General features: G+C 47.6%; 4 protein-coding genes across 6 annotated transcripts; 2 read left to right on the top strand and 2 right to left on the bottom strand.

Moving 5' to 3' along the window:
- Positions 1-1,751: 1,751 nt before the first annotated feature.
- Positions 1,752-17,673, top strand: TMEM240 (transmembrane protein 240). Its single transcript, XM_061601919.1, has 4 exons — positions 1,752-1,991; positions 2,326-2,432; positions 16,037-16,245; positions 17,525-17,673. The coding sequence occupies exons 1-4, from the start codon at positions 1,752-1,754 to the stop codon at positions 17,671-17,673; spliced, it is 705 nt and encodes a 234-aa protein (XP_061457903.1).
- Positions 17,674-27,223: 9,550 nt separating this feature from the next.
- On the bottom strand, positions 27,224-60,783 carry ATAD3A (ATPase family AAA domain containing 3A). Its single transcript, XM_061601389.1, has 16 exons — positions 60,405-60,783; positions 58,335-58,411; positions 56,943-57,044; positions 54,774-54,833; positions 53,871-53,940; positions 52,617-52,782; positions 50,416-50,485; positions 45,948-46,103; positions 43,271-43,327; positions 42,366-42,491; positions 40,261-40,385; positions 38,128-38,179; positions 36,457-36,527; positions 33,804-33,971; positions 33,452-33,560; positions 27,224-27,403 (listed from the first exon to the last, which is right to left on the bottom strand). Exons 1-16 carry the CDS (start codon positions 60,622-60,624, stop codon positions 27,236-27,238), a joined length of 1,797 nt encoding a protein of 598 aa, XP_061457373.1. The 5' UTR covers positions 60,625-60,783; the 3' UTR covers positions 27,224-27,235.
- An 842-nt stretch (positions 60,784-61,625) lies between these two features.
- On the top strand, positions 61,626-69,432 carry LOC133372540 (uncharacterized). 3 transcript variants are annotated; one of them, XM_061601300.1, is made up of 6 exons: positions 61,680-61,732; positions 63,461-63,591; positions 64,129-65,011; positions 66,467-66,640; positions 67,481-67,681; positions 68,585-69,432. In XM_061601300.1, exons 1-5 carry the CDS (start codon positions 61,686-61,688, stop codon positions 67,647-67,649), a joined length of 1,404 nt encoding a protein of 467 aa, XP_061457284.1. In that variant the 5' UTR covers positions 61,680-61,685; the 3' UTR covers positions 67,650-67,681; positions 68,585-69,432. The 3 variants fall into 3 exon arrangements, with proteins under 3 accessions (XP_061457285.1, XP_061457284.1, XP_061457283.1); XM_061601299.1 differs by lacking the exon at positions 68,585-69,432 and having other exon boundaries at positions 67,481-68,462; XM_061601301.1 differs by lacking the exons at positions 63,461-63,591; positions 68,585-69,432 and having other exon boundaries at positions 61,626-61,732; positions 67,481-68,462.
- VWA1 (von Willebrand factor A domain containing 1) lies at positions 69,098-106,245 on the bottom strand. The gene is made up of 6 exons (XM_061601298.1): positions 105,794-106,245; positions 89,982-90,545; positions 79,916-80,194; positions 77,703-77,975; positions 76,782-77,051; positions 69,098-72,654 (listed from the first exon to the last, which is right to left on the bottom strand). Exons 1-6 carry the CDS (start codon positions 105,861-105,863, stop codon positions 72,614-72,616), a joined length of 1,497 nt encoding a protein of 498 aa, XP_061457282.1. The 5' UTR covers positions 105,864-106,245; the 3' UTR covers positions 69,098-72,613.
- Between the last annotated feature and the right edge of the window lie 15,651 nt (positions 106,246-121,896).

Raw genomic sequence — 121,896 nt, 5'->3', positions numbered from 1 at the left:
AGTGAGAGGGATTTGAAGGAAGCCTCCTCCCCAACAGGGATTTCCAGGGCAAGACCGGAGAGAGGTGTGGTGGTTTTTCGGATGCCGCCGGCACCCAAGCAGAGATGCTAAGAGAGGAGGAAGAGAATGACTCCAAATTTGATCAAGCACCATTTTGATTAAAGGAGGAGGGGGGGGGATTGTGCAGGCAGAGAAGGGAATCTATTAAACACAGAGACAGGATCTGCAGCGTTGGTGGTTTTTTTTTTTAATTATTGTAATTATTATTTCTTTTCCCTCTTCCTCAGTTTAAGCAAGGAGTCTTTAAGATGGAACGGCGCCACCTCAAATAGGTAAAAAAAGAAGCTTTCTGTATGCAAAGGGGTGGGAGGGAAGGGGAGAGTGCGAAAGCGAGGGGGGGGCTTGTTAATTTCCTGGGGTGAAATCGACCAGACCCAATTCCAGCCTCTTTTCCCAAGCAGCGAAAGCACCCCCCTTTAAAAAAAAAAATCCAAAGGAGGGTGGAATCCGCCCTGTCGTCCCTCATCTTAAATTCCCTGGGCTGGGCGGGGCTGGATTGTTGCGGGGGGGGGAGACGGCTGGGAGAAGGGAAGGGCTATGATGATTTTTAAAAAACTGATTTGGAGAATCTCTCAGGCTGACTCCTTTAGAAAGCGCTTGTGCCTCTACGTGTGCGTGTGTTGAATTGTTAACCCCCCTCCCGTTTCTCCCTCCCCCCCTTAAAACATTTTTAAAGCCATCTCACTGATATGCATGGTGCAGAAGGCATTCTTCCAGGTTCAATGTCACCCAGACGGGGGTTGGATGGGGAGGGAAGAGATATAGAGAGAGGTGAGAGATGGAAAGTGGGGTGGGGGTGATGGAGAGAGTGCAGCTTCCAAAATCCATCCCCGGGTCACGTTTGGAGCCCCCCCCGCTACGGAAACAGACACATACACACACAGGCGAGAAGATCCCAGAGGCTGGCTCTGATTCTGCCTTCCCGGGTGGTGTGCGCTTTTTCCCTCCCCGCCAGGGGCTTCCCCCCCTCCTCCTTCCCAGCAAATGGAACGAGGGAGCAAGCGGCTCTCTTGTGCAAGGACTCCAGCATCATGACGCCAGTCGATGCCCACGACCACCTTATCCTGCTGACAGCTTCCTTCACCCATTTTCCCCCTTGCTAAGAGGAGAAAGGGGGGAATCAGACACGGGAAAGCATTTTTTTTAAAAAATAATATATTTTTTTCTTCCTCCTGTTCCTTTGTGCCACTCGCTGTCCCCAAAGGACGGGGTTTTTTTACCTTTTTAGTTCTGAGGGTGGGCGAGCGAGGAGGCGAGGAGGATGCCTTTATGCCTCCGAGTGTCTTCTGAATGGCCCCCAAAGCACCACCCTCTCCTCTTCCTGATTTCTCACACTCTGTTTCCCTGTGCATGTTGGATTTTTGTTGGGGGGTGGGGGTGGGTGTTTTTGGGTGTTTTGGAAATCTCTCTCTCTGTTTTATTTCTTATTTTTGGACTGGATCCATTTCTCTCTCCCTGGTGATGTGCTCCGGCAGCGCGGTGCTGTGATGTGGTGGACCTTTCCGCGGTGCGGGTTCAAGGCATCGCCTGATTTGCCCTAGGAATCTCTCCATCTCTGGATTACATCTATAGTTTGGACTAATCCAGGGAAAGGGAAGGAGAGAGGGTGAAGCGACCCCCCCTCACCCCCCCAAAAAGACCCACCCAGAAGGATCCCTCTTGGATGCAAAAATAGGAGAGCACATTTGTGTATGCTTGGAAGGTGGGGGGCCCAGGAGCCTCTAGGACTGCAGATTGGTTTGAAGACCTTGTATCTGACCATCTCTGACCTCTACAGGAAAACCTGGCATCCCTTCTTCTCTTTTTTTCTTTTGGGCAAGTGGGTGGGGGGTGGGCTGGGGGGGAGTGACACGGCAGCTGTCCATTTCCAGTCGATGTCCATGAATGCAAACACAATGATATTTATGATCCTGGGGGCCTCTATTGTTATGGTAAGAAGCGCCTTATTTTTCCTCTGTGTTTCCCCCCCTCTGCTATTTCCCCTCCCCACATTCTTATGTCTGATCGTGGGGTCTTCTCCTGTAGCTGTGCGTGTACCTGGTCTGTTCGCTTTGTGGCTCTGTTCAAAGTGTGTGTCTGTGTGTGCAAAATACCATTTTTAAGAGCAAGCAATTCTTTTACGGGCCTGTTTTATTTTTAATTTTTAAAAACGGTTATTTTTCACAATCCAGTGCGAGTGACTGTTTTATTCTGACACCTCCAGACCTGACCAGATGTCTTATGGTTTTTGTGTGTGTCTGTCTCTGGTTGTTTTTTTTAAAACAGGCAATTGCGTGCTTGATGGATATGAATGCACTCTTGGACCGATTTCACAATTACATCTTACCGCATTTGAGAGGCGAAGATCGAGTTTGCCACTGCAACTGTGGAAGGTAAGTCGCACGGCTGCCGTGCCATGCATCATCCCACCACCACAAAAAAATTGTTGGGGGGGGAGGAACTGCATTTCTCACCTCCCGTTGGGAGTGAGGAGGCAGAGAGAAATGTGTTCATGCAACGTCCCTGTTTTTTTTACGTCCCTGTGCTGGATTTTGCAAATTTTGTGGAATGTTCCTAGCAGTCTCTCGAATCTATTGAACGATTATACCCCTCTCAGTAGTAATACTTATGCTTCTTCAATGCACTCTCTTCTTGTAAGCTCCACAACAACCCTGTTAGGTAGGTCAGTATGAGAATATATTTATTGAAGGCTGAAAAAAGTGCCGGGGAAAGAGAGACTCACCTGGTGAGCTTATATCAAGTGAGATTTAACTAGGGACATCTTGACCCATAGCTGAGCCTCGCAGCTCTCATCATATAATCAATCGACTGATGTATATGTACGGGTTCACTTTTACAAGGTGTGCTGATGTTTGCTGACTTAGAAGGCTTAAAAAAATAAGACAAGATTAAACTGACTCATGGAGAAGACCACTATTTACTGTTTCTATGGGGGAAATGGAACCTCCGTTTCCAGAAGCAGTCTATCTCTGAGCACCAAATTCTGGGAACAACCAACTAAGGCAGGTTGCCCCTTTTGTGTTTTGCTTGTGCTTTTCTCAAGTGGCATCTTGACTTTCCCACTGTTAGAAGACAGAACGTTGGGACCAGAGGAACCTTTGATGTAATCCAGGTGCTCTGATTTATCTCTCTGGGCCAGAGCAGATTTAGCCCCCCCAAAAAACCACAGCCACCTTGAAGGGAAGGATGAATCTCTACACTTGGTACTGTTGGCTGTGTCACTTTCTCAGATGCTTTGTGAATATTTGAGGATTCGGCACTTGTAATGAACATAGGAAGCTGCCTTCGAGCAGGTCAGAACGTCGGTCCATCTAGATCAGTATTGTCTGCACTGACCGGCAGCGGCTCTCTTAGGTTTCAAATGAAGGTCTCTCTCAGTCCTACCTGGAGAGGCTGGGGTTTGAACCTGCAACCTTCTGCATGCAAAACAGTAGCTCCAGCATTGCACTATGGCCTAGATAAGGCAAAGACTGCTCCTTTGCTATCCCAGAGGGCAGCACTAGCTCTAATGAGCTGAAGTTGGAGGAAGGTAGATTGTGGTTGAACATTAGGATAAAGGCTGCAACGGTGAGAACAGCTAAGCAACAGAAATAATTTCCTTAAGGGGTGATGGCCCATCATTTGGGGATGCCCTGGCTCTGGATTTCATGATGGAACAGCAAGACACAGCTGGTATAGCCCCGTGGGGAGAGCCTGGCTGGGAGTCCAGAGTCTGCGAGTTCAAATCCCCGCTCGTGTCTCCTGGGTGCCAAGGGCCAGCTAAAGGTCACCCCACAGTGAGTGGCTCAGGGGCTACGTGCCCTGCCACCTGTGCAGCTGTGGGCAAGCTGCATAGTCCCAAGGAGCCCAGTTACCCCCCAGCTGGCAGTTGCGGACAAGAAAGGGGCTGGCTTGTGCGGCTGTGGCAAGCTGAGCAGGCCCTCGCCAGCTGGGGAGGACTAGCCTCAGAGGGAGGTGATGGGAAACCTCCTCTGAATACCGCTTACCATGAAATCGCTATTTATAGGATCACCATAAGTCAGGATCGACTTGAAGGCAGCCCATTTCCATTTTGGCTGTGGATTTCATGATGGAACAGCAACACTCTGGCTGCATACCCACCATACATTGTAAGCACATTGAAAGCCCAAGACTCCCCCCTCCAAGAATCCTGGGAGCTGTAGTTTATTTATGTTTATTTATTTATTAATAATATTTATTAGTTGCTTTTTTTCCAAAAAGGAACTCAAAGCGACTTACCAAAAAAAAACCTGTACTCACAGTGGCTTACAACAGAAGCAAACAACAATTACAAATCGTTTACCCTTCACAGAGCTGAAATTCCCAGCACCCTTCACAAACTACAGTTCCCAGGATTCTTGGGGGGGATGTCATGTGCTTTCAGTGCACTTTAAATATATGGTGTGCATGCAGCCTATGATTTCACAGTTGTCATTTGGCAAAGCTCTTGTCACGCAGCAGTCACATTAAGGTGGGCCAGGATAGGGGTGCTGCAAAGAGTCTGACATTAGGATAAGTGGGGAATATGGTTTCCAGAGCTGTGCCTCTGGTTTGTGATGCTCTTTTTGTTTAGGGAGAAAAGAACATTTGTCCTCTGATGATTTAAACCAGGTGTGGGGAGCCTTTGGCTCTCCAGATGTGGCTGAACTACAGCTCCCATTAGCCTCAGCTAGCATGGCCAATGGTGAGGGATGAAGGGAGTTTCACTTCAGCAACATCTGGAGGGTCCAGACTGGTTTAGACTGTGGCTGCTGCTCCGATGGGTTGCATCCAATGCTGGTTCTACTCAGAGTAGGCCCACTGAAGTTAATGGGCATGGCTCACTTAGAGCCATTCCTTTCAGTGGGTCTATTCTGAGTAGAATTTAAGGTGGATACAACCCAACAATCAGAAGCCCTCCTAAAGGGAAGTGCTATTGTGGAACTCTCTGTAGCTTTTTGGGAAGGTGGATGTCAGCATAACCGCAGACCCTGTGCCATCTTTGTTCAAGAGGCAGTGATTTCTGGGACTTGAACCAGAGTTGTCTGAGTTTTGTTTTTAGATCCACATTTTTATCCCTCCCCTTCCCTTGAAAGACCTGAATGGATTTTTTTTTTAAGTACTTGAGATTAGGGATGGAATTATCTGTGAGTTTTGGTTTTCTCAGTTTCTCATTCTTCTCATGTTAAATTTGATTCTCCACATTTCTGCAGCAATGTGCAATTTTTTAAAAAAAATTCTCATGAAAATTCTTCAGCATTTAGTGTGAATTTCTCCTAATAAATACATTTTTGTATGCATTTTTGACTAGTGTATACATTTTTGCAGAATGCCTTTTTGTATGTTCTTTTCACCAGTATGTTCATATTGAGCATATATTTTTGTAAACATTGCTTGCTTGGCGAACTGCATTGCAAAATTCAGATTAAGTGTGAATTTCAAAGGATGGCTGTGTTTCGATTCTCATATTGTTTTGGAAAGTGCAACTTTGATAAATTCAGTTTTAAAAGCAAACAACTGAATTTCTCCTCCCCCATCCCTATGTGAGATTGGTGTAGGAAAGTAGTGACCCCCTTTGCCTGACAAATCACAGAGTGGAAAGAGAGAGAATTGCTTCTCTGTGCACTGATTCTCGGGACTGTGATGTAAGAACTGGAAAGCTTGGCTTGTGGTTCCACCTTGAGTGTTTGTGTCCATTCTCCTTATGTGTCCACTGTGGACCATCATGCCAGTTGGCCTGTGGCGATGGTCCTCTGTATATTAATTAGTCCAAAAGGCATATTAATGGAGGAGCTTTAACAAAAATAAATAAATAAAGACTCCCATCTGCCATAAGCAATTAAAATGGTGTTCACTCAATTGCTTTGGGCTGCGCCCGGAAATGACTCTCCTTCATCTTCTGACAACCCCTTCGATGGGACGGAGAGATTAAAATGGAGGATTCCTGTTGGGATGAACCTCAAGGTCACGTCTTTCTGCTATTTATTTCCGCTCTGGCTGCCCAAATATCCCCAGTAGGGATGGAAAGTCAATTCTCTCTGTTTCTTGTTTTCTCAGGCTTAAATTAAATTCTCCCCATTTCCATGGCTTTTTGTGATTTCCCCCCCCCCAATCTTTATGAAAACCCATCAACATTTTTTGCGCAGATTTCTCCTCATACACACCGTTTTCTTTGCAGCTTTGACTAATACACACCTTTTTTTTGCAAGCATTTCTGTATGTCATTTGCACTGATAAATTCATGTTTTATGCACACTTCCCCCCTGAAATTTGCATTTTGTCAACACTGTTTGGCTGGAGGACTGCATCGCAGTATTCAGATCAGCGTGAATTTTGAATGGCTGTGTTTTGATCCTCATATTGTTGTGGAAAGTGTGAATTTGATAGCTTTGGGTTTAAACCTGATTTGGATTGAATTTCTCCCCCGTTCCTAATTCCCAGTTAAGAGTAGAGGGGCACAGAATAGAGAGTTGGGCAAGGTGTAGGAACTCAGGGACTTGTGTATTGAAATGATTTAAAAGGTTCCTAACCTGCCTTCCAACAACAAGGACATTGAACTTGTCAGGATGATCAATACCTCGGCACAGTCATTAACCAAAATGGAGACAATAGTCAAGAAGTCAGAAGAAGGCTAGGACTTGGGAGGGCAGCTGTGAGAGAACTAGAAAAGGTCCTCAAATGCAAAGATGTATCACTGAACACCAAAGTCAGGATCATTCAGACCATGGTATTCCCGATCTCTATGTATGGATGTGAAAGTTGGACAGTGAAAAAAGCGGATAAGAGAAAAATCAACTAATTTGAAATGTGGTGTTGGAGGAGAGCTTTGTGCATACCATGGACCATGAAAAAGACAAATTATTGGGTGTTAGAACAAATTAAACCAGAACTATTGCTAGAAGCTAAAATGATGAAACTGAGGTTCTCATACTTTGGGCACATCATGAGAAGACATGATTCACTAGAAAATACAATAATTCTGGGGAAAACAGAAGGGAGTAGAAAAAGAGGAAGGTCAAACAAGAGATGGACTGATTCCATAAAGGAAGCCACAGACCTGAACTTACAAGATCTGAACAGGGTGGTTCATGACAGATGCTATTGGAGGTCACTGGTTCATAGGGTCGCCATAAGTTGACATCGACTTGAAGGCACATAACAACAACAATAAACCTGCCTTCCAGGTTAGCACACCCTGTATCCTGGCGCCCTCCCAAAGCATGCCTACAGGGAAGGATGTAGCTCAGCGGTAGTTGAATGCAGTAGGTCCCCAGTTCAATCTCCAGGTAGGGCTGGGAATGTCCCCTTCATGAAACCCTGGAGAGCCATTGACGGTCAGTGTAAGTAGATGGGCGGACGGTCTGACTCAGGTTAAGGCAGTTTCTTATGTCCTAAGTCCAGTGCATTTATGAGTGATACGTGATTAAAGCAGATGCGTGGCACAGACTTGGTGGCAGTCCAGGAGTTCTGACAAGGCAAAGGGTTAGCAGGAATAAATCTGGTCTAGGAGCAAAGGCCAAGGGTCACAAGTCCAAGAGCAGTAACAGGAACCTCAAGGAGGCCCGGGAGCTGCAAAGTTGTTCCAGCCAGCGGCAGCTGGTGCCCATCTGAGGCTGGCAGGGCGGAAAGCAGGGAGCCCAAAAGCAGGCGGGGCCAGAGCCAATGACCGGCGGAGCCAAAGCCGATCATAGGCGGAGCCTGTGAATTTTACTTTTGCCCCATCCTCCTCCTCCCCCCCACTGAGTTCTACAAAGGCAACTCTGGGACTGAGAAGGAGGAGACAGCAGACAGCCAGGGCCACCCCCAGCTCCCATCAGGCCCCAGCCAGCATGACCAGTGGTCAGAGATGATGGGAGCTGGAGTCCAGCAATGTGTGGAGGGGCCAACCCTGCTCTAGGGCTTGCATCCCTTGGACCGGTTGCCGATTTGTTTCCAAGGCCAGTCTTAAAGTGCCGGACTTGACCTCTGAGGCCCTTGGATGTCCAGATTGCTCAAAGCTCTACTTTCTCAGCATTTCCTTTGAGTGGCTTCCGAGGACCTCCTCTCTTGTAGGAAGCTGAATTATGCCCGGTCAGATCAGTGGTCCGTCCAGCTCAATGTTACCTCTAGCAGCCCTCCCCAACCTGGGTCCCTCCAGAGGTTTTGAAAGGACAACTTCCATCAAGCTGTGGCTGGCTGAAGTTGTTCTAAAACATCTGGAGGCAGCGGAGACTGATGGCTCTGATGTCAGCAGGGCAGCGAATCGCTCCGGGTTTTAGTCCAAACGTTAGAGGAATCGCTTTTGGCACCTTGGACAGCTGCTTGAAAGTTCAGGTGAAAACCCAGAGCATATTTACTGGCCCCACTGAAGTGGGAGCCACCAGTCTCCCCTTTCTGGAGGGCATCAGGTTGAAGAAGATGGGTCTACACAGATTGGCAGCAGCTCTCCAGGGTGTCAGACCTTGCTCTTCCCCAGCCCTTCCTGGGATTGAACCTGGGACATTCTCTTGGTGTAACGTAACCTCCTGTGTTCCTCTTAAGGACATGGCCATAGCTCAGGGGCAGAGCATCTTCTTTGCATGGTGAGGACCCCACGTTCCATCCTTGGCATCTCTAAGGAGGAGGGACCGCCAAGCTTCCCAGGTCCCTCTCCAGGTCGGCCTGTTGCAGGGGTCCTACCACTGAGCTATCCTTCCCACTCTTTTAGCCAAAAAATGTGTTTATTAGGATGACTTTGCTGATGAATTTTCATGAGGATTAAGAAAATGTGGTGTTTTTTTAGCAAATTGCTGCAAAAATGCAGAGAACTGAATTTAAGATTGGGGAAATCCGTTCCTGGCTGCAGGTCCCATTTCTCTTAGCTAACGCTCTTTAGATTCAGAATATCCGTACCGGTGCAGAGACAAAGGTCAGAATATCACACACCTTGTGAAAAATGGCAGAGGCTTCGTCAGCCTGTGCGAAAGAAGCTATCCTTTTAATCTCCCTGGAGAACTTTTTCACAAAGCGCTTGATAAATTCTCTAAATCCACAAGAGAATCATTCAAAACAGTCACCTCAACTGAATTGACTTTAACCTTTTTGATAGCACTGATTCTTTCAAAAAGTAATTAAAAATAAACCTATTTCTCCATCCTGATGAGAAATATATATTCTGTTGCCTTTGCGGGTGGGGTGTGGGTGAGGAAATGCAATTGTCTTAAAAGGGAAAAGACCATTGATTCTTCATCTTTATCTGCTACAATGCGGAGGCGACCTGCTTTAACAGTCTATGCTTTCTTGGGAGGGCAAGCTATTTTATTTTGTAAAAAAAAATCTCCATTATTTCCTGTACTTTCCTGGAATAGCTCTCCCACTGAGAGCCAAGTGCTTTTTTCCTTGTCCTTCTATTAGCTTTATAGATATGAGTCGCCGTGTTTGGGAGAAAAACCAGTCTTTCAAGCCAAATCTAACATCCCTCAAAGCAGAATTGTAAATTAATTTCTTTGAAAGAGCCAAAACAATTAAAACATACACACACAAAAGCCTCGTGTAAAAATTCATGGCGGGCAGTTTGACCTGTGCACAGGAGAGGTGGGCAGATCTATGCGGAGGTCAGGGTTTGATGGAGAGTGGAAGGGCCCTAGTTCAGTGGCAGAGTCCTAGTTTTGGGCACAGAAGTGGTAGTGCAGTGGAAAATTCAGAAGCCCAGGGTCCCTTCATGAGAGTCACAGCCACGCCCCCCTTTTTATGCTGCTGGGTTGAGAATGAGATCCTTGTTAATTCCTTCTTCCACAACAATGGACGTCCCTAGGAGCCAATAAGCATGGAAGAGGAGAGTGTTAGCTATTGAAAAGAGTCTTCTCAGTGGCTGATCTCCCCTCCTTTCACTCTGATTGGCTCCAATCAGCAGGAAAGGACAAGGAAGCTTGTTAGAAGACTCTTCTCAGTGGCTAACACGCTCCCTTTTCATGCTAATTGGCTCGTAGGATGCTGGAGACATTGGGACCCTGCTCCCAAAAAAGTAAAGAGTCTAAGACCCCCCTGAGACCCTGGACGACTACACCCCTGTACAGAAGGTCCCAGGTTCAATCCAGGTAGGGCTGGAAATGTTCCCGGTCTGAAAACTTGGACAGCCTCTGCCAGTCAGTGCAGACAATACTGAGCTAGAGGAACCAGGACTCTGACTCAGTAGAAGGCAGCTTTGTATGCTCCTATGATGTGACCTGCAGCCCCTCTCCCTTTAAAATTGTGGGAGAAGAGCATCGCTCAGCAATAGAGCATTTCCTTTGCATGCAGAAAGTCAATCTCTAGCACCTTCAGCTTTTTTTAAAAAAAAGAATGACCAAACAGTAGCACAGGCAGATAGTGAGCCTCATTCCTAGGGGCCGAATGCAAACTTCCCGGCCTGTACACGTGGCCCTCGGCGTGCGCTCCTGGAGGGCTTTTGCCTAGCTGGCTTGAGTCCTGGAACTGTGCGAATGCCTCTTGTGGGATGGATGGAGCGATGTCTGTTTTGGCCGGGCAGATGGAAACATCTGATTTTGGCAGGGCTGGAATGCAAGTGCATCTTTTTCCAACCTGTTACGATACATCAACACCGTGCACACAGAGTTTTTAGGATTTCTGTATACTTTCTAAGAGACAATTTTGTGGTTGAAATATTTTTATTTGTACTTTTTTTCAAAAAGAATTATTTGTAGAATTCCCTGATGAAGGACCTGACAGGCATTAGCCTACTATACACATCCATTGCTCCGCCTACTTTTCCTTGTGACCCTGCCCACCACTGGCACATGGCCCCCGGAAGGTGCTCCACGAGGCAGTATGGCCCTCGAGCTGAACCAATGTTCCCCACCCCTGAGGCAGCAGGTGACAGAAAAGACCTCTGCCTATGACTCTGAGGACCATCACCTGTCTAGCCATACGTTGTCTGAGTACACAACGCACAGGGGTAGAGAGTCAGTTAGTCCGACCCACGATAATGTCGCTTCCTGCTTCCCTGAGGATGCAGTGGCTTCTCCATACTCAAATGGCACCTTTTGCCTTCTGTTTTTCTTCATTCCAATGCCCTGCAGCAAAATTGGGGACTCTTTGGCAGCCTGAGGGCCACCTTCTCTTCTGGGCAACCTGCTGAGGGCCGCATGCCAGAGGCACAAGTCGGCAGAGCGATTTGTGTAAATGTTTAGGCTAATCTCAACACCCACTATCCCGGCAAGCACGATGGACGGTCAAGGACACATTCTCCAGTAGGGGGCAGAGCCGGGTTGGGGAGGGGCGTGGTTTGGGGAGAGTTCCGAGGGCCATATTCATAGGCCTGGAGGGCTGCGGTTGGCCCCTGCACCTGAAGTTCTCCATTCCTGCTGTATGGGAATGTTTTAAAATTTGTTTGTGGTGCATTACAAATATGAAACAGGTTGTGTTCAGCTAGGCCCTGCTCCGAGTAGACCTGCTGAAATGAATGAACCTAAGGTAGTCATGTCTATTTATTTATTTAATTTATTGCATTTGTATACCTCCCCGGAGCTGAAGATCTCTGGGCGGTTTACAACCATTACAACCATTAAAAAGAAATGTACAAATTTAAAAACACCTTTTAAAAAAGCAATTTAAAAACACAGTCTATTGACTTTAATAGGTCTACCGTGAGTACCGCCCAATGTCCGTATCTAATAGAATAGAATGCACCGTCTGCTCTGTGTTGGAATTGCTTTTAAATCTGTTTTTAAATCTGTTTTTATAAAAGATCTTTTAAAGCTTTTAAAAATGTTTTTAAAAATGTTTTTAAAAATGTTTTAATATGTTTTTAATGGTTGTTTTGTTTTAATATATTTTAAAGCCTGTTCCTATGATGTGTTAAAGTGTTTTGAGCGCATTTGTTTGCCGCCCTGGGCTCCTACTGGGAGGAAGGGCAGATATAAATCTCATAAAAAATCAATCAATCAATCTTCTAGGAAAAAATGGAAATGGACTGCCTTCAAGTCGACTCTGACTTATGGCGACCCTATGAATAGGGTTTTCATGGTAAGCGGTGTTCAGAGGGGGGTTACCATTGCCTTCCTCTGAGGTTGAGAGGCAATGACTGGCCCAAGGTCACCCAGTGAGCTTCATGGCTGTGTGGGGATTCGAACCCTGGTATCCCAGGTCATAGTCCAGCACCTTAACCACTACACCACACTGGCTCTCGCAATCTTCTAGGAATATATTCCAATAATGTAAAAAAGTCATGCAAAGAAGGTTGACCGAACTTTTGTCACATGGCAAACTTTTCAAACGAAGCAAGGGGGCTTTCAGAAGCAGATTGTGATACGAACAGCCCAGCACGAGTCATGTCTTTTGTGTTCCAAATGAACAAATGGTCTCTGAGTAAAAGAAGGGATGCCAAGACAAATAAACAAGCAAACAAAAGGCAACAGGTTTTGCTGAACAGAACATCGGAAGAGCCCTGTTGGATCAGGCTAGTGGCCCATCTAGTCCAGGCTCTCACAGTGGCCAACCAGATGCCCATTTTGGGACGCCCACGAGCAGGAGCGGAGTGCGAGAGCAACTCTCCCCTCCTGTGGTTTCCAGCAACTGGTTTTCGGGCGCATACTGACTACGACAGTGGAGGTAGAACATCACCATTGTGGCTAGTGTCCATTAATAGCCTCACGCTCCATGAATTTGTCTGATCTTCTTTTCAAGCCATCCCTGTTGGTGCCCGTCGCCATATCTTGTGGGAATGAATCCCAGAATTTAACTATGTGCTTTGTGAAGGAGTCCTTCTCTTCTGCCTGTCCTGAATCCTTCAACATTCAGCTTCATTGGTGATCCCTGAGTTCTAGTGCTTTGAGAGACAAACATTTCTTTGTCCAATTTCTCCAGGCCGTGCAACATTTTATGTACCTGTCTCCTCTTACTTGCCTTTTCTTTAAACTAAAAAGCCCCAAATCTTTTAATCTTTCCTCATAGGGGAGGAGCTGGTATAGCACAGTGGGGAGGAGAGCCTGGCTGGGAGTCCAGAGTCTGTGAGTTCAAATCCCCACTCGTGTTTCCTGGGTGTAAAGGGCCAGCTCAAGATCACCCCCACAGGGAGTGGCTCGGGGTGACGTGCCCTGCCACCTGTGCAGCCGTGGGCAAGCGGCATAGTCCCAAGGAGCCCAGTTGCCCCCCAGCTGGCAGTTGCGGACAAGGAAGGGGCTGGCTTGTGCAGCTGTGGCAAGCTGAGCAGGCCCTAGCTAGCCTCAGAGGGAGGCGATGGGAAACCCCCTCTGAATACCGCTTACCATGAACACCTATTCATAGGGTCACCATAAGTTGGGATCAACTTGAAGGCAGTCCATTCCCATTTCCATAGGGGAGGTGTTGCATCCACTTGATCATTTTGATTGCTTTTTTTCTGATCTGGGAAACTTGTATTAAACAGATGGGAAACTGAGGCAGTCCTTCAGACATGGTTCATGTATTTGGTTTTTCTTAATCTTCTTTTTAGTTACATTTTTATCCAATCTCTTCCTCCAAGGGGCTTGGGATGGCTCCACAGTGCCTTCCTCCAAATTTTGTCCATACAACAGCCCTGTGGAGTAAGTTCGCATTGAGAAGCAAACCTACCAAAATTCCCTTTCTACAAAACAGTGCATGAACCAAAACACATCCATCGAAATTCGCACTCCTCCCAGTTTTGCAATGCAGTTCTCCGGTCAACGAATGCATACAAAAACACCACTTTTTTAAAAAGAAGCTTAAAAAACATCTTAAAAAGCAATTCCAACCCAGACACAGACTGGGATAAGGTCTCTACTTAAAAGGCTTGTTGAAAGAGGAAGGTCTTCAGTAGGAGTCTTGCACCAGACATCAAATTCTGCACCAGACACCAAATGCATCAGCCAGATGTCAGGCAGATGTCCGGATATAGAATGATTTCCACTGCCAAGCGAGGCAGGCAGAAGGACATGACTGTATGTAGGGGTGATTCTGACGAGCCCTCCTCCCACATTAGTGCTGGCGCGAATGGATTTGTGTAATCACTACATCACATGCTGGAGCATGAACAGCCTCATGGGGGTCTTTCCAATGACCTTGGCAGCAGCCTGGAGCATGGTATGTGTAGGGCATCCGGCCTGTCTTAATCTGTTGGCTTTTGCTGCAATCAGCAGCGATCAGCTTAGGAAAATTATCCCATCGATTGGCCCTTTTCAAAAGCAACAGGAACGGTTGTTGCCTTTTAATTCGCCTCGTCTTTTGGGATGTTTGGCAAAGAGACTTTTCCCTGCTTGGGTACTGCGTCATTTTTTAATTTTATTTTCAACGGTCGCATTTCTTGTTTGAATGACCCGTTCATTTTTTTAGAATAGGGCTCGCCAACATGGCTGCACACTGCCGGGCACACATGTGCCCTCTGAGACCTTATGGTCTCCACACTTCAAGAAGGATGCAGACAAACTGAAACGGGTTCAGAGGAGGACAACAAAGATGATCAGGGGACTGGAAACAAAGCCCTATGAGGAGAGACTGAAAGAACTGGGCATGTTTAGCCTGGAGAAGAGGAGACTGAGGGGAGATATGATAGCACTCTTCAAGTACATGAAAGGCTGTCACACACAGGAGGGCCAGGATCTCTTCTCGATCGTCCCAGAGTGCAGGTCACGGAATAATGGGCTCAAGTTGCAGGAAGCCAGATTTCGACTGGACATCAGGAAAAACTTCCTAACTGTTAGAGCCATACGACAATGGAACCAATGACCTAGAGAGGTAGTGGGCTCTCCGACACTGGAGGCATTCAAGAGGCAATTGGACAGCCACCTGTTGGGGATGCTTTGATTTGGATTCCTGCACTGAGCAGGGGGTTGGACTCGATGGCTTTATAGGCCCCTTCCAAGTCTACTATTCTATGGTTCTATGATTCTCTGTAGCTCCCCACCCCAATGACATTAAGCTTCAAGGAAGCATTGTATTATAGGCAACAGAGCAAGTTGCAGTGTGTGCTTGATAGGGAGGGCGGAGGAATGTTTTTAACTTTCTAGGTATTTTTTAAACTTTTCCTTTAATTTTAATTTTTTATTAACTGTAAGTCTACATACGTGTGCAGAAAAGCAACTAACAAATTCAATAAATAAATAAAAAAATTATTTCAATGGGTCTGCTCTGAGTAAACAACTTTGGATACATCCCATTGTCAATCACGTTGGGTTGTATCCAGCGCTAGTCCTATTCAGAGCAGATCCATTTCCCTCTATGATGCCTGGAATGATTCAACGTCTGAGGAATTGCAGGAAGCAAAGATGGCGACTCTGAGTCACCACTGGGAGCAGGAGCTGCTAACAAAGGGGATGGGGTCAATCTGGGGGGTGAGATTTAACATACATCTGGGAGTGTCTAACTTAATCCTACTCAGAGATGACCCATCGAATGTAATGAATTTAAGTTAGTCACGTTCGTTGGCTTCAATGGGTCTACTCCAAGTAGGACATCAATTAGACGAAAGCTACATTTCTGCAGCGATTTGTGATATATATTTTTTAAAATGCTTGTGAAAATTCTCCGTCATTTTCATGCATATTTCTCTCAATAAACACAAGTCTTATGGTCACATTTTTGCAAGCCGTTTCTCATCACAGGACGCATGCTGCCATGCTGTTTTCATTCATATGTTTGTTTCTACGCACGCTTTCCTCTGACACAGCATTTTTGTAAACGTTGGTTGGAGAACTGCGCTGAAAAATTCAGTCAAGTGCGGATTCGGACGGATGGCTGCGTTTCAGTTCCCGTCTCGTTTTGGAAAGGGCGAATTTGATATGTTCAGCTTGAAATGCAAATGGAATTGAATTCCTTGCCCATCCCTAGACACAACCCACTGATGTATGTTAAATACACCCTTGACAGATTCAGTGACCCCAGCTGCAAGAGAGCGTTGGCCCCATTCTGCTGCTAGGGCCCCGACAACTGCCTGAGGATGGCGTCAGAATAGGCTTTGGGCAGACTTTCTAATGGCTGCAAATCCACTTCCTCTCCTTTTTGCCCTTCGGCTTTTGATGCTCTCCTCCTCACCTTCCTCCAACAGGCATCATGTCCATTACGTCATCCCGTACGACGGAGACCAATCCGTGGTGGATTCTTCCGAGAACTACTTTGTGACTGACAATGTCACCAAGCAGGAAATTGATCTGATGCTGGGACTCTTACTGGGCTTCTGCATAAGCTGGTTTCTGGTCTGGATGGACGGGGTGCTCCATTATGCCGTACGAGCGTGGAGGACAAGCCGACGGTATGGTAAGTGAACCCTCGCTGGTGTCTTGTGGAGGGATTTCTGATGTGTCGCCACCGATCTGTCGAGGGAAGGGGTGTTTCTGCGCTGGAGAAGGCTGAAGGTTGTCTCTTGCTAGGGATGGAAGGATCTGCCCGCTTTGGTTCTCTGAGTTTCTCATTTTTTCCCAATCGTAGCATTTATCCTGATTTCTAGGGGCCATCTGGACCCCAGGTGCACTTTTACTTATGTCGTTTACACAAAAGTGGACCTACAGGGGTGTCCTTCTAGGATGTTGTTGCACATTTTAACCTGTACAACATCCCCAAATTTCAGCCAGTTAGCACTTGCCGTTTTCCTTCTGGAACAAAACACCACTGGGGTCTAAAAATGTTGGAAGTGAGGCAAGAGCAACTCTTGTTTAGGTTCTTTTGTTTGTATTCCAGAAGGAAGATAGAGTCTGGATCCTCCAGCTGGCTAGGCTGGCCTACCTTTACCTGTGCTCTTCTCTACCTAACTTCCTTCCGTTGTAAACTGAGATGCTCAGGGAAGCTGACCTGCCCCTCCTTCCTTTGTCTTCTTCTTCGACTGTCTGAGGAGAGAGGAGGCATCTCTGTCTTTGTTCTCTCTCCTGAGCCACGAGGGCCAAGGCCGGCCCCAGGCATGCCAGGGCCCTTGGGCACCAGCCCACCCTGGGCCCCTCCGCTCCCCTTCCGCGATCCGTGGAAGCATCCACGGACTGCAAGACAGGAGCTTCCACGCTGCCTGCCATCCCCCCGCTATCCCCTCTTCATCTACCTTTCCGTCGTTGTTTGGGGCGCACGCAGGTTTGCCATCAATCAAGATGGCAGCCGAGATTAGGGTTAGGGTTCCAGATGAGGATGAGCATGCTTAGCAAGCACACACAGGTGATCGAATGTGTGGGGAATGGAAAACCCGAGTTGAGGCAAAAATGGAAGAAGGCATGGTTGCCTGGAAGCCTGAACAGGAGCACTATACTGCAACAATTTGTTGGAGGTTCCACCTGGGCTGCTTGAATATCTTTCTTGAGGGTACTTTTGGATTGAAAGTGCGGGGTGCTAAAACCATTGTGATAAAATGGAATTACGAATGCTTTCAAAGTCCAGGGGATGGAGATTCCCAAATGCAAGGAACATTTGGGATCGAGGACCCTGCACTGAAATGTGTTTGGTGGTCAGCTCATGGGGAAGCCCATCATAAACTCAGGGTGGGTTTTTGAGCTTTGCCAAGGTTATGCTGAGGTCTCTCTCTCTCTCCCCACCCCCATTTCTCTTCCCTTTCCAGAAAACTCTTGGTCCTGGATTCCAAAATTTTGTAACTTCAGGGAGTTCAGGAAACGTCATCACCGGCAGTACGACGAGTCTACTGGAAACATGGTCCACATCAAACAGAAGCTGTACCATAACGGGCACCCCAGCCCCAGACACCTCTGAGAAACCCAAGACTGTCGAGAGGTTGTAGAACTTGACCTTTCTTTCTTTTTTTGCTATCTGTCAAGGGGATCGTGACCCGTCTGCTTGTTCCTCGACGGATGCTGCCTGAAGGACTTCCGTTCAGTTACCTTCACTGTGTGTGTCTGTGCGGCACACCGAGAATGCACAATTCAACCCTGTCCGGGCTGTGAGGTGCCCGAGACGCTGCACTGTGGTTACCATTTTATTGGTGGACTTCTGTATATATGTAAACAGAAACAAACAAACAGAAAGAATTTGCATTGTACTTCCAGCCCGTCGCTCTCTCGATGGTTTGTCCCGCAACGCCAATGACGTATCTTTTTTGTTCGGTTTGGTTATTTTTTTGTGTTCTTTTCTTTTGGAAATCTGTCGTCGTTCAAAGTCTTTGTAGGTGAGTTCGGCCAGAAGATGCAATGTTTAGCATAAGATGTGCCCATCTCTCCTGTCTTTCTCTCCTCCCCCCCCTCAATTCTTTCCAGCGCTGGTTATGTCGCGTTTCCAATTGCAAACTTGGCTTGAGGTTCCTGACGTCCAGTAGCTACGGTGCATAGAATAGACCATGTCCCATCTTTGGTCGCTTTGAAATCGAGTCACCACTAATGCCCCCGCCACCATTTTTGTTTTGGTTGTGTTCCTAAAATTAACAGGAGCTGTAGTTCAACCTGTCTGAATATTCACCATTCCAGAAGAACTAACCCTGACTTGTCATGGAAAATGAAGTAGGTTGGGCCCGAGGCAGAAGAACTTGGATGTGAGTCACAGTGAGGTTCCTCCGTCGGTTTTTGTGCAGAGGTGGCCGGTGGCTCTGATGTCCGTGGAACAGTAAAATCCACTCTGGGTTTTAGACTGAACTTTCGAGGAACTGCCCAAGGCGTTGAAACCTAGGTTCAGCACCTTGGATAGCTCCTCGAAAGTTTGGATGAAAACCCAGAGTTGATTCCATTGCCCCGTTAGCATCGGAGCCACTGGCCACTTCTGTGGAACGTATCGAGGGCCCGTTGACAGCTCTCTCCAATCATGTCAGCCTTCTGGGAGTCTGTCAGCAGCTCACGTATGCCTGCCTCTAGAATGACAAATCTTTATATGCATTGCACCGCAAAGGGATTCGTAGTAGAAAAATGCTGAATGCCAGGCTTTTGGAATAACTTTGCCTTTCGCCCACAGCCCATGTTGGGAAGCAGGGCACTGACTTGACAGCTCATTCCATCAGCCATTGGTCTTGTAGTCAAACCAACGACGGATTGGGGGGGATGTCTTGTGCATGCTTCAACACGTCACTTGGGAATGGAGGATGCTGCTTTATTCCTGGTCAGACTTTTATCTATCTACTCTGGTATTGTCTACTCTGACTGGTAGTGGATCTCCAGGGCCTCAGGCAGAGAAGGAGGTAGGAGGGTTGTCGCTCAGTGGGAGTGCATCTGCTTTGCATGCGCAAGGTCCTAGGTTTTATTTTTATTTATTATTTGATTTATATCCCGCCCTTCCTCCCAGCAGGAGCCTGGGGCAGTGGTTCAATCTCTGGCTTCTCCCGGTAGGGCCAGGAGTGACTCCCTGCCTGAAACTCTGGGGAGCCTCTGCCAGTCCGTGTAGACAATACTGGGCTGGAGGGACCAATGGTCTGACTCAGTATAAGGCAGCTTCCTGTGCCCTTACAGCTTTCCTGTCGCTCAGTCCTTTTCAACTGGAGATGGTGGAGATTGAACCTGGGAACTTCTGCATGCAAAGCAAGGGCGCTACCATTGGGCTGTGGTCTCTCACCTGCTTTATCAGATCCAGACGTTCCTCTAGGCCAGAAATGGGAAAGTTGTGGCCCTCCAGATGTTGTTGTACTACAACTCCCATTAGCCCCAGTCAGATGGCCAACGGTTAGCGATGGAGGGAATTGCAATTGGACAACATCTGGAGGGCCACAAGGTTCCCAATCCTTGTTTGAGGCCATGATGATCCAGGATCTTGGCTTACTGTGGGGTGAAACACCTTCTGTTTGGAAAGATGGAGTTGGGTGGGGTCAGGCCAGAGTCCAGGGATAGCCAACAAGCCCTCACCCACTCACCCACCCACCCACTGGATGTTTCTGGACTACAGCCACCATCATCCCTGATTATTGGCTGAGGCTGATCGTAGCTGGAGGCCGTCTCATGCTGGTGGTCCACAAGCTTTATTCCAGTGGTCCGTGGCTTGTTGTTATGTGCCTTTAAGTCGATTACGACTTATGGCGACCCTATGAATCAGCAACCTCCAACAGCATCTGTCATGAACCACCCTGTTCAGGTCTTGTAAGTTCAGGTCTGTGGCTTCCTTTATGGAATCAATCCATCTCTTGTTTGGCCTTCCTCTTTTTCTACTCCCTGCTGTTTTCCCCAGCACTATTGTCTTTTCTAGTGAATCCGGTCTTCTCGTTATGTGTCCAAAGTATGATAACCTCAGTTTCATCATTTTAGCTTCTAGTGACAGTTCTGGTTTAATTTGTTCTAACACCCAATTATTTGTCTTTTTTGCAGTCCATGGTATGCACAAAGCTCTCCTCCAGCACCACATTTCAAATGAGTTGATTTTTCTCTTATCCACTTTTTTCCCTGTCCAACTTTCACATCCATACATAGAGATAGGGAATACCACGGTCTGAATGATCCTGACTTTGGTGTTCAATGCTACATCTTTGCATTTGAGGACCTTTTCTAGTTCTCTCATAGCTGCCCTCCCCAGTCCTAGCCTTCTTCTGATTTCTCGACTATTGTCTCCATTTTGGTTAATGACTGTGCTGAGGTATTGATCATCCTTGACAAGTTCAATGTCAGGTCCACATTAAATATCCATTTTGATTTTGAAGTGTCTTTCTATTGCTTCTTTTCTTTCTTATATTGTATTTCATTGCATTACGATTTGAATTCTACTGAAGGCAAATTGCAAAAACTACAAAAATCCGGGAGAAAGAAAAGAGGCAGTGAAAGATTCACTTGAAGGTCCTACGACATCTCTGGCACCGTACGTGACAATTGCCGCAACAGGCAGAAAAAACATTAAATGGTCTGCCAGGGCATCAGCAATTTTTCAGTGGTTCATGGGGGAGTTTGATCTAGAGGAGACCATGTTGACTATCCCTGGGCCAGATGGTCAGATATTGCTGTCTCTAACTGTTGTCGTGCTTATGAAACTAGCATCCTCAAGGGCTTCACTCTGTAGTGGCTTCCCCCGTGTGAAAACAACAGCAGCCATTGTGACAATTAACCCTTGCCCTCTTCATGGAATCAGAAGAATGCGTGGGAGCATCAAGGAGGTAGGTGTGGGTGGGTTTTTGAGTAGTCTGGGGGTGGTGCAGGTATGTAGCCTGGTTTAAAACCTTGGCAGGTTATAGGACTAAACCATTAAGACAGAATGATCCAAAGGTGCTGTAAAAGATTTGCTTTTATTTTATTTGATAGCATGTCAGGTGTTCTGCTCTATGCCTGAAGCTGTTTTGCTTTTGCAGAGACCAGTGCCTTTTTCTCAACTTCTTTTCAGAGGACCAGAGCTGCACCAATCAGGGTAGGGGGCTAATATATTTTTAAAAAGCTGAATTTGCTCTCTGCCTCAAAGTACGTTGCGTATTGAAGAAAACACCTTCACATACGGAAACCCAAAGGAAATGCTAAATGGTTGATGGCAACTCTATTTTAAGCACATTTAACTCTTGTGGGTCCTAAATCGTGTGCCCCACTTTCTTGAAGGGAAGGTCCATTGGGTACAGACGATGTCCCAGGGGACACCGTGAATGTCACCAGCCATCTCTGGGGGAAAATGTCACCCTGGTTGTTATGATTTAAAATTTTGCAGACTTTGTGTTTTGAAAAAGAGGTGCTCCCAACTTGTTTAATGTTACAACCCCCCTCCCCCACAAATTGGACAGACCCTCCTGAAAATATTGACGACGTCTGTGATTACTTCTGTTGTTTGATTGCAATGTCTGTGATTAAAAGGGGGGGGGGAAACCCTGACAAAACTAAACACGGAACATTTACCACCAAAGTTAAACCCACTAATCTTATGGCTTGTTTGATTTGCTGGTTCTTACCGAAGAACGGATTCACCAATTAATTTGTGTGAGTGTATACACGTGCATCCAGGGTGGAAGAATCATCCGAAGGCTTTGGGTTATATCCAACTCAGAGTGGACCCATTGAAATGAATGGACCTAAATTAATCATGTCCATTGCTTGCAGTGGGTTTAAGCTGGACTTAGAGACAACCATTTGCAAATGATCTCTCTGTACGCTGTACATCCTTGGTTATATATCTCTTTCTCTTTATTTATATACATAGATCTATATTTTCATAGCTGATTTTCAAATGCCTTCCCTTGCCACGATTGCGTTTCGAGTGCTTTTCCATTCAGGCATTCTGCACAAGACACTCAACCCATGAACTTCCAGTTGTCTCTTCTGCAGCAAGAGGGTTTCTTCTTTTTTGTTTTGCCTTTAAAATTAAGATCAGAGTGTGCTTGTGACGTAGCTGTATGTGTTCGTAAATTACACCCAAATAATTTTAAAGAGGGGAACCCTCTTCGTTCACAAAATTTGTCTCAATGCAATGATGTTGAGGGGGTGTTTTATATAAAATTCTGTGCCCAGGTGGGTCCAGCATTTTACACTGGGAAAAGCACATTCTTGTTGTGCATAAATTATGCAAATTGGCATATTTGTTTCCCTCAGCTTGCATAATTTATTGTGGTTTTGCTTGTGGGGGTGGGTGGGACAAAGACCTACATTTGTCTTTTTTTCTATCCAATATTACTCCTACTCAGAATAGACCCACTGACATTAATGGGCCTAAAGTTAGTCATGTCCACGCATTTCCATGGATCTACTCTGTGCAGGACTCAGTTGGCGATAACCCTTTCTTTCCTCTGAATGCTGAAAATCTTACTAATCTCTGAAGCCAGAGGTGGTGTTCACTTGGCCTTTCCCTCCCATAACCATATATTCATAGCCTTGAGGACTAGGAACTTACTCCCCAGACTGAATTTTATGCCCACTTAACCATGTTTTGTGCTCCTGTGAAATTGCAGCATACACAATATTATATACAGGAGTGGATGTGGGTGGTGGTGGTAATGTATTACAAGTTACGTTAACCTCCACCAGGACTAGAGTTTTGTCGAGCGTATAGTTTATCATGTTATCTAAAATAGAGAGGAAGAATTAGGGATAAAGATAGGAAAGCCCTAATAACAGTTTTAAAAAAAAAGATATCCAGACTCAATATTTGTTGTTAAACATGGCAAAACACAGATCCTTCTGCATTACGTCTTGTTAAGTTTTGACACCTTTTTGTTGTTGTTTAAATGTTTCCTATTTCAAACTTTTTGTGGAATGCGGAAAAAAACATCATTGGTCGGGCAGGAAGGGGGTAACCAAAGTGAGGATTCGCAAAGCCACTTAATGAGGAAAGGAGACTGAACTCCCAATCGTAGAAGGGCACCTGCGCTATACAAATTGCTCTTTACACACATAATGAGGATTTGGGGTGTGTGTGTTTGTCTGGGTCATTTTGTGCGATTGTAATGTAGCCTATAGTCAGCATCGCAGCTATTGCTCCACCCACTTTCCCCTCTGGCACGGCCCATCTCTGGAATACGGCCCATCTCTGGAATACGGCCCCTGGAAGCATGTCTACGAAGGAATGTGGCCCCCATCTCTGTTTTAACAGCTCCTCAGCCTTCCTGCTTATTAATACCTTGAGAGCCCCAATTCTCCCTGGCAAGCCTGGTTCTCCCAGGTGCTTCATCATTGTGGCCTTAATACCCCCTTCCCTCCAGTTTCCCTGGATTGGACATTAGCCTAACGGGCCTTATTTCATGGTGTTACATCGACTGCTAAAATGCAAGCCAGGAGCAGGATGGAAGCAGTCCAGCGCCGGAGAGAAATTGCCCCTCTGCATCCGGACACGCTATGACTTACGCGGTAGCCTGTTAGCACTGCATTTTCCTGCCAGCTGGCTGAATGCGAAGAGGTGGAGAAAACGAGCATATCCATCACAAACCCAGTGTACCTTTGACATGGGATAGCATCGCATCCCTGAGATGGACTAATTGGTTTTTTCTCCCTCTCTCCCTTCCCCATCACCTCTCACCCATGCCATCGATCACACACTCGCCTTTTGCTCGGGGTAAACCTGGAGATAAAAAGATTGGCAATCTGTTCTAGCCGGTGCCAGGAAGACAAAGCCAGAGGCCTGTCGGTTCGGACAGATCTCTTGTGTATTTTGGGGGGGGAGTGGGGGCTGCAACTTTTAATCAATGGCCAGAGAAGGGAGACTCACGGGCTCCCCACTGGAGAGCTGCTGCCAGTCAGTGCAGAAAATGCTGAGCTAGACTGACCAGTGTTAAGAGTTTTTGACAGATATATATCGCAGTGACGTGCAGAAACAACTGGTCTTTTAAGTGTGGTAGTTGAAAGAATGAAGAAACTGAAGGTTTATTGCTAGAAAGAGGTCAAGTCATACATGCTGAAGCAGCCATGAGGCTTCTACTCAAGGAGCCATCACTACCTAAGGGAGGAAGAGAAGGAACAAAGCCAGCAAATGCAACAAATATTTTAAAGGAATCAACAGAGGGAAGAACAAATTGCCTGTCTACCCTCCTCACAACTGGTTCAGGTTGCTTGTAACACACATTGGTCCTTTACTTCCAACAGGGAGCATGTCAGGGGAATGGCTTTTGGAGCCTCCTCAAACCCATCCCAGAACACACCCCTCCCTAATCAGCTGGAGTAGGGAACCTTCAGCTGAATGTGGCCCTCCACACCTGCCCATTTGGCCCTTGGGACTCTCTCCAAGCCACACCCCTCATCAGCCCTAAGTGCTTTTGCCTTGCTCAGATGCATCCTGGGAACCATGACATCTCTTGGAGGAAGGAAAGGGTGCATGTAGAAACATGCCTTTGTACAAACTCACTGTACAAATTTAAGAGCCATCACAATGGTTGCTCCGCCCACTTTCACCCCCACCGCACACTGCTATGTGGCCCCCAGGTAGTTGCTCAGAAGTGAATGCGGCCCCTGGAAGACGTTTCCCGGTCCTTGTGCTCCAGTTTGTCAATGTATTGGTACCCCACCCTTCAGCCAAAAAAGCTCCCAGTGTGGCTTACATACAATTAATTAAAGTAAGAGGATGCCTGCAAGCAGGCTTGCAATCTAGACAACATGATCCACAAGGGGAAAGGGACAAGGAGGGGAAAAAGCAAGCTCAGACACCAATTCTGAAATAGCAGTGCTTATAACGGCCAGCTGCCCAGAAATAGTTCACTGGCAGGAAGTACCTGATAGAGCTGGTCTTACAGCAGAGCTTTTTAAAAATATCCAACCCAGTCCTACTTAGAGGAGACCCATTCAAATTAACAGGCCCAAGCATGTCCATTAACTTCCAGGGGTCTACTGTGACTAGCAGTGAATACAGGCCACTATGCTGTGCCCGCACCATACATTTAAAATGCATTATTTCCCCGCAAAGAATCCCGTGAATTGTAGTTCACCTGCCATAGTTCCTAGCACCCGTAACAATCTATAGTTCCCAGGATTCTTCGGTGTACACAGCCTATGACAGATGCAAGTCAACCGCTTCAGAACAGAGCGGAACTTTTAAACGTTTTGTCTTTGTGAAACAAATGCGCAACCCTACGAGATTAGCGCGGGCAAACGTTCCTCTTTCGGAACAGAGCGTTTTCCTTGCCAGCTGCCCTCCACGCTCGCTTCTGAAGCTCCTGTCAAGGCTGGCTTTCTCAAAGCAGTCCAACGCTTCTCAGCAAAATGATCACGGTGGCAAAGCCTGCCACTTTATGCAAGAGTCTGAAATTTCAGGCCACATGTATGTGTATGTGTGTCAAGGGACATCCAAAAATATTTGCACGGCGCAAGCAGGGAGGAGCGTGCTTTTCTTCCTCAGGAGCTCTGGGTTCAAGCATTCAACTCCACGTGGAAAAGTTGGTTTTTTTTTACGTACTTAGCGCACAAACAGCTGCCCGAGCCATCAGTCCAGAGAGGTTTAACTCCCATCTCTCTTGACAAAGCCACGCATCAACAGCTTCGCCAGTTAAAAACATCCCTGCTGGATCAGATCAGAAGTCTAGTCCAGCGTTCTGCTTTTCAGAGGCTTCCGAGAAAGCCACAAGCAGGGCATTAAACACTGGAAGATTCAGGTCAGACAACAAGGACTTCGTCACACAGCACACAGTTAAACGGTGGAATTTGCTTCCATGGGAGGCTGTGACAGTGACAAACTTGGATGGCTTTAAAAGAAGATGAGACTAATTCATGGATGATCAAGCCATCAATGGCTACTATCCCTCTGTTGTGGCAGATAGGATGCCTCTGAATACACATTTCAGCATCATCTGGAGGGCCAAAGGTTCCCCACGCCTGATTACTATGATTATTTACATTTATCAATTGCTTTCCCCCCCCACAAAAGTGAAACTCAAAGCGACTTACAAAAACAAACGTTAAAAACAAGAATGAGGAGGGCTTTGTGCATACCATGGACTGCAGAAAAGACAAATAATTGGGTGTTAGAACAAACTAAATCAGAACTATCACTAGAAGCTAAAATGATGAAACTGAGGTTATCATACTTTGGACACATCATGAGAAGACATGATTCACTAGAACAGACAATAATGCTGGGGGAAAGAGAAGAGAGTAGAAAAAGAGGAAGGCCAAACAAGAGATGGATTGATTCCATAAAGGAAGCCACAGACCTGAACTTACAAGATCTGAACAGGGTGGTTCACGACAGATGGTACTGGTGGTTGCCGATTCATAGGATTGCTATAAGCCGTAATAGACTTGAAGGCACATAACATGTAACAGAACAGATCCAAGTCAACCCCACCCGACTAAAAGGCTATCAAGGGCTATCAGTGGCTACTAGCCATGATAACTATGTTTTCCCCACCTCAGAACTACAGTTCCCAGAGTTCCCTGGGAAGAAAGAAACCACTCTGAGAACTGCAGCTCTGTGAGGGGAATAAGGGGTCTCCTAACACCTCTTGGCACCCTTCGCAAACTACCCTTCCCAGGATTCTTTTGGGGGAAGCCGTGACTGTTTAACGTGGAGTAACAGCAGAATAAATGCATGCTGTAAATTTGGTCCATGAAGTGGCTCATGGTGGTCGTGTTCAGAAGAAATAATTGCACAAAAAAACAAATGGGGAGGAGGTTGGTTTGCCGTTTGGGGCAAAGGGAACTTTGTTTTTTTAATGTATTGATTTCTCTTCTCCTTTGATACATACATATACACACACACACACACAGTCACTCCAGGCGTCACCCTGGGATATTAAACCCCCCCAAGAAAGTGGATTCTGACGTGCAGAAGCTTGGCCCTCTCCTTCACCAGCGTGACGCCATGTTCTCCTTGACATGATTCCAGTCAGACCGTCGCCTCGAGGCAAGAGACCCGTTCCCCCATCATCCTTTGCTTCACATCACAGTGGTCTGGCGTGTTCCCCCCCTTCTGCTTCTTCTCCACCCCCCCCCCGTCCCCTTCCTACCCCACCCCCAAAGCCTTCTCATAGGGCCTTCCCCAGGGTAAGAGGCAACGATTGGCTCTTGCCTGGCTCCACCCCCTCAGCTTTTAACCACTCCATTTTCTGCTTGTGCTGCTGGACGGCGTCGGCCACCCGGGCGTCGATCATGGCTTCGGACAGGACGCCGTCCTCCGAGGCGTAGGCTGCGGCCTGAAGAGGGGAAAGAGAGAGAGAGAGAGAGAGAAAATTCAACCTGGTTTGGGTTTAATTAAATTCAACTAAATTAAACCTTGTAAGACACCGTGTTGGGGGGAAAAAGCTTTCTAGGAGGCATCGATAAACAGGCTCTCTTAACGCTCATGTTTGTTGCAAGATCCTGACCCGAAAAGGCATTTTAAATGGAGACTCTAGAGGAGGGGTGGCCCTCCAGGCCACTCTGCCTGGCCCTCGGGACTCTCTCCAGCCCTGCTCTGCACCTGCCTTGAGTGTTTTTGCCTGGCTGGAACATGTCCTTGCACTCGGATCGTGCCTCCAGAGAGCTTCGGCTATGGGGCAGTATATAAATGCAATCAATCAATCAATCTTGCTTCACTGGATGGAGGATAGAGAGGGGTGTGCAAGTGGGTGTGGAAAACTAGCTTACTGTGCAAAAAGCAACAATATCATGCTCTGGCCCCACCCGCCACTGACACATGGCCCTCGCAAGGTTGTCCAGAAAGAAATTTGGCCCTTGGCCTGAAAAAGTTTCTCCTACTCTAAGCTAACATTGCCTGTGTTCTCTGAGAATGGAATCGTATGTAGGCAGAAACGCTACCGTCCAAGAACACGAGGGAGATAGCAACAGGATTGTGGAGAAGGAGGGAGGGAAGGTTTGCAGCAATACAAAAATAAATAAGAAAAAATAAAGCCCTAAGGGGTGGGAACCCCGCAAACAACCCATTGAGGACTATACTCAGTGGGCTTCGAATCCCGACTGATCGTGGGGAGGAAAAAACTCCCCAGAAAACCAGAGAGGAAGAATGGAATGGAGTACAATGGAAAAGGGCACGGCTGGCAGGAAACCGGGACAGGAGCACTTCACACTGCAACATTTTGGCTTTGTCTCCTAGAGGCCTGACACTTCAATGATACTTAGGATCCCTTGTCTTGTAAGAGGCCTTCACTGGGTTGAGTCTCACAACTGAGAACAGCCTTTAGCAGGCACAAAGCTTTCCCCAGATGCCGTCGCTAATGCGATGCTTGTTTGGAGCCAGAAAATGCAGGAAACTCCCGTGCGAGATGGGGCTTGGCGTCAGGAAAAAGCCAGTGTTTCTACACTACTGGTCGGGCTCTTTCCCTTTGACATAGTTGTTTTGGGGAGGGGGGTGCAAAGGTGCAGACCTCATCCCCGACCTCCCAGCCTGACTGCAAATTTTTATTGTGAAGGCTCCAGCTGGGGCTACGCGATTCACGCCTGGCTGGTTCTCTCAATGACTTTCTAAAAATAGACCTGCCTGGGGCCACAACTGTCAAGAACAGAGTGGGAGAATGGAGCTGCCCCTTCCTGGAGAAGCTGTAATTTCCTTGAAATTGGACAATCGGGTTTTGCACTTTCGTTTTAGATGCAAACACCCTGCCACTCTGGGACAGACTGCACCTCTCACCAAGAACTGACAGCCAGGTTCTGGATCTGCTTAGCCTGTCACTTTCACACATCCTCCAGGTCCCCACACAAACTTTTATCTTCCCAATCATGAGGACAAGAAACTTGTCCCTTAAAAAAAAAAAGCGGAGTTTTTGAGAAAGCTTGAATTCTGTATGGTATGGAGCAACTGCAGGAACACAGAACTGTCAAAAAAACGCAAGACAAGTCCTGCTGGGTCAGCTCTGAGGCCCATCTAGTCCAGCATCCTGTTCTCGCAGCGGCCAACCAGATGCCTACGGGAAGCACGAAGAGCAGGCCCTGAAGGCAACAGCGACTCTCCCCACTTGCGATTCCTAGCGACTGGGATTCAGAGGCATTGCAGCAAGCAGCCCATGAAAGCCTCATCTTCCAATGAATCTGTCCAATCTCCTTTTAAAGCCACCCAATTTGGTGGCCATCACTAACCCATGCAATTATTTGCATGATTTTTCTTTCCTGCCTATTTAATTCTGGGAGGAGCACAAAGACGCACTCCTCCCCCCACTGGAAACCTTACTCAGCCCCCTGTTCAGCTTCCAAGATCCCCCAGGAGCTGCCTGCAGACTTTCAAGCATCTCTTTGCAAACCTCATAAGGTCTACAAACTTGCCTTTTCAAAACGACATGAAGTATTCGGGAAAAAGCTAGATCTTCCTGATCTAGTATTCCTTTTTGTGTGTGTACTCCAGTGGAATTGATCACGCCTTGGGCATAAAAGTCTTTAATATTTGGCCTGGATTTGCAAAGGAGGTTGAAAGGCCAGCCTGACTTAACAGTTATGGCTTGGCGACGTCTTACGGAAAAAAAGGGATTTTGGGTGTGCCAAACTCTTGCATGGGATCAGTCTGTTACTATTATTTAATTCTTTTATGAAGTGTTTCCCTACGAGGCATCCCGAAGCAATTAACACACACGCTTCTATACAAAACATATATTAAAACAGTTAAAAAGCAAATTTTATATAAACAGCAACCTATATATTATTTCAGTGATAAACCAAATCCCAAAAAGGATCCAGAGCAAGCTTGTGTGAAGTGCTGTTTGATGCTTTTATAGCCATCCATCCGGTTTATACAACAACAGCACATACAGAAAAATCCATTAAACCCAAGAGATACCATCTGGCACCTGTCATTTCTACGCAGGCAAGCCTAACTGAGAACTGTGCCTCTTCACCTTTCAAAACCAAGAACACTCCAGATGACGGATGGAGAACCTGTGGCACCCCTGATGCTGCTGAACGATAACTCCCATCAGCCCCGCCAGCATGCCTAATGATTGGGGATGATGGGAGTTCAGCAATACCTAGAGGACCGCCGGCTCTCCACACCAGCCCTCGACAGACAAAGCTTGCAACATACTGACCGTGGCAACCTTGAGATTAGTAGCTGGTGTGGGGAATGTGGTTGCCTTGTAATGTTTTTACATGTTCCACATGTGTCAAATGGTCTTTGTTTTTAAATCAGGGGTGCCCAAACTGTGGTCTGTGGACCACCAGGGGTCCATGGCAAATGGAGAATATTTAATTTATTGATTGATTGATATCCCACCCTTCCTCCCAGCCTTGATATCCCACCCTTCCTCCCTGGAAAGAAATTTATTGTTCCTCTGTTAAAAACAATGTCTGGCAGAAGTATCTGAGAAAATATTAATTCTGCTATCTGATAATGATCCACACAATACCAGGCAAGTGGCTTTCTTTGCTCTTGCAGCCAAGAAGGTCAGAGCAAAGTTCCTAAGATCTATCGCTACCAATTATGAAGGTGATGGTTTCCTTTAAGCTTACCTTTGTTTTAAACTAATTGTAATAACCTATGGTTTATACAAATAAAACTAATGTAATGTCTGTATCCTGGCTTCCACCAAGAGAATCAGACACGAGACTCTCAGCTCAGTTATTGCCAAGGGCTTTAATCTACAAGTCAGCACACAACACTGATCAGGATGCACCTTACAAAATCTAGCATCACTACAAGGCATGAATTGGCACGGCTACTCAAGCGAAGATCTTGCAATACTTGACACAATTAAAGAATTTTTTTAAAAAAGAAATCAACAGACTTCAGTCACGTTCATCAATTTCAATGGGTTGCACCCAAGCAAGTTCTACTCAGAGCAGATCCGTCGAAATCAATGGACCTAAGCTAGTCGTGTCCCTTCATTTCAAATGGGTCTACTTTGAGCAGGACTAACACTGGATACAACCCAAAGGGCTTAGAGTAGGACTTAAGATTCATACTGTGATGCCTATGGGGGGGGGAAGAATGCTGTGGTGTGGATGATAGTGAATCGAACTAACTAACGGGATTAGAAATATGAACTCGAGGTGACTTAAGCAGCACACCCTTGGGATTAGCTCAAAGGTGCACTGAGGGGGTGCAGCCCTCTCCTTTGCCTCCGACCACAGGAAGGTTTGAAAAATTGCTCCCATTAAATTGTTTGGCTCCAGCAGAGATCGTTGCGGCTCATTGTCCTGAAGCATTGGGTAAACAGGTTGTGAACTTTCATTCCTGATTAGACTTAAAAAGGAAAAAGCACAGCAATGCCTTTCTCAAAACAGGCTGAGGAGGGCGAGGAGTTTATAAAACAAGATTTTGGGGTGCAGGTGGTGAAGAGAAAAAGGAATCTTAAAATACCTCCACAAGGCATCAGTTTGTGACCCAGATTGCTTGGAGGCGCGCCCTCTGACCATCATAAAATTTCAGCCCAGTTGAACGGCAGGCAAAGCAAACCTGGCTACAAGCTCCCAGACACAAGAGGCTACGCTCCGTCACCACAAGCACATGTTGTGGTGGCTTGCAGCTGACGGATGAGGTTTTATTGAGGAAACGGTACTCTGCATGCAAAGCAGGCCGCTTTGGAAGCTGCTTGTCTTTTTATCACCCCCATCCCCTACAGACAGCAACCAGAGCGGTGGGTTCTGGGCCGAGGCACCAGGACAGGAACGATTCAACCCTTCGAGAAAGGAGTCAACAGCTGTTTCTGGCAGCCACCTGGAAATCGGCCCCAAGGGACCGGATGTGCCAAAGCAGCTAAAACGATGCATCTTTTAAATGGGTCAGCCAATGCAGGTGTCTAACAAGCATGCAGGCTGCACAGAACTCTTAAGTGGAAAACTAACAAGGTTGCAGATGAGAGATGGCAGCACCAGCCCTGCCTGGGATTTGTTTTGTTTTTACTTTACTTTTTACTTCTGTTTTGTTTTATTTACTTAATTAAATACTTTATTTAAGTATTTGTACACCGCCCACTCGTAGGAAATGTTACACGCTGGCGTCCAAGATAGAAACATAGTTCTACAAGAGCATCAGTTTTTTTTAAAAAATCAACAGCATATTGATAAAAACTGACTGGTAAAAAATTCACATTCCAAATGCCCAACTAAACATTTGGTGTCGCCATGCCATGCTGTGGAACGCTCTTCCGGCAGAGATGCAGCAGGCACCCTCCCCTTTGACTTTCAGTCCTCTCTCTTGAAGACCTGTTCATGCTGACAGGCCTTTGCAGCTTTTTAATTTTTTGATTAGCCAGCAGCTTTAATGGTTACCTGTATTGTTTTTAATGGTGCTCTACAATGCCTGTTTATTTCTGACATTTATACCCCATCTTTCCTCCAAGGAGCTCAAGGTGGCATACAAGATTCTCCCCTCCCCCATTTTATCCTCACAACCACCCTGTGAGGTAGGTTAGGCTGAGAGACAGTGACTGGCCCAAGGTCACCCAGTGAACTTCATGCCTGAGCAGGGATGCCATACACCATCCTGATATCTTATGACAAGGTGGTATGGAAAGACTTTTATAAATAAAAAATATATATAGTGTTAAAAAGACGTCTAAAAAGAAAGAAGGGTTGGCTCCTGCCAAACTTCTAGTGGCAAGGAGTTCCACAGGACAGAGCCTGACATACAAAAGGCCAACTGAGGCCAATATTTGTTTTAATGTTTTTAGTTACTGTAAACTGCCCAGAGAGCTTCGGCTATGGGGAGGTATACAAATACAATAAATAAACTGAATGTCGGGGGCATGGGAAAGGGGGAGGAAGCACCAGAAGTGGTACTTGGCTCGTTCCTGTGTGGAATTTTATTTATTTTCCTATAATTATATCCCGCTTTTCATTCAAAAAAAGCCAAAGCAGCGAACGTGGTTCTTATCCACTCCATTTTGTCATCACAACAACCCTGTGAGGAAGGCTGCTGGGAACTATTTCCCTAGACCTCAGCTGTATGCAGTTACAGCTGTAGCCACTGAGCAGGAAAGAACGGCTCTTTCCTTTGTACATCTCATTGTTCTAACTGATATAGAAGGCAACATACACTGTTACAACTGCTCCTAAGACCCTGTAGCCATCCCCTCCCTGGCCACATGTGGGGGATGTTTGTCCCTCCAGATGTTGCTAAACTACAACTCCCATCAGCCCAGCAAACATGACCAATGGGTTGATGGGAGTTGTAGTTCAGCAACATCTAGAGGGCCCAAGGTTTCCCAAACCTGAACTTGGCCATCACTAGCTGAAAACAAACAGCCTCTGGGTGCAGATGAGACCACATTGAAAAACTGGCGCCGTCCTTCTGGAAGACGGCGGGATTTTGGACTCACCTGCCAGGCCACGGCGAGCTGCGAGATCTCTCGGCCGGACATGCCCTTGGTCAGCGTGGCAATCTCCGAACACTTTTCCCCATAGTCAAACTGGGCGAGCTTCAAGCGCCTGAATGTGAAAGAATGCACAAGTTAGCATCAGCACGGCCATCTTGCTTTCACTGTAAGCTGATGAGAAACATTGCTGGTCCATGGAGCTCAATTTTAAGTGCTCTTCAGACACTCCATGGACCACCTGAATGAAGCTTATGGACCACTAGTGGTGCATGGGCTGCAGTTTGGGAACCTCTGTGATATGCCAACGTCCCCAGAACATTCACCAATGATGATGATGATAATAATTTTTACTGACTGTTTGCCCTCGGTGGCCGGCTTCAGGACGTGCTTGTCAAAATACATCCGGACCAGCCTCTCCCTCTCTTCCAAACCTGGCAGCTGGAAGTGAACCATTTCATCTATCCGGTCGTTGATGGCCCAGTCGAACTGTTCTGGCTGGTTGCTCGCTAAAACGAGCATAAACCTGGGCGAAAAGGAGAATGTTGTTTTTCGTCCATGATTTTTTTTAATAGCAGATCGGTTCAATCGGATCCAACCCCCTCTCCCGATCCCCTGTGCTTCAAACACATTGGGTGTGGGATAAACTCAGAACGACTCTGCCAGGGCTCAAAGGCACATTACTAAACAGCCATAAAGCCATTCGACGCTCACCCATTCGTGGCTGTTTAAGAGATGTACGGGACGAAACTAGCGCCTTCGAAAAAGGGCTCTTGGAAGCATCAGCCTTCTTTGCAGAAATCACTGGGTGGCATCCAAGTCCTACACAGGGTAGGCCCACTGAAATGAATGAACCTCAGCTGGCCACGTTTGTTAGCTTCAATGGGCCCACTCTCACCAGCCCTGGATACAAGCCCTTGATTTTTAATTAGACCCGTTAGTTGCTTGTTACACAGAGGTCCCAAAGCATATTAAAATCATAAAACAGAAATTACATTACAATGCCAGCGCACACACATTGCACACGGAGCTGCAGGAACCTTTGGCAGCACACCAATGCAAACCAAATTTAATGTCTCCCCCATTAACCAATTCACACTCTGCTCTTCTGCAGTACCAAAGCACAACGCACACAGAGCGCACCCCGGTGAAGGGTTCATAGCACGATCTTATGTGTATCTAGTCAGAAATGTATACATTCCCAGCACCCTTAAACTACAGTTCCCAGGATGCCTGGGGGGGGGGAGCTGTGACTGTTAAAGTGGTATCACATTGCTTTAAATGGTGTGTATATGACCTTGCCCTATCTGCACTATACAATGAAAGCACTATTGACTTGAAGGCATATAACAACAACAACAACATGCCACATTTAATAGTCATGGCTTCCCACCAAAGAAAGTTTGTTAAAGGTGCTGAAAACTGTTAGGAGGTCCCCTGATCCACCCAAAGGCCTACAATTCCTAGACTGGTTTAGCAATCAATTCCTCTATACCAGTGTTTCCCAAACCTTTTATATTTTGTTGTTGTTGGACTACAACTCCCATCAGCCCCACCCAGCATGGCCAATGGTCAGGAATTATGGGAACTGTAGTCCAGCAACAAAAAAAATAAAAAAGTTTGGGAAACACTGCTCTATGCAGGCAAAACTCTGGGAACCATAGCCCTGGGAATAGGGGTCTCCCAACAACTCTCAGCACCCTCACCAAACTAGTCCCCAGGATTCTTTAGGGGAACCCATGACTGTTTAGAAGTGGTAAAACACTGCTTTAAATGTATAGTGTAGATGGGGCCTTGGTCTCAGGTAGGTGTGGGGAATCTTTGGCCCAACAGATGCTGCTGAACTACAACTCCCATCAACCCCGGCCAATGGCCAAGCTCACTGGAGCTGATGGGAGTTGTAGTTCAGCAACATCTGGAGGGCCAAATGTTCCTCCACCCCAGGTCTAAGGGAACTACTTCTATTGCTATTTTCTTACCCTCAACATCCAACTCTCTGCCATGTTTAAAATTTATATATATGTGCCAGTTCACTTCAGATTTGCTCCTCAAATCAGATAAAAATCCCAAAGAGCAAAACAAAAACAGGACTTAGGCTACGTGGTGGTGTAACCAAACTTTATAAGCACAAAAAAGCCATTAAAAAACGTGTGTGTGAGCCGTCCCCTGGTTTGAGCTCCTGAGGGACTCTTGACTAGGAACCTGGCAGCCATTTTGGCAGACGAGGAGGTGGCAGCCATTTTGGAAGACAACCAGTTGCTCCGGGAAACAGTAATTGCAAACATCCAGGATTCAATATTCTTGAAGGGTTTTGTTAGAAGCATAGAAATTGGCCATATAAAAGCACACATTTTTTTCCTGACAGAAGGTAGAATCGCCTGTTAACCGTTTCCTGAGGGGCTCATTACTGGCGGATTCGCATTCGTGACTGCGGTGTCGAGCGACTGGAGTCAATTTCTTACACGGTCTGCAAAACATCCCCTTATCAGGGGACGCCACAATTAGTCTCTAAAGGAACATATGCACCAATCAATGGAAAGAGCTGGATTTTTCCAGAATAATTTGCTGGGGGGAAAAGACATCACAGGAGGCTAACTAGAGTCAGGCCCGGATGTGCAATTAGATAGGACTGTGGGCCAATAAAGAGTTCTTAGATCTGGTGCAGAAACATCCGAGATAATGCTGCATTTCATTTTTTGTTTTAAAAAGACGACCCCTTGTATATGTGGAAGCGGGTTGGTTATGCTTAGCGAGGTTCAGAATCCAAAGGTAAAGCGCAAAACCACATAGCTGGAAGTAGGTGGAGCAGGCATTTTTCAGACAGAGGGCCACTTTCCCTTCAGGGCAACCTTCTGAGGGCCACATGCCAGCAGTGGGCAGAGCCAGATGCAAAAGTGAGCAGAACAACAGATGCGCAGGCTAGTTTCACCACACGCCCACACACCACTCTCCAAACCAGGCAAGCAACAGGCAGGAACAGAGCTTCAAGGACACTTTCCTATGTTCCTTACTTGTTGCTGTGCTGTCCCGTCCTGTGCAAGAAAGCATTCAACGTCGCTCGCAGATCTTCGCTGATTTTTTCCTGCAGGGAGAAGGGGGTAGGAAAAAAAAAAGCGACATCGCACACCCTCTCAGGGATAAGAGACCAGTCTACAGCACGTCTGGGGAGCCATTGGCCCAACAGATGTTACTGAGGTACAGCTCCCATCGTTCCGGGCCACTGGCCACGCTTGCTGGGACCGATGGGAGTTGTAATCCAGCAATATCTAGAGGGCCAGATCTGGTCAAACGAAAAAGTTCAGTTCGCTGGGGTGTTCTCATTAAAGGGTGGCTTGCCTGAGGGTTCCCTAAAGAGCAGATAAAGACTCCTCAATTTACAGCTCACGTGATACAGGCGTACGTAGACACGTGGTCTGAAATGACGATTATGTTTGTAAGTAACCAGCAATGGCCAAACAGGACCTTCGAGGGACCTAGTTGTATTCTAGAGCAGGGATGAGGAACCAGGTGGCCACTGGACGTTGCTGGACTGCGATGTCCATCATCCCTGATCACTAGGCCATGGTGCCTGGGGCTGGAAAGGGTAAAGGCGGTGGCCGTGGGCTTTATGACTGGTCTTGCGGTACCAGGGGTGTAGTTGTCCAGGGTCACGGGATCTTAGACCCCTTACTTTTGGGGGAGCAGGGTCCCTATGTCTCCAGCATCCTATGAGCCAATCAGCATGAAAGGGGAGTGTTAGCCACTGATAAGAGTCTTCTAACATGCTTCCTTGTCCTTTCCTACTGACTGGAGCCAATCCGAGTGAAAGGAGGTGAGTCAGCCACTGAGAAGACTCTTCTCAGCAGTTAACACACTTCTCTTTCATACTTATTGGCTCCAGGGGATGTCTGTTGTTGTGGGAGAAGGAGCTCATTCTCAAGCCAGCAGCAAAAAAGGGGGGAGGGGGTGTGGCTGTGACTAACATGAAGAGACCCTGCACTTCTGAATTTGTCTACTGTGTAGTACACACACGCACACCAACACGTCTAATTTATCCTTTCAGTCCCAGCCACGATGAGGGTGGAAGTTGTTAACGGTCAGTTAGCTGGGTGAGAGGTCAGAGGGGAGAGCAACTGGACGTGTTTTTTGTTGTTATATGCCTTCAAGTCAATTTCGACTTATGCGACCCTATGCATCTTTTTTGGATATATCCATAGGGTTCTCATGGTAAGAGGTGTTCAGTGGTGGTTTACCATTGCCTTCCACCCGGTATTCCCACGTGATCTCCCATCCAAGTACTAACCAGGCCTGACCCTGCTTAGCTTACGAGATCAGACAAGATCAGGCGTGTTCAGGGTAGTGGAGCCATAGGGACTTGTTTTTACACAACCTGAAATGTCTGTCTATTTTTATCTCCCCTGGCCCCTCGGGTATATTTCTATTTTAATTTGCTATTTTATTTCATTGTTCCCTGATCTGGGATTCTGAAATATTCAATGAAAAATTGGATTATACAAACTCAATAATAAATTAGAAGTGTGGCTATTTTTCTGTATATTTATATGCTAATTGTTGTTACGTTTCATCATTCCCCGCTTGGGAACTGAAATATGGAATGAAATGTGGGTTGCAAACCCTCAGTGATAATTAACTAAATGTGCCCAGTGTGCGGTGCAACTGAGAAAGGGGTGCAGAGCATTTACCGTCGCCCTCTTCCGCAGGAACGCATCCGCTTCGTCCACGAACAGCAAGAGGCTGGGAAAGAAAAAGGAAGATGCTGAGTGAGTTGCAGAGGACCAGTGGTAGGGGTCAGGCGAAGGACCGCCCGAATGGGCCCACCCGCCTTGCAGGGAAGTGGAACTGCTGCCACCAATCGAGGATGGTGCACTATGACTGCTGCTCTGTTCTGGGGCAGCACTAGGACATCCACCTTCTCACTCTCTCTTGGAAACATCTACTTCCTGCTGTGTTTGGCATATTGATATGGGGAGCATTGCACCACCCCATCGAACTACCCCTCTGGTCCACTGACAGCTAGCAGGTGTAGCTATGGGACGTCCTTCCTCTGCCATTGACTGCTTGAGAGATTCCCAAGTTTAGAAAAAAAAGGTGTGCTGGGCAACAGGGGGTACGCACTGATTGAGAAACACAAGCCCAAGCCTCCCTCTAGCACACAGGTGGTGTTTTGGATCCAGGCCTCAGTTTGCAGGGGACATAGACTCAGCTAATGCCCAATGAAAAGTGAGCATGCACCTTGGAACGCACCCCATAATCCTAAGCAACATGTGGTGTGTACGATTTTGGCCTGTAGAGGGAGGCTGCCAGTTCCACCCTAGGAAGAGGGGCGGATGGTTAAACCACTCTGGGAAGGGAATGGGGGCGGTCTCCTAACAACTCTCAGCACCCCTTAAACTACAGTTCCCAGGATTCTTTTGGGGAAGCCATGACTATTTAAGAGAGGTATGAGAGTGCTTTAAACATCTAGTGCGGATGGCGCCCCAGAGGTCTCTCTCTTTTTTCTTAAAGAGAAGTCACTCACAAAGCTACAGCAGGCTGCCTTGTCATGTCGTGGGGTCTGCATTTCAGCCAGCATGACCTGTTTCCCCCACAAGAGACCACGAGCAAGTGAATAATTTAACAATCCATTTTTAAACGTATCCAGGGTCCCAGTTCCTTGCAATCCCCTTTCTCTCTCTCTCTCTAGGCTTGCAAAAATAAAAAGGCATACCACCAAAGCCACAAAACCCCTCTGCTAAAGGAAGTTAAGCTTTGCAGAGCTCTAAATATTTCATTTTATGCGTGGTTTACCCCCCCTTTCCTATTTTTTTTTTTAAGAAAGAAAAAGGTTGAAAATAGATACATTTTGGTGATGAATGTGGCTGTGTATTGATGTGGACGCAGTGAGCGAATGTCTGTCAGAGCCAATCAAGGGACACATATATCACCAATTAGCTGTGCACAACGCCATCCCTGAACCACCCTCCAACACCTCCCCTACAAAAAATAAAAGAGGACGGCAGCCGAGCAAAACTGAACCCCCAACCTTCTCAATGGATTTTAAGAGGTCTTTGTATGCGGAGGGGGAGAGAGATGAAAAGCCAAGCCATGCCATCATTGCGACTTCTGCATTGATGATTCTTACACGGCAGGGCGGGGGCCAGGGGCAAAAGTGGGCAGAGGAACAAATCTAAATCCAACCTTTCTATGGTAGGCTACCTTTTGCACATGCTCACACGCATAGCCCTCTCTGTCCTCCGCGTAGGCAAAGCAAAAGGCATTTCCAGAGTTCAAGGATACATTCGCCCAGCCAGGCAAAAGTGCTTGTGGGGGAAATCAGGGCCAGCGAGGGGCATGGCATGGGAAGAGCTCCGAGGGCCAGTTAAAGGGGTGTGGAGCGCCTGGCCCTGAGGCTCTCTACCCCTCCAATACAGCCTTTGTTGGGTTTGGGATAAAAGGCATTTCTAGGCCTCAGAATATGAGTTGCTTCAAAGAGAAAGAGTGCTTTCCATCATCTGCTAAGTAATCGGGGGGCCCTTCCGCATGCAAAGGTGGTCTGCTGCTGACTCGTGATCATTTGCAGGAATACCACCTGAGCAAGCACAATCCTAAAGGTCATGGCAGATTTAACACTTCCTTAAACTGGGGGAGGGAGTGCTCAGACAGCCAGGGTCGAATGCGGCCCTCCAGACCTCCCTGACTGGCCCTCTGTATCATCAAGAGGGATACAGCCCGCAGCCAATTGCGTGCGCGCGAATTCTAGAGGGAAATCACGCTAGGTGCAAAAGATACGCGGGCTTCTTGATCCGAGACAGCTGCAGCAAGCAGAGTCAACTCACCCTCTTCGACTCGTGTTTGCCCAGTCAAAGACTTTATGCATGGCAGTAACTCCTTCCCGCCCCATGGGGGCGACGTCGCCACCAGTCATGATGGCATAATCCATGCCAGAATGCATGGCTAATTTCTAGGGAGAAGAAAGAGAGAAGGAAAAGATCGAGCAACAATCAACATTTGTCCTATGGCAGTTACACAGCAACAAACTCCATCTTCTGCAAGATGTATCTGGATTCTCTGGACTTGATTTCACATTCAGCTAGTTTTTTTCACACCTATATACACTAGGGATGGGCAAGAATTCCTTTGAATTTGGGTTTAGCACCGGATTTTTCAATGGTCCGCATATTATCCATCTTTGTGGAGCAATACTGTTTGTTATAAACTTCAGCAGCTTTTCCCTGACGACCGGATTTTTTCTCAAATATATTGTCCTTTCATTGATTTCACTCGCTCTCTGCCATCTACCCCCCCCCCAAATAATCCAAGCTCCAAGCATGGAATAAGTAAGCCAAGTCTATAATAGCGGAGGAGGAGGAGGAAGCTGCGAAGCCACTTTCCTTTCAAAATACTGATAACCCCATTCAAACTATCAACAATTCCTTTCAAACTATCAACAGTTCTTTTCAAAATAGCGACAATATTGATAACTTGGGGGAAGAAAAAAAATCAGACCACTGAACCGATACTGCCTGTTAGGTCACTAGAATTTATTTATTATTAAATGTAAGTATTTATTAAGTTTATATCCTGCCCTTCCTCCTAGAAGGAGCCCAGCAAGCCAAACAAAAACACCCTAAAACAAGAGACTTCAAAACATATTAAGACAAATCATCTTTAAAAAACGTCTACAAAAATAATTCCAACATAGATGCAGACCGGGATAAGACAGACACAGATTGGAATGCTTTTGAAGCGGCACCAGCCAACAGATCCCATCCCTAATATACACTCACCCAATCGGTGCATGTGCTGCATTTCAAGGAACATATAAAAAAAGACATAGGGTTGTATCGTACTCAGAGTAAACCCAATGAAGTTAATGGACATGACTAACTTAGACCCATTAACTTCGAAGAGTCTAAGAGTAGGACTTAGTTGGCTACAACCCATAATGTGATAACGGGCACAGAAAGAGGAAAAAAATGAAATGGACTGCCTTCAAGTCAATCCTGACTTATGGCGACCCTACGAAGAGGGTTTTCATGGTAAGGGGTATTCAGAGGGGGTTTCCCATTGCCGTCCTCCGAGGCTGAGAGGAAATGACTGGCCCAAGGTCACCCAGTGAGCTTCATGGCTGTGTGAGGATTCGAACCCTGGTCTCCCAGGTCGTAGTCCAATGCTCTAACCACTACACCACACTGGCTCTCACAGAAAGAGAACTGCAGCTTTAATTTATTATTATTTTTCAAAAGCAAGTTTCTAGTCTTTATAGCGGTCTAAGCTTCGCTGAAAAGTTTGCTTCCAATGCCTGCTGAAACCTCAGAGGCTGGCGAGGTAGTTGAAGAAAATTTTTAAGCAGTAAAAGGTGGGATTTTAGTAACGTGCTTCTTTAACATCCACTACCTACCTACTTTATCTATCTTTTGGGCCCACCCTATACTTTCGATTGTAAATTGTTTTCACCAATTTTTGTTTTGTATTTTTCTATTTTTGTACCTGCCCTGGGACCTTATGGTGATGAACGTATCCAACAAAACATTAAAACAACGGCCTTTTATTAATCATTTTCATGTTTTGGGGTTTTTAGAGCCGTGGTTCCCAAGAAACACTCCCCCCACCTCCAGTGACCAGATGAAAACCGCTGAGGGCCTCAGCAGACCACTGAATGATTTTTCTGCCTGTAGTAGCAATTGTATTCCCGTAGAATTCAAAGTGCAGTGTGGTAAAATACAGTAAAATAATTAATTAAAAAAGGTAACTAAAAAGCAATACAAAGGTTTAAAGAAATGGATGTGCTGCCTCTCATCTTCAACCACAAATCCAAAGACACACAGCGGAACGGATGACATTCGCAACTGCTGGTGGTGCATGGACCACCGCTTGGGAAGCCCTGCTGCAAATCAAACTACTGCCAAAAATCATGTAACCATAATGACATCAGGACTACCTTGGCAAAGAGAGTCTTTCCGGTCCCTGGGGGGCCGTACATTAGGATGTTCCTGTACAGGCTTCTGTTGTTCCGTGTATTCCGCGTCGCAATGGCAATGTCTCTCACACGCTCCTCCAACTTTGGCTGAAAAAAAAGGGGGGGAAGCACAAGGTTGGGGGATAAAAAATTCTGTGTGGGTCACAGACACTCTACCTGGACAAATGCCCTCTGGATCTGACCAAATTCCCCTCCAGCCCAGTATTCTGTGATCCGTCAGCAACCAGCCAGATACCACCGGAAGCCCACAAGAAGGGTGTGAAGGCAAGAGTCTTTCCGCATCTGTTTCTGTGCGGGTGTGGTATGAAGAACCCGGATGAGTGCAAGGAGCAGTGTGCATGTGCTGGCTTGCGTGCATGCGGCATGAATACCCTGATGTGTGCTGATGCATGCTCTCCACAGCATCACTGCAGCCCTTTTGCAAAATTATTATTTTTTTATTATTATTAAATTTTATTTATACCCCGCCGTTCGGCCAAAGGCCAAGGCGGCTTACAAAGAAAAATAAACACAGGTATAAAAATACAATATAAAAATACAATTTACAAAAATTAAATAACAAATAACACTATAATAACAAATAAAATTAAATAACAAATAACATTATCATTATCAGAAAGAATAACCATTATCATTATCAGAAAGAAACACCCATGGCTCTTTCAACCAGCGGTGGGGAACCTCTGGCCCACTATCAGGCCTCGCCATCTGGCCTGCCTCTCGCCCAAGCCATAGCCACCTGCCCTGCATCCCATGCCAGGAGTGAGGCAGGTAAAGACCAGCAACATCTAGAGGGGCACAGGTTAGCCACACTTGCTTTATATGCATGCATTCCCCCCTTCCCTTTTCTTTTTTTAACTACTCACGCTGAGAACGACTCCTTCGAGGGCATCCTGGGCCGTACTAGTGAGCCTCTTGCCAACCTAGGAAAGGGAGAAAGCAAGTGTCTTATGTGCTGCAGTGGGATGCAGTCATCCGAAGCAAAAGGCACAGAGACAGTTCTCCTTTCAGCTGGTTCGAGCTCAGCGACGCCAACTTGGACGGCTTTAAAAGGGGATTAGCACATTCACAAAGGGGAAGGCAATCAACGGCGACTAGCCACAATAGCTAGATTCTCCCTCCACTGTCAGAGGCAGTATACCCCTGAAGACAAGTTGCTGGGAATCACGAGTGGGGGAGACTTGCTCTCTCACTCTGGTCCTGCTTGCGGGCTTCCCAAGGTGGGTATCCTGTGAGAACAGGATGCTGGACTAGGTGGGCTCCCAATCCGGCTTCAAGGGTCAATATCAATATCAATATTTATTGCGGTCATTGACCAAACATAAATATATACAAGAATATTCCGATATACACAAAAATACATTTATAAAAGCATTGGGTACAATTACTAACATTTTATTTGGCTGAAGTTAAAATTTTCCTAGAGGAAATAACGATGGCACAGTATTTGGCAACAGCTTCAGTTATATGGGATGATCGATCAGCAAGAAGGTAGTTAACATAGAAGGCTTCACTTCTTCCAGGAAGATGTGTAATTAAGGGTTTAATTAGTGGGTATCTGGCTTCAGAGTAATATACACAGTGAAACAATACATGGGTTACTGTCTCAATCTCGCCATCACCACATGGACATTTTCTATCGGCATAAGGTATTTTTTTAAATCTACCTTCCAGAATTGTAGTTGGTAGGCAATTTAATCTTGCCAACGTAAATGCCTTACGATGTTTAGGTAGTGATAGTTTAGATAAATATGGCGTAGAGAATTGTGGGTTAGTATTATATATATGGTTTTTAATCAACATCAAATGTTGTTGTAAATCTATATCTTTAATTCGTAAAAGGATGTGCTCTTTGGCTTTTACGTAGCCCATTGAATGGATTATGGGTATTGAAAATCCCAGATTTGATATTTTTTCAGTAATCATCTTTTCCCATGACGAATGGAAGTTATCTTGTAATATATGAGGCACCAATCCTATTGGGCTAAATACCAACTTAAGCCAAGTGTTAATTCTGAGAGACCATACCCAGGATTCTATAGAAGGAAGTCCCGCTTCCATTCTTAAAATAAAACTAGGAACGCAAGAAGGGACTGCTAATATGGACCTGAGAAAGGTATTTTGGACTACTTCCAAAGATGCAAATTTCTCACTAGTTGATACTTGAGAGCCGTATAACAATTGGGGGATTATTTTTGCTTTAAAGACTTTTATAGCTTAAATGGGAATTTGGCTTCCTTTGTTGTAATAGAAGGATAATAAAGCCTTCATAGACCTTTTTGCGTTGGTAATTGCCTGTTTCGTATGTAAGGCCCATAGTCCAGAGGTTTGAAAAGTCAATCCAAGATATTTAAATGCACTAACTTGATCGATTAACTGATCGTTTATCCTCCAAGCATGTTCAGTTCTTTTATTAGAAAAAACCATTATTTTAGATTTTTCATAATTTATCAGTAAAGATTCATCATGGCAAAATGAGGCTAATGTAGATAATAATCGCCTCAATTCAATAGGAGTTCTTGAAATTAGCACGATGTCGTCTGCATACAGCAATATAGGTCTGGGGCTTTCCACTAGTTTTGGGGGATGAGATGCAATTAATGATAACTTATGTACAATTGGGTCTTCTTACGTTCTTACTCGTCGCTCGTTCCTTGGATGGCCTTCAAAGGTGATTAGCGACGGCTACTAGTCAAAAATGATTCCCGCAACTGGCATTCGGAGGCAGGACTGGAACGCAGCAGCACTCTTCCCACTTGAGTTTCTCAGCAACTGGCATTGAGGGGCATACTGCCTCCGACAGAGGAAGGAGAATGCAGCCATGCCTTTGTTGTGGATGAGGCTATGATTGGCACGTGTGCGATTTCATGGTGCTAGTATGCTGTGTTTAATCCCACGCAGTGCACAGGCTGAGTTGTGCAAGCATTTAAAAATTTTTTTTCTAACAAAGCAGTTACTGCTGTAAGTGTCCCTGTGATAAGCAGTTGCATTTGACAAGACTAAATACCATGTTTAAAACAGATGGAGTTAAGTCATGTCACACCGTTGTGAAGTTGTCACAGAGTTCTTGTACTTTGGTAGATCTAACTAGTTTTGTCTGTTGGGATATTTGCCAGATTGTATGATCATTGCTCCTCATGTGCACCATGTGAGCCTTTTTTCCAAGGGATTATGGGATAGCCTCTGTGTGTGCCGGAGAGGTTGGGTATGTCCAACAGCGGCAAAATATAAAAGTTCCAATCCAAGCCAGAATTTGTTGGAACCTAGTAGCTCCAAGGAGTGGTGAGTTGGGGAATCCTCATTTAAAGCCATCCAAATTGGTGGCTGCCACTACCTTTTGTAGCAACGAGTTCCAGAGTTTAACTATAAGCTGCGTGAAGAAGCTCTGGGATATCCAGGCTCTTGGAAGTTTGTGGGGAAATGGTAAATGGTTGGTTGGGCTAAGCAGATGAAAATAAAAAGGGAAATGGTTCGGGCCGCAGGATGGGAGGCGGATGGTATTGCAGGATTCATTGATCCTGCCTGAGAAGCCAGTGGGCTTACCTTAATGGGATGTTTGAGCACCTCCAGGATGGTGATGCGGGAGGTCTCCCGCACCAATGACGGCTTGCCCAGGCGAGCCTCTATGTACCGACCGGCAACCGCAGTAGCATTCTTGGCGCTGTAGATGCCAACAGCCAGGAGGGTCAACCCAGCCACCTGTCAAAGGAAGGAAGGAGACATCTGTTAGTTATATACAAAGGAAGCTTACAGAAAAAACATTTGATAAGAGGTCCAAAAAATATTTTTAAATCAGACTTTTTATTGGGGGGAGACAAAGTTGAATTTAATACAAACCAAATGAGATACACTTATTATTTCTTGAATTTGGGTTGTATCTGATGTTAATCCTACTCTGAATAGACCCACTGCAACTAATGGATCTTAGTCATGTCCATTAATTAATTGCAGCTGGAGGTATAGGGTGCCAGTCAAGCACAATGTTTGCACTGCCTGCAAGTTATGCAGAGTCATGCCAGCAGAATCATAGGTAAAAGGGCAAGAGAAGCATCGGCTGCGATGCAGTGCTGTTCCTTGCTTCCTTCCACACGCCCATGGGAGACTATTTCTCTCTCCTGACATGCTCTAAAAGGATCCGTGTCCTGATGCCTTGCCCGCCTGCCCCTGGGGTACGGCTGTCATGGTGGTTGCAAGGTTACACTCAGTAAGGTGCATGACATCCCTGTTTGGCTGCAGGCACTTTTAATGCCATCAAAGAGTCTCGGAAAGGCTGCTGTTACATAAAACTCTCCTTGCCAAGGTTCTTGATGTCTGGAGGCACTCATTAAGGGGGAAAAATATGTGTATCGGCATTGTGCCAAGCAAGACACACACACACCTGGAAAGGGGCTGGAAGCACCTGTGCAGCAGTCACTGCTCAACTGCACCGCTAGTTGTCTAAGGCAGGGAGGGAGGCGCTGCGGCCTTCCGGATGTTGCTGGACTCCAACTCCAATCAGCTCCCAGCCAGCATAGCTGACGGTCTTAGGAATTGTAGACCAGCAACATCTGGAGGGTCCCAAGTTCCCCACAGCTGTCAGTGTAAGAGCCTGACTGCTGTGGCAGGCCAGTAAGGCAGCAGGCAGGTGGAGGTTTGCTGAGGGCTGACTGAGGTTGGCAGGGCAGCACCCCCTGCCCTAACAGACCAGCCTCCATTGCTTATTCCCTTCCAGATCTGTGCATTGGGCTTTCCCTTGAATGTCTGGAAAGGCTCTGCAGCAGAGCTTTTATGCGATTGTGTTTTTCGTTTGGAGGGGGAGGGTGGTAGCCCTAGTTTGATGGCATGGTTAATGGATTGTTACTTTTTAATTGTCTCGGAATTTATGTTTCCACGCCTTATTAAGAATAGTTTTGTGGCAGGGTTGCGAGGAAACATTGATGAAGTGGCTACCAGATTGTTCCTGATGCTGATGCATCCTTGCCTAATTGTAAACAGTGTATTGCACGGTTCTGCATATTACTGTGGATTAATTGGGGATTTTCCCCCCGGTATCGCTGTTCTTTTGTATCGTACACTCGCCTTGCACATATGGGATGGTGGTATAGAAATCAAGTCGACGTTAGGCACACTGCTCTTTACCAATAGGGGTGGGGGACTTTTTTCAGGCTGAGGGCCGCATTCCCTTCCAGGCAACCTTCCGGGGGCCACATGCCAGTGGTGGGCAGGGCCAGAGGCAAAAGTGGGTGGAGCAACAAATGTACAGAGAGCTACTAGCTATGGGCGGTCTAGAAATGAAACAAAATAAATAAATAAATAAATTTTACCTAGCAGGCTAGTTTCTACATACAAACACACAGATGGCAAGCAAGAGGCATTATCAGAGTTTCAAGGACACTATCTAGCAAAAAAGAAATCCACTTGGGGCGAGAAGCAGGGCCAGTAAGGGGTGTGGCCAACAGATTCTGAGGGCCATATAGAGAGGCCTGGAGGGCCGCATTTGGCCCCTAGGCCTGAGGTTCCCCACTCCTCCTTTAATGTTACACAGGCAAGACAAGGGCTCCGCTCCACAGATCTTGCAATCTTTGCAGAGAGTGGTAATGACAGAGGCAGAGTGGATTTCCCAGCAACTGCTGGAGCCTTCCCGCGTGACAAATGCAAGGGATTTTTCTTTTTTCCACCTGGAAACAGTTTCCAGGGATCTTCTCCTGGGCCAAGAGGCAGTCGCAGAACATCCTCTGGTAGTTGCTTGGCAACTGCAGCCGGTTCTTTCTTCCTTGCCGGCCGTTCTCATCAAAAAAACACCAAGCTTAGAAGGTGCTGGAGGGGAGTCAGAGCTGGACTCTAAGGACCGGCAACCTCCAGAGATGCTTGTTCTATTTAACAGCTGAAGAGTTACGCAAATACTGTGTTTTCAGCGTTGCAAAAAAAACCACAGGCTCGCTTCAACAGCTCTCCCATCGCAGCAACAGCTGACGATCAACCGCAAGCCAAATATCGAGCTCCGCAATCAGGCAGGGGGTGGCCAAAAAAGGCACATCGTGACTGTGCTTGGATGGATCTCGTCACTGAAAAGGGAGAGACCCCACCTAGTGTACCCAAGATGCAATTGCTGCTCATTAAAAAAACCCACAACCACCTAGACGGGGAGGACCAGGAAACTGAGAGCGTGCACTGCACTCCCAAAATCGATCTTGCAAAACCTCCATGTTCAAGAGCATTATACCTCTGAATACCAATTGCTTGGGGAACAAGCAACCAGAAGCATCTTGCGGAACACACAGGCATTTCTATCAGTGTGCCGTTTGCGAAACAAAATACAAAGACTTACACGCTTTCCTCCCTTGAACCCAAGTTTGCTGCAGATCACCAGTGCAGTGCGATGGTTAGAGGGTGCAACTGGAGCCAGGCAGATCCAGGTTCAAATTCCACTCAGCCACAAAACTCACGAGGAAGCCTTGGGCCAGCTGCACACACGCAGCCTAACCTACCTCACAGGGTTGTTTTACGGATGAGATGGACAAGGAAGAGAACCAAACACACTGCTTTGAAGCATTTGGAGGAAAAGCGAGATAAAGACAAGCATCTAAATTTTTATCTGTACGCTGCTTTAGGGAGGTCTTTGATTAAACAGTTTATAGTATATATAGACTAAGTCATGGGGTGGGTCAGTATACCTTTTGCTCGGGAGAGGATATTTTATTTGCAATGTACTGTTGTTGTTCCTTTACTCTACGTAGAACTGTGTTTTGTTGAAATATGACTTGTATTTTTAATATGTATTTTGTAGTTTCCTTTTACGTGTGTTGAATTGTGGGAGCCTATGGCTCTGAGCAATAAAGATTCATTCACGCGTATAGGTATTCTCCATTTCACTGTTTTTTACTTGATTAATTGTGTTGCTTCTAATCTTGACAGTTAAGAGCATTTACGAAGGCGGCATGGGACAGAGGTTTAAGAACACACAGAGCACTCAGTCATCTACTGGATATCTTAGACCTGTTCAACACAGGCAGTAACAAGGTGATAGAATGAACAGTTTCTCTTCAGACAAGGAGGGCGTGTTACATTCAGCCAGGCTTTTCCAGGTATTGTCCCTATTTGATTTTACAGACGGACTTAATGGTTTTAAAGGTGAAGGCCTGTTGCTCAGTGGCAGAACACCTGTCCGGCAGGCTGAAGGCCCCGGGTTCAACCCTTGGTGTCTCCAAACACAGCTGGGAAAGATCTTGGAAACTCTGGAGAGTGGCTGTCGGTCAGCACAGGCAAGATTGAGCTAGAAGCCGCCTCGTATCGCATCTGGCCCCTCTAACTCCAGTGTTGTCTACACTGACTGGCAGCAGCCCTCCAGGGATTCAGACAAGAACTTTCCCCAGCCCTTTATTTATTCTACAACTCTCAGCTCCTTAATAGGTGGTTTGAGAATCCATTTTCGTCTCTGGCTCCGCCCATCGCTGGCTGTTGCCTCCGCCCATGTGGCCCCTGACAGATTATCCCTATGGGAATGTGGCCCTCGACAGAACGAAAAGGTTGCCAGTCCACTCTTGATCTGAAACGCTGGCAGGGAGCTTCAGGTCTGGGGGCTGAAGGTGGCCCTTTACAGCTCTCTATCTAGCCCTTGGGACGTAAGGAGCTAGCTTATACCGAGTCACTCTAGTGGTTCATCTAGCTCAGTATAGCCTACACTGACTGGCAGTGGCTCTCCAGGGTTTCAGACAAGGGGACATTCCCAGCCTTACCTGGAGATGCCGGGGTTTGAACCTGGAACCTTCTGCATAAAATAGTTGACCTCTGTTTTTATTAATGTTTTTATTGTATGGTTGCTTTTTTAACTTGTAAACAGTATTGATGTTTTTAAACGAGCCAGCAGTATACAAATAGATTTGCAATAATAATAAATATGCAAGGCAGACGCTCTATCCCTGAGCTACAGCCCGTCCATGTTTCTCTCTGCTTATCTTCCCTTTTGCTCCTCCTCCCCAGCCAAATCTCAAACCAAGGGGGCTGCCCCCCAGGACAGAATTTCCTGGCTCACCGTGGCCGTCACTTTGTCCCAGTCCGTGACAAAGGCACGAAACCCTTCTCCAAACAACGTCCCGGCAGTCCTAGGGAGACAAAGAAGCAAGAAATGTCAGGAAAGAACAGGGGGGCGGAGAAAACAGTTCTGTTCTCACGTCGGGTCGCAAGGCTGAATCGGTTTAAAAATAATCAGTGGACCCATCAGCTCGGGTAGAGGGTTACGATCAGGCTTGTTTGTTTAACCCAAGTGATTCAATTGAGCCCCAATCAAGGGTCAGGGACGATGCAAGCTGTAGTCCAAAAGATCTAGAGCAGCCTTTCCCAACCAGTGTGCCTCCAGATGTTGTTGGACCACAACTCCCATCAGCCTCAGCCACCATTTCCAATGGCTGAGGCTGATGGGAGTTGTGGTCCAACAACATCTGGAGGCACGCTGATTGGGAAAGGCTGGTCTAGAGGGCACCAGGATGGCTACGTCTGGTTTAACCTATTTCAGTTCTCACGTAGCATGGAACAATTAAACAAAAAAAAGAACAGAGCAGCCCAGCTGGATCAGGTCAGTTGCTCATCACAGCCCAGCATCTTGTTCTCAGAGTGGCCAACCCCGACGCCTAAATGGGAAGCTCACAAGCAGTGCCTGAGCGCAACAGCACTCTCCTGATGTGCGATTCTCAGCAATCGGGTACCAGAGGCAGACTGCGTTCGACAGTGGAGGTGGAGCATAGCCATCATGGCTGGCAGCCACAGGTAGCAGGGCCCAGGGACCTTTGTTATTCTGGAAGTTGCCAGACTTCATTTCCCATCATCCATTAGCATTGGCCAGGCTGGCGGGGCTGATGGGAGGCAGAGTCCAGCAACATCCAGAGGGCCACCAGTTCTCCATCCCTGGATTAGAATGTCCAAACTCTGGTTGGAAAAAAAAATCAAGAGGTCCATACTCAGTCCTGATGCCTCCCTTTTGTTTATTTATTTATTATTACATGTAGATCCCGCCCTTCCTCCCAAAAAGAGCCCAGGGCAGCAAACAACAAGCAACACTAAAAACCTCGCTCAAAACCTTTTAAAAAAACAATTACAATACAGACGCAGATGGGGACAAAGGTTATCTACTCCGAAGGCTTGATGAAAGTGGAAGCTCTTCAGTAAAAGAGGTTCCACTTTCAACAAATGTCTTAAAAACTTTATCCCAGTTGGTATAAAGTTGGATCTCAATTGATTTAAAGCTGTTGCTTTAAACTGCAACTTGTTTTAAAAAAATGATTTTATATATACAGTTGTTTTCACTGGGGTGTCTCCAACACTAGCCCTACTTAGAGTTGACCCATTGAAGTTAATGATCATGTCTAACTTAGGTTCATTAATTTCAATGGGTCTGCTCCAAGTTGGATAAAACCTATTTTGATATTTGTAACTGTTATACATATATATCTGCTATTATATTGTACATCGCTTCGAGACGCCTCATGAGAAGCAACTAAAACAAAATTAATAATAATTTAATAACAGCTCAGTGGATAGCAGCCCTGAAAGAGTGAACTGCACACTGGGGATTGTGAGGAACAGGGTTAAAAATAATAGTATTGCGATTCCCTTCTAGAAATTCAACATAAGCAGTAACGTTTGGAATGCGGTCTACGATTCTGCTCGCTCCATCTCAAAGGTGATCATTGCAAAGCAGACCGGGCAGCAACGGAAAACCAATTTGGGGAGAGGGGAGGAATCATAGAATAGTAGAGTTGGAAGGGGCCTGTAAGGCCATCCAGTCCACCCCCTGCTCAATGCAGGAATCCAAATCAAAGCATTCCCGACAGGAGGCTGTCCAGCTGCCTCTTGAAGGCCTCCAGTGTCGGAGAGCCCACTACCTCTCTAGGTCATTGGTTCCATTGTCGTATGGCTCTAACAGTTAGGAAGTTTTTCCTGATGTCCAGTCGAAATCTGGCTTCCTGCAACTTGAGCCCATTATTCCATGTCCTGCACTCTAGGACGATCGAGAAGAGATCCCGGCCCTCCTTTGTGTGACAACCTTTCATGTACTTGAAGAATGCTATCATATCTCCCCTCAGTCTTCTCTTCTCCAGGCTAAACATGCCCAGTTCTTTCAGTCTCTCCTCATAGGGCTTTATAGAAAGGAGGAGATCTAGAAAGGAGAGAAAGCAAAAGCTGCCAAACCACAAGCCTGCGCACCCAACAGAATGGAACGGGCTCATTCAGACGTACTTGAGGGAATCCAGCACTGTCTGGCGGTGCTCAGCTGCTTTCAACCGGATCTGCTCCCGGATGAGGTCGGCATTCTCCCGCTCGGCCTTGGCGCGGGCGTGGGCTTCAGCCTCGATCCGCACCATCTCGTTCTTGTGCCGGAGCTCCATCTCCCGCTCCACCGTAGCTGCATAAAAACAACACGTGGTGGCACGTTGGAGAAGCACCTCACACGGCCCAGAGGCACCGGGGGACCTCGGATGGACCCTTTGGCTGCATCCAGCAGGGTGGCTAACAGGGGTGTGAAGTGGCAGAGACAGACTCTACGGGGATTGCTCAGCTGGTCACTGTCAACTTGTCCCGAAGGAAACAGAGCCAAACAGCATGTGGAGGTGGTTTTCAGAAGTGGGGGAGGGCAGCTGGGAATGCGGTGAAAGGAAGAGGCTCTTATCGGAGGCTGTAGGCAGATGCTGGAGAATGGGGGAGGAGGGGAACAAGGGAAAGGGGAGGTGGAAGGAGCGACCCTCTCCCCCAAACCTGCTAAACAAACACTGAGGGGAGCAAGTCCGAGTGACGTGCCCAAGGAAAGGGGTGACTCAAAGAAAGAGCCAACAGAAGGATCCTGTGATGAGATGGTCCCTTGATCCTAGTAGGGGTCAGGGGTCCACCAGGGACACTCTGCAGAAAGGGCGAGCCTGGACCTCTGACAGTTCCCCTGGAGGGGGTTGTCACAGGTGACTTCACAACAAATAGCCTGTCTGAGTTTATTATTGCAAGCCTTATGATGAAGGGAAGCTGGACAAAGGCTGTACCAGCAATCCCCGGAAAGATAAAGGAAGCAGCCATGCCTTCCTTAGGTCTGCGGGAAGCTCTGTTCTCCTTCATCTAGAACATCTAGTCTCCGGATGTTGCGGGACTACAATTCCCATCATCCTTAGCCACTGGCTAAGCTGGCTGGGGTTGACGGGAGTTGTCATCCGACAACACGCTGGGATCCGAGGTTGAAGAATTAGAAGATCTAGAAAACACAGATGGCACCACCCGCCCACCGGCTGCCAGACCAAAGTGAGTGGCCTCTTGCGTGCCTTGCGGGGATTCTTTGTTGCTTTGCTTCCAACAAGGGCGTGTGTGAGTGGAAGCCCAGAGAGTTGCACCCGATGCCAGCCCTACTTGGAGCAGACCCACTGAAGTTCATGAACACGGCTACCTTAGCTCCGTTCACGTCAACAGGTCTCCTCTGAGTAGGACTTAGCAACCCAGAGATTTGATATTTACCACGCCTCATCGCCTCCTGCTTCTGAACAGATTCCTCTTGCTTCCTCAAGTTCTCTTCATTTAGGAGTTGCTGGAGAGAGAGAGAGAGAGAGAGAGAGAGAGATCCAAAAATGAGCTCAGCTAGGAGTAAATAAGTTAGCTGAACGCAGCTCTTAGTGTCTGCTAAGTCCTACACAGACCAGACCCATTGAGATTGAACCCAAGTTGCTCATCTCCATTAGCTTCAATGGAACATAGGAAGTTGCTTTATAATGGGATGGGTTCAAAGGAGGGCAACTCCCAACTCCCCATCATCCCTGGCCATTGGCCATGCTTTCTGGGGCTGACGGCAGTTGCAGTGCGGCAACGTCCAGAGGGCCAATGCCTGTCTTAGGAGAACAGGTTGAAGCAACTGGGTATGTTGAACCCGGAGAAGAGTGGATGGCAGGAGGACGCTCTTCGAGTACCTGAAGGGCTCTTGCGCAGAAACACAGGAAGCTGCCTCAAACCGAGTCAGACCGCTTGTTGATCTAGCTCAGTATTGTCTGCACTGACTGGCAGTGGCTCTCCAGGATTTCAGACAGGGAATCTCTCCCAGACCTGCCCGAAGATTGAACCCAGGACCTCCTGCATGCAAAGCAGGTGCTCTGCCATAGAGCCCAGGCTCTTCATGGCAAATCAAGGCCACACAGCCCTTCCCCTACTCTGGTGGCCTTGTATCCTCTGGCCTCCTAAACCACATCCTAACCACAGCTGCTGGCTGGGAAGGAGCAATCAGGGGTTGCCGACTCACGGTTGCTGACCTTCTGCATGCAAAGCAGATGCTCTACCACTGAGCAGCAGCCCCTCCCCTCAATTGGTCTGTTCTTATGAGCAGTAAAATACTGCCCTACAAACCCAGGCGTTTTCAGGAGCTGGACTCACCTGCTGTCGCAACTGGTCTTCGTAACGCTGCCTGGCTAGCTTGTCCTGGTACTGTGCTCTCTTCAAGGGGGGAAAAAACCCACATACGCGGAGAAATTATTTCATACCAAACACAATGGAAAGAAACACAAATAGGACTTGAACAACTGACACTGGATGCAATGCTAGTCCTACTTGGAAGTAGACCGATCGAGGAGAACAGGTATGCTCTTATCAATTTCAATGGGTCTACAGTGAGTAGAACTGAGCTGGCTACAACCCATCTTTTTTAACGCTTTAAATTTATTTGCACAATGTTAGGCAGTGCATGCCCAGTGAAGTCTCACTGTACAGTAATACCTCAGATAACAAAGTAGAAGCGTTCCTGGACGTCACTTCCTTAACAGAAACTTTGGTACCAGTGGTAGGAATAACATGGAAAGAACAGGGATAGTTTCCTACGCCTCATAGATGGTGGAGGCAGCTTCAACAGGGGCTTTAAAGTGCCTACCCAGCCCCCCCTCCTTCCCCCTCCCCCACTCCCTCTCCTTCCCCCTCCCCTTCTCTTTCTCTGAATCATACTGGATCCTTTCCTCCTCAGCCCTGGGAGAAAGCAAGAGATCTCTTTAAAGCAAAGGAAAGACACGGATTTGTCACTTTCACCCTAGCAAAGCAAAGGCACAAGCTACTCAGTTTCACCTTAAAAAAACCCTTGGTTAAAAGGAGCTTCCTTCCTGGAGGATTTCTTAACTGAGGTATTACTGTAGACACATACACAATCTTATAGGTAGTAAGAATTTAGAATATTATTAAATATATGCAACAAACACATTACACATTTGGTTTTCATCTCATTAAATCCTCTTTCAGAAATAGTAACATTTCTAAAAAACAAAAAAATTATGAACAAGCAGTATTTTAAAATAACATGTTAAAATTATCATTTTCCCCCAACGCATCATATGTCCCCTAGCAATAAGTAGGGATTAATCAGATCTTGCACTTTTATCACTCCCATAAATGATAAACTCCATTTTTCAATAGACTTATTGCTGTCTGCCGTCACTTACTGTAATCACGTCTGCCGGCTTGACCATGCAGGCCATTCCCCACACCTTTGAAAGCCAGGTGTATGGGAACCTGTGGACTTCCAGGTGTTGGTGGATTCCAACTCCCATCAGCCTTGCTAGGGCCGATTGAGAGCAGGAGTCCAACAATATCCACAGGTTTCCCATCCCTGGATTAGAGTGCTGAAGCTTTGGATGGATAAATCAGAGGTGAATATTCAGCCCTGAAGTTCTCGGGGAGTTTTGGTTATTTTTATTCAAATTTCACATTTGTATCACAGCCTTCCTCCAAAAGGAGCCCATATAACGCTAGCCAGTCTCCCTCAGGCTAGCCTGTTTCAAACAGGATTGTTGCAAAGATAAAGTGGGGGCAACCCACATCCTTCCCCACCCTCAGAGGAAGGCCAGGATACAAACAATGATTTTGCTGTATATGCCTATAGATGCTTACTTGAAAGTAAGTGGACCTGGTTCGCTTTTTTTGGCTTGATCTCAGGTGCAGAGGATTTTTCTCCAGTCTTGTACTTCCACACTAGCTTGGTAGCCAGAGGCGAGCAGGAACTGCATGCAGGCGAGTGAGTGGGCTGGTGAAGGAGGGGTGCACCCAACCCAGAAACCAAGCAGGCTGCTAGAAGAGGGAGCCTCCCCCTTCTCCGCAAGCAGGACAGAAACGCAGATCTCTGTCCATATTCAGCCAGCTCCTGGCAGGCCAACAGCATTTGGGGAGGGGAGGCAGACTAGTAACTTTGTGAAGTTTATTTGCAAGGCTGTTTTGGCCTTAGTCCAGGAGTGGGGAAACTCAGGTGTGGGAGCCATATGCGGCCCTCTAGGCTTCTCTAACTGGCCCCCAGGACTCTGCCCAGGCCACACCCCTCACCAGCCTTGTTCCACCCCCTCCTTGAGTGCTTTTGCCAGGCTGGAATGTGGCCCGCTGGACAAAGTTAAGGGCCGCACCTATTGCCCCGCCCACTGGCAGCCCCTTAGCCCCACCTACTTTGCCCCTGGCCCCACCCACCCCAGAACACAGCCCTGGGAAGACAGCTAAAAAAGGCATGCTGCAGCAAGGTTCGCCTGCCCTGCTTTGGACAGTCAAAAGTGATCCATAATCAAAGTAGGGCTTTACCGCTTGCTGCTGCCTTGTCTCCTCGCCCAGCGTTTTTCTCCTCTCTTCGGCCTGGATGCGGACCTGTTCGTTTTTCAGTTGTTCTATCGCAGCCTCATATTCCTAGAATGCGAAGAGAAAGATTAGAGGGGTGGAATTGGTAAAAGTAGATGAACTGCCCTTTCAGGGATGTTTTTCCACCGTTACGGTTCTTCTCAGTTAAGAACGTCCAAGAATTCTTTGGGTTTTAAAAAAAACAGCTGGAAGAAGGAACCACTGGGAAAAAAAGGATAACTATAGAAGCTAGGAGGCTGAGCTGTGAATTGGGAAGTCTCCTGTTCAGATCTCACCTCTGCCATGGACTCTTTTGGTCAGGTGAGGGGTCCCTTTCCCTTTGGCCTTCCAGATGTTGTTGGACGACAACTCCCATCAGCCCCAGCAAGCACGGCCAACAGCCAGGGGTTGATGGGAGTTGTCGTTCAGCAACATCTGGAGGGCCAAAGGTTTCCCCACACCTATGCTAGGTGGTCAAGCTTTTTGAAAGACATGAACAACCTAAGATCAACAACCTACAAATGCTAGCTGAAATAAAAAAACGGTTCATCCTCAGGCAGGCTACTGGTGCATCTGGTCCGGTGCTGTCTTATCTCACTGGCAACAGTTCCCAAGGGTTTCTAGAAACACAGACAGCTGCCTTATATTGGGTCAGACCCTTGGTCCATCTAGCTCAGTATTACCCACACTGACAGGCAGCAGCTCTCCAGGTTTTCAGACAGGGAACATTCCCAGCCCTACCTGGAGATGCCAAGGATTGAATCTGAGGATTTCTGTGTGTCACACATTGGCTTTTCCACTGAGCCCTTCCCCTTGAACCGTTTGTCCATTTACCCCAGTACCGACTGCTCTAACGGGCAGCATCTTCTCAGGGTCTCAGGCAGGAGTCTCTCTTTCTAAGTCCTACCTGGACAGGCTGGGGACTGAACCTGGGAGCTTCTGCATGCAAAGCACTGAGCTAAGGCCCTTCCGCAAAACGCGGGAGGTTGAGGGTCACATCATTGGGACACGGGAAGCTGCTTTACACAGAGTGTTGTCTACACTGACTGGCAGCCTCTCGCCAGCGTTTCAAACTGCAGATCTCTCCCAGCCCTACCTGAAGATGCCGGAGATTCCACCCGGGACCTTCTGCACACAAAGCAGTCGCTCAGCCACTGAGCCGCTGCCCTTCCTCGAAAGCAGAGGTTCTTCCGAGCCTCGCTGCGATCCTTTGAATGGGAGACGCTATGCACAGAATCCAGGACCTTCCACACGCAAAACATGATCTCCAACACCGAGCCGCGACTCCACAAAGAGCCAGTAATTTTTTAAAAAAGGTACGGCTATCAATGTAATTTCGATTCCAAAAGCTCGGCTCACCTTCAGTCTGGACTGCTGCTCCAACTGCAAAGTCTGTTCCTGCAACTGTGCCAGGTTGAGGGCCTCTTTCGCGTGTCCTAAGAAGAAGAGTATCATCACCATGACATTTATTACCTGCCCTTCACCAAAAGTGGGAAACACAGAGAGGAAGCCACAGAGTTGGGCTTATTCCCGCTTCACTCGGGGTTCTGTTTAGAGCGGTGGCTCCCAAGCATTTCTCGCCACAGACCACTTGAAAATTGCCGACAGTCTTGGCGGCCACTTAATGATTTTTCTTCCTGTTGTAGAAACTGTAATGTGTGGTGCTAGATGCTGTATGATTTTTAAAAAATTGTGTATTTATACCGCTTATTCTCTTTCTTGTATTGCAATTTGTGTTCCACAGTATTCAAAATTGTAATACAATGAAACACAAGAAAACAGGCAGTAAAAATACGATTAAAAATCTATATGACTGCCCAAATGACGCGCATGGACCCCAGGTTTTGTGCAAAGGACAGGAAATCGGAAGCAGTCCAGGTGTTGGACTACAACTCCCATCATCCCCTTGCCATCGGCCATGCTGACTGGGGCTGATGGGAATTGTTGTTAGTTTCTCCCCACTGTGAAGATCACCCCCCCCCAGCAATTTGAAGTCACTAATAATTCTAAATTCAAAGGAGCAAACCCCACTCAAGGCCCGATGGTGGAAAAGCTCCCCGCCCAAAACAACTAGATATGTCAAATGGTCAAGCTATCCAGGTTGGCACTATAAACAGATTGGTTATATCCCTTTGAATAAATTTATTTCGGTCCATGACCAGCAAAGATTGGTTATATCGTCTCTGTCAAGCCTCCAGCGATGCTTAAAGCAGCAGTAAAAGAACGGATTTCCCCACTGATTTCTGCCAGTTCTATTTCTGCAATTTCAATTGTACGTTTAAGAATTATGCCCCTGCTGGCCAGGTCAGCCAGGGATCAACTATGCTACAGCAAAGAGCTCTCAGAGCCGAGGCTGAACATTTACACCGAAGGCAGAAGTCACATGAGGGTTGCCAGGTCAAACGGCAACTCCCAGCCAAGCGCTGATACAACCCGCAGCTGAAAAAATGACAGATCGGCTTGTGGAGGATACAAACGGCTTCAGAAATCAGACCAATGGTTTGCAGCAAGTTCCGGAGTTTGGGTTTTGCCATGCGTTTCAGTTCCTCCATTCCCCGTTTTAAACTGAGCTTTAAAGCTTCAGCCTCTTTTCCTCTCCTGCCTGGAACTTTATAGACAGACCTTCAGGAGCACACAGAGCCCTGTACAGCAAGTCCATCTTTTCCTAACACCTTTGTTACCATCTTCCCTTACCCACTTGCTCCCTGCTTTATTCGGACTCCCCGCTTCTTCCCTCCTAGCATTTTAAAGAAGGAGTGCATGTCTGGGCATCCTTAAGATCCAGTTAATCCTTTCCTCAGCCCAAGTGTTTCATTCTGTAGAGCAGTGGTTCCCAAACCTTCCCCCCCATGGACCACAACTCTCAGCACCCTTAGCAAACTACAGTTCGCAGGATTCTTCAGGGGAAGCCATGCCTGTTTTAAAGTGTCATGATAGCACTTTAAATAAAATGGAATAATCTCACTTTAAAGGCATGATGTGAATGCAGCCTAAGGTCACACACCCCTCCATACACTTATGCCACTTTAAACCGTCATGGCTTCCCCCAAAGAATCCTGGGAAGCAGTTTGCAAAGAGCACCAAGACTTGATAGGAGACTCCTAGTTTCTTCACAGTTACCATTCTCAGAGAGGTTTATCCATCAATCCCTCTTCCCAGAGAACCCTGGAAATTACAGCTCTATGGGGGGCAATGGGAGGGTCTCTCCCAACTGTTCTCAGTACCCTTCACAAACTACACTTCCCTGGATTCTTTTGGGGGGGCAAGCCAGGGCTGTTTAAAGTGGAATAATGTTGGAATAAATGCCTGGTGTGGATATGGCCTAAGTCAGTCCATGCCCACTTCACTTCAATGGGTCTACTCTGAGTAGGACTAGCACTGGCTACGAGGCCTGCCTCTCCCCCCCTCCTTTCCCTTCCCATGACTCACGGGAGGTGTCCAGCTCCCTGGCAGCCTTGGCGGCGCGCTCCAAGCCAGTGGGGTCGAAGTTGCTCCATTTGTCCTTGGGGCGGCTCCCTTCGCCCGATCCTTCCCCAGATGTCCCTCCAGGCGGAGGGGGCAGCGGAGGCAGCCCGGAGGAGACTCCCGGGCCCGCATCCCCACCACCGCCGCCGCCGCCGCCGCGGTTCAAGCCAAAAAGCCACGACATGCCGCTCCTCCTGCTCTTACACAGCCGTGCCGGCAGGCACCAGGCATAAGCGCACACGCGGACCCAGCTCCGCTCGCTCTGCGCAAGCGCAGTCCTAGCCCCTTCCGCCCCACCGGCGCGTTTTCATTGGTGGGAAGCAAAGGGGGGGGAAATGAACAAAGGTGGGGTGTAATTAGGATCCTTCCTGCTTCACTCATAGACGTGCGTTTCGAGGAAGTGTTGGGGAACCGGAAGCCATTAGAGGATGCTAGACTACAACTCCCATCATCCCCTCAGTTAGCAGGCTGGCCGGGGCTGATGGGAATTGAAGTTTAACAGCATCCGGAGTGTGACAGATTTTCCCTGTGCCTGAAGTCATACACAGGGCTAGTTTTGGATTTTGCAGACTGAAAGTCAGGATCATTCAGACCATGGTATTCCCGATCTCTATGTATGGATGTGAAAGTTGGACAGTGAAAAAAGCGGATAAGAGAAAAATCAACTCATTTGAAATGCGGTGTTGGAGGAGAGCTTTGTCATACCAGAATGTCATACCAAAATTGCTTAATATGTTTTTAAATAATGTTTTAAACCCTTTAAAAAGTTTTTAAAATGTTTTAAAGCTGTTTTGTCTTAATGTATTTTAAGATTTGTTTTTATGATGTTTTAAAGTGTTTTTAGTTCCTTGTTTGCCACCCTGGGCTCCTGCTGGGAGGAAAGGCGGAATACAAATAAAATAAATAAATAATAATAATAATAATAATAAATAATACCATGGACTGCAAAAAAGACAAATAATTGAATGTTAGAACCAGTTAAAAACCCGGGCCTTTTTTTTGTTTTTGTTTGAATCACGTGCCCTTGATTCTTCTCGCTCCTTATTGGTTCTCCGCTCAAAGAACCCAGCGCGGAATCGCTACGTGATTGGGTGATCTGAGAAGAAGGGCGAGGCCTGTGAGAGCGAAGGAGGGGATTTTAACGTGTGGCCCAGAAGGAGGCGGTCCTTCTCCTTAGCAACGCGAATGTTGCGGCTGTTGCTAAGGTGGATGCCAAGTGATGCTTTCCAGGGAAGAGCGCCCAAGATGGAGGCTACAGCTTTGCTGGTGCGGGGCCGTGGAGCCACCCTCAGGTGCTGGGAGAAGGACGGGCGTTTCGGGGTGGTGGTGGAACTGGGAGGGCTATATTTTTATTTATTTATTTACGCATGTATTTAAATGCACAAATAAATATTTGTATTTGTATATGTATAGCATTTATGTCCCGCCCTATAGCCAAAAAGGCTCTCTGAGGGACTTACAAAAATTCAGTTGGTAAGACGGCCCTTGCCCTCGGCCTCACAATCTCAAAAGGACATGGCACGTGAGGAAAAAAGGAGTTGGAGGGAGGAGGGGAAAGCAAGCTCCAGCACAAGTTCTTAAACTTGCAGTTCTTAAACCTGTAACTTTAAAACGCTATTTGGGATGGGTGAATTTTCTTGATCTGAGGTTTTAAATCCAAGGGGATTTCTGGAAAAGGATTCCTCCTGTTCTGCTTTATAGCATTTCTATCCCACCTTTTCTCCAAGGAGCTCATGGTGGCATACATGGATAATGCTCTTTCTCCTCCCCATTTTTATCCTCACAACAACCCGGTGAGGTCGGTTAGGCTGAGAGACTGTGGCTGGCTCACGGTTGCACCCAGTGAGCTTCGTGGCTGAGTGGGGATTGAACCCTGGTCTCCCAACCCTTAGTCAGAAAATTCAGAAGTGCGGTGTGCTGCCTCTGCAGGGTTAGAATTGTATATAGAGATACCCCTTCTGTTGTGTTAAATAAGGCATTCATTAGGTTAGAGTTATGGAACTCTAAAGGGCTGTCTCTATGCTCCCTTAGCCTCACAGTAACTTCCTGTCAGGTGACATTCACCCCTCTCTTTAATTGGTTAGTTATTTTTCCCTCCAAAATCCTGCTCAGTTTTGTTTCAGTCATCAGTGAAGCTAGCAGTAGGCCTAGTAGCCCCAGAGGACAACACTCCTTTTTTACCTATCTCTCTCTCAGAAACTCTCTCTCTTAGAAGATACTTCTCTACCAGAATTGCCTCTTCCAGAAGCTTCTTTCTCAGAAGGTAACTCTTCTCCATTTAATCTACCTCACCAACAATCCTACAATATGATTTACCTGCTACCAATCTTCATCATCATCACTACCCTCCTCAGTTCATCATCCCCAGAGACTGTATGCTTTCTTTGACATTTCTGTATACCTTTGTGTTTCCTGGTTTAACAAAATAGTTCTGGTTAAAAGAGAGAGATTGAGTTGGCTGTATGGCAAAGTGAGTTTCAGAACCACGGGCTCAGAACATGCAGGGTCCCTTCATGTTAGTCATAGCCATGCCTCCTCCCCCTTTTTTTTTGCTGTGGGGTTGAGAATGAGATACTTGTTAATGCCTTCTCCCACAATAGACACCCCTAGGAGCCAATAAGTATGAAAGGGGAGAGTGTTAGCTACTGAGAATGCTCTTCTCAGTAGCTGACGGCTCCTTTCACTCTGATTGGCTTCAATCAGCAGGAAAGGTGAAGGAAGCATGTTAGAAGATTCTGCTCATTGGCTAAGACACTTCCCTTTCATGCTGATTGGCTCGCAGGATGCTGGAGACGCTGGGATCCTGCTCCCATAAAAGTAAAGGGTCTAAGGTCCCCCGAGACCCTGGATGACTACACCCCTGGTGGTGGGGGTCCATGAGTGGGCTTTGTCAGGGGTGCCCCAAGGGGAAAGGGAGGAAACACTATGTGAAAAGTAAAGCAAGTGACTGAAGAAGCTTCGTCTGCATTGGTAAAATGGAAACACCATAAACACGTGACGTTTGATTCTTTCTTTTAAAGGGAAGAATCAAAGGCGTGCCTTAGCAACAGCAACAGACCCAACACTACACACAATTTTACTTTTTCAAGCCTAGGGAGACATGAGGCTCTTGATAAGCTGGGAAGATCATCGCCGGCTCAAGGAGAAAATGGTAAGACGATGCAGGCCAGTGTGGTGTGACTGAGTGTTGGACTTAGACCCGGGTTCAAATCCCTGCTCAGCCATGAGGAGCACTGGGTGACCTTAGACTAGTAATCATCTCTTAGCCTAACCTACCTCACAGGGAAGCTATGAGGATAAAATTGGCTGGGGGTGGAGGAAGAACCATATACACCAACCTTGTGTTCAACAAGTCAGCAAATTGCCTGGTCACTCACCATAGGTGACTAGGAATTCCATGCAGGTGACTTAGCAGACTGGTGGAGAAAGAAGATTGCTCCGCCAGCAGTTGAATATCATTTGGTAAACCAACTACAAACCTTGATTAATGAGGCCTGTTAACCAGAGTTAGTAAACCAAACTTAAGCTGCCGGGCTGGGTTCGGATGATCTTTTTAAACTATGGTTAACTAAACCATGGTTTATCAACCATGGCTTAGTGTGGAGTGCATACCAGGTGTTTGTGGGATAAGAGTTGGGCTGCTGGCCACGTTGACTGTTCTAAATGAATGGCTTCTCCTTCCACATAGATAGCTACTCATCTCGCCACATTGGGGAGATCTCCGCTATTGACGACCTGGAAGAAAGTTTGCAGAAACTTCAAGTCCAAGCGAACAGTTTAGCTGCCAGTCTCAGCTTCCGCCCAGATCAAGAACGCACTTTTGACCTGGAACCTGGAGGTGACTCCAGTCCCTTTAGTTCCAGGTGGCTGGTGGCCTCTCCCGGGACCTATATAGAATCGGGCATTGGAGGCCCACCCAAGACCCCAGCGGAGGGAGAGTGGTACCTGAAACCAAATCACCTGCTCAGATCCTTAGGGGATTATTCAGCCCTGACCAGCCTGGGCCTTCCAACTTTTGCCACGTCCCCAGTGAACCGGGTGGCGGGGTTGCTGGGAAGCGAGATTGCAAGTCACAATGCTTTACCCCCCTCAGCAGATTCCACTTTTCCATTGAAACTCGGAGCCCCTCATGTGGTCGGCGTCAAGTCCCTGTTGCCCCCAAAGATCCCGGTCAGAGCGGGCTTGCTGAAAAGGACTTCTTTCCCACTTGACAGAGGCCATTCACTTAGTTTTGGTTCCTCTGGGGCCGCCCACTCACCGTCGCTCTCTCCAGCCGCCAAACGCACCCGCTGGCGCCGATCTCGGTCTCAGTCCCCGAGGCCCGCCTGGAGACCCAGCTCGGTCAAGGCAAATGCCTGCGCCCAGCCTCCGCCACGGTTGAGCAAGCCCAGGAAGACAAGTGGATCAAGTAGGCAGTCACGATCAAGGATATACAGACTAGGGACATTAGCCACCGGATCCTGGACTGCCACCGGTGCAATTGGAAAGGTGACCCGAAATGATCCTTGGAGTCCTTACAGTTTGCCATCCGCTGCCATCTCCTCACATACGGCCCAGGAGATCAATGAACGGTAAGAGGCGACCACTGCCACAAGCCTGTCTCAGTCTCAAAGTCAGCTCTGCACCTCAGCAACTCTAAATTCTGTGCTCACGATAGCGTATATTATAATGTACTAAAACGGGAATGGGGGAACATGTGGCCCTCCAAATGTCACTGGACTACAACTCCCATCATCCCTGATTGTTGGCCGTACTGCCTAGGGCTGATGGGAACGGCAGTCAGCTTCTCAAGGGTCACAGGTTCCCCGATCCCCACACTAAAGGACTGGGTGGTGCTGATGAAGCCCCTGGTGGTGATTGGCTAAGTTATGTTTATGTCACAGAAGGGCAAGGCAGTCAAAAAGGTCTTTGTCAGTGTCTGGCCAAACTTGGGAATAAGCCGCGGAAGACAAAGAAGGCTCTACCGGGCCTGGGGAAGGTGGCATTTCTGCTAGATGGGGGGAAATGGTGTTACAAAGTGGTTGAGTGATGTAGCTGTACAGCAGGAGTGAGGAGACTTTTTCAGTGTGAGGGCCGCATTCCCTTCTGGGGGCCACATGTCAGCAGTGGGCAGGGATAAAGGCAAAAGTGGGCGAAGGAACGCGTGTCAGTTTTGTTTTTGTACAGTGGGCTAGTTTCTACACACTCTCCCATGTCCCTCTCTGTCAAGGAAGAGGCGTTGTCAGAGTTCAAGGACACATTTCCAGCCAGGCAGAAACAGCCAAAGAAGAAGTGAAGCAAGACCACAAGGGGGTGTGGTTTGGGAGGGGTTTTTCCCCTGAGGAGAGTCCCAAGGGCCAGACAGAGAGGATTGGAGGGCCGCATGTAGCCTCGCTGTACAGGATAGAAAAGAAAATCCCATGGGGAATTCTTTGATTTGTGAAATGCGTCCCTCTCTTCAGCCCTATGGCCAGCCTGGCAAATACGTTATCTGGCCAGAAAATGTTTGACTAGCCCCAACAGCAACAACAATTACTGCCCTGCATTAGTCATTTGTGGCCTGCAAGAAACAAATAACTGACTTTGCAAAATCTCCCTCCCCAGTTGCCTTTAAAGGGTGGTTTGACAGTGTTGGGAGTAAGGCACCAAGGCATGTTACAAGGGATCTGAACCAGTGAGGGGGCAACAGACAGAAAGACAATCTATTCTTCCCTCTGCTAATTCCTCCTCTAAAGTGATTGTTGCTTTTGTAGGCTTTGCTCCTCCCCTTCCCCCCTTCTCCTCCTGTCTTTGTTCTCAGGCCGCATGGAAGCTTCAGTATGCATGACTTTTCTCTTTGCAGTAGTAAACCTTCAGTTTCTTTATTCTTTCAACTACCAGTCTTAACAGACCAGCTATTTCTACACTCCACTGCAATATATATATGAGAGCTCTAACAGAAAACAGGCTTGAAAACAGTCCCATGCCTGGCCATCTTTGGTGGCAAATGTTTTCAAGCCTCCTCGAGGGCTAGTGGAGAAAGCATAACTGCCTTGTTGCCCGCTCAGGTTCCTGCAGACTCTCTCTGAAGGTGCCGTTGGCAGAGCCCTGGTGGAAATGTCTCCGTACCAGCAAGAGTTGGCTCGTCTCCGTCTGGAGCACCTGCGTGTGGAAGAGGCGTGGCTGCTGGAGCTGAAGAGGCAGCAGGAGCTGGAACGCACCCGAGGTCCCAAGCCTAAATGGTTAGTGGGGGTCCTCAAAAGGTGGGACTGTGGGCACCGGGTGTAACTGTGCCAGGGGCTAAAGGCAGGACGTTTGGCATGCGGATCCAGGTGCCGTGGTGAATCAGTTCCCCCCTCAATTTCCTCTTTTTTCCAACCTTAAATTCAGATCTCCGTGTTCCTGTGGCAATTTGCACTTCAAAAAAAAAATCCTGCAAATTTCTCCTAATAAACACATATTTGTATGCAGTTTTGACTCCTGTGCATATTTTTGCAAGCGCTTTCTCCTACTGTGATGCATTTTTGTATGTTGTTTTTGCTAATATATTCATTTTTATGCACACTCCCACCGAATTATATACATTGTTGGTAAACATTGTTTGGTTGGAGAACCACATTGCAACATTTGCGTAAATGCACATTTCAGAAGATGGCTATGGCCACTTTCACACCATACATGTATTCCATTATTATTATTCCTCTTTAAACAGTCGTGGCTTCCCCCAAAGAATCCTGGGTAGTATAGTTTGTAAAGGGTGCTGTGGTTAGGAGACACCTTATTCCCCTCACAGAGCTACAGTTCCCAGAGTTCTCTGGGAGAGGGACTGACTGCTAAACCACTCAGAACTAGGAATAGGGGTCTCCTAGGAGCTCTTGGCACCCTTCACAAGCTACCCTTCCCAGAATTCTTTGGGGGAAGACATGACTGTTTGAATTGGAATAATAGTGGAATAAAAGTATGCCATGAACGTGACCCATGGTTCAGTTCCCAGATTGTTTCAGAAAGTGCAAGTTGGAGAGATTCAGCTTTAAATGAGGACTGAATTTGAATTTCTCTATTCCCCCAACCCTTGTTTTCAGGTACGAAATGAGGAACTCTCAGTTTCACTATGAAGCCCGTAAGAATAACGAACTGTTGAGAAACAGCCAGGATGTACAGTCCATCTATAACTACAGGCAGCAGCTGGCAATGGCCTCCAAAGAGTTCCAGCAGCGGCCCAGTTCCACCTACCTGAAGTCCCAGGCATAAAAAAATCTGCCTTGGTGAACCAGCACCATCGGGTAAGGATCATGGCCCTTTGTTCCTTGCAGCTGGTGAAAATGGGAGCAAGAGGGAGTAAGTCAGCCTTCCCCAACCTCGTGCCTTCCAGGCATTTTGGACCAACATGGCGCCCTCCATATGCTGTGGACTACAACTCCCATCAGCCCCAGGCAGCACAGCCAATAGTCAGGGATGATGAGAGTTGTAGTCCACACCATCTTGAAGGCCCCGTGTTGAATACCCCTGTTTTGGACTATAACTCCCATCATCACTTGCGGGACTGCCTTACTCCATGTATGTCCGCTCGACCACTTGCTGGAAATCGCAGGAGGGGAGAGTGCTCTTGCGCCCAGGTCCTGCTTATGGGCTTCCCACTGGGGCATCTGGCTGGCCACTGTGAGAACAGGAGGCTGGACTCGATGGGCCACTGGCCTGATCCAGCAGCCAGGCTCCTCTTCTGATGTTCTTATGTACTTATGGCTGCTTTGATCTGCAGAACTGGCACTGTTACAGATGCCACATAATCACTCCCTCCGCACTTCTCGCAGAGCTACAGTTGCCAGAGTGGTTTAACAGTCAGTCCCTCTTCCCAGGGAACTCTGGGAATTGTCACTCTGTGATGGGAAGAGGGATCACAAACTATCTTTCCCAGGATCCTTTGGGGGAAGCCATGACTGTTTAAAGTAGAATAATGGTGGAATTAATGTATTGTGTGAATGTGGTATAGTCCAGGTGTGGGGAACCTTTGGCCCTCCAGATGTCGCTGAACTACAACTCCCATTACTTTGGCCATCAGCAACACTGGCCGGGGCTGATGGGAGTTGTAGTTCAGCAACATCTGGATGGCCAAAGGTTCCCTGCTCCTGAACTAGATGGGACAAGCCGTTCTATCCCTACTCAGCCGTGTGAACCTCTACCTGCAGACCCAAGTGACTGAATCCAGACACTGATGCACTCCTAGGTCTTCCTGGTTACCAGAGCGATACCAAGACAGTTACACAAATAAGCCAGTCATGTGCCTTTTGAGATCCTCAAGGTGGATTGCAGCTTGCTGTATCCAACTCAGTCCCTTTCAGGGCCAGTATTGCTTCCCTGCTTACTGCCCACTGCTGAAATAGCCCCAGCCTGTCACAGACACCCCCTTACGGGCTTGAGATCACCTTGCAGCATATCCTTTATCCACCTTCAGGAGCCAGGCAAAAACGTTTCTTTTCTCCCTGGCGTTTGGTTCCTAACTTTGGAAGGCTTTTGGAGGGCTTCTGTTGTGTTGCCTTCCTAAGAAGGGTAGCTCTGCCGCCTTATGTACAGTTTTTGTTTTTAACTTTATAGTAAATCTTTTTATTTTTTATTAACTGTTAAGTCACTGTGAGTGCACATATATGTGTAGAAAAACAACTAACAAATTTAATAAATAATAAATCAGTGGGGAATGCACCATCCTGCTGTCATTTGGAATGGTTTTATTTTTTCTCTGATAATTGTGATCACTAGTGATCCAACTTCGGAATGTGCCATAAATCTATACTCTTTGAAGGAAGAATTGGCATAAATATTCCTTTCTTTGAGCATGGAGTCGGTCTTCTCAGTTTGAGAGGCTCACGCTTTGTTGGCATCCGGATCGCCTTGTCAATTCAGGCAGTTAAGACGGGTACCTCTGCTTTGCATTGGTGCTTTACATCAGCACTTCAGATCTCCAGTGCTTTTAAGAATTATGCCTTAACTTGCCTTTTGCTGTTTTGCTGTTATCAACTAACTGCATTTATTTTCTCTTCTGTAACATTTGAATGGTTTTAACCAGTAAAGGAAATGTGTTAACTTAACCTATACGTCTGAGACGCACTCCTGGGTCCTGAAATTTCTATGTGCAGAGATGGCAGGAGGCGTAGCTTCCCCTCAGTGTGGCAGCTGTCACAGAGGGAACTAGGGTGCATGCGTAACAGTCGGACCTAAGGTCTGGTGCATAGAAGGCATGCCTAGGCCTCCATTCCGGACAGAGCAAAATTTGCCATAGATAGTAGGGCTTTGATTTGTGGCAGAAAGGCAGGAACTCTGGGCTAGCGAGGTTGGCATTTACCGGGGCCTCTGAGGCTGAAAATGGACTTGGTCAGCCCAACAGCACCTCTGCTATATTTACCTTCAGTTGTTTGTCTCCAGGGACCCCAGGGTGACAAGCACAGCTCTCTCTTTCCTCCTTAGTGTTATTCTCACAACAATCCTGTGAGGTTGGTTAGGCTGAGCAAGGGTAAGCTTTGTGACTGAGCAAGGATTCGAAGCTGGGTCTCTCCATTCCAGGTCCAACATCCCAGCCTCCCATAACAGTGTGGAGAGCCAGCATGGCATAGCGGTTAGAGTGTTGGACTGGGACCTAGGGAAACCAGGGTTCAAATCCCTGCAAAAATGAGACGCTTTACAGGACAATAGGCCCTACTGGTCCTTGGTATCACCTGATCCCTGTTAATATGGTGCCTGCAATCCCATCCTTTGGACACCTGTAGGTGGTGGCGCTACAGTGCAGCAATGTCCTAATCACTATTTTCCAAAGCTCAGAGGGGCCGTCGCTCAGTGGCAGAGCATCTGCATTGCATGCACAAGGTCCCAGGTTCAACCCCGGGCATCTCCAGTCTGGAAGGGACTCCCGGCCTGAAACCCTGGAGACCGCTGCCAATCAGTGTAGACAATACTGAGCTAGACAGACCGTTGATTTGACTTAATATAAGGCAGTGTCTGATGTTCCTATGTCTCAAGGGAAGGGCCGTAGCTCATTGGTGGAGCACCTGTTTAGCATGCAGAAGGTCTCTGGGTCAATCCCCAGCTTCTCCGCGTAGGGCTGGGAAAGTCCCCTGCCTGAAACCCCTGAGAGCTGCTGCCAGTCAGTGCAAACAGTACTGAGCTACATGAACCAATGTCTGATATTGTAGAAGGCAACTTCCTATATTCACCTACCCTGAGGAATTTCCCTCCCCTTAAATATTAGACAGGCGCCATCTCTGTTACCTTTTTGGCACCTACTGAAGACCTTCCTCTTTCAACAAGCCTTTTAAGTGGAGACCTTATCCCAGTCTGCGTCTGTGCTGGGATTGCTTTTTAATATGTTTTTTTTAAAAGTTTTTTAACCCTGTTTAAAAGATGCTTTAAAAGCTTTTTTTTTTTTTTTAAGAAAATGTTTTTAAAGTTGTTTTGTTTTGGTGTATTTTAGGGTCTGCTTTTATGATGTTTTGATGTGTTTTTAGCGCTTCTGTTTGCCGCCCTGGGCTCCTGCTGGGAGGAAGGGCGGGATATAAATCAAATAATAAATAAATAAAGCTCATGGGGGTGGTGCAGGGCCACCTTCTCAGGGCTTAAACTATTTCCTCTCCTCTTCTGTCCCCCTCCACCATCCAAGAACCCTGGATTAATCATAACCAGGTTATCCCAAAGTGTCTTTTCCTTATGTGTCGAACATCGGATGTGAGATCCAACCAACAACAAAAACGGCGCTTAGTTTAGGTCCCAGCTGGGAATCCCAAAGGGCGGAGTCTCTTCCCAATCAGATTGTTTTCTTCTCCTGTTTTAATTCGCTGTCTTTCCAAAGGGATTTGCATTATGACAAGAGGAGGGGGGCAACTGCTACCACATTAGTAAAACAATACATGGGAGAGTTGTGCAAGGGGGGAAAAAGTGAAACCATTTCTGTCTCAGAAGAAAGGATAAGGGAGGGCCGCCGAGGTCATTCCGATGCAGGGAAAAGCCAGTACTCCAAAGTGATCTTATCTGAATACATGCTGCAGAGTTTTATGCCTGTGTGGGAGGCCAACGCAGAACAGACAGCCACCTGTCAGGGATTACGTAGAAGCAGATATCTTGCACTGGCAAGAGGTTGGGCTAGATGGCCTTTGAGGTCTCTTCCAGGTCTAGGGCCATCTAGCTCACCTCCTTGTCAATGTAGCATCCCCTGGTAGGTAACCAGCCTCTGCTTAAAAATCTCTAAACCAGCTGTGGTGAACCTTTGGGCCTCCAGATATTGCCGAACGACAACTCCCGTCCTCCCTGGCCATTGGCCATGCTGGCTGGGACAACAACATCTGGAGGGTCAAAGTGGTTCCCACACACCTGCTCTAAATGCAGCCCACCATTCTCTGAGGCAGTCTGTCCCACCACTGAACAGCTGGATGTGGACCGTTCTGCTTGCATCATCACCCCCAGATGCTGGATTCTGTTCCACAGATGGAAAATGCTAGTTAGTTCACATTAGGCCAGGTGTGCAGATCTCTGGCTCACTGCCTTTTTCAAAAGCCATATAATGGGCGGGGAAATTTTTTTCAACCTGAGGGCCGCATTTCCTTGCAGGAAACATTCCAGGGGCCATATGCCAGTGATGGGCGGGGCCAGAGGCAAAAGTGGGTGGAGCAATTCAATTAACTTTTACCTTTGTGCAGTAGGCTAGTTCTCGTTCTCTCTCGTTCTCGTTCTCTCTCTCTCTCTCTCTCTCTCTCTCTCTCTCTCTCTCTGTGGGTTGTCTCCAAGTCAGTCCTACCCATTGAAATGAAGGGATATGGCTAACTTGAGCACATCCAATCAAGGATAAAGGGTGGCAGGATGGGGGGGAGGCGCGGGACAGGTGTCCTGTAACATTCTTTCCCAGATACAGCAAATACTAAAACACAAATAAATAGATTACGGTAAGGAGAGCAGCATTCCGATTCCCAGTCTTTTTGCCGTTTGCTGCAATATGAGGAATTAGTAGCCAATGCCTCATCGCTGCAGCTGGATTCTGTCTTCCAGGTAGAGCCCCGTTCTGCATGCCAAACCGAATCTTGGGAAGTTGTTAGGCGAGATGGCCACCAGGGGGCCCCAGAGTGTTGGGGGGGCTGGAGGAGGCTTGGGTGACCCCTCGTGCAGCTTCCCCACCCGCGTTCATGCCTGTCCAGTCTTCCCCCCTGCTCTGTAGAGGTACCTCTTGAGTCTTTTAAGGCTCACACACTCTGTCGGTGTCTATAACCTCCCGTTGCCGAAGCTGGAAAGCAAATGGGGAGGGGGAGAGCAGGGGATGTCAGTTGTGCCATGCAATGAACTTGTAAAACAGCTATTCATCTGGTCACCTGCGGCGAGCAAAGAGTGGCCAGCAGGTGATCAGCTGGGGTACACAACCTGTGACTCTCCAGATGTTGCTGGACTACAACTCCCATCATCCCTGACCAATGGCCATGCTAGCTGGGACTGATGAGAGTTCGGCTCCAACAACTTCTGGGACATCAGATTTAGACTACTACCGGGTCACAACTAACCAATAAAGAATTTGTATAGGCAAGTGGCCGTGTCAGTCATTGCAAACACCCACGTAGCTGTGGAAGAGTGACGACAATCGCCAGTTGCTTTATAAAGCATTAATATGACACTAAAGGCCCTCCGTGGCGCAGAGTGGTAAGCGGCAGTAACGCAGCCGAAGCTCTGCTCACGGCCGGAGTTTGATTCCAACGGAAGGAGGAAGTTGAATCTCCGGTAAAAGGGGTCGAGGTCCACTCAGCCTTCCATCCATCCGTGGTCGGTAAAATGAGTACCCGGCATACGCTGGAGGGTAAAGAAAGGCCGGGGAAGGAACTGGCAATCCCACCCCATCTATACGGTCTGCCTAGTAAACGTCGCAAGATGTCACCCTAAGAGTCGGAAACGACTCGCACTATAAGTGCGGGGACACCTTTAGCTTTTAAATATGACTCTAGGACCAGGGTAGCCAACATGGGGCCCTCCAGTTGTCATTGGACCACAAGTCCCATCATCCCTGACCATTGCCCATGCTGGCTGGGGGTGATGGGAGTTGTAGTCGTACAACAGCTGGAAAGTGCCACCTTGGCTACCCCTGCTGTAGGAACGTGATCATGCACACTATCGTGTTGGCTGGTGGGGCGGAAGGCAGGGAGCCCATCAGTAGGTACAGCCAGAGCCAATGATTGGCTGAGCCGGAGCCAATCAGAGGCTGAGCCAGCCAATTCTAGTTTTGTCCCCATCCTCCTCCCCGCTGAGTTCTACAAGGGGCAACACTGATACTAAAGAGCTGACAGCTAGGGTTATCCTCTGGACAGATTGTAAGAAAGAAGGCAGGTGGATGGGGGCTGGCTGAAGTGAGGTGGGAGGTATAGCAGCCACTACTGTAAAAATGGTGCCAAATATTCAGAGAAAACTCTGCAAAGTGGTCCTCCTTTTCTAGCGGAAGGAGGGGACGAGAAAAGAAATGTCTCCGTCATTTTCTCCAGGGGGAAAAAATGTCTCGAGAGAAATTTCAACTCAGCAGTGTTGGATGCTAACCTGCTATGAAACCCCTTCCCCGTTTGGCCACTAGAAGGAGCTCCATTACCAAGCAATGCCACTCCACCAGAGGTGGCCACTCAGTTACCGGACCCGGGATGACCCTCCTGATTCCACGTAGTGGGCGGCTCTCCCTGAGCAGATGCAGATCTGTGCTAGCTTGATGACACTCCTCCATTGGCCTTAGCTCGTTCATGCACTCTTTGGGACAGCAGTGTAAAATAATTTCTCTGAGGTTTTCCGTAGAGGCTAGGTTAGTGCACCTAATTGACATGTTACGCATTCCTGGCATTAGGAGATGCGTAGAGACCTGCACCACATGCCGGATTCTGTCCCTGCAGTCTAGCATTTATTATGAGATTGGCCTCTCATGACAACATCAAAAAAAGCAGGACCTGAATGCAACAGCACCCTCCCCGCTCGTGATTCCCAGCGACTGGTATTGAGGCACACCACCTCCCACAGTGGGAGTAGAGCGTAACCATTGGGGCTAGTGGCCACTGCTAGCCTTCCATGAATTCATCTAGTCCCCTTTTAAAGCCTTCCAGGTCGGTGGGCATGGCCACATCCTGTGGGTAGGGATGGGTGAGGATTTTGATTCAAGCAGAATTTATCTAATTTGCAATTTCTGAAACAATATGGGAACCGAAACACAGCCATCCTTCGAAATTCGCATTTATTAGAATGTTGGGATGCAGCTCACCAACTAAACATTCACAAAAATGCATCTATGAGGGGAAAGTGTGCATAAAAAGGAATACATGAGTGAAAATGCAAAAAGGCATGATGTGATTAGAAACGGCTTGCAAAAATGTGCTTATTTGGAGAAATTCTCACTACAATGGTGGAGAATTTTCACGAGGATTTTTTTTTTAAAAAAAATTGCAGATTGCTGTAGAAATATAGAAAACCGAATTTAACATTGGGAAAATGAGACACTGAGAGAACCGAAACGACAGATCTTTCCATCCCTACTTCTGGGTGTGGATTCCATTGTTTAACTATGCCCTGAATGGCCCATTTTCAGAGATGAGCGCCGTGCATATAAGCTTTTTCAACCGTAGACTCGCAGACAGGGGACAATGAAATTAAATTTCATTAGATCCGCTTCAGTCACTTGAGGCCCAGGTAGCCTCGGTGGCACGAAATGCATTCTACCAGCTTCGGCTGGTAGCCCAACTACGACCCTATCTGGACAGGGAGAACCTAGCCTCAGTTATTCACACTCTGGTAACCTCTAGATTGGATTACTGTAATGCTCTCTACGTAGGGTTACCTTTGAAAACGATTCGGAAACTTCAGCTAGTGCCGAATGCTGTGGCCAGAGTTCTTACTGGGACGAAGAAATTCGACCACATAACACCTATTCTGGCCCAACTGCACTGGCTTCCAATATGTTTCCGGGCCAGATTCAAAGTGTTGGTCCTTACCTATAAAGCCCTTAACGGCACTGGACCGCAATATCTGATGGAACGCCTCTCCCGCTATGTTCCTACCCGTTCACTCCACTTGACGTCTAAGGCCCTTCTCCGGGTCCCAACCCATACAGAGGCCCGGAGAACAGTAACAAGATCTAGGGCCTTTTCGGTGGTGGCCCCCAAATTATGGAATGCCCTCCCAGATGAGATATGCCTGGCGCCTTCTCTGTCATCTTTTCGGCGCCAGGTAAAAACCCACCTCTTCACCCAGGCATTTTAAAGTATTTAAGCTTTTAATCTTATTTTTTTTTAGTTTTCTTTCACTTTGTTTATATAATGTTTATATTGTCTGCGCAATACACACTTGCTGTATTTTAAATATTGTGGTTTTATCATGTTGTACACCGCCCTGGGAGCTGCTAGCTATAGGGCGGTTTAGAAATGCAACTAAATAAATAAATAATAAATAAATAAATTGTTTTTATATTGTTTTAAATTTTAAAATTGTGTTTTAAATTGTTTTTAAAATATGTGTTTTAAATTGTATATTTGTTTTAATGTTTTTGATTGCTGTAAACCGTCCAGAGAGCTTCGGCTATGGGGCGGTATACAAGTGCAATAAATAAATAAAATAAATAAATAAATTGATAGGAAGGAACATCAGAAGAGCCTGGCTGCTGGATCAGGCCAGTGGCCCATTGAGGCCAGCATCCTGTTCTCCCAGTGGCCAACCAGATGCCCCAGTGGGAAGCCCCAAAGCAGGTCCTGGGCGCAAGAGCTCTCTCCCCACTCGTGAGTCCCAGCAACGGGCATTCAGAGGCATCCTGCCTCCGACAGTGGAGGGAGAGACACAGCCATCGTGGCTGCTAGCCATGGCTACTAGTAGCCACTAGGGATGGAAAGATCTGTCAGTTTCAGTTCTCTCCATTTCTCATTTTTCCAGTCTTAAATTCATTTCTCCACATTTTTTTAAAAAAAATCCTCACAAAAATTCTCCAGCATTGCATGCTAATTTCTCCGAATGAATACCGCTTTGGAGGCAGTTTCGGCTGGCATGCACATTTTTGCAAGCCATTTCTCGTTACGCAATGCACTTTTGTATGTCATTTTCACTCATAGGTTCATTTTTAGGCCCCCTTTCCCCTAATATCCACAGGATTGCAAACATTGTTTGGTGGGAGGACAGCATCGCAAAATTCTGAGAAGTGCACATTCCGAAGGGTGGCTCTGTTTCATTTCTCATATTGTTTGGGAAAGTGCAAATCTGATAGATTGGGCTTGAAATGCAAACTGAATCGAATTTCTTGCCCATGCCTAGCAGCCACTGAGAGGCCTGTCCTGCACGGATTTGCCTAATGCAAACGCCATCCGACTTGGGGGCCATCACTACCTCTCTGCAGCTCCCGTCTCTGCATCTTACCAGACTGCATGTGCACCATCCGGCAGAGCCCTTTCCCTTGCAGGGTGTTGTAGATGGGCTTCACGCACACTTTGTTGGTGCTGCCGGCCGCCAGATCAGACAGCAGCACGCTGTGGATTTGCGGCGAGATGCTGAGGAGGGTTGAGGAGCCCGCTTGCCGCCGGCACCTGACGTGGTAGCCAAGGACGTTGCCGTCAGCGGGTTCCCATGAGGCCTTCACAGTGGTGGGGCTCAGGTCTTTGAAGCGAAGATGCTTTATCTTGGAGTTCTCTGGTGAACGGACAGAAAGGGGATGAGGGTGTTGCAACTCCCCTGCCCAGAGAGAAGGTGGCAAGGTACGCAGAGGATGCTTTTCCTCTCTCAACTCCACTCCCTGCTTGCTTAGGTGGCACCGGCAAGTGCCAGTAAGCTCCAGGAGTTGGCATCAGGGAGGGGAACCTTGCTGGGATGTGGTCATCGGCAGATGCCCAACAAAGCCAGCACCTGAGCGCCGGCTTTGCTCTTTGGCACTTACACAATGCAAGTGCCGTCAACGTTAAACCGTAGGGCCGAAGCCAATGCTGGGCCTACTCAGAGGAGACCCACTGAACATTACTAACGTAGGTTCGTGAATTTCAATGGGTCTACTCTGAGCAGGGTGCAGCTGCAGCAGAGATTGGTGGCTCCGATGTCAGTGAAGCAGCAAATCCACCCTGGGGTTGTCGTCCAAATGGTCAAGGAGCTGTCTGAGGTGCTGAAGCCTATTCCCCAAATAGGTTCAGCACCTTGGACAAGCCCTTGAAAGCTCGGACTGAAACTTGGAGTGGATTTGCTGCCCCTCGGACGTTGGGACCACTAGTCCCTGCTGCATAGCTGGATACCACCCATAAGCACAGCCCTTCCTTCCCGTCTCCAGATTTCGCACCAGATGCCTCTCCTCACCTTCCTGAGTGCACGCCTTGGCTGAGAGGGCTTTCTCCTTGCCGGATTTGTAAATGGCCGAGACGGTCACCAGGTAGGTGGTGTTGGCGACAAGGTCCTCCAAGACGGTGGAGTTGAGGCTCCCGTCCACCTCCACCAGCTTGACTGAGTTCCCGGGCAGAGGACCATACATGACCTGATAGGTAGACACACTCTCCGGGGTGGGGGACCAGCTGACCCGAACGCTGTGGGGCTTGGATTCCGAGATGAGAACCTTCGCTGGGCTGATGGCCTCTGTGGGGAGAAGGCAGAGAAGGCAGAAGTGTGCAAATGGTCAGACCCGGACGCCAGCGGTCCCTGCTCCCATCTTTAGGAAGGGAGCATAGCTCAGTGGGTAGAGCGTCTGCTTTGCAGGCAGAAGGTCCCAAGTTCAATCCCTAACATCTCTAGATAAAAAAATCAGTTTGCAGAGGATGGGAATTTCCTTCTCCCTTAGATCCTGAAGAACTACTGCTTTTCAATTATCTGGACCCAAGAGTGTAGTCGCCCAGGATCGCAGGTTGTCTTAGACCCCTTACTTTTTGGGGAGCAGGATCCCAGCAGGGTCCCTATATCTCTAGCATCCTGCAAGCCAATTATTAAAGAAGAGTATGCCACTGCTCACACATCAAGCCACACGAGGATGGGTTCCGAATTTGTCAACCCGGGGCTTGATCCCGAAGAGGTTGGATCCAGACATGCAGTAGATGAACTTCATTCCCATTGAAATCAATGGGACATCAACGAAGTCATGAACCTGATGACCAAAGTAAAGTATTCTTTTATTCCAATTGGCTTAATATTGGGGTCAGTAGGCCAAGACAGGAATGTTGCGAACTGCGCTCCAGCTGTTACATAAGAGCACAGAGTATTAAAAACCATCTCTGCGGTGGAATGACATCAACAATCCATAATAATCCCCACAAGGGCGGTTTCCAGCACAAGAGATGCCAGTCCGCGATAAACATCATTCCACCATCTGTTTCCTGATCCGTTCTGCTACTGACGGGAATTTCGCCAGTGCCAAGAATAGGCGTTCTTGACTTGCTTATCGACTCGGCCAAGAGGGCATAAGGGAGGCTATTCTTTGCTGGTTTTTAAAATTCTGGAGGAGTCAATTGCCAAAACCAGGGCTTGAGGGCGGGGACAAGACCATTTCATCTGCATGGGCTGGCAAGCCTCCTGAATAACAATCGGGAAGGCTGGCCTGATTTGCTAAACATCGCAGGTCAGGGGGGTGACTGTGGTCCTTCAGGCCTCTCCGTCTGGCCCTTGGAAATCTCCCTAGGTCACACCCCCTCACTGCCCCTGCTTTGCATGACTGTTTTTGCCTGGCTGGGAAGCGAACTCTGCTTATGCCTCTGCTTGCTGGGAGGGAGGACTGACAGCGGCGGCATGAGCATGTGTAGAAGCTGGCCCACTGTACAAAGGTGTACAAACATTTACACTCATTGTTCTGCCCGCTGTTGCCTCTGGCCCTACCCACCACTAGCCTGTGGCCCCCGGAAGATGGCCCAGAAGAGAAGGCGGCCCTCGGGCTCAAAAAAAGGGGTGTAGTTGTTCAGGGTCTCAGGGGGTCTTACAGCCTTTACGTTTTTGGGAGCAGGGTCCCTATGTCTCTAGCATCCGATGAGACAATCAGCATAAAAGGGGAGCATGTTAACCACTGAGAAAATCCTTTTAAAATGTCCTTTCCTGCTGATTGGAGCCAATCAGAGTGAAAGGAGGTGAGTCAGCCATTGAGAAGACTCTTCTCAGCAGCTAACGCTCTCCCCTTCCACGCTTATTGGCTCCTAGGGATATCTGTTGATGTAGGAGAAGGCGTTAACAAGGATCTCATTCTCAACCTAGTGGTAAAAAAAATGGGGGGTGGGGGTGTGTGACTAACATGAAGGGACCCTGCACTTCTGAATTTGCCACTATACTACTGTTCTCCAGCTTATCTGATCCTTCTAACTGGAGGTGCTAGCAGTTTGAACCAGGCGTGCAAAGCGGGTGTTCTCCTCCTGAGCAAAGCACCCTCTCTTCAACGCTGTTTCAAGGACAGTTCAAAAGAAAACGAAAAAAAGATCGTTGCACCGGCAGTAAATAGAGCAATGGAGAAAGCAATCAAAACAGCCTCTCTCTCAGAAGGCATTGGACCCCCCGCTTTACCTGATGTGCCCCCCCCAACACACAGCCTTGGTCGCTCTTACCTTCCAAAGTGGTGACCCTGGTGTTCTGGGGTGGGAGGTACCGCTCGTTGGACTCCGGAATAAGGGCTACCTCGTAGGTGGTTTGTGGTGTGAGGTTGCTCACCACGATGCTTTGGTGGTAACCCGGCAACTGCCTGGTCAGCTTCCGCCTGGGATCTCCGGTCGGAGCATACTCCAGAACGTAATAGCCCGTCTCCCGCGCCAGGAGGTTGGGCCAACGGAGCCGAAAGCTGCTTGAAGAGATGTGTGTAGCGTGTAGGCGCTTCGCCTGGATGACATCTGGGATGGAGAAAGACAGCCGTACGTTGACCATTGTCTCTTCGCCTCTGGCCACTTCAGAATTGGTCTCTTGGGCATCAATACAATGAAAGCGGTATCATCCCACTTTAAACCATCATAGCTTCCCCCAAAGAATCCTGGGAAGTGCAGTTTGTTATGGGTGATGAGAGTTGTTAGGAGATCCTCTCACGGAGCGACGATTCCCAGAGGGGTTTAACAATCAAACTCCAGCTCCTCTTGGGGGGAGCCATGACTGTTTAAAGTGGTACGATACCAGTTCAAATGGACAGGGCCAACAGAGCCGTGGGTACGGATGGGCTTCCCTCCGTTTCTCATTTCCCCCCATTTTAAGTTTAGTTCTCCACGTTGGCATATCAGTTTGCAGTTTTTTGGAAAGACCTCATGAAAATTCATCAGCATTTTATGCACATTGAGAGCCAGTGTGGTGTAGTAGTTAAGGTGCTGGGCTACGACCTGGGAGACCAGGGTTCGAATCCCCACACAACCATGAAGCTCACTGGGTGACCTTGGGCCAGTCACTGCCTCTCAGCCTCAGAGGAAGGCAATGGGAAACCCCCTCTGAATACCGCTTACCATGAAAACCCTATTCATAGGGCCGCCAGAAGTCGGGATCGACTTGAAGGCAGTTCATTATGCACATTTCTGAATGCAATTTTGCATTTTTGCAATACAGTTCCCTCATATCATGCATTTTTGTATTCTATTTTCACAAACAGATGCATTTTTAGACATGCTTTACCCTGGCTTATGTATTTTTGTAACTATCGGTTGGCTGGAGAACAGCATTGCAAAATTTGGAGAAATGTAGATTTTAAAGGATGACTGTGTTTCAGTTCACATATTGTTTTTGAAAATGCGAATTTGGTAGGTTCACCTTTAAAAGTGAGCTGAAACAAATTTCTCCTGCATCGCCACAGTCTTACGTAACTTTCACTCATCAAACACTGACAGAGCAGCTGTTTGGCATGCAAATTTATTTATTTATTAACTCCACTCCCCCACAAGAAGGCTTACAGCTTAGCTTACCTACTGTATATTTAAACGTTTTTTCTTTGTTTCCTGTGCATTTGGTTGAGGGACCACAACCAATTTTTGCTATGCTGTCAAGGGACTGCAACCAAATTTTGCCATGATGTCCCCCTAAAATCAAGGAGCAGGTTTTCATCCATGCTTGGATACCATTGGCTGCCATTTTGAATCAAGATGGTGGATGGAACCTTTAAAAACTGCACTGATTTTAACCAGATTTTGCATGAGGGTTCTTGAGACCAAATAGCAGATCTTTGTCTATGTTTGGATATAACTGGATGCCATTTTGTATCAAGATGGCAGACTGAACTTTTCAAAACTGCAATTGTTTTTTGTTTTTTTCCTTAGAACCCAAGTAATGCCAGGTGGGAGGATGCTAGTAAATCAATAAAAAGAAGATAGTCCCCACCCTAAGGTTATTGTCTAAAAAGACATGACACAAAAGGAAAAGGAGTTTGGGAGGGAAGAGGAAAAAAGCAAACTCAGGGTTCAGTTCATAGTTACAAGTTCTATTAAGGATGGAATCAGTTCAAAGAGAGGAGGAACCAAATGTGCCAATCTCTCATCTGAGCCAATGGTGTGGCCCTTCATCCCTCCTCTGCCGCATCCAGATGGAACGGCTGCTGCCTGTGATGGCAGTTGATGAAAAGAGGAGGTGGGCTTCTCAGACAGGCAGGTAGCCTCAGAAGGTCCCAGACAGTCCCAAGTTCAATCCCTGGCATTTCCAGTTAAAATGAATCTCACAGAGACCATAACAGTATCCTTAGTTGTATTGGGTTCTTTTTTTCTGATTTTGTTAAGTAATATTCCTTTTAATTTTGTCTTTAAATATATGTATATGTATATACACATATATACACTATGGCTTGTAAAGATTAAAAGTATTCTGTAAGGAAACGAAGAGGAAGAAAATAATCAGATGAGTAAAAAACAAAAGTGTGTTGTAACTATTATTTATTTATTATTTCTATCCCAGGGCAGCACTATCTGAACTTTGGGGCATGGGCTGCGTACACACCATTCATTTAAAGCACATCCCCACCCCCATGATTCTTGGGAACTGTAGTTTGTTAAGGGTTCTGGGAATTGCAGCAAGCTGCATTTCCCAGGATTCTTTGGGGAACGCCTGGTGCTTTAAGTGCACTTTAAATGCAAGGTGCGGGTACCTGGTTTCAAACGCACATGCCTCTATCTCCTATAACCAGCAGGTGGAAGCAGAGTCAAGGCTGGCTACAAGGATGGAAGCTGTGACGATTAGAAATCCAGTGCGGCACTTCTCTTCTTAGAGAGAGGAAGCCTATGATGGGCAGGTAAACAATCTGGCTCGGCCAAAAGGGGGTGCTGCAAAGCCCCTGTGCAAAAGAGCATTTTGGAAGGGGCATCCGAAGACGCACTGCAGGCAAAAACACAGGTAATCTGATGTCATAGCGATGTCAGGTGATTGACAGGTGGCCGTCTCCACCCACTCACCCACCATGGCCCTGCTTATTCTCCTGAGCAGGGCTCCAAATTCCTGTTCCAAACTCATGCCCTGATGGCATTGTTGGAACGGTGCTTCTCTCTCTCTGTCCTCCCTTGCCCCCTTCAATTAGTTTTCTGACTCTTAAGCAGGTTGGCTATCAGTGAAACAGGGAAGTAGATTTGCAGAGGGGGGAATCCTGCTGCAGATCTGGAGCAGAGATGGAGGAGGAAATTATTTATTTATTTATTAGATGTATATCCATCCTTCCTCCCAGCAGGAGCCCAGGGAGGCAAACAAAAGCACTCAAAACACTTTAAAGCATCATAAAAGCAGACTCTAAAATATATTAAAGCAAAACATCTTTAAAAACATTTTTTTAAAAAAACCTTTGAAAACGTTAGTTTGAAAAAAGGTTTTAAAACATATTAGAAAGCAATTCCAACACAGGCGCAGACTGGGACAACGCAGCTTGCACGTAAAGGCATTTCCTGAAACAATGCACAAACCGAAATACAGCCATCCTTTGAAATTTGCACTCCCTGAATTTTGCAATGCAGTTCTCCAATCCAAGTAAGTTGTGCAGAAATGCATATCCTAGGGTAAAGTGTCCATAGAAGTGCATATATTAGCATGAGTGACATAGAAAAATGCATCCTATGAGGGGAAACTGCTTTGCAAAAAATGTGTCCATGAGGCAAAGAAGGCATAGCAAAATGCAGAGAAGGGCTGTAGCTCAGTGGTTAGAGCATCTGCTTTGCATGCAGGTTCAAACCCCGGCATCCCCAGGTAGGGCTCAGAGAGACCTCTGCCCAACACTCTGGAGAGCCGCTGCCAATCAGTGTAGATTGTAGCACTGAGCTAGATGGGCAGTGGTCTGACTCGTTTTGAGGCATTGTCTTATATTTTTTAAATTTCTCTTTGGCTTTCTCTACACTGCCTTTCTGATGTTTTCTATTTTCTATTTGCTGGTCTTTGATCAAACTAAAAATTAAAATGGCTTCTTATGTATACTAGGAAAAATTTGCACTCAGCCGCTGATGAATTTTCAGGAGGGCTTGAAAACTAAATCGCAAAGTGATGCAGAGATGTGGAGAAGTGACAGGTGGAAAAAGGAGAAGCCAGAATTGACAGGTGTGCCCGTTCAAAAAAGTCCACATCAGGCAGGCCAGGTGCGTGAGCTTCCTGTGTGAGGACTGGACAGTTTTCCATTTGCTACTGTAGATGTACAGGCTCCGGTCTAGCCCAGCCACTGCTCCCAAGGCATGGAAACCTCTCAAGCACACTTTGCCAACTCTGAAACTGTCCAGACATGACTGCCGATGGCCGCCAACGTGGGGTGGGGTGGAAGAGTGGCAGGTTGCATCATCCCCCCACTCGCGGCATCATGACGAGTAACAATCCCTTCCAAACCAGAGCACCTTCCAAGTTTCGTTGCTCTCTGTAGCTGAGAGATTGCAACAGATTTGGAAGCCAGATCCCACTCTCTCGGGAAATTACTGGCTGGCCTGAAACAAGCCATTCTGTCTCTCCATGGGGAAGGGACGGAGCTCAGCGGTCTGCCTTGCGTGTGGAAGGTCCCAAGTTCAATCCCCGGAGGTTCTCCACCCTTGGTACATGTGAAGTAACTGAGGAGTGTAGGAGAGTCTAAAAACATCAAACAGAACGCCGAGAAGGAATTGCACTAGGGAAAAAGTGGGGTTTTTTAAGGACTTCTGGGATACACACCCAGAGGAAGCCTGCCAAGTATTTAGAAGGAGAGAATTTGGCTCATTCGGGGAGTTTTGCACATTAGGGAGTTTAAGAGGAGGAGAGGGTCTGAAGACCAGGAGCAGGAGAAAGAAAGCTAGAAGCAGGTTTAGGGAATCTCAGGCCCGGGGACCAAATGCAGCCCCCAGGCCTCTCTATGTGGCCCTCAGAACTCCTCCCCAAACCACACCCCCTCTCCTTGAACTCCGATCATGCCTCTTGCTGGGCGGAGGGCAGAGAGGGGTGTATGCAGAACAGCGTGTGCAGAAACTTGCCTGCTGCGCAAAGGTAATAATTACATCTGTTGCTCCGCCCACTTTTGCCTCTGGCCCCACCCACCCCTGACATGTGGTCTCCGGAAACCTGCCCAGGCAGGAACGTGGCCCTCGGGCTGAAAACGTTTTTGCTATGAAGGCAGGGGAAGGGCACATTTTCACAGCTGCCCTCTGCGCTCGTTCGGTTAGGCCGATTGGTCAACGGGACATGTTGCTGCGGATATGAACGGTTCCGGGCAGGAAAGGTGATGTCACTCGGCCTAAGAAAAAGACAGCCAGAAGCAGAGAGAAAGGGGAGGATCCAGCCGGTTAGGCCTGCGATCAGCATCTGAACCTCAAGCCTCGCTTTCTGGCTGTACCCCCTTCTCCGCCATCAACCTTGGCATGACAGGTGCCGTGCCTTCGTGTCAAGTTGCTGATCAAGCCTTGGCTGGACTCCAGGAGGTAACATGGAGGACTTCCTCGCTGAGCTGCAACCGCCAATCCAATCTTGACGAGCCCAGGAACCGGCTCCTTTGGAAACCTGTAAAAGCTTGGGAAAGGGCTGGCTTCCTCTGTACGTGCAGGAGGGCCCCGGCTCTCTGGCTGGTTGCTCACCTCCCACAAGCAAAGTAGAGGAGAAGGCTACATCAGTGGCTACTAGCCACAGTAGCTACGTCCTCCCTACACTGTCGGAGGCAGGATGCCCCTGAATGCCAGCTGCTAGGAATCACAAGTGGGGAGAGTTGCTCTTGCGCTCGGGTCCTGTTTGCCGGCTTCCCTTTGGGTCATCTGGTTGGCCACTGTGAGATCGTGACGCTGGATTAGATGGGCCTTTGAGCTGATCCAGCAGCCAGGCTCTGCTGATCTTCTTAAGCGTTCCTATCAAGCCTCTGCTGGGAGAATATGTGGCCTGCCCAGAGCCCCACTTTAACTTTTTGATTTCTTTTTCCTACCGTCTGAGGCAGATTACATTTTCTGCCGCTCCATTCTCTCCCTTTTTGGGATGTTATCTCAAACACCAAACAGCACAGCGACAGCACATTTCATCGGCGCATGGCAAGCGGCCTTAAATATCTAGTTAACTCACTGGTCCATCTAGCTCAGTGTTGTTGACACTGGCTGGCAGCAGCAGCATTTGTTGCTCCACTCGCTTTGGCCGCTGGCCCTGTCCGAACCTGACATGTGGCCTCTGGATGGTTGCCTAGAAGGGGATTATGGTTGAGAAATATTTCCTAAAAAAATAGATGACTGTTCTCTGAATGTCTCTGAATTCAACAACAGTGGGATAACCAGCAGAGAACAGAGGGTTGTCGTCAACTAAGTACTACTCAGAGTAGACCCACTGAAATTAATGAACCTAAGTTATTCCTGTCTATCCACTGCAATGGATCTACTCCGAGTAGGACCAGCACTGAATACCACCCAGAGAGTTCTGAGGATCAATGCGAGTTTGAAAAGTTACGGTGCTGTTTCCTCTAGAAAGCACAAGCTGCGACTCTCAACTCAAGACAGAAGCAGGCATGCGGTTGCATCACTTGCTCGGGGTTGGCTCCAGTGGATGGCACTGTCGGGCATTTGCCAGAGGAGGGCCCAGTCCCTTTAAAGGTGCTACCCTTTCCACTTTCCACCAAGCACTGAAGGAGATCAGATGCTACCTAAGAGAATGTTCTGCCTCTTTCAGGTTAAGGGAGTCCACAGAGGCGGGGTGGACCGGGGAAGCACTGCATTTGCTTCTCTAGCTGTGCAGGCCCTGCGGAGATTGCCAGCTATCAACCGGCAATGCGAGGAATTCCAGGGGGAAAATGGGCCAGCTTACCAAAACAATGCCCGCCTTGTGCCGCCCTACAAAGGCGGCCTTTTACAAATGTCTCATATGATATCATAGTGCAATTCCTGGGCAAGTTCCCAGGCAGCCAGTTCTGGGTGGTCCTGCTCCACAACCAGGGACCCAGCCGTCATTCTCATCGGTTGCTTTAGGCCAGCCTTCGCCAACCTGGTGCCCTCTGCTTGTTTCAGACTCCAACTCTCGCCAGCCCTAGCAAGCACAAACATCTGGAAGGCATTGGGTTGGCGAAGTCTGCTTTACCTGCTCATAGGAGCACAGAGGATCAAAGAGAAGGGCCTTGGGGATGCCAAATGAAAGGGCATTGCAGCTGCAACTGTCCCTAGTTCTCATGGAGTCAAGGGCCGTTGAGGTTTCTGTGGCAATGGGAGGAGCCTCCCCCCTCCAAGATCACGTTCTGATTTCAGAGGGCAGGGGTGGGGAACCTTTTTCAGCTCAAGAGCCACCTTTCCTTCCGGGCAACTTTCTGGGGGCCACATGCCAAAGGTGGGCAGGGCCAGAGGCAAAAATGGGCAGAGCAACACATGCCAATTTTGTCCGGGAGGTACCCACTTGCACACCCCTCTCTGTCCTGCATCCAGGAAAACAAGAGGGGTTTTTTCATGTGTTGGAATTCGTTTTTATATGCCTTTACAGGGATGTAGTTGTGCAGAGTCTCAGGGGGTCTTAGAGCCTTTACTTTTTTGGGAGCAGGGTCCCATTAGGGTCCTATGTCTCCAGCATCCTGTGAGCCAATCTGCATGAAAGTTAGCCACTGAGAAGAGTCTTCTAAACTCTTCCTTTTCCTTTCCTGCAGATTGGAGCCAATCAGAATGAAAGGAGGTGAGTTAGCAATTGAGAAGACTCTTCTCAGCAGCTGACTTTCTCTTCTTTCATGCTTATTGATTCCTAGGCATTATCAAGGATCTCATTCACAACCCCACAGCAAAAAAAAAGATTGGGAGGAAGCTTGGCTGTGATTAACATGAAGAGACCCTGCGCTTCTGAATTTGCCACTACTACTGATTATACCGTTTTTATGCTGTTGTCGTCTTGTTTTGACGATATTGCTTATACGTTGTTACGTTGCCCGACACTTTGGGATTTTAAAATATTCAACGGTTGGAAATGCTTTTCAACAGATCAAGATCAGAGTTCAAGGACCCGTAAGCAGCCAAGCAATAACACTCGGGATGTAAAACAAGGAGAGCGGGCAGGGTGTGCGCCCTGGGGACAGATAAGGGCCAGATAAAGAAGCTTGGAGGGCCATATTTGGTCTCCAGGCCTGAAATTTCCTACCCTTCCAATGTGCCTTTCCTTGGAAGACAGCCCCATCAAACGTGATTCTGACTAACACGCCAGAATCCTCCAGATCCTGAAGTGGTTCGGTCCCAGGAGGATTGCACCACGTTCCTTCTCCAGGCGAGTCTGTTGGCCTGTGAAATCCTGAGTGCTCCTTTGTCGGGGCGGGGAACCTTTGCAGGCTGGTGGGCCAGATCTTTCTCCCTTCAACAGGTGGGCAAGGCCACCCACCTGTCAGTCACCTGATGTCACAACGACATTGGGTGACTGATTGGTGGGCAGTCGCACCCATCTGTCAACATTGACCCGAGGGATCAGCTGAAAGAGCACCTAGCAGGATTAAGAACATCAGAACATCGGAAGAGCTTTGCTTTAGATCAGGCCAAAAGGCCCATCTAGTCCAGCATCCTGTCCTCACAGTGGCCAACCGGATACCCCAAATGGAAGCCTGCAAGCAGGAGCACTCTCTCCTCCTGTGGCTTCCAGCAACTGGAATTCAGAAGCATGCTCCCTCTGACCATGGAGGCCTATCTTTCAGGAATGTGGCTAATCCTCTTTTAAAACCATCCAAGTTGGTGGCCATCGCTGCCTCTTGAAGCTTGCCTCGGCCATCCGCTGACATCACCCAGTGACATCAGCTGATGGATGGGTGGGTGTGGTTTGGGGGTAAACAGCCTCACGGGCCAACGTGGACCCCCTGGTGGGCCAACATTGGCCCGCCGGCCTGACGTTCGCCACCCCTACCAAATGGACTTGTGGCAGAGCCTTAGGCGGAGCGAGGAAAAGATGAAGCCAAGACTTCTTTTAAAAAATTGCTAAGCAACCATTCAAATCGCAGTGGAAACTTAAAAAAAATACAATAAAATAAAAGCCATCCTCAAAATTAAGGAGCAAAATGTTGCCAAGGAGCCGGTGGAAAGTTTTCTCCAAAGGAACCGTCGTGAATTTCCAAACCCTCGTGAGCTTCCTGGAAGGGTCTGCAGCTGGAAGGCAGAGGCCCAGAGTGAAAGGAGTAAAAGAACAAGGGTTCTCTGCCTTTGTTTGGGGAACAGACTGGAGGATTTGAGCAGCCTGCATGCCCTTCTCCCCAGCCAAACCGCGTAGAGACCAGAAGGGGAAACTCACAACATAGATGACAACCTGGCCCCAGTGCCACAATAGAAACAGGAAACTGCCTTATCCTGAGTCACGCCATTGGCCCATAAAGCTCAGTATTGTCCACACAGGCTGGCAGCAGCTCTCCAGCATTTCAAACGGGTCTCTTCCACAGGGGTGTAGTCATCTAGGGTCTCGGGGGGGTAGACCCCTTATTGTTTGGGTCCCCTATGTCTCCCGCATCCTACGAGCCAATCAGCATGAAAGGGGAGAGTGTTAGCCACTGAGAAGAGTCTTCTGACATGCTTCCTTGACCTTTCCTGCGGTTTGGAGCCACTCAGAGTGAAAGGTGGGTCAGACACTGAGAAGACTCTTCTCAGTAGCTCATACTCTCCCCTTTCGTGCTTATTGGCTCCTAGGGATGTCTATTGTGGGGGAAGGCATTAACGAGGATTTCATTCTCAACTCAACAGCAAGGGGGAGGGGGAGGAGCTGTGACTAACAAGAAGGAACCCTGCACTTCTGAATCTGCCACTACGTTACTGCTCTTCCAACCCTACCTGGAGGTGCCAGAGATTGAGCCTGCAGCCTTCTGCACGCGAGGGCCTTTGAAGTTAATGACCCATCCTAACTGAGGTTCATTCCTTCCCATGGGTCTACCCTGAGTAGGACTAGCATGGGATACAACTCTTAATGGAGAAACAATATAAGCAACCAAGAAGACAGATAAATGCTAAAAAGTTTTTTAAAAAGCATATGAAGTAATGACACCAGTCATGGCTAATAATAATAATAATAATAATAATAATAATAATAATAATAATAATAATAATAATAGTCTATCTATAGAGAGCCTCACATGCATGTTTTATTCATTCAGAAAAGTGTGGCTTCCCTTGCAAACAGGAACATCTGAAGATTCTCCAGGATGGGCCCAACTGGTCAACCACATGCAAATCATATACTCTGTGTCAAGCGGTGTATGTAACTTAAGGTTTGATCCCAGGTTTTTATTTCACAATTATTGTCATTTTAAATATGCCACCCAATTACCTGCAATGGCATCTCTCAACTCCTTGGTGATGATGGTCAGGTCATCCACATCCACAAAACGGAGGTGTTTCTCCGGCGGTTGGCTGGCAGCAGCAGAGAGCTCCAAATAGTTTCCCCGCCCAGTGCTGACAATAAAGACCGTCACCCCCATGTCCTTCAGGAGCTGCATGGGCTGGGAGATGTCGTCCGTGGAGAAGCCGTCGGTCACCCACACCATCACCTTGGGCACATCGGCGCGTGCCCCAGCCTGTCCACTGAAGAGCATCTCCTTGGCAAACGAGAGGGCCTTGCCGGTGTTGGTGTCCCCCATCATCTGCTGGGCGCTGCGGATGGCGTTCTGGATCGCCCCGCTGGAGAGGTAGCGGTCCAAGGGGAACTCCATCGTGGGCACGGTGCTGATGTGGACAACCCCAGTCTGGACGTCATGGGGGCCAAAGGCAAACGGCCTTAGGAGGTCGGCAATAAACTCCTTGATCCGGGAGAACTCATAGTAGGAGACGCTGCCAGAGCTGTCCAACAGGAAGAGAAGGTCCCCTTCTAAATCTGGGAGGGAGGGACGAGGACCTAGAACAGATGTGGGAGAAGGGACATGAGCATTAAAGGGAACATCATGAGCCACCTCCCTGGTTGCAGAGTGTCCTAAGAGGGGGCTGCTAGGAAACACATACACCTGGCCAAGCCAAAAATGAAATCTAGGCTCTGATCCTAATACACGCTTACTAGGGAGTAAGTATCATTGAGATCAATGGGGCTTACTTCCAAGTAGGGTTGCTGGAGAATTCTGATGAATATAGATACAGGAGCAGAAATTGCCAATACTCAGTTATTCGGCCCACATCCAGAACAGAAATCAATCCAGCAGATACCATCAGTATTTCCTGTTGTTGTTACTATTGGTGCACAAATGATACATAGCTGTTTACATCCCCCCCTGCCCATTTGCATTGTGTTTCCTTTGCGAATGGGGTGGAATAATGTAATGATAACATATGTCATGAGTTATGTAAATGATGTACATTACATGCTTTCGCTGTAGGGAGCAGCAAGACAAATAACATGGGTTTGGGTGGAAGACGAACTGCAGCGGAACGGAAACAGCGCTACATGTGATGTGTACAGGGCAGAATGCAAAACGGACGTCTTCTTCCATCCCTACTTCCAAGTAAACATGCGCAGGATCATTGAGCGATGACTCTCAAATTTTGCAAGTTGGGATTTTTGGACTCAAAAAGGGGGGAAATTCACCCTTTTCTGGTTCCCAGTTGGTTAAATTAATGCACCATTAAATTAATGACCAAGGGTCATGCAACATTTGGTCATTGCTACTGCAAAGTCGTCTGCCTGGGTCAAATCATCCTCATTTGCACACAGCCGCGGTCACATGCCTTGCTGCAGCCGCAGTCATTTGCCTTTTGCCCAGTCCTGTTTCCCTCCTTAGAGAACAGGCCTCCCTCCCTGCCCATTTTACTTTTCCCCCTTGGACATATTGCCGTTTCATGCAACATTAACTCCTTCCCACTTATAGCACAGCCTCTGACAGTTCACAGAGGAAAATTAAAGAGGGGCATTCCGGTCTGCTTGCAACACTCTTATTCTTGAGCGTGTCTCTTCCACACACACACACTCACTCACACACACACACTGCTGCCTGAGGGAAGGGGTAGGGAATCTCAGGCCCAGGGGCCAAATGTGCCCCTCCAGGCCTCTCTGCTTGGCCCTCGGGACTCTCCCCAGAGCAAGCCACTCACCAGCCTTGCTTTGCGCCTTTCTGGAGAGTTTTTGCCTAGCTTGAAACCTGTCCCTGAACTCTGATCATGCCCCTTGCTCACCTGGATGGAGAACACAGAGTGGTGTGTGAGTGTGTGTCAAAACCAGCCTCAGTTGTGTAGTGGCACATTCAGAAGTGCAGGGTTCCTCCTTGTTAGCCACAGCCATGCCCCCTCCCCCTTTCTTGCTGTTGAGTTGAGAATGAGATCCTTCTTAATGCCCTCCCCTACAATAAACATCCCTAGGAGCCAATAAGCACGAAAGGGGAGAGTGTTAGCTACTGAGAACAGTCTTCTTAGTGACTAGTTCACCTTTCACTCTGATTGGCTCCAATCCACAGGAAAGGTCAAGGAAGCACGTCAGAAGGCTCTTCTCAGTGGCTAACACATTCCCCTTTCATGCTGATTGGCTCACAGGATGCTGGAGACACAGGGACCCTGCTCCCCAAAAAGTAAGGGGGTCTAAGACCCCCTGAGACCCTGGACCACTACACCCCTGACTAGCCTGCTGTACAAAGGTGAGATTTGCATCTATTGCTCCCTGCCCTTTTTCTTCTGACCCCGCTCACCACTGGCAGGTGGCCCCCGGAAGATTGCCGGGAAAGGAACATAGCTGCCAGGATGAAAAATCGCTCCTGTCCCCCCCCCTTAGTCTGAGATTTGGTCGCGTCTCCGTATGATTCGTGATGAACTAGTTTCTCTGCAACAGAGCAACAGTTTACAATCACAGAGGGCATTCTTTCCGTTGGCTTATGATACCCTGGAAATATGTAACCATCTCGCATCCTGCTCTCCAACGATGACCCGTGAAATGACAGGACGCAGGTTGCCTCTTTGCCAAGGGGACTTTAATCCTAGAGCCGGCTTGGCACACAAAACAGCAAACGACAGTGCAGTCTCTGACTGACGAGGAAGGGAGGAAGTAAAGCTTGAGAAAAAACGAACAGTTAGCTACTAAAGAAGGAATCGATGAAGGAAGAACAGGCACTGGTTCAGGTTTCTTGTTACAAGCATTGGTGCTTGACACCCAACAGGAAACAGGTCTTCCCTGCAGTCAGAGCACAATAGGACCAATTGGGGCGCCTGTCACAGCGCCGGCCGCAGATCTGCTGTCCTCCACCTTGCAAAGTGCCATGATTTACAATGGGGCAGGTTCTGCCTCCGAAGCACTGGTGCAAGAGACCTTTGGTTGGGCCTTCACGCCACTGCCTTTTCTTGGTTGCTAGGCCCGGCCTCCAAGAGGTCTTCTGTGTGTCTTTAAAAGTTGTGCAGGGGGGAGGAAGACTTCCGCCTTATGGTTTTTCCCATTACAGGGTTGCCAGAACACTTGCACTTGGCTGACTTTGTCTTCTCCTAAAGATACAGGATCAGTCTCAGGGATTGAACCTGGCAACCCTAGACAGGAAGCTGCCTTTGTACTGAGCCAGACCATTGGTCCAGCTAGCTCAGTAGAGTCTGCACTGACTGGCAGTGACTCTCCAGGATTTCAGGCAGGGAGTCTCTCCCAGTCCTACCTGGGGATGCCGGGGATTGACCCTGGGACCTTCTGCGTGCAAGGCGGATGCCCTACCACTGAGCTACGGTCCTTCCCAAAGGATCAGGGCCTTTGGCAAGGGCTGGGAATGCAAGAGAGAGATCCACTGGGCAGGCAGCGCAAGCTCTTTCTCTTTGCAGGGCCCGTCTAGTGCCAAGTTCCCTTTTAAAGCCACGATTTATAAGCTGACTAAACAAAGGATGGAGGAAGAGAGAGACAAACAAGAATCAGAGCGGGGATGGGGGTGGTGGCTGTTCCAGAGCGTCCTGCTTTTCTCAATAATACTGCCATAAAGGGAAGGCTTATTGCTTTGGCAGTAAGGAGAGGAGAGGAGGCTTCCTCTCGTTCTTTTCTGTTTGGCTGAGTCCCGCAATGGGAAGCCAAGGTTCGCTTGAAGGAGCGCTGATGGCTGGTGGGTATTAGGTGGGATAGTTTTGAACCAGCCCTGGCCAACAGATCCCATCCCTAAAGCTGAGTTGCTTCCATTGGAAAGCCTTAGGTTGTATCTAACTGAGTCCTATTCAGAGCAGACCCATTGGAGTGAATGAATGGACCTGAGTTGTTGTTGGTTGTTAACTTCGATGGGTCTACTCTGAGTAGGGCTAGACTGCAGACAACCCCTTGTGTCTAGACAGGGACATCGACATCCAAGAGGACACTCTCTCAGTGAGGTGCAATCAAAGGCCCTCAGATGCTCCCAACTGCCTTTCGTGTCAGGATGTAGAAAAGCAATGCAGGGGACTTTTTCAGCCTGGGGGCCACGTTCCCTTCTGGGCAAGCTTGCAGGGGCCACATGCCAGTGGTGGGCGGGGCCAGAGGCAAAAGCGGGCGGAGCAATGCATGTCAATATTATCTTTTCACAGCAAGCTAGTTTATACACACGCACTCGCACACACCTCTGTGTCCTCCATCCAGGCAAGCCAGATGCATGATCACAGTTCAAAGACACAGCCCAGCCAGGCAAAAACATTCGAGGAGGAGCGCAAAGCAGGGCCAGCGAGTGGTGTCACGTGGAGAGTGTCCCGAGGGCCAGAGAGAGAGGCGTAGAGGGCCACCTTCACCACCCAGGACTGAAGTTCTTCACCAATGCTTTAGATTAAGAGCCGGTTGGGCGACCTTTTTGTTCTGTCGAGGGCCACATTCCCATGGGGGTAAGCTGTCAGGGGCCACATACTTGCAACGGGTGGAGGCAAAGCCAACAATGGGCGGAGCCAGAGACGAAAGTGGATTCTCAAATCACCTCTTAGGGAGCTGAGAGTTGTACAATCAATCAGTCAATCAATCAATCAATAACACCCAACATTCCTTACATGCATCCCGTGGGATTCAATGATTGCTTGGGTGTCTTTTGGAGAGACAGAAAGAACTAAAATGCTGATGAATTTTCATGAGGGCTTGAAAAAAAATCACAATCTGATGCAGAAACGCAGAGAACTGAATTTAAGATTTGGGAAAATGAAAAATCTAAATTGACAGATTTTCCCATCCCTTGTTGAAAGAGAGAGAAAGAGAGAAAGAAAACCAGAAGATCATTTCCATGATGACTCTGGCTGCATTCGCACAATGCATACAACACACACAATATCTTCGCCAAAGAATCCTGGGATACTATAGCTTGTTAACAGTACTGGGAACCGTAGCTCTGTGAGGAATAAACTACAGTTCCCAGGATACTTTGCGAGGGGGAATTCATGGGCTTTAAATGTATGGTGTGTGTATGCAGCCCTTGTAACTGAGGTTAATCACGCCAGCAATGCATGCTCTGGAAAGGAAAATAAGGAAAAAAAGGTTCCACGGTTGTGAAACTGTCGATTGGCCTAATGCAGCTGTTAAAAAAAGCCCTCAGACCCTCTTGGGGACCGTAAATTACATCTGATGGAGAAACTATTGGGGGGGGGAAGTGCGCTGGATGGGAAGAAAGGGGCAAGGAAGGAAAAAACACTCTAACGTTTCTCAGATCACAGCAGGGGTAACCCTTTTGTGACATCGTTTGCTCCATGATGCCAGGTGTTGGGGAACCCTTTTCTCAGCCCGTGGGCGGCATTGCCTCACGGCGAATCTTCTGAAAGCTGCATGCCAGTGGTGGGCAGGGCCAGAGGGAAACATGGGAGGAGCCAACAACAGATGTGACCCCTCCTTTGTACAGTAGGCCAGACATTAAAGCCAGAAGCTTGTGCCATTCGCCTTCACCTATTGCTCCATTCTCCATATTGGCAAGGAAGAGGCATCGTCACAGTTCAAGGACACATCTCAGCCATGCAAAATCACTCTGAGAGACTGGTGGGACATGCAGCCGAGGGCCAGGCAGAGTGGCCTGGAGGGCTGCATTCATCCTCCGGGCCTGAGGTTCCCTACCTTGCATTACTGAACATTTCAGTTTCCCATCTGCATGCATTCATTTACTTAGCAATGACCTGGCTTTCTGCACGGATCGTCTTGTTAGATTATGTACCTCACTGGCTTTTGAAAGATACGGATCTTTATGCTTTTACGTGAGGCTGCCTTGAAAGATTGCCTGGAAACTGAGGCTCGGTCAAAAATGCAGCCACTGGATTGTTATGTGGGGGTCCAAAGATCAAATTGCATCGCCCTGGTCTTACAAGATCTGCAAAGGTTAGCTATTAATTTCCAGGCTGTCTTTTAGCTTTTGATACCACAATCCTATGTATGTTTAGGATGTGGCCTGACCATCAGGCTGTGGCACAGAGAGAGACGGGAAGCAGGGCCACTTCATCGGTTCTGTGGAGAAGCCGGCAGAGGAAATGAAGGGAAGCAGGACCACTTTGTCGGCTCTGCTGAGAAACTGACAGAGGAAATGAAGGGAAGCAGGACCACTTTGTCGGTTCTGTTGAGAAGCCAGCAGAGGAAATGAAGGGAAGCAGGACCACTTCATCGGTTCTGTTGAGAATCCGGCAGAGGAAATGAAGGGAAGCAGGACCACTTCATCAGCACTTTTGAGAATCCGGCAGAGGAAATGAAGGGAAGCAGGACCACTTCGTCGGTTCTGTTGAGAAAACAGCTCCATCAGGCTTCTCCTGTTTTCAGTTGTTACCTGCTACAGCTGTTTCCATTGGGCTACAGCAGGGGAATGGAAGGGAAGCAGAGCCAATCCATCGGCTCTGTTCAGAAGCCAGCTCCATCAGCCGCCTTCTTTCCTCCATTGTGACTTGGCTGCAGCTATTCCATTGGGCTACACAGCCGAGGAAATGAAGGGAAGCAGCGCCTCTTCTTCGGCTCTACTGAGAGTCCAGCAGCATTTGACTCTTCCTCTCCTTTGAACTTTTTCCAAGTCCAGCTGGTCATTATAAGAACTTTGTAACAAAGAGCTAGTGTCAGAGTTTGATTTTTTTTACCTTTTCCCTCCCAAACACTTTTTCTTTTGTGTCATGCCTTTTAGATTATAAGCCTGAGGGCAGGAAGAGTCTCATTATTGCTCTTTGTAAAGCACTCTGGAAGCTTTTTTCGCGGGAAGAGTGGGGTAAACTCTTTGAATGAATGAATGGATAAAATACTTTGACTTAAGTTTCAGTGAGTTGTCTCCAATGCTGGTCCTACTCAGCGCAAACCCATTGAGGTTAACAGACATGCCTTACTGAAGCCCATTAATTTAAATGGGTCTACTCTGTGTAGGACTTAGTTGGTGACAACAACAAATGTGCATGACAGTGCAGTAGAAAGGCCCTAAATGGATTGGGGCCAGGTTACCTCGGGGACCATATGCTTCCAGAGGAGCTTGGTCACAAGTTGAGGTCAGGCCACCTGATGTACAATGACCACTAGCCACAATGGCTATGTTCTACCTCTGCTATTGGAAGCAGCATACTTCTGAATATCAGTCGCTGGAGATTGCAGAGAGTTGCTCTTGCGCTCAGGTCCTGTTTCAGGGCTTCCCATTGGGGCATCTGGCTGGCCACTGTGAGAACAGGATGCTGGATCAGATTGGCCACTGGCCTGATCCGGCAGCCAGCCTCTTCTGATGTTCTTCTCAGAGGGCTTTCGATGGCCTCCCCTGGAAATGCAGGGGAAGACTGACTAAGGTAAATCCTCTTCTTACAATCTTCTCCTCGACCCTTGCTGCTCCAATCTATAGGGCAGCCTTGGCCAACCTGGCACCCTCCAGGTGTTTCAGACTCCGACCCTCAACCCCACGGTTGTTGGAGTCCAAAACATCTGGAGGTTGGCGGAAGTTGCCCTGTAGGGGGAAGCAGGGAAGCCCGCCAATACTCCTCTTTGAAGCACACCCCAGTTTGGCATTGCCGCAGTGCCGTTCGTCAGTCTCCGCTGCCTCTGGTTGTTGGCATGCCTTCCCTGGGGCACCGCGGCAGCGGAAGGCGCTCCACCTAGCTGCGTAATTAACCTTTCTCCTGGTTGGACCTCTTTGTCGTAAAAGGATAGGAGGGAGACTTGCCAGCGCCGTGGCAAAACCCTCTCAGGAGGAGCCGGTGGAGAACAGAAAACAATCTACGCAGTACGAACTCCATCACAGAGGCCTGGAAGGTGCTGTTTACAACCAGCGCCTGATGTTGTCACAGCTGCCTGCCAGAAGACAGTGCCTGGTTGAGGCGGGGACCCGATTCGTGAGCAGCCCGGCAGCACATCAGCAAGCACAGAGGGGTAAACACATAAAGCAACGTCTGCCTGAGATTCAAACTTTTTTCAGAGGGATGGAAGGGTGTCCAGAAGGGAAAATGGTCCTCGAGCCACTAGCGTAGTAGCAAATTCAGAAGTGCAGGGTCCCTTCATGATAATTGCAGCCATGCCCCCTTCTAAAATTATGTAACCTTCTAGGGCTATAGAATATTCTGGCCAGGATTGACTACTGCTTTCTGCTTCTCTGTCACTGTCACCATTGGACTGTCCTTTCTCAGTGTCAGAGATACTGCTTGAGTTACTGAACACTGATGATGTAGATGGGATGCTATCCTCAGGATTCGCTGCCTCTTCTGCAATTACAGAATTCTCACTCTGCACAACTTGGCTTTTTTGGATGAGGAGCTAATAGGAGCTCCTTTCCCTCTGATTCGCTCCAACCAGCAGGAAATGACCAAGAAGCAAGTTAGAAGACTCTTCTCAGTGGCTAACACACTCCCCTTTCTTGCTGATGGTTCTCACCGGACGTTGGAGACATAGGGATTCTGCTGGGACCTGATTCCCCCCAAAATAAGGGGCCTAAGACCCCCCCTGTTGATCAATGCCCCCTGTTGATCAATGCTTTTTTGGTGAACTGTAGGAACATCAGAAGATGCCTTCTATTGAGTTAGACCACTGGCCCATTTAGCTCAGTATTGTTCACACTGGCTCGCAGCGGCTCTCTAGGGTTTCAGGCAGGGAGTCTCGCCCAGCCCTACCTGGCGATGCCAGGGATTGAGCCTGGGACCTTCTGCATGCCAAGCAGATGCTCTGCTGCTGAGCCACAGCCCTTATGCAGAGGATGCTTCTGTCCAAATAAACACACTGTAAAAATTGCGGCCTCAGATCCATTAAGGCTGCGTCTTTATAGCAGGATTTTCTTTTTTTAAAGTCTAGGAACCCAAGCTCCCAGAGTAGAGGCCATCTGTACTGGCCTAATTTGGGGATGTTTTGGATGATAAAAGACCCACTTCATGGAAGTCTTTGGCTCTCCATCTCTTTCCAGCTTCATCGTTCCCGGATCCCAGATGCCAATTAAATTGTCACCCTCCTCATAACATAAAGAAGGGCAGAACAATCTCTTCCTCTGCAAAGAAGCGTGCCTGCAGCCAGCTGGCTCTGGGTTTTTTTGGAGCTGCGCTTTACCATCGGTATGCCACAGTCCGGTCTTGCCAGAACGAGTGCTCAAGTTTTCCTGGAAGCCCCCGAAACAGAAGCTGCTGCTGGGTTTGTTTTGTCGAAGCCGACCAATGTCGGATCGCACAGCGGATCCCAGTCTAATCAGATATGGCTGGCCGAGCCGAACGAGTGAGGGCAGACAGAGCGGCTTGTGGAACTCCCCGCCACGATGTGAGTCTTAGCAATCAGTCAAAAAGGACATGGGGTTTTTTTTTGTTGGCTATTAGCTGGGGCATGGCTAAATGGAGCCTCCGTGTGCAAAAGCAGTCTGTCTCTGAATACCGATTGCTTGGGGAACAATTGCAGGAGAGGGTTGCTGCCTTTGTGGCTGACCACTGTAGGTACTAGATAGAACTTTGCTCTGATCCAGCAAGACTCTTCGCAACGGAGGCTGACTCATTATGGCTAATGGGACAGTGCCCCACCAGTCTCAGCCTGCCTTCAGCCAGATCCCGCCTGCTTGCCTTCTTACTTACAACCAAGCCTATCGCCATCCTCTTCCTCAGTCTCAACATTGCCCACTGCAGAATTCATCAGGGCAAAGGACGGGGGCAAAGCTAGAATTCGTTGCCTTTGCCTGCCATTGGCTGTGGCTGAGCCTATCATTGGCTCTGGCTCCTCCTATGGTTGGGCTCCCTGCCTACCGCCCCACCAGTTCTATTGGGCGTCAGCCACCACTGACTCTACTTTCATTCTTTTTGAGAAACAGCCCCCCCAAACTTCATGTGCAAACCAAAATAGCCAGAAGCAGAAAAACCCAAATGTCTAATGAACATGGGAAACATGCCTCCGCAATCAGCATTGAAATCTTGCTGGAGAGGTGCGAAGAACCCCTACCCAGATATTTTGTTTCCAGCTGCAGCCATCCAGACGCCCCTGGAAGCTGAAGAATTGGACATGAAGGCAATAGCCCTCCCCTGCTGCCAACTCGTAATATTGTCATCTCCATATTAGGGATGGGATCACCTGTCAGCTTCAGTTTCTCGGTTTTCCAGTCTTATGTTCAGTGCCCCACATTTCCACATCAGTTTACGATTTTATTTTTAAAGTCCTCGTGAAAATTCGCCAGCCTATTTGTGTGAATTTCTTCCAATGAGGGATGGAGGGAAAAGTGCATTCAGTTTGCATTTCAAGGCAAATCTCTCAAATTTGCGCTTTCCAAAACCATATGAGAACCGAAACGCCTTCAAAATTTGCATTTATCCGAATTTTGAGATGCAGTTGGCCAACCAACTTATGTTTACAAAAATGCATATGTTAGGGGAAAGTGTGCACACAATGAATATATTTGCTTAGCATCACTTCAGCTCCGTAATTGTACCAGACACATCTTCACGTTCTGTGTTCTTTTTCTTATCGGAGAATTCCTGCAACACCAAAACTATCAACGTACATTTCTCACTGTTTTGTGTCTGACTATCAGTGGCTTAAAAAAATAATATTGTCCTCAGTTGAGGTTGCTTTTCCACCTCCTTCCAAGCAGAAATTAAGTCTTATAGTTATCCAGCTTGTTTATTGATTGTAGGTGACTTTGGATTCACTTTTGTTGTTGTTGTTGTTATTATTATTATTATTATTATTATTATATAATAACATCAGTCAAAGCTGCATACACAAATATTAGGATAAATTCACACTAAAATGCTGAAGAATTTTCATGAGGATTTTCTGAAAAAATCACAAGTTGTTGCAGAAATGTGAAGAACTGAATTTAAGTCTGGAGAAATGAGAAAAGGTGAGGACAGATCTTTCCACCCCTACTTCCAATATACCTATTTTTATATGCCATTTCCCCATGTGTACTCATGGTTTCACAAGCAACTTTCCCCTATTATAACATATTTTTATTTTCACCCGTAGATGCATTTTTATGGTCATGTTCCCCTAAGATGCACATTTTGGCACACTTGATTTGGTTAGAGAGCTGCATCGTAAAATTCGGAGATTTTGAAAGCTCATGTTGAAGGATAGCTACTAGTGAGTATTAGAATGCAAACTGAAGCAAATTTATCCCCTCTCCTTACTTCACAGGCTTGCCAAAGTCAAGACTTAGACAGGGGGTTATCTTGGATGGCAGCTTAGGGCCAATCCAGACATGACATTTTGTTGTTGTTGTTATGTGCCTTCAAGTCAATTTTGACTTATGGCAACCCTGTGAATCAGCGACCTCCAAGAGCATCTGTCATGAACCACCCTGTTCAGATCTTGTAAGTTCAGGTCTGTGGCTTCCTTGATGGAATCAATCCATCTCTTGTTTGGCTTTCCTCTTTTTCTACTCCCTTCTGGTTTTCCCAGCATTATTGTCTTTTCTAGTGAATCATGTCTTCTCATGATGTGTCCAAAGTATGATAACCTCAGTTTCATCATTTTAGCTTCTAGTGATAATTCTGGTTTAATTTGTTCTAACACCCAATTATTTGAACATAAGAACATAAGAAGAGCCTGCTGGATCAGGCCAGTGGCCCATCTAGTCCAGCATCCTGTTCTCACAGTGGCCAACCAGGTGCCTGGGGGAAGCCCGCACGCAGGACCTGAGTGCAGGAACACTCTCCCCTCCTGAGGCTTCCGGCAACTAGTTTGTCTTTTTCACAGTCCGTGGTATGCGCAAAGCTCTCCTCCAACACCACATTTCAAATGAGTTGATTTTTCTCTTATCTGCTTTTTTCACTGTCCAACTTTCACATCCATACATAGAGATCGGGAATACCATGGTCTGAATGATAGACATGACATTAGCTGCATGAATACAAATCATGTGTTTTTTTTTGTTACATGAACTTGTATCCTTTATTTCATTATTCCTGTCTTTCCTCCAAGGAGCTCAAGCTGGCGTACAAACACATTCTCCCGCTCCCCATTTCATCCTCACAATAACCCTGTGAGGTAGGTTCAGCTGAGAGACTGTCACTGGCCTAACATCGCCCAAATGAACCTCATGGCCGTGTGGGGATTTGAACCCTGGCCTCCAAGGTCCTAATCCGACACTATAACCACCACACCACATTAGCATCTCTGAGGAAATCAGAGCAGCTCTCTCAGACACTTGCAGAGAGACCCAACAACAACGGTGGTCTCTCCAAAGCTGCCGTTTGCATCTCAAGCCAACACGGGGTGTGGGAAGAAACGCAAGCCGTAGCTTCATAGTTTTGTGCTGGCAGGAGGAGAAAGGGTTACATTTCTCTTCCCCAAGCACCACCATCCCCATCAGTCCTGAGGCTGCTCAGGCTCCCCAGCAGCTGAAGTTTACATAGCAGAAGCCATGCACGCTACTTCCGTTCACGGAACCGACGTGCCAACTAATTTTGGCCCTATTGTGGTTTCCACCACCAAGGTGGCGGTGGTGGAGTTAATTCCTCTGCACGGCTCCCAGCTTCTGTTGCAAAACACAGCCTTTCCCCAGGCCCCAGCCACCAAATGTCATGCATTTCCATAAGGCCATACAAACGGGTGGCAGAAGGCAACCAATGACGCAACGTGAGTGGGCGGTGAGAATCCCAGCAGAGGGCCAGCTCTGTGTCACTAGGTCCCCTCTAATGGTCTCCAGTGTCAGAAACAAGCGTCCAACGTGCCCCATTTCTTAGGCACCCAACTAAATTCTATTCAGAGTAGATCCCCTGAAATGAATGGGCCTTAGTCAGATCCATTCACTTCAGTGGGTTTGCTCTGAGTAAAACTAGCACTACAGCTTCTCAGCAACAGGATAAACGAAGGAAACTCAAGCCCCACAGGACCAAATGCGGCCCTCCAGGCCTGTCTCTCTGGCCACTGGGATTCTCCTCCTCCTTGGCCACACCCACTCTCTCCAGGCCACACCCCTCCCTGGCTCTGTTTCACACTCCTCCTTGGGTGTTTTTATTGGTTTGGGACTCCGATAACGCCTCATGCCTCCCTGGATGGAGAGGGGCATGTGAGTCTGCATAGAAAGCAGCCTCCTGTGCAAAGGTGAAATCTACCCTTGTTGCTCCGCCCACTTTTACCTCTGGCCCCGCCTACCACCGGCATGTGGCCCCTGGGAAGTTGCTCGGAAGGGAATGCGGCCCTCGAGCTGAGAAAGGGTCCCTGCCCATGGAATGAAGCGTCACTGACATTAAGAGAAGACCTTAGTTCCTTTGCTGTGCTTTGCTGCTTCAGAACCTTCCTACACCGTTATTTATTTATTTATTTCATTAAACTTATAGACCGCCCCATAGCCGAAGCTCTCTGGGCGGTTCACAAGAACAAGAAAACATCAAAAATACAATAAACATGTAACAATATAAAACACATTAAAAATTTAAAATGTTAAAAAGATTAAAACAATGTCAGCGCATACTAAACATATTAAAATGCCTGGGCAAAGAGGAAAGTTTTAACCTGGTGCCGAAAAGATAGTAACGTTGGCGCCAGGCGTATCTCCTCTGGGAGGTCGTTCCACAGTTCGGGGGCCACCACAGAAAAAGCCCTTTTCCGCGTTGCCACCCTCTGAGCTTCCCTATATGTAGGAATTCGGAGGAGGGTCTTTGATGATGAGCGTAGTGTACGGGCAGGTTCATATCGGGGAAGGTGTTCCAACAGGTATTGTGGTCCTGTGCCGTGTAGGGCTTTGTAGGTTAAAACCAGCACTTTGAACTGGGCCCGGAAACAAATAGGCAGCCAGTGCAGGCGGGCCAGAATCGGTGTTATATGGTCGGACCGTCTGGTTATTCCGGGCCTTCAAAGGGTAGGGGGAAGGGACTGCTCAGCTTGCCACAGCGGCACCCGACTTATGGTGCTCCTGACTTATGGCTACCCTATGAATAGGGTGTTCATGGTAAGCGGTATTCAGAGTGGGTTTACTATTGCCTTCCTCTGAGGATAGTCCTCCCCAGCTGGCTAGGGCCTGCTCAGCTTGCCACAGCTGCACAAGCCAGCCCCTTCCTTGTCCACAACTGCCAGCTGGGGGGCAACTGGGCTCCTTGGGACTCTGCAGCTTGCCCACAGCTGCACAGGTGGCAGGGCACGTAACCCCTGAGCCACTCACTGTGGGGGTGATCTTTAGCTGGTCCTTGACGCCCAGGAGACACGAGCGGGCATTTGAACTCACAGACACTGGCCTCCCAGCCAGGCTCTCCTCCCCATTGTGCTATAAAAATATAAATGTACTGCCTTCAAGTCGATTCTGACTTACGGCCACTGTGCTATACCCTCCAGGAATTTGCCTAAGCCTCTTTTTAAGCTGTCCAAGTTGGTGGCCGTCGGGACCTCTTCTAGGAACCAATTCCAGAGTTTTAAGTACGTGTTGTGTGAAGAAGTCCTTTATTTTGTCTGTCCTGAATCTCCCAGCATCCTTAGACGGCCCCGAGTTCTAATATTAGAAGAGAGGGAGAAAAACTTTTCTCTGTCATTCCCCAACCCTTGCAAAATCTTATGTTCCCCTATCGTGCATAGCCACCTTTGCACTCACTCATCTGAAACCAAGCCTAAAATACCTGTGGCTGCATTCGCCCGTACACCTCTGGGGGTGGGAAACCACAAAAACTTAGACTACTTTCACAGGGGCAGAGGCCTATTTTTAATTGATTTAATTTTCACCCACATGACTCTCTGCAGTGTTGAGTATATGTCGGCACTCTGTCAATAACAAAAAGCATCTTTTTACATATCTCTTTCTCTGCGAGCTCTACACTCATCACCACCGACGCGGATGGATGGGTGTTAGAAAAATAAGAAGGCACTTTTTCAAGAATTCAAAATCTAAAAAAACAAAATCAGAACCTTAAAAAGTAACAGAAGAAAAGTAATAGAAAACTAAGAATATAATAGAAAAATTCTAAGCCATTTCTGGGGAAGGGCCGTAGCTCAGTGGCAGAGCACCTACTTTGCACGTAGAAGATCGCTGCCACGTCCAGGTAGAGATGAGAGAGACCTGCAATCTGAAACCCTACAGAGCTGCTGCTGCTGGTCAGTGTAAACAATACTAAGCCAGAGATATGCTGCTAGTCAGTGTAAACAATACTAAGCCGGAGAGACCAGTGCTCTGACCCAGTATAAGGGCTTCTTCTGTATATATATTTTGTTGATTTTAATATTACAACAGAAAGAATAAAAGTGACAACAGCACAGCATGTCATGAGTCAGCCTCTTATTTAACAAACCCTGGAGAGATCCTGCCAGTCAGTGCAGACAATACTGAGCTAGATGGCCCAACGGTCTGATTCGACATCCGGCCGCTTCCTATGTCTTAAGGGGAAGGCCGTAGCCCAGCGGCCTCTGCTTTTCCTGCAGCAAGTCCCAGGTGCAATCCCCACCATCTCCCAGTAGGCCTGTCTAAAACTCCGGAGTGATGCTGCCAGTCAGTGTAGACAACACTGAGCTAAATGGACCAACAGTCTGATTCAGAATCCGTCAGCTTCTGATGTCCCCAAAGTCACAAAGAAAAGCTCATGGAGCCACAGGACTGTAATATATTCCCAGGGCTATCGCTTGTCTCCTTGCTTGGGTAAAGACAGACAGTTTTTTTTTTCTTGGAGCGCTTATGTACCTTTTCCCAGGCATTCCCCCCACCCCTTGTGTGTGTGTGTGTGTGTGTGTGTGTGTGTGTGCAAGCAACTCCAGTTAATATTGACTTAGGAGAGCACCCAATACACCTTTTTTTTCTTTTTAAATAGAAAGGAACAGTCACAGAGAAACAGCTGCAAACCCAACTCAGAGTTGAGGAGAGGAGATTTCCTTAGCCGCTCACTCACCTTCTCGAAGGAGAGTTTGTCCCAAGGCGACTTGAAGCCAGAGGAGCACCAGCAAGGTTCTGGAACTCATAGCAGCTCCCTGGAGAGAGCGAAAAACGCGCGCGCACAGCTACCTTAAACCCAGAACCTTGAAGCCGGAGAGACAGCCGGGCGCAGTCATGGTCAGAGGATCTTTCGGAGAGGCTTCGGAAGGGGTGGCTTTTATGCCACCCTCACCTCCAGCGGAGATACCCACCCCCCTACACTTTGCAAAAAAAGGGGGGGGAGAGAAAAACCTCCCTGCGCTCTTGCGAAATACCCAAGTCAGGATTCCCCCCCCCCTCTCACTCTTCTGCCCCCCTCCCCTTGTTTTTCCAAGTCGTAAATCCTTTCTGGCAGGAGTGGCTTGCACAGAGCAACACCCTCCTCCTCCTCCTCCTCTGGCGGGTGCTGCTGGCTCTCTTTTGAAAAGTTCGGCTGGCTTTAGGGAGGGCGGAATCGTGGAGAGCAGCGAGGCGGCGATGGCCAGGCAGAGGGGTTGGGTTGCTTGCCAGTCTTCCAAAAAAAAAGTGGGAGGGGAGATGCCACAGTTCCTGCGCTTTTAGTACAGTTGCCAACTTTCCCCCTGGATTGTGTCGCCGTGCCTGAATCAGGGGTCAAATCCGCAGTAATTTCATACGCGAGGGAGTGATGATTTCCGTGCTGGGGGGAGATTGCTTCCATGTTTGGTTTTGGGGGTTTTTTGCGTTGCATTAAAAAAAAAACCCATTTAAAGAAGTGTCGCCTGCGAGAGCTTGGCGATCCAGCCGCCACTCAAGGCACAACTGCAGAAAAGATGGCAAAAGGCTGCCAACTTTTCCCTCTGGTAACGCTCTTATGCCTTTAGCACCCACACCAGTGGAACAGGTGGCGACTGGAGCCTTTAAGAGCAGGCTGGCACGTGGGGTTTTTTTACCTGGTGAATATCCCTGGAGCAGATGGAGATGAAGATGAATGGATGTCCCCATTACTCTACCTGCTGCACTTGTAGATGTCAGGAGGCATTTAAAGACACAGGAACCTGGCTGGTTTAAAAAAAACAAAGGTGACAGCCCTAAATCAGGACCTGGCATAACTGTGCATGTTCTTGTTCCTCTGCTAGGAGATAAGTCTCACTGACTTCAATGGGGTTTTACCACCATGAAACTCTAGAATGCTATTGCAGCCCTGAGGTTGCCAACGTTTTCCTCCAGCAAAGCTGTTATGCCTTTAGCACTCACACAAGTAGCAGATACCCAGCAGGCAAAGCTGCTTTTCCTGGCATGGAGACCACAGGGATGGGATTGGATGAATTTCTGCTTGCAATATGGCTGTCTGAAGCACACGAGCCCTCCCAGGGGAAAATGTTGGCAACCCCACTATCCTTATGGCGGTGGAATATGGGCAAGATCAGTAATATTCCAGGGTGACACCAAGTCTGGCCATCTTTCACTTCCAGGAGGGTCTTGATTTCCTCTTTATAGGGGAGAAAGCTTGCCATCTCTGTCACTTGTTATTCCATGTTACTTTCACCCAGAGGAAAACACATTAAAAGGAACTCTGCTTGCAGCCCACACAAACCTCTCTTTGGCACTGAATGTTTTGTCAGCATTTCCCATCTCCAGCCTTTATAAAAACAGTATCAGTGTCTTAGCAATGGATCAAATTTTCAGTCCCCCCTCCAATGGCATTTTCGTTAACATAAACGTCCCATCCTAGATGCCATATATTTCATTATAGAGGAATTTTAACAGCTGACTTCCCCCTTTTAAAATATCTGGTTTTAAAAATGTGAAGGGTTTCATTTCATTTTTTAAAAAAATGTGTTTAAATTCCCTCAGTGGCGCCATTAGGGTTGGAGTTTGGGGCAGAAGACCAGGGACCCCCTCCCAAGTCCTGGAGATCTGCTAGTAAACAACTAGAAAAGTAGACACTTGATTGCTATCCAGGGCGAGTCCCTGGAAATAAATTGGCATTGGCACAGTACCATCTGCAAACTGTCTGTGGCCCAATCAGTTAGGGGGTGCCAAGTCCAGATTCCTGGCTGGGATTCAAAGAACAACGCAACTCCCTCTGTTGTTCAACCTGTTGTTTTGCTTTGTTTTTTTAAAAGGCGCATTTGCAGAGTCCAGCGGAAAAGTTGGCAACTGCAGCCTTTGATTGCAGCCTGAGGTCCAGAAATTTCGCTGCTGAAAGGTTTCCCAAGCTTCTCATGGGCATGTCTGAAACAGCCCATAAAAGATGGATACAGAAGAACTGGGCGCACTCAAAGGCTTCCTCCCTCGGTCATTATGATATAAAGTCCATCAGAAGTTCCACAGTTGGCCTAGGGTTACAGCTGGCTCTGTTGACTGTTGTGAGCTCAGTAATACTATCTGGGTGACTCAGTCTCACATGCCCATTCATTCAGACTAGCCAAAATAATTTGCAAAGTTAAGGAAGCACTGCACTGAGTGAGGATGAAATGCCGGGGGAGGGAAAATTGGAGTCTCTCTCTCATATTAGCATGTATTTCTCATATTTAAACCCTGCCTCTCCTCCAAAGAGCTCAAAGTGGCATGCATAGTTCTCCTTCTCCACTTTATTGTCACAACAACCCTGTGGGGTAGGTCAGGCTGAGAGGTAGCGACTGGCAGGTCACCTGGTGAGCCTGAGGGCATAGTGGGGATGTGAACCCATGTTTCCCTGGTCCGAGTGGGGCACTCTAACCTCTACACTGCACTGTCTCTCAACTTCTGGTGGAGAGTCTTGAGCTTGTAGCAGAACCCTGCCTTCTTTCACACGTTCATTTAACACCAACCCCACCTTTGTTTGACAACAAATCTATTTTTTTAAGGAACAGAGATTTGTCATCTTAACAGCATCTCTGAGCATGGGCAGAGTGCTTTCCTAACCCTGCTGAGCAACTGTCTCTGTCCACTTATAATTAAAGAGCACAACTTCCATCAGGTCAGATGGCTGGCCCCCTGTGTGCTTTCTTTAAAGCAAAGATGAAGGACCTTTATCAGCTTGAGGGCCACATTCCCTTCCAAGCAACCTTATGTGGGCCAGACACTGGATCCCCCCCCCAATATATCGTTCTTCTGTTGATTTTACTCACAGAAAAGCACAGCAGTAGAGCTCTCTCTCTCTCTCTCTCTCTCTCTCTCTGCCACTCCCCCTCCACTCAATCAATCCAAGCTCCAAGCAGGGGGGAAGCAAGCCAAGCCTACAATAACCTATAATAGTGGTGGTGGTGGAGGAGAAAGAGATGAAGTCATTTTCCTTTCAAAATATATTTCCTTTCAAAATATGATATTTCCTTCCATTTATCAATAGTTCATTGCAAAATATATTTCCTTTCACAATATTGATATCAACATTGATATTTTTGGGGGGTGGAATCGGACTGGTAAAAGCAATGGATAGTGGACACAAAACTAACTTGAATCAATACCACCTGTACACACACACACACACATGTATATAAAACATATGGACAACCTGGTCACAAACTAATCACCCAGGGAATGACACAGCAGGATGGAAACATGCCAGCAATGTTTCTGGGAACAAGCGTCAACTCATTTGACACTGGGGTAAAAAGTCCAGGCAGGTTACTTGTCATCACTTTAACATGGGATCCCGCTCTCCTGTAAACAATGCAACAAGATCCCCAAGTCACTGGGGCATCAGTTTGAAAGGTGACACCTCAGACCGTTCGCAACAAACCAATGGTCGACTCATGTCTCACTCTTTGGCTGATTCACCAGTGCTATTTTTAGCAGCTCGTGGATACCCTTAGAAACCACCAATCCAAATATTGACACGGCCCAACCCTTCATGCTGGTTTTACTCGGGTGGGAAGGGCCACAGCTTGGTGGCATCTGCTCTGCATGCAGAAGGTCCCAGGTTCAGTCCCTGGGATCTCAGTAGAAGAGACCCCCTGTCTCAAAACCCGGGACAGCAGCTGCCAGCCAGTGTGGACAATACTGGGCTAGATGGACCAGTGGTCCCACTCAGCAGAAGGCAGCTTCCTTGGTCCTAAGACTTCCCAGATTTTTTTTTAAATTGCAAACTTCAATCTTTTAATCTTTTTAATTGATTGTAAGTTGCTTTGGGTTCACTTTTGGAAAGAAAAGCAAGTCATAACATAAATAAATTAAAAATGCAAACTGATGTGGAAAATTGAACTTAAGAATGGAAAAATGAGGAACTGAGATAAACCCAAATGGACAGATCCTCCCATCCTGAATCCACTCCAGGTTTTAGTCCGAACATGCTTCAGCACCTTGAACAGCTCCTTGCAAGTTCGGACTAAAACCCAAAGCGGATTCCCCTGAGCCACTGACATGGAGTCACCAGCCGCTACCGGTTATAACGAGGCATGAGACCTCAACAAGGAAAAAAGGCAGGTAAGAAATCTTATCAAACAAGTAAAGAAGTCTTCCTAGGTTTTGGTTTTCCTGAAAGAATGCAGCAATAAAAGACAGAGAGGGTTAAAGGGGGGGATTTTAGCTGGCGGCGGTTACAGTTCTCCTACCCCTCGAGTGGCTCTCTAGCAAAGAAATGCTAACACAGGGGCTGTATGGTTGCATCTTCGACTTGGCCATGGTGCCTGGTGGTAGGCTCACGAAATCGCCTTCCTCCCAAAGGGAGCCCAGGGCACCAAACAAATGATAAAGCACTAAAAAATCTGAAAAACAAAACTTCTTTAAAAACAAAACTTCTTAAAAAAACAATTCCAGTACAGACCGGGTTAAGGTCTCCACTTAAAAGGCTTTTTGAGAGAGGAAGATCTTCAGTAAGCACCGAAAAGACAAGAGACTGTGCCTGTCTAATATTTAAGGGGAGGGAATTACAAAGGGTCAGTGCCACCACACTAAAGGTCTGCTTCGTATTTTGTGTGGAACGGACCTCCTGATAAGATGGTATCTGCAGGAGGCACTCACCTGCAGAGCGCAGTGATCGACTGGGTATATATAAGGGGTGAGATGGTCTTTCAGGTATGTTCTTATGTAGGAGAATCTGCACTCTCAAGATCTCACCTGTCAAGGAAGGGGGAACGACTAAAAGAGAGAAGCTTCCCAACAACCACTGTAGTGAGATCCTGGCTGCAGAAAGTTTTGAATGGCGAGATTCCTGCTTTTTCCATTCAAGCTTCGTCCATTTCATGTGCTTCCAAACCAACTCCTCACTCCACAAGATGCAACAGTCGATCAGACTGCCCGTCCAGAAGCTAGGAATCAACCGTCAAAGGGTTCATTCTGTTGCCTATGGAAAGAAGAGGGAAGAAAGCCGAAAAGGTCTATCCAAAATTCCCCAGTACTTGCTTAAGCAGCCTACTCAGTCGTGCAGGCGATATAGGATGATCACATTTTTCCATGAGACCCTGGGCCAAAGGAACGGAAAATATATACATCGATTCAAGTTGTAACATTTTATATGAGGAATGGAAGATCATGATCAGTATATTTCCTTCCCTCCCTTCTCCTTTAAATATATATATATATATATATATATATATATAAAGGCTTTTTCTTTAGGCCAGTAAAGAGTAGTGCATTGACAGCCTCACTTTTATCTCGCTTTTATTTTATTTTATTTGTTTCGCAGCTGGAACAGATTAGAAGACTGATAATGAGACGTGTGTGTTTGTGTGTGAAATAAATTTTGGAGGCTTCTATCCAAACCCAAGTAGGAAGGCAACCCAGTGGATGGCCACATCCTCCAAGAATTTGGCATTGTGACAATCCTAAAAAAGGACATTTCTAGCCCTTATGACAAAGTACATAAGAAGCTGCCTTATGCGGAGTCACACCATTGCTCCATCTAGCTCAATATTGTCTGTGCTGACAGGCAGCGGCTCTCCAGGATTTCAGGAAGAAGATTCTCCCAGTCCTACCTGGAGATGCCGAGGATTGAATATGATAACCTTCTGCATGCAAAGCAGACACTCTGCAGCTAAGCTATGGCCTTTCTCCTAAGCAATTGCTGCCCTCTTCCTGCTTTGTCTAGATTTCACTCTGTTAAGGTCGGGATGGAGCCAGAGGTGTGAACCTACCTGCGTCCAGATGCAGATCATGTTTTTTCACCAGGATTTTCTTGTGCAGTTGCAGGAGTAAGAGGCTTATTCCGGCCCTGAAAACATCACAGCAGATGATCTTGCTTTGTTGACCAGTCAAGGACAGAAGGCTGGATATTTATACTAGACCTGGCTAATCTAGAGGTGTCACATGACAAAGGTTGGGGACCAAGATGCTTCACTAGACAGGTCTTTGGTCAAGTCCAGCAGGGCTCTTCAAAAATTTGATGATCCCTGGTCTTCAGGCAACCATATTGTCCCTGTAGCTCAGGGCTGAGGAACATCTGATGTCATTGGACTCCAGTTCCCATCAGCCCCCTGCCAGCATGGCCAACGGCCAGGACTGAGAAAGCTGTAGTCCAACCACATCTGGAAGGCCACAAGTTACACCATCCTAGTTTGCAATCTTAGCCAAAAACGCCAAAGAAAACAAACACTCCCTGAGAAGCTTAATCCTTTGACACTTTAAGGATGCAGTATCGACAAGCCCAAGGGATTTAGTGTTTAGCTGGCGTTGACCCCACAGCTGCCCTTGCAAAAAGATTAAGCCAGATGTTTACAGCTGGCCAAAGCAACATTGCAGCTATCCCTGAAGGATAATTTTGGATCAGACGGACCTCCCGATAGCGTGTCAGGCAAAACAGCCTCTGTCTGATTGTACATGTCCTTCCAGGTCTCCAAAAAGGCAGCTACACTGAAGTGTTGACGATGTGCAAATGTGTTTAATTTGAAAAGCAGATGATCAGACAGCCTAAAATTCTTTAATTGGCTGACCCAAACCATGTGTGTGTGTATAAACACATACATACTCACACATATATCTTATCAGGAATGCTATTGGGCTGTCTCAAGTCAACTATAGAAGCTATCTATTTATATTCACCAGCCAAAAAGATGTGCAGCCAACCTTGGGAGAGATAGTTTTTGGAATGGGCGAATCTGTCAGTTTCAGTTTCTCAATCCTAAATTCAGGTCTCCATGTTCCACATCGGTTTGAGGGTGGTTTTTTTACGTCCTCACGAAAATTCACCAGCATTTTAGTGTGGATTTCTCCTAATATACGCGTATTAGTGTGCAATTTTCCCTACATATATGCAAAGAAATGTCCTCTAAAATAATGCATTTTTGTATGTTATTTTTAAGAAATAGATATATTTCTATGCACACTTGACTCATAGTTTATGCCTTTTGAGACACATTGCTGGGGTGGAGTAACGGATTCCGAAGGATGGAAGTGTTTTAGTTCGCATATTGGGTTGGAAACGGCAGATCAGCTTAGTTTTGCCTTTCAATATGAACTGAATCAAATTTCCATTCCATCCCTAATTGGTTTGCAGTCCTGTGATGAAGCCCCATGACGACATGATAAACAAGTATAAAATTATGCCTGGCATGGAGAAAGTGGAAAGGGAAACCTTTTTCTCCCTCTCGCATAACATTCGAACTCGTGGGCATCCAATGAAGCTGAATGTCAGAAGATTCAGGACGGACAAAAGGAAGTACTTCTTTACTCAGCGCCTAGTTAAACTATGGGATTCGTTCCCACAAGAGGCAGCGATGGCCATCAACTTAGATGGCTTCAAAAGAGGATTAGACAAATTCATGGAGGATCAGGATATCGATGGCTACTAGCCAGGATGGCTATGCTCTGTCTCTGTGGCTGGAGGCTGCATGCTTCCAAATACCAGTTTCTGGAAACTGCAGGAGAAGAGAGTCCTCTTGCGCTCAGGTCCTGCTTGCAGGCTTCCCATCATGGGCCTCTGATAGGCCATTGTGAAAACAGGATGCTGGACTCGATGGGCCACTGGCATGATCCAACAGGCTCTTCTTATGTTTACCCCATAGCGCTTGGAGGCCATTTATTGCTGCAGAGCGGTATCTGCTTGTAGAACGATCCTTTGACGCCGGAACATCCCTATTGTCTCTTTCAGCAGTGTGGCTTGGCCAGCTGCCACCAGTAGCAATTTATGTGCTTTTATGGATGGCATTTGTGTGCTTTTGAGCGAAAGAGAAGCTTTGACTGAGCAGGGAGAGAAGTACACAGCAGTATTTATGACCCCCTATAGGCACAGATGCTTTCTTGGCTTCTCTTAAAGGCTTAACGACACATGCTTTCATTCTGAGCTGGAAAGGACACTGTGGGCTTTTGTGCAAAGAAAACACAGACCTCGGGGGGGGGGGAATCAGCAGTGTCCTCTGCGTGCCAAGTTTACGCAGCATCTGTTCAGCAAAATGGGCTTCGAGAACTTCCAAAGGGTCTATATGATTTGCCATCAGAACGCGGGTTTTGCCGGACCCTTTATTTTACTGAGCAGAGCCTGGAGGCCACAGGCAGGATTTGCAGCTGCTCGGAACAAGTGAGGCCTTGAATTCATTGTGGAAGAGGGAAACAAAATTGCCATGCTTGATCTCCCTACGTCTTGGGTGGGTGAACATTAGAGGAAATTCTCCCACTTCACTGGCTTGGCACTAAACCAGCAGGCGGGCGCCATCGCCTTCAAAGGTGTGTCTGCAGAGACCCTTATTGCAATCTGTTTTGCGAGCAGGGGGGGCACCGGGAGGCAGTGTTGCATAGTGGTTAGAGTGTTAGCCTTCAGCCAGGGGAGAAGGGTTTAAATACCTAATCACCCCCACAAGGTACTGCAAGGGCGGGAAGCGTTTTTCGGCTGGAGGGCTGCATCCTTTCCTGGGCAACCTTTGAGGCCCGATTGCCAGTGGTGTGTTTTGCCAGAAGCAAAAGTGAGTGGAGCAACACAAGCAGATTTTACCTCTGTACAGTCAGCTAGTTGCTACATATGCTCACACGCCCCTCTCTGTCTGGGCAAGCAAGAGGCATGATCAGAGCTGCAGGACACATTCTAGCCAGGCAGAAACACTGAGGATGTGAAGCAGGCCTGGGAGGACTGTATCCTGGAAGAGTTTCAAGGGCCAAACAGAGAATCCTGGAGGGCTGCATTTGTCCATACACCTGACTTACTGAGTAATTTGGGGCAACTCCCTCTCTCTCTCTCAGCCTTGCCTACCTTGTAGGGTTGTTGTGAGGATAAAAGGGGGAACCACGTGCTCTGTAAAAGGCAAGTCCTTTTGCCCATCCATGGAGCTGACGCGCCGCATCTTTTGGTAGCGAATCCCAGCGCTTAGCTCTGCACGGTGTGAAGTGCTCTTTCATCTTCTCTGTCCTGAATTGCTTACCGATCCATTTCATGGGATAACTCTGGGCTCCACACCAGGGATAGCCAACGTGGCGCCCTCCAGTCATCGCTGGACTCCAACTCCCATCAGCCCTAGCCAACGTAACACAATGGGAGTTGTAGTCCAGCAGTATCTGCCAGGGGCCACATTGGCTACCCCTGTGCAAAACTAAAGAGCCCCAAACATTGTAATATTTCCACATAGGGGAGTTGCCCCAGCCATACTGATAATTTTGGTTGCCTTTTTCTGCCCTGAGGGAGGAGGACAGCAGTGTAGGCCATTCCATGACCCCTTCACACATTGATTTGACCCATGACGGTGTTCCAATGAGTCTGTCTGTCTGTGTGTGTCTCTCTCTCTTTCACACACACACACACACACACACACACACACACACACACACACACACACACACACACATATTGCTTTCCTGTTCTTGACAGAGTCCACAGGGAGAATTAGAAATGCAAGGCAAGAGATCAGGCAAGCTGACAGAACCACAGAGAAACCATGCGGGGATCAGACTGAGGGGAAGCATCCTAGAGCGGCAGAGTTAAGATGTTGCTTCAGCAAAGGTCTGGAGCCACAGCGATGTAAACTGGCTGCAGGGAGGTCTGGATTTCTAGCTCTGTGAAGGGAAGAGGGATTCTCCTGGCGGCTCTCAGCGCTCTTTGCAAACTACAGTTCCCAGGATTCTTTGGGGGGAGCCGTGACTGTTCACGTGGTATAAGAGTGCTTTCGATGGATGGGGTGGACATGAAAAATAGTGTGTGGTGACTTCAAGAGCTGCCAGGGTGGGTAGGAGGGAGGGGAGATGGATTCTGAGATAAGAGGGTAGCAGGCTGCCTTCTTTCAAGGATCTTTTCTTCTTCAGCAGCCTCAAGCCATTGTTCTCTGGGATTGTGTCCAAATCTTTCAACTTGCAAGGCTGCCTGGCCAGCATAAGAAAACTCTTGGCATCTAAAGCACTCCCGGAGATAAATTAGATTCTTGTGGGTTGAGGTCAGCAATAAAAGATGCGTCGGAAGGCTCCTGAAACAGGGCTGAGCTCCTTAGAACGTCAGGCCGAAAGTGTGTGTGGGCGCAGGAATGGGGGAGAGATTAGATTCCGTTTGCCCTTCAAGCCGAACCTATCAAATCCGCCCTTTCTGAAACGACATGGGAATCGAAACATAGTCATCCTTCAAAATTTGCACTTATCTGAATTTTGCAATGCAGTTCGCTAACCAAATCACGTTGACAAAAATGCAGGGGAATGAGTGCATAAAAATGAGTATGTGAGTGAAATTAACGTACCAGAAATGCATGATATGGCATGAAATGGCTTGCAACAATGTGTACACGGCCTACGAAAACGTGTTTATTAGGTTAAGAGAAATTCTCACTAAAATGCTGGAGAATTTTCATGAGGATTCCTCTTTAAAACAAAATCATAATCGCAAAGTGCTGCAGAAATGTGGAATTTCAGATTGGAAAAACAAGAAATGGAGGGAACCGAAATTTGCAGATCCTTCCTCTGTGTGTGTGTGCGAGAGAGAGACAGAGACAGAGAGAGAGAGGAGTACTCTGAGGTAAACATGAGTCTGAAGTAAATACAGTATATAAGAGCCCAGCGCAGGAGAAGAGGATGTAGTTGGTTGAATGCAAGGGTGGCGAATGTTTTCCAGACCAAGGGCCACTCTCTCTTGTGAGCAATCTCCCGAGGGCCACATGCTAGTGATGGGCGGGGCCAGATGTAAAAAGTGGGCGGAGCTACAGATGCGACTCTACACACACTGTTCTCCATCCTCCATCCAGACTAGTGAAAGGTGTCATCGTGGGTCAAGGACACTTTACAGCCAGGCAAAAGCCCTCAAGGAGGGTGCAAGGCAAGGCGGGGCAGAGGCATAGCCTGGGAAGAGTCCCGAGGGCCAGGCAGAGAGGACTGAAGGGCCATATTTAGCCCCTCCCACCCTCAGGCTCCCCATTCCTGGTTTAACGGGTGCTGAGACCTAGACAAGATACATTTTCTGAGTTCCTTCCACAAGGATCTGTGAAAAAGCAATATTAGGCAAGCAAGTGGGGTGGTGGCTGAGGTAGATGCCTTTCCCCCCATTGTTGGGGCAGCTGGGGGCTTTTTTGGGGGGTGGGGGAGCACACCCACACCATTCCATGCTCTTGTCTCTTTTCCTGCTCTTTCAGGTATGGCATTTTGTGTCAAGCCATGTGCTGTCGTGACCAGGGGTGTAGTCGTCCAGGGTCTCAGGGGGTCTCAGAAGCAGGATCCCAGCAGGGTCCCTATGTTCCAGCATCCTACAAGCCAATCAGCATGAATGGGGAGTGTGTTGGCCACTGAGAAGAGTCTTCTAACACACGTCCTTGTCCTTTCCTGCCGATTGGAGCCGATCGGAGTGAAAGGAGGCGAATCAGCCACTGAGAAGACTCTTTTCAGTAGCTAACACTCCCCCCTTTCATGCTGGTTGGCTCCTAGGGACGTCTGCTGTTGCAGGAGAAGGCTACTCGGTAGCCAAAAAGCTTGTGTGTGGCTGTGACTATCATGAAGGGACCCCGCACTTCTAAATTTGCTACCACACTACCGGTTGTGACCCTGGAGCCGGATGCCTCATCTTCTGGGGATGAAGGCGAGGACTCTGAAGCCGAAGGGGAAGGGCATTGTGGGGCCAGCCCCAGATGTGCTCTCAGATGAACCTGCTGGGCCAGTGTCATCACCCCCCACATCCGTCCAGTCCAAGGTTGTGTCAATGGCGTCCTCTGACTGAGAGGACTCCACTCCAGAAGACCCCGGCAGACCTGAGGCTCCGTCGCCGTAGGAGATTATGGGAGAAGGCTGGACCCTTTACGAAGAGCAACATCTTGCAGCACAGGCGGGCCTAACATTTAGACTGCTCTATAAGGACTCACTCTCGGTTACGTTCCTTGCTGGAGCAGCTTCAGAGCTCCACATTCCCCAGAGCAGAGGCTGCACCTCACCTCACGCTCCTCTGTGGCAATCATTTTATGACTGGTAGCCATGGCCCTTTCTCAAACCTCCATATTTGCCTGCTGGTCCACAGACACTGGTGACCCTGACCACCGAGACGACAGTCCTTTCTATCTCTCTGGTTCTCTGAACTTAGAAAGGCCTTTTGGTGGTGGTGGTGTTATGTTCCTTCAAGTCGATTACGACTTACAGCGACCCTATGAATCAGCGACCTCCAAGAGCATCTGTCATGAACCATCCTGTTCAGATCTTGTAAGTTCAGGTCTGTGGCTTCCTTTGTGGAATCAATCCATCTCTTGTTTGGCCTTCCTCTTTTTCTACTCCCTGCTGTTTTCCCCAGTATTATGGTCTTTTATAGTGAATCATGTCTTCTCATGATGTGTCCAAAGTATGATCACCTCAGTTTCATCATTTTAGCTTCTAGTGATAGTTCTGGTTTAATTTGTTCTAACACCCAATTATTTGTCTTTTTAATGGTCCATGGTATCCGCAAAGCTCTCCTCCAGCACCACATTTCAAAGGAGTTGTTTTTGTTGCCCAAACTGACGCTTCTGACAATTGCACGCGCTTCCGTGCTCCAGCAGACACGGGCCAAGGGATTTGTGCAGACACCTTTCGAATCGGGATGCAGCCGCGCATAGCTTCTGCAGGTCACTCTGGGGCCAGCTTTTTAAAGGCCGGGGCATTGTTCTCTTTCTCGGATGTTAACAGCGATGAACGACTCGGCTGTGTTGGGAAACGCGGCACGGAGCAATGCATGACTGTGCGATGTTTACTCCTTTGGGTGTGCTTCAAGCGGCCCACCAATTTGAGGAAGCTCATGACAGATACTTCCTGTGGCAAACACTGCGTTGTGTACAAAGGTACAGCGGTAACAATGAGTATAACCTTCAGAGAAAAGGGGAGAGAGAGGGCAGAGAGGGAGTCACCGACCGCCTCATGTCCTTTTATAGAGACGATGGGAATGTGCTCCCACAGAAGACAGGGATGGCCACCAATTTGGATGGCTTTAAAAGAGGTTTAGACGAATTCATGGTGGGTAACTAAGGCTATGAATCACTACTAGCTATGACGGCGAGGCTCGACGTCCACCGTCAGAGACAGTATACTCTTGAATGCCAGTTGCTGGGAATCACGACTGAGGGGAGCTCAGTTGTGCTGAAGCCCTGTTTGAGGGCTCCCATGTTGGCCACTGTGAGACCAGGAGGCTGGACTTGATGGGCCACTAGCCTGATCTAGCTACAGGTCTCTTCTTAGGTTGTTATTCCATCATGGAGATAGGGCTACAGACAAGAGTAAATGAAGCAAACAGGTCTGACTGGTTGTAAGCATGTAGAGTAGTGGCAAATTCAGAAGTGCAGAGTCCCTTTATGATAGTCACAGCTGCACCCCTTCCCCCCTTTTTTGCTGCTAGTTTGAGAATGAGCTCCTTCCCCCACAACGACAGACGTCCCTAGGAGCCAATAGGCACGAAAGGGGAGAGTGTTAGCTACTGTGAATAGTCTTCTCAGGGACTGACTCACCACCTTTCGCTCTTTAATGGTGTCAATCAGCAGGAAAGGAAGCAGGTTAGAAGACTCTTCTCAGTGGCTAACACTCTCCCCTTTCATGCTGATTGGCTCTTGGGTTGTGGAGACATAGGGACCCTGCTGGGACCCTGTTCCACAAAAGGTAAGGGGTCTAAGACACACACCCCCAGTCCTTGGGCGACTACATCCTGGTTGTAAGAAAGAAGGCATGCAGGTGGGGGCTGGCTGAGGTTGGTGGGGCACTGCCCCATTCACTCTAATGGGCCATCCTCCCCTACCCCTGATTCCATATGGTGAGATAAATCGAGTCTGTGATCTCAGAATGGGAAGATCTGTCACTTTTGTTCTTCTCCGTGTCCTGTTTTTCCAGTCTTAAATTCAGTTAGTTCTCTATTTTTCTGTAGCATTTTTGCAAGCGATTTCTCTGGGGGGTGAGAAATGGATTTTTGTACGTTATTGTCACAGATACATTCATCTTTATGCACACTTTCCCCTAGTACATACATTTTGGTTTGCAAACATTTTTGGTTTACAAAGGTTTTTGGTTTACAGAAGTGTTTGGCCTGCATCGTAAAATTCGGGTAAGTGATGGATAGCTGCAGTTCAGTTCTCATGTTGTTTTGGAAAGTTCGAATTCAGCTTGAAATGTGAGAGTGAATCCAGTTTCTCCCCATGTGCCTACTGTGATCACACGGCAGTTTCCTGATGTGGTTGGCTGATGTATGGACGACAAGCACGCCCTCTAAGGATTAGAAAACCCAAGCACGTTTTGATGGGCCGGATGTCTCATCTCTCAGAAATCTCTCCAGTTCTGTCATATGCACAGATAAGGGCCTTTAATTCCCAGGGCTGAAAAGAGACCTCTGTTTTTTTTAGCAAGTGGGGGGGTGTGATGTTCCTATATTAATGTATATATGGTAAGTGTTGTTGTTTTAGAAGATACATGGTAAGTGGAGTGAAAGAGGAGGGGGAGTGACTGGGCAGTAGAATGCGAGATGATTGGCTGAGTGTTTAAAATGGCTGAATGTATAAAAGGAAGAGTGAGAGTCGAATCTGGGGGGGGAGAAGAGAAAGAGTGGATTGCTTGGTGGGGTTTGAGAGAGTTGTTTGCCAGGAGAGAGTGAAGAAGGAGGGGGGTGGAGTTCAGATTAGTATTGAGTAAAACCATATGCTTATGTGCCTTAAGAAGAAATCTTGTTAATCTTGTTAGCTTTGTTATCTGTAATAAATACTTAATTTGGTTTACCAAAGGCCTGATCCTTGGCTGGGGTTTCACAGACCAGAAGGGAGGGTAAGGTAATGACCAAGGCTGAAGGGGAACTGTAACAAATGGTGGCAGCGGTGAAGAGAATAACAATACCAGTATTCAGAGTCTCTGGGAATACTAGTATTGGGACGTTACTGGTGGTTGCCTAGCAGGGGGATCTGTTGAGATCTGTGCTAGAGCGGGAAGAGAAATCATAAGAGAGTGCGGTCCGGACTGGTGGAGTCCCTGGTGGTGTCTAGAGACAGGCAGTAACCACGAGCAGGTAGGAACCTGACAGGGAGAGCCAGGGAAGGACGCATCACAGGGGGCACATCCCAATTTAGACAAGTAAACAACCTACACCTTTGAAATCTTTTTTTCTTCTCCTTAATAGCTGACAGATTCAATATTTACCCAAGAGGCTGGACAAGGCCCAGCTGCAGTTGGCCTGCTCAGGGCATGAAATCTGCAGGGCGCAACCTTCCCGCAAAAAAGAGAGCTTTTCCTTTCCCCCCCCTTTTTGTCTTGCTATCCCTACCCCCTTCTGATAACAAATAAATCAAGGAAGAAACAGCCCCTCTCCAACACCCTTCTCCAACTGGAGAACTGGGAACCACATTTTGGGGGGGAGGAACTCAGGGACAAACTCCGGATATTTGGGAGTGTCAAAAGAGCCAGACAGACTTTGTTCTTGTGAGATTGAGCTTGCTCGCTTTATTCTCCCAGATGGGGGTGGGAAAAGTTTGGGGACGCTGTGGGGTCAGTCTTCTCTTTTGGCACTCAGCCTTCTTCTTCGGTCTTCTTGGCAAAAGAATATTTCCCTACCTGGATGGGTCTTGAACTCTTGTTCCTGGAGAGCGGTGTGTGCTTTGTACAAACCGCCCTGCCGAGGGAAATTATAAAAACATCAGAAAAGCCCTGCAGCTGGATCAAGTCAAGGGGGCCCATCTAGTCCAGCATCCTATCTTCAGAGCGGCCAACCAGATGCCCCAATGTGAAGCCTGCAAGCAGGACCTAAGCACAACAGCAATTTTCCCCTCCTGTGAGTCCCAGTGATGGGGGTTTATTTATTTATTAAATTTACATCCCGCCCTT

Source organism: Rhineura floridana, chromosome 18, assembly GCF_030035675.1.
Source record: "Rhineura floridana isolate rRhiFlo1 chromosome 18, rRhiFlo1.hap2, whole genome shotgun sequence".
Taxonomy (NCBI): Eukaryota; Metazoa; Chordata; class Lepidosauria; order Squamata; family Rhineuridae; genus Rhineura; species Rhineura floridana.
Note: the sequence above shows the minus strand (reverse complement) of the source record. Positions and strands in the feature narration are given on the sequence as shown.

Coding starts and splice junctions, on each gene's coding strand:
- LOC133372540 (XM_061601300.1), top strand. CDS start 61,686: ATGGAGGCTACAGCTTTGCTGGTGCGGGGCCGTGGAGCCACCCTCAG. Junction 63,592..64,128: donor GCCGGCTCAAGGAGAAAATG/GTAAGACGATGC, acceptor CCTTCCACATAG/ATAGCTACTCATCTCGCCAC. Junction 66,641..67,480: donor CGAGGTCCCAAGCCTAAATG/GTTAGTGGGGGT, acceptor CCTTGTTTTCAG/GTACGAAATGAGGAACTCTC.
- ATAD3A (XM_061601389.1), bottom strand. CDS start 60,624: ATGTCGTGGCTTTTTGGCTTGAACCGCGGCGGCGGCGGCGGCGGTGGT. Junction 54,834..56,942: donor AGACAAGGCAGCAGCAAGCG/GTAAAGCCCTAC, acceptor CCCCCCTTGAAG/AGAGCACAGTACCAGGACAA. Junction 46,104..50,415: donor GGGACAAAGTGACGGCCACG/GTGAGCCAGGAA, acceptor TTCCTTTGACAG/GTGGCTGGGTTGACCCTCCT.
- TMEM240 (XM_061601919.1), top strand. CDS start 1,752: ATGCTTGGAAGGTGGGGGGCCCAGGAGCCTCTAGGACTGCAGATTGGT. Junction 2,433..16,036: donor TGCCACTGCAACTGTGGAAG/GTAAGTCGCACG, acceptor TTCCTCCAACAG/GCATCATGTCCATTACGTCA. Junction 16,246..17,524: donor GAGGACAAGCCGACGGTATG/GTAAGTGAACCC, acceptor TTCCCTTTCCAG/AAAACTCTTGGTCCTGGATT.
- VWA1 (XM_061601298.1), bottom strand. CDS start 105,863: ATGAGTTCCAGAACCTTGCTGGTGCTCCTCTGGCTTCAAGTCGCCTTG. Junction 90,546..105,793: donor ACAAACTCTCCTTCGAGAAG/GTGAGTGAGCGG, acceptor CATCTGTTCTAG/GTCCTCGTCCCTCCCTCCCA. Junction 80,195..89,981: donor GTTGAGAGATGCCATTGCAG/GTAATTGGGTGG, acceptor TCTCCATCCCAG/ATGTCATCCAGGCGAAGCGC.